This window comes from Chionomys nivalis, chromosome 17 (assembly GCF_950005125.1).
Source record: "Chionomys nivalis chromosome 17, mChiNiv1.1, whole genome shotgun sequence".
NCBI classification, from domain to species: Eukaryota; Metazoa; Chordata; class Mammalia; order Rodentia; family Cricetidae; genus Chionomys; species Chionomys nivalis.
This window is the reverse complement of record NC_080102.1, coordinates 36,975,551-37,112,354: the sequence shown is the minus strand read 5'-3', so window position 1 is coordinate 37,112,354 and position 136,804 is coordinate 36,975,551. Positions and strand designations below refer to the sequence as shown.

Here is a 136,804-nt window from a genome sequence, read left to right as displayed (position 1 = left end):
GGGCCTTTCCCCTTTCTGAGCTGGAGCTACTGACCAACCCTCCCAGTTCTATTTCCAATGTTTCTTGTTTTGGTTTGGTTTTAGACAAGAGCACAGGCTGGGCTGGAACTCCTGATTCTTCTGTCTCAGCCTCCTGGCACTGGAGTTACCTGGGTGTGGTTATTTGGTGACCATCATTTCTTTGCTTTTTGTTTTTGTTTTTTCGAGACAGGGTTATGCTGTAGCTTTGGAGCCTCTCCTGGAACTAGCTCTTGTAGATCAAGTTGGTCTTGAGCTCACAGAGATCTGCCTGCCTCTGCCTCCCGAGTGCTGGGATTAAAGGTGTGTGCCACTGCGACCCCACTTGGCCCATCACTTCTTAGGACAGGACCCAGACTTTGCCCTCATCCTCTGAGGCCTCGTCAGGGACCTGTGCACTCCTCACTCCCTAACAATGTCCACCCACCCCAAGCATGCCACGGACCTGTCTCTCCTGCTTCCTCCTGCCCAAGGGCAGACATTTGTGGTAAGTTGTCCTTGGCCACAGCTCAAATCACACCTCAAGTCTTACTCAGGTGGCAGACCAATTCCTCTGCCTTTACTCCATGTGTCAAACTCCTACACAAACTTGGAGGCCCAGCTGTGGGGCTCTTTCCTCTGGGAAGCCTTCCGTGATTGCTATCTTCAGTCTCTGATGCCCCCTCCATGTCTGTACTCACCAGGAGTTGAACCAAACAGAATCTCCTGACATGAATTACCAAATGATTCATTAAAGACAGGGTCCCCTCGTGTTCTGGGTCTCAGTTTCCTCATTTTGAAAGGACTATCACGGTGTAAGGGAAGCTGCACGAGTGTGAAAGAGATTCAAGGAGTCAGTTTGTGTCAGGCATTGAGCACAGCCTTACTGTAGGAGCCCAACAATGTCTCCCTGTTGGGAATCGGTTTAAAGAATAAAGATTAGGGGCCAGTGAGATGTCTCAGCAGGTAAAGGAGCCTCACAACTAAGTCTGATAACCTGAAACTAATATCCAGACCCACATGATGGAAGGAGAGAAATTTAAACTAAAGAAAACAGGCGCCACGCGTATGGCCAAGTCAGTTCACCCACTGGGGTAGCATGGGAGCCTTCTAGAGCCAGGAGCACATGCTGGCTGATGGCTCCCAATAAATCCAGACAAGAGCAGGACGAGCAGAAGTTCAGTCTAGATTTTCTGGTCATTTGCCCAAAGTAGGCCGTTGTCAATCTAATTCACTCTGAACAGGACTGGACTGGCAGTGATCCGGAGTTTACACTGATGAAGCCAGCGTGTTCTGGTTTTCTGAATGGGCCAAGATTGACCAGGAAATGTAATGAACTGCTTTTTGTTTTTGTTTTAGTTTTAATGAAATTATCAGGATGGATTTGTTTGTTTGTTTGTGTTTTTTGAGATAGGGTTTCCTATCTGTCCTGGCTGTCTTGGAATTCACTTTGTAGACCTGGCTAGTCTTGAACTCACTGAGATCTGCCTGCCTCTGCCTCCTGAGTGCTGAGACTAAAGGCGTGCGCCACCAGGCCTGGCCTACAGGCAACTTTTGACTCTATTTTTGGGGAGAGGGATGTCAGCAAACCTGGGTGGATGCAGAAACAGAACTGCCCGTCCAGAGGGGGCTCCCTGCAAGTTTACTGGGAAGAATTGAGACTCTGGGATCACACAGCTGGGCTTTGGAACTTGGATAGGGCTTGGTTCTTTTACAAAATGTTTTCTGGCAATCCCATGAACTTGGTTTACGGTAACGGCAGGGACCTTTTGACAACCACAGCCACACTTTCGCCTCACCCACTGTCCGCCCCTCAGCTCTTCTGTCCTTGGTTACTTCTTGCTTGGAGAGGTAGAGGGAAGCACAGGCTGCAAGGCAGGCTGGGAGTACACCATGTCCTCCCCATGAGGGATCCAGGCCCTCAGTTTTCCCACCTGTAAGTTGGGGGTAAGAATCCCAGCTCGAGGGTCTCCCAGAAGTAAGGCCCAGTAGAGGCATCTGGGCGGGGAGCCCCCTCCTCCCTCCTACCTGGGAAAGGCAAGAGCAGAGTCTAGAAGTCTGAGGACCGTGCAGCCCACCCGTTCTACCAGAGATCAGTCAGCGCATCCTCAGGTGGAGGCTCTCTCCAAACAAGGAAGTGCTTTGAACTTCTTAGGGATGATGGGACAGCAATGAAGATGGTGATGTCATAGCCCTGGCCATGCCCCGACATTCCAGCAGCTGGGGCAGACTAGGTAAGTGCTGAGTGTGTGCCCAGCCAACAGCTGCAGGGATGCCAGCCTTGGCCTTGTCCCCTGGTATGCCCCACCCACAGGCTTTGAATCAGGGTGACATCCTCATCCTCTCCAGCTAACAAGCACATCCCATGGGAATGACTGCCCAGTAGGTCACATCTTCTAGAAGGTTGTAGCCAAAGCCCAGAGAAGGAGAGACACTTACCTGAGGTCACACAGTAAATGTGGGACAGGGCCTGAATAGAGGACGCTGGACTCCCCTAATCCTGGCTGTGCATCCAATGCGTGCTGGGTAGGATCTGGAATTTGAGCTGGAGAGCACCCATGCCCACGTGGGCAGCCCTTAGAAAAAAGCAAGGTGAAGCTGGACAGTGGTGGCACACGCCTTTAATTCCAGCACTGGAAGGCAGAGGTCAGTCTGGGCAACAGAGTGAGATCCAGGACAGGCTCCAAAGTTACAGAGAAATTCTATCTTTAAAAATAAAAATAAAATTAAAATTAAAAAAAAAAAAAGAAAGAAAAGAAAAAAAAGTCAACCTGGAAGGCTCAAGGTTATTCCCAGAGTTGAGAGGGTTTGGTGGTGGGGGACAAGACTGCAGCAGGGGATCCTGGGTAAGTCACTCCTCCTCCTCCTCTTCCTCCTCCTCTTCTTCCTCTTCCTCCTCCTCCTCTTCCTCTTCTTCTTCTTGGTTCTTTGAAAAGTCAGGGTGTCTCTGTGTAACCTTGGCTGTCCTGGAACTCACTCTGTAGACCAGGCTGGTCTCGAACTCCCAGAGATCCGCCTGCCTCTGCCTCCCGAGTGCTGGGATTACAGGCGTGCGCCGCCACCACCACCACTCAGTCGGGCCTATTCTTGAGGCAGGTGCAGGCGCTATTAGTTCAGGGTCAGGCAGCCTCACCCCAGGGGTGTGCACAGCAGCTTTGTGGGGAGACAGACAGAATGACACCCCGACTTCCTGCATTCAGTGGTGTACAGGGTGCTCCAGTCTGTAAGGTCTTGTCCAGTGGGACTCAGTGTGGAGGCTCTGGGTGCTAGGCAAGGGGACTGGGCAGGATGTGGGAATGTGTTGGCTGCCCTGCTGTGTCCCCAGCCCTGACCACTCATCTTGCCATATTGCATGTCCACATTGCTTGTCATTGCCTTTTGGAGACAACCTCTCTCCCTGTCCACAGTTTTAGGGAACTGCTGTGTGTTGTATGTATTTTCCACAGTATCTCACTGTGAATAGCAGTGGCTGACCTGGAACAATCTATGTAGACTAATGAATGGGGTAGCCTGGAACTCATGAAGATCCACCTGCCTTTGTCTCCCAGTGCTGTGATTAAAGGCACGTGCTACCACACATAGTTCGACCTTTTTTTTATTCCTTTGTGACAGGGTCTCAAAGCCCAGGTTGGCCTTGAGCTCCGATCCTCCTGCCTCCACCTCCTAAGTGCTCAGAGTCTCTGGTATGTACTGTCACATACAGCTTTCTGTTTACTTCTTTAGTTTCTTAAATGAAAGTAACTATTAAAATAGTAGTGACGCGGATACCATGTGGAGCTTGCTATTTCTAAGGTCTAGTGATGTCATACACACTCACACTGTAAACATCACCACCATCTGTCTCTGGAACTTTCCATCACCTTAAACTGAAACTGCACCCATAAAACACCAGCTCCTAGCCTCTCTCAGCCTCCCCAAACCACCCTTCCTCTCTCTGTCTCTAGGGACTTCTCCACTCCAGCTCTCTCACACAATCTCAGACACACAATCTCCCCCTTTTTGGGGGGTGGCGAGGCTATGTTAGGGTTCCCACCCAGGACCTTGCATATTATACAACCAGCTCCAACCTGCTCGTTTCTTAAACTCTGGGACAGGTACCTCCTCTGGGAATAAGACCAGGTATTCAAACAAGCTCTAGGCCTCATTGGCTTCCAGTCCAGACCCCAACCCTGGCTGAGGCCTCAGTTATTCACCAACTTTGCATCCCTCGGCTCTCTGCTCACAGTTGGAAATTCTTTCTATTGCTTTGCAGTCCATAATGATGATGATGGTGATGACAATGGTGATGATGGTGGTGGTGATGGGGATGATGGAGGTGGTGCTGATGGTGGCTGTGGTGGAGGTGGTGATGATGGTGATGGAGGTGGTGCTGATGGTGGAGGTGGTGATGGTGCTGATGGTGGTGGTGATGATGGTGATAATGGTGGTGGTGATGATGGTGCTGATGGTGGAGGTGGTGATGGTGCTGATGGAGGTGGTGATGGTGCTGATGGAGGTGGTGATGGTGATGATGGAGGTGGTGCTGATGGTGATAATGGTGGTGGTGATGGTGGTGGCTGTGGTAGAGGTGGTGATGGAAGTGGTGCTGATGGTGGCTGTGGTGGAGTAGTGATGGTGATGGTGATCATGGCAAGGGCAGGAGGAATCTCAGGCTCTCATTGGCACCGTCTCCAGAACTGACATCCTCCTTGGTCAGGTGACCTCTGGAGACCAGTATCATGTCTTTCTCACTCTTTGACAAGACCGAGCCCCAGCTGAGTTGGATGTTGGGGTGGTGGGAGAGGAAGTTCCCAGTCTTTGCCTTGAAGGCACCAGCTCATCTCTGCCCCTCCTCCACCCTAGACACCCTGCTTTTATTTTTCTCTTCTCAACCCCCCCCGGGGGGGGGGATGGGATGCTTCCAGCCTCCTCCCACTGCTGGCCCAGGTTCCTGTGACTGAAAGGCTTGGCATGGTCACACAGCAGATGAAGCTGCTCACAGACAGGCTGCCCTGAAGCCCCAGCTGCCCCAGCTCTGTAATCATCTATGCTTCCTGTGCCACTGGGGAGGGCGAGAAAAACTGAGGTATGGAACAGTGTGTTCTCTAGGTCACCTTTGATAAGCTCAGTCTCCTCAACATCTCTGGGCTCAGGGACCACACAAGAAAGCAATTTGTGGGGCCCCTGCAGAAGGTGATACCCCAAAGCTAAGCAGAGACAGGCTCAGTCAGCCGTCTTTCTACGTGGTGGTTAAGCCTCAACTATAAAGAGAATGCAAAATGGCCCCTCCCCTCAGTGGGTGGAGCTGAAGTACTCTGGGAGGTTAGTCCTTCTGGTCAGGGCTCTGTGAATACGTCCCCTTGCTTTCCTTTTCTGTGCCAAAGGTGAAGGCGACAGCTCAGTGCAGATAGAACCAGAGACAGGGAGGGTCAAGTTCTGCCTCTGTTTCTCTCTGAACCTCAGGATCTTCCTCTGCCTGTGATGGCAGCTGCGCTATGGTTCCGGGAGGGCGGGGTCGCAGGGGCTACCCGACTCCATTCTAGCTTTGTCCCTCCTGACAGCAAACAGAGAGCAAATGGCGCTGAAGGCCGTAGCTGAGATGTTGGACCGGAAGGAGGCCTCGGCAGCTGTGTAGGGTGGTGTGAATGAATCCAGAGCCTCCCCCTCCCCACCCCCCAGCGGCCCTTCCTGTGAGCACCCGGACTGTAGAGAGTGGACTGAGAACCGACAATGACCAGGATGCCAAGTCCTCAGACCTTGAGGGAGGCATGAAGCGACCACTGTCAGTCAGGATCAGCCCTAGCCTGTCCTCGTGTTAGGAGTAAGAGCTGGCGATTCCCTGCCCCTTTCAGGACTCAGTTTTGGGTTTTCTTTGGGCCCAGACCTGAGCCTGTGGTTGTGAGGATCCTGCCCCCAGCTCCTCCTCTCCCTCTGGTCATGCCAGGCTTTGTGAATAGGGACAAATCCTCGGGGATTGACATCTAAAATACCCGTCCACACAGCTTAGTTCGTTTGATACATGGGGAAACTGGGGCTCTTGGCATGAGACTACTCAAAAATCTTAGTTCCAAGACGTTCATTGGCTCCGTTCTCTGTGCCCCTTTATGGCCCAGCCCAGGCTGGAGCATTCAGCCTGCGCTCGGCTGCTGCCCCCGTGTGGTCACCTTGGACAGTACAGGCAGGACGCGATGCCCTTCGGTCTTAGCCTGAGTTCATTTTAGCCGGTGTATTCTGAGCCATTACATGATGGAGAAACATCCATCGTTTCCTCTTTTTTGTGGAAAGAAAAGCCGTATCCCACGCAGATGGCGGATAGACTTGCCCATTCTGGATGAATGAGACAGGAATGAAGTTGTCCAAGCGGTGCCAGTCTTCCTTCTACAGTTGGAATGCTGGGAAGTGCACCAGCCAGCGCAACAGGGAAGACTGAGGGCACCCTGGGCTCTCGCTAGGAGAAGCTGAGGCACTAGGGGCTATCAGTGGGACCAGGAGAAGATGGCTCTCTCATTCAGGACTGTGGTACTAGCACTGTGGAGGAGGGATGGGAGGTGCAGTGTCTTTTGGGGACTGCAGTCCTCACAGCTCCAATCCCTGCCATGCTCCGTTAACTGGAGACCTAGGAAAGAAGAAGTCAGGCCAGGCCACACTGATGAGGCCTGGTGAGCTTCACCCTCCCAACCTCTGCCCTGTGGCATTGCTGCTGGGGGGCTGGGCTCTATGACAGAAGCCCAAGGAGAGGTCAGAGCAGATTCAGAGTCCTAGAGTCAACTCCAATGGTCTTCTTGGGGTCGCCTCTGGAAGTGTCACAGTTCAAATGGCAAGGGATCCTGGCAGTCGGGAGCCAGAAAATACTGAGTGTTACAATAGAAGAGTGTGCTGGCAGTCGGGAGCCAGGGAATAGCACAGGCTACAGTAAGTGTAGCAGCTTACAGCCCTGCTCTCGGGAAAGGTTTCCCCAATGTAACAGCTCTACTCAGGCATTTTCCTGTCTCTTGCGAAGTTGTTACAACTCGACTCTGGTGCTCTAGAGTGTAGCAACTCTGCTCTGCTATGGGAAGGTTTCCTTAGCGAAAGAAAGTGTTACCGTCCCCCTCTGCCCCATCTCTGCCCCGGGGAAAGAAGGTCTTCACCCAAACCTCATTCAAGAGATTTATTGGGAGGGAAGAATCCAGGAGAGCGGCTGCCTCCGCCAGGGTGGACGAAGAGCAGCCACAACCTGAACAGACACAGGGCTTATACAGGGCTTCTTAGGGGCAGAATTTTTCCAGGGAGAAGAGGGATTGGTTAGTTTAGTTGGTCAGGGGCAGAGATGGCTGGCTGATTTCAGAGCTAAAGTGTGTTTTTTTTTTGTTATTTATTTATTTATTCATTAAAAATTTCCACCTCGGGGGCAATATTTGGGAGGAGGGGAGGGAAATGGGAAACGGGGAGCAGGTGGAAATTTTAATTAAAAAATAAAAAAAAAATTTCCACCTCCTCCCACCCGCCCCCCGTAAACTGTGTTTCTTTTACTGACCTATTAAAGATTTTTTTGTTGTTGTTTTTGTTTTTGTTTTTGTTTGTTGTTTGTTTTTTGTTTGTTTTTTTGGCTCTAGTTTTGGGGCCAGGACATATTTCTTTAACTGACTCTGATTCTAGGGACAAAGTGTGCTTCTTTGGTACTGGTTTCAGAGTCAGAGCATGTTTCTTTGGTTCTGGGTTCAGAGCTAAAGCATTTCTTTCGCTGGCTCGGGTCTCAGAACCAGGGTGGGTTTCTTTGGCTGGTTCTGGTTTCAGGGCCAGGGTGGGTTTCTTTGGCTGGTCCTTTTACCTTACAGCCTCGCCTCTTGGAGACTCAATTCTACAATGATAGAAAATATCTCTCTCGGGCTGGAAAGATGGCTCAGAGGTCAAGAACATTGGCTGATCTTCCAGAGATCCTGAGTTCAATTCCCAGCAACCACATGGTGGCTCACAACCATCTGCAATGAGATCTAGCACCCTCTTCTGTCATGCAAGTACACATGCAGGCAGAACACTATACATAATAAATAGATTAATCTAAAAAAAAAAAGAAGAAAATACCTCTCTCAGTCAGAGAGTGGTGGCTCATGCCTTTAATCCCAGCATTCGGGAGGCAGAGGCAGGCAGATCTCTGATTTTGAGGTCAGCCTGGTCTGCAGAGTGAGTTCCAGGTCAGCCAGGGCTACACAGAGAAACCCCGTCTCAAAAAAACAAAGCAAATAAGCAAGCAAGCAAACAGTCTTTCTTTGGAGGGATTGGGGAGTTATATCTAAATTTGTTTATACTATATTAACCTTTTGAGCCACACTCCCAAACCTTGGGTTGCCTGTCCTGGAGCTCACTCTGGAGATCTGCACTCCCCCTCCCCCTCCTCATGCAGCACCACCCCCTGACTAGACTCTTTTTTGAAGGCAGGGTTTTTATTTTATTTACATTTATTTATTTATTGTTTTATCAGAAAGGGTCTCTCTGTATATAGCCCTGGCTGTTCGGGAGTTCACTATGTAGACCAGGCTGGCTTCGAACTCACAGAGACTTGCTTGCCTCTGCCACGGGAATGCTGGGATTAAAGACGTGTGCCCACCACTGCCCAGCTCAAGAGCTCACACCTTGAACTGCAAAAACAAGCATAGCACAAAGTGGGAATGGCAGCTGTCTTTAAATTCTCAAAGCCAGTGTAACAGGCTTCCTCTGACGTGGCCACACCTCCTACATCTCCACCAAACACCCCTGCGGCCACAGAGAGAGCCCTGCTGAGCCCAGGCCTCTGGGCTGCAGGGTTCTAACCACCAGAAAGCACGGCCTGTGCAAACACTTGGCTCCCTGGTGACCAGGACTCCCTGGCGACAGGACAGCAGCTTTCCCTTGTGCTCAGCAAAAGTGTTGGCATTCTGCAAACCCCTGGGGATGTCTGAGTGAGTGGCCAAAGACAGAAAGGGGTAACAGGTTGGCTTCAGAGTGACATCAGGCATCACGCTAACACTCTTAAGAAGCAGTGGATTTGAAAAACCTGAGGCTGGATTATGTGGGAGCCTGCAGAGCTTCCAGAAGGACACACCTTCTGGAACCGGTACTGGTTGTTGCCTCTGGGGCCGGGGGAGGAGAATGCAGGGGAGGAAGGCTTACTTTTCTGTTTGAATGTTTATATTATATATTGTAATGTGCGTAGAGCCTAATGTGTTCTAATTATAATGAATTTCCATGTGCGTGTTTAATAAATGGATGCAGAAATAAACCCTCACCTGGCGAACTCCCTAAACATGGGCTGCAGCCCCAGCAGGTCTGGGGGTGGCAGGCAACTAGGAGGAGCTCCCCAGGTGATGCTGTCACAGGTGGCCCTGGACTACACTTGAGGAACAAAATCACCAGCTGGGTCTTCTTCCTGGCTACTCAACTGGGTTCATTTGCATGATTTTGCATATATTTGCATGACTCCCCTCGTTCCAAATAAAGCCTGTGTTCTCCTTTATCCTCGCCTCTGCCACCGGAAGGAAAAGTTTCCTCCACTCTCCTCCCCATGACCTGACTGACCTGGACAAACTCCCCTCACCCTCTGCATCCCAGCCAAACAAGTCATCTTCATCCCGTATTCTCCTGGTCCCCTGAGACCCAGCAGGGATGTCACTCCTCTGAAGCCTCCCTATCCCCAGTGTCCTCAACCCTCCTCTGAGCTGTCCAAAGGCTCCTCCTACCTTTCTGTGTTTACAAACTTCACCCACCCATGGTGACTCATTTTGAAGATTCAGTAACTGGGCTTGACGAGGTCACCTGATCCATCTCCAGAAAGGGGGCTGACAGCACCTCTACATTCTACTTTTCTTTTTTATCCACTTATTTATTTTTGAGGAGGCATGCATGTGTCACAGTGCATGGGACCGGGGTCAAAAGTCAGAAGACTTGGGGTGGGGTCAGTTCTTTCCTTCAATCATGTGGGTCCTTGTAACATGAAGGGGGCCAGGCCTGCTTCTTTGGGTTTTTGTTCTGCCCGATTCCCCACAACTGTTTAGCCCCAAAGAAAAATCACACATAGGTCTCCATAAATTATAAGCTGATTGGCCCATTAGCTCTAGCCTCTCACTGGCTAACTCTCACATCTTGATGAACCCATTTTTCTGATCTATGTTAGCCATGTGGCTCAGTACCTTATTTCAGTGGGGCAGATCACATCCTGCTGCTTCGGTGATCTGGGCAGGAGTGGAAGAAATTAACTTCCTCCTTCCCAGAATTCTCCTGTTCTCATTACATCATTTCTACTTCCTGTCTGATTTTTCCGCCTATATTTCCTGCCTGGCCAATCAGCGTTTATTTATAACATGATTGACAGAATACAGACAATTCTCCCGCACCAGATCCTGGGGACCAAACTCGGGTTCTCAGGCTTGGTAGCACATGCTTTCACTCACATTGAACTCACAGAGATCCCCCTGCCTCTGCTTCCCAAGTGCTGAGATTAGAGGCGTGGGCTACCATGTTTGGCTCCATTTTTTTATGTGTGGGGTGTGCTGTGTGTGTGTGTGCACTCACGTGTGTGCATGTGGTGTGTGCAAGCAAATGAAAGTCAACCCAGTTGTTTTTTCCTCAGTCGCTCCCCTCTTTTATTTTGATGTGTTTGCCGAGCCAGGGTCTCTGTCTGAGCTTCGGGAATCTAACTGCTTCCATTCCATGCCCAATTTGGGGATTACAGGCACGCCCAGATTTTTTGTTGTTGTTTTTAATATTTATTTATTTATTTATTTATTATGTATACAATATTTTTTATTTTTTTGAGAGAGAGTTTCTCTGTAGCTTTGAAACCTCTCCTGGAACTAGCTCTTGAAGACCAGGCTGGCCTCGAACTCACAGAGATCTGCCAGCCTCTGCCTCCCGAGTGCCGGGTTTAAAGGCGTGCGCCACCATTGCCCAGCTCACCCAGGTTTTTATATGTGTCTAGGATCTGAACTCAGGTCTTTCGCTTGCCTGGCAGGGACTTGACTGACTGGGCCTTCTCAGTGCCCCATTCTACTCTTGGTTTGTGTGCTTGTTTTGGAGAGCTGGGGTTCAGACCGAAGGCCTTGCGCACGTGAGGCCAGCACTCTACCACTGAGCTGCCTTCCCAGCCCCCAGCCAATGTCATTGATTTGTTTTGCTCTACTTGATTTAATTAGGCCTAAAATTGCCAAGTCATCCACACTTAGTAAAAATATTCCAACCCTGAAATAGCTGGGGGTGGGGATTGACTCCCCTCTCTTCCCGTTTCTCCCCTAGCCACACTCTCTAGGATGAAGCACTGCACAGACTTTGGTCTCCCTCTGCCAGACCTCATTTGAGTTTATCTACAGATGTGATGCACGCAAATATGGAATAGCATTTTATTAGAAGATATATATATATATATATATATATATATGCAGAAATACAAAACAAACAGGGGCTAGAGAGAGACCACTTAGTGCTTAGGAGCACACGTCGCTTCCAAAGGACCGAGGTTCAGTCTCCAGCTCCACATCCAGTGGCTCACAACTACCTGGCAGTCCAGCCTCAGGGGTCTGACACCCCCCTCTGTCCTCTGCGGGCACGCACTCACATGCACATTACCCACCCCAAATCCATAAACAATACAATAAAAAATTTTAAGCTAGGTGGTGGCAGTGGCACACACCTTTTAATCCCAGCACTTGGGAGGCAGAGGCAGGGGGGATCTCTGTGAGTTCAAGGTCAGCCTGGTCTACACAGCCAGTTCCAGAACAGCCAAGACTACACAGAGAAACCCTGTCTCAAAAAAACAACAAAACAAAACAAACACGCAAACAAACAAAAATTAAAAGGAAAAGAAAGGCAATAAAGATACTCACCTACATACTCATAGCTCCCGAAAGTCCCAGTGGGACTGCACCCCGAGCCCCTGTAAACATATGCACCCTCCCTCTCCCTCCGCCGTTGGCTTCTCCTTACAGATGGACCACATAATATATTTCCCTAAATAATAAGTTTAAGATGAGAATTGCTAAATTATCATTCGTGCAACATGTTCAGCATTATTAGGCGAGACTGAATAATTTCCAAGGAGAGTAAATCAGCTTATACTCCCACCCAGAATGGATGAGCGTCCCCACGGCTCTACATCCTCACCAAACCTGGCACTCTTCAACTTCGTAATGTCTGCCAAACTAGTGGGAGTAAGATCCCAACTCATCGGGGCTCTGATTTGCATTCCCCTGATTACTAATGATACTGAGTTTCTGGTTTGTTGATATCTTCTGTATCCTTAGTGATTTTTTTCCCTTATTTTACATCTGTCAGTCACTGAAAGGCTGCAATAAAAATCTGTAATTATGTTGGTTTGTTCGTGTCTCCTTGTTTTGCCATATACATGCATTTAAAAACAGATTTTGTTTTTAATTATGAGTGTGCAGTTCCCTTGAGGGCCAAAAGAGGGCGTGAGATCCTCCGGAACTGGAGCCAAAGGCCACTGTGAGTGGGCAACCTGAGTGCTGGAAACAGCCCTCCGGCGCCACACACACAGCCCAGGCTCTTACGCCATCTCCACAGCTCCAGGCTTTCGGTATTTGGAAGAATGCAAGAGTTTAAGACTGTTATACCTTCCTGGGGTTATCTTCCTTCTTCTGTTCTAACAGCGCTTTTGCCTTGAAGTCTGGTTTGTCTGACACCATGATAACGCAGAATGACAATGCTTTTGATCTTTTTCCAAACAGAGAAGGGTAACTCATTGCCACCCCCTCTTCTTGTCTGAGTCAAATCACTTCCAAGTTGCCAGTTGGCCTTAGTAAGAGGTGACTCAATTTCTTATTTAAAAATATTTTTTATCATAGAAAATTTCAAGCATATACAAAAGCACAGAAGAGTGTCCGCCGGCACCTGAGTGGCTCAGCAGCTGAGATCCAGCTCTCTGGCTCTCCTGCTGAGTCAAGGCAAATCCATGTCATGTGGACCAACTCTAAATATCTGAGTGTTTGCCTCAAGAAATATATGCTTATTTATTTAAAGTCAGGCTCATGCTATTAGCTCTGGTTGGCCTGGAACTCACCCTATAGACCAGGCTGGCCTTGAACTCACAGAAATCTGCCTCCTTGGGTGCTAGGATTAAAGGTGCACCACCAGGCCCAGCAGGGCCCTTCTTTTAAAAACAACCCAAACTCCATCACCACTTTAGCAGAATCCCCTAGTAGCATCAGGTGTCATACCCCCCTCTTTGATTTTTTGTTTTTTTCAGGGTTTTTCGAGACAAGTTTTCTCTGTGTAACAGCTCTGGCTGTCCAGGAACTCATTCTGTAGACCAGGCTGGCCTCGAACTCACAGAGTCCTCCTGGCTCTGCCTCCCCTGTGCTGGGATTAAAGGCGTGTGCCATCACCACCGCCTAGCCAGGTGTCTTCTTTTGGTCAGTGTTGTTCACTTTGGAATGTAGAAGAAGCCCAGAGACTGTGACTGTCAATGTCTCTCAGAGGCTACTGACAGTGGTGTGTCCCTTGGTGATGAAACCATGGGTACTGCCCTTTTCCGGTAAGCAACCAGCATCAAGCAAGTAACCTGACCAAACGTGGCCTGACACACACAGGTCCTAAGGCAGGTGGGAGACTTAGGAGGAAGAGGAAGGAGGATGGGGGATAAAAGGGGGCAATAGGGAAAATGATCAAATCTCCCTAACTCCACGATCCCCATTCCGCCTCTTATTTCCGTAGTGATTCATTTCTTGAAGAAGCTTTTTTGTTGTTGTTTTATATGAACATGTATTGTTTTTAAAAATCATGCCCACAATCATCTTTAGCAGCAGATAGGACCTGGTGGCGGATGGGGAGGGTGCTAGGAATTAAACCCGAGTGTAGTAGTGGTTAGTTCTGTTAACTTGACAGATACTAGAGTCACCTAGAAAGAGAAAACTCCTGTTGAGGAATTGCCTTCATCAGCCTGGTCTAAAGGCGTGTTTGTGGGGGCATTTCCGTGGGTGACATCACCCCTAGGCAGACTGAACCTGTGCTGTATGAGAAAAGTGGCTACAGGAGCCTGGGTACCAGTCAGTAGGCAGCGTTCTTCCAGTCTCCTCTTCGGTCCGTGTTCAGTCCACGTTTTCAGTCCCTGTGTTCAGTCCATGTTCAATCCCAGTGTTCAGTCCCCGTGTTCAGTCCCCGTGTTCAGTCCCCGTGTTCAGTCCGTGTGTTCAGTCCCCGTGTTCAGTCCGTGTGTTCAGTCCGTGTGTTCAGTCCGTGTGTTCAGTCCCTGTGTTTGGTTCCTGCTCAGGCTTCCTTCCTTAGACGCTGGCTGGGGCCCAGAGGCGAAAGGTGAAATAAACCCTTTCCTCTCCAAGTTGCTCTAAGTCAGAGTATTTTATTCCAGGAACAGGAAGCAAATTAGATCACCAGATGTCACCAATATCAGGCAAGCACGCTACCATTGAGACCCACCCCAGCGCGTGTGTGCGTGCATATGCGTGCGTGTGTGTGTGTGTGTGTGTGTGTGTGTGTGTGTGTGATATGTTACATTTGTTTTTAGTTCTGAGTCTTCGAAATCAGTATCCTTCCATGCATGGCCTTCTCAGAGCACAGCTCTGAACTGGGTTAGGGTCATGGTTACTAGGTCTCGCCTCTAATCCCTGGGTCTGGGGCAGCGTGGGACCAATGGAGAACAATTCACAAGAGGGATGTGGTCACAGCTCTGCTGAAATCCAGCCTCTCTCCTGCCCAACTCCCTTCTGTACCTCTCCTCAGAGTGGGCTCTGCAGCTCGAAGTCCTCAAGACTGCTACTAGGGTGCACTGTGAAAGAGCCAGCCCCCCAGTATTTCCCCACTCCCTTCCTACCCCTGCCTGCCACACTTTCCTGGTTAGTAACCATTTTGGTGGGTGGGCTTTCCCTGGAAGGAGGGAGTGGGATCAGTCTGTGGCCCTCTGAGGCAGGAGGGGAAACTGAGACAAAGAAGAACGCCTCCCTTCCTGTAGTTCAGCTGCTGTGACTGCAGGACCTGGGGCTTCAGTGTGGAGGGCTGACCGGAGTGAAGGGTGAGGTCTGGCAGCTGAGGGTCTCCAGATGCCCCTGAGAGAGCTGGGCCTGTTCTCTCACCCAGCAGACTGGGACCAGGATCTCTCAGGCAGGAGCCAGCCGCTGCAGAAAAGGTCTAGAAAGGCCTTTGCGGTTGTCTGGTAGCCTGCAGAGTCGACCCTGCACCTCAATTGAGAGGTGAGTTTTGAAGAAGGATAAAAATAGCAGCCATTAGCTGGGGCTGAGTGCTTCTCTGACCACTCAGAGCCGTCCCAAGGTGGCAGCCCTCATGTCTTCCTCCTGCAGATGGGCAAACAGGACCTCGGCCAGCTGTGCAGAGGCTTGCCTGCAGCCACACAATCAGAAGAGCTGCCCCAGCTTCTCCAGGTTCTGTGGGACCTCTGGCAAGACCTTGGCCAGAGTCTCAGAATGGACCTTTGTGGGTCCTCTTGCCTTCTCTCATCTTTTCCCCTTAGTCCCTCCTGGATTTTCTGTCTCTCTGGGTGCCTCTGACTCTCCCCAGGCTGACATGGCCTTCAGCTAGGTTCTTCAGGACTCTCAGTCAGACTGGTGGCTTCTCCATGCCTGCAGTTCACACACCATTCAGCGTGTCCCTGGTCACACTTGAGCTATGGGCCTGGGTCTGGAACTGCTTTCAGTATTCTATCTCTGTGGCTTTTTTTGGCGGGGGGTGGAAGTGGGGGGTGAGGAGGAACAGGGCTTCATATAGCTCAAGACGGACTCAAAAAAAATCTGTAGTTAAAAATAACCTTAAATTTAGTTGGATGGTGGAGGCACATGCCTATAATCCCAGCACTCAGGAGGCAGAGGCAGGCAGATCTCTGAGTCTGAGGCCAGCCTGGTCTACAGAGTGAGTTCCAAGACAGCCAGGACTACACAGAGAAATCCTGTATTGGAAAGCAAAAAAACACAAACAAACAAACAAACTCTTTAAACTCTTGATCCTCCTGCCTCCACCTCTCAAGTGCTGGGATACAGGAGTGCACCGCCATATCCAGTGTGGCTCTGGGGATTGGCTCAGGGCCCTTGTGTGCCAGGAAGCACTCTACCAACTGATCCACATCCTCAGCCTGAAAGCTCTACCTTGGCTCTTGCTTCTCAAGGTTTTCCCCTGTAGCAGATCTCTTCCGGGTCTTTGAACATCAGACAGTGTGCACATCATACCAATGCCCTACCTCAGGGTGACTGTCAAGATCATGCCCCCGGGACCTTCTGATGGCCACCTCCTAGAGGGTCCACATCCTTTGAACTGTGTCACAGACTGGCACCAGAGCCTTTAACGCAGGGACCTTTGGGGAGCATCCTAATTGCTTATCATATCGTGCCCGCAGGCTGAGATGTTGTAAGCCTGGAGCTTGGGGTTGTGGCAGCATTGCTGGGTCTGTGGCAGCATTGCCGGGGCTGTGGCAGCATTGCCGGGGCTGTGGCAGCATTGCCGGGGCTGTGGCAGCATTGCTGGGACTGTGACAGCATTGTTGGGGCTGTGACAGCATTGCCGGGGTTGTGGCAGCATTGCCGGGGCTGTGACAGCATTGCTGGGGCTGTGGCAGCATTGCTGGGGCTGTGGCAGCATTGCTGGAGTCCATGGTTCACCTCCCGCAATCTGCCTGCCCTACTCACTTCCGTCACTCAATGCCCACCTCCCATTCTCCCCAAAGGCTCCAGTAGACCTAGCATCCATTGCCCCTCAGCCTGAGTCCTCTGTCAGTCACCAGGGTGTGGCAAAGTCACCAAGGAAGGGAGAGCTTCCTTACCCACGTCTTCTCTGCAGGGACCAGGCCATAAATAGCCTCGTTTCTCTTTCCACTTCTGCAAACTCAATTGCCCATGTCCCGCCTCCTCTCACCTGTCAGGGGAGCTGGAACCAGTCCATCCCTTCCACTCCTTGTCACTAACCTGTCTGCGCCTCTCCACTCCTCACCCAGAGACTCCTCACAGGCTTGGCAGGTCCTGTGGTTCCTGAGCCCCAGGCCGCCCCCTCCCATTGCTGCTTTCTCCTCCAGCTTTCTTCAGGGGCCTTGAGACGTGGAGATTGACAAGGGTCTGTAGGCTCCCATGGCGCACCCTACTCCAGCCCACTCAGCCGCCAGAGCCCGGCTTCCTGGCATCCACCCTACTTTCCATTTCTGCTCCCAGACAGCCTGCCCATTGCTCCTGTTGCCTGAAGAAAAGGCCCCACCTCCTCCATTCGACATCAGAGCTCTCTGGTCCTGCTGTTCCCACGCCATCATCCCTTCTTCAGCTCTGCTCTCTTATGGCTCCAGCTATGGTTGAAGAAAGACCAGGTGTATGCCAGTCCCTTGTCCCAGCTTGTCCCCTTCCCATACATGGGGTACCCACAGTGCTCCTGCCTTTCCTCCCATCATGCCACTGGGAAATCTGACATCCAATCCCATCCAGCAGGGTAGGAAGACTGGCCCAAGCTCTTATGAACACCACACCCAGTGTTGAAGGGGCCGGGTTCCGAGTCTTTGCTTTAGTGCCAAGGCCCCTTGCCTGAGACTGCGCCTTTATTGCTTAAAGCAGGGCCTCGTGAATTATTTGTTGGGTGAATGACCTCTTTAGAATCGGGCATGGTCACTCTGGGCTATGTGCTAAGGACAGGGGTAGAACGCAGGATGGCTGGTGGTCATCTCTGTGCTGAGCACAGGGATCCAGGCAACATTGTGAGCTGGGAGACTCCTGCCAGGTCTGTGAGGCGATTTTACGGCACATTTAAGGGAGCAGGCAGATAGATGAGGGTAGCCCGGCTGGTGTCCAGGCCTGGGGAAGGTAGCACAGCCTCAGCTGACTTTACTAAGTGCCAATTCCGCCCTGACCCGCTCTCTTCCCAAGGCTTCCCACCATCCTCAGAAAGAGCCAGGGACAGAATTCAAGCTTGTGCAACACATCAGAACCCCAGGAAACTGCTGACCTTGGAGATGAGGAAATGAAGGCCAGAGAAGGATGAGATGACCCCGGGGCTCCACAGTGATTCAGGAACCCAGGGCTCGTTCTCTCCTGCCTCAGAGCCCAGACGTGCAGAGTGCTAGGTAACACTTTGGGGTTCTGTTTTCCCCATTGTTGCCAGGAAACTCGAAGTTTGCTCGCAAACTAATTGTGTCGTTTATTGTTAAAGTTGATCAAAACCTTTTCCAAAGGCCACTCAACATTTATTTAGATCGTTAATGCGCCTGACCCCACACCTGCCATGCCCAGTCACATACAGGATCTCGGATCTCGTTTAATCCGTACAGAATGTGAGATAGATACATGAATGCCCTACACACATGCACACGCACACGCATGAGCGCGTGTGCACGCACACACACACACACACACACTCAGAGACAACTGACCTGCCTAAGGCCACCTAGCTATGAAATGATAAGGGCAAACCTCAGCCTAGGCGCCTCTGGCTTTCACACCCATGACTTTCCTCTCAGCGGGGGGGGGGGGGAGATATGGAGGTGGCAGGGGTCTTGACTTCACTTGTCCCTTGTTAACCAGTCTTCCTGGTGACAATCTTCCCTGGGAGGGAAGCTGGTGTTGAAGTTCCTCCTCCCTTCCCAATCCTAGAACGGCCTAGCTTGCTTTTGTGGATGCCAAGTCTACCGTCTTTGGCTTTTGTTTCCTTTTTGAGAATAACATCTTTCTATGTAGCCTTGGCTGTCCTGGAACTTGATAGGCCAAGTTGGCCTGGAACTCACAGAGATCCACCTGCCTCTGCCAAACTCCAAAGATGGAATACTTGCCCGGGCATGGTGGTACACACCTTTAACACCAGCTCTTGAGCAGTGAAGGCAGGAGAGTCAGAAGTTCAAGGTCATCTTCAGCTACACACTAAATTTGAGGCCTAGTCTCAAAAAAAAAAAAAAAAAACCAACCTGACAAAGCAAACTATACCGCCCAGAACATTTCATTATCCAGAAAAGATAAGAGAAGCCACATACAGGAAGAAGCCTGTGTGATCTCAGAAAGGTCTGCCAGTGACGGTTCAGCGCTGAATGCCATCTGGGCTCCTCTCTAGTTCTTTCTAAGCTGTTGAAGTTCTTAAGGAAGCCACCGTGAGCAAAGATTACTCCTGAATGGTGGCTTTCAGGGAGAGGTGCGGGGGTGGAGCCTCTGTGAGACCACACCCTCCTTCCCTCCCTTCCCACACCCTTACTCCCTTCAAGACTTCCAGGGTCCTTCTCCCTGACGGAGGAGCAGGCGCAAGGCCAGACAAGTCTAGCTCATTTTTCCTGGGCCAAGCAGAGAAGGGCGTGGCAGCACCTCCAAAGGTCCTGCAGCTGCCAGCCAGTTTGCATGACGGAGCACCAAGGTATCTAAGCTGCAGCCGCCCCCGGATGCAGCCACCAGGAGCGCAAGGAAGGAGAGATCAGAGGAGCTGCACACGGAGCTGGGAAGCGGGTGGGAGGGCTGCGAAAGGGGAACAGGTGGGGGAGAGGTGAGTCAGCAGAGCTGAGCCGGCAGCCGAGCTTGCAGCCTGCGTGGAGCCGTGCAGTCTGAGCTCTCTTGCACCCTGGGTCTGCCCGGAGGGCCCCCGCTGGTACTCCCCTGCAGTTCAGTACGAAGTCCTGGCATTGGGCGCGGGCCAAATCTGCCTCTCTCTCGTCCACAAGACATGCTGCATGTGGCCTGAGAGAGGAATGGGGTGTCTGAAAGGACCGTTGCCCCAGGAGTCTAAGCAAGCGGTTCTCTGGTAATGTTTACAGCGGGCCCTGGAATACTTGTCCCAGCGTGGTGGTCAGCTTGGCCTCTAGCCAGAGCAGACAGCTTGATACTTCTGGAACATGGGAACTGAGCTCAGGACTGACACTTCCGGTCACCTGAGGGCAAGCATGAGAAGAGAGTCTCAGCTGTGTCCTCCCAGGGCCTGCAGGGCTGAACAGCAGGATATCCCTGAGAAGCTACCTGGGTCTGGGGTGCGCATGGGTGGCTAGGCAATTGAGATTTATCCCTTGCTGAGTGCTACCTCCCCATCCTTGCCTCCAGCCCTTTGAGACTGCTAAAGGTCACTGATGCACTTGAGGTAACAGGCTGGGGAGCGGGAGGATAGCAGTCTCTGTCCATCAGTACCTTCAGAGAACTGGGAGAGAGGCAACCTTTGCCCTCTGAAAACCACCATATGGGAAAAGGCAGTCTTCAGACCTCTTGGCCTGCATGCCTTCATCTACCAAATGAGACCTCAGTTCTTGACTGCCTAATACAAGCGACCGTTGGGAGCCTTGGATCCCCCAGCTGGCCTCTCTCCAGGAAAGAGCCCTCAAATTCTCTTGTACAACTGTTAAAACAAGCTAGGTGTGCAGTCATTACCCAGATGGTACTTGTGGTCAGTGCTGGTGAGGTGAGGTCCTTCAACCCACCTTACTTCACACGAGGTAAGCTGGCATATTTGGCACAGAAGTTCGTGAGGCCACACAGGGTTCTTTCTGCTTGTCTATAGCGTGAGTGCTGGGCACAGAGCCAGCCTGTGGAATAGACCGGCTGAAGGCAGCCCCTTAGAAAAGAGCTAGGTCATTCAGCATGACAACTCTTGCCATGCTCCTGAAGATGGAGTCTGACATCCCCCATTGCATCAGATCAGTCCCTTGATGACCCGAATTGCCCAACAAAATACTTCAGAAATGATGCTGAAGTTGAGACTCCCCAGAAAACACCCCAAAGGGTTCATCGAGGAGGAAGGGCCTGAAGCCACAGCTCAACACCAGACCATGCAGCTAAGGCTACCTTGACTCTTTTCCAGAGTGGCCATCCCAGTACAGCTCCCTGGAGACTTCAGGAGCAACTGACTGGGAGCGCAGCTACCCACAGACCTTGAAGACCAGATGGTTGCCTAAGTGAGGGCAACTATGGAGCCCAGAGGGAAGGAATTGCCAGAGGTCCTGCAGGCTCCCTCAAGCAGTGTGTAGAGACATGAATGTGTGTACGTACATAAGCACGTGTGTAAATCCCGTGGGCGCGTCCTACTTCCCCTGAGTTACAAAGATTTGATTCAGATCTAGCCTCTGTGATGCTCACCCACAATAGGGTCCTTCCATTGCCGATCAGGTGGCAGAAGTCCCTGTGAGGGTCAGTATCTCAGAGTGGGTACATACCCCTGAGATGGCTCAGTCACTAAAGTACAAGCATGAGTTCAATCCCCAGCACCTATGCTAAAAGAAAGAAAGAAAAAGAAAAGAGAGGAAATGAAAAGAAAGAAAACCTGGACCTAGGAGGAGACAGATCCTGTGGCTCTCCAGTCAGCTAGCCTACCCTAACCATGAACTCCAGACCAGTGAAGAGACCCTATCTCAGAAAGTAAGGAGGATGGGGCTGGAGAGATGGCTCAGTGGTTAAGGGCACTTGTTGCTTTTGCAGAGGACCCAGGTTTGATTCCCAGCACCACACGGTGGCTCACAACCATCTGTAACTCCAGTCCCAGAGGATCCGATGCTCTTTTCTGGCCTCCATGCGCCTCAGGCACACACTCGGTGCACACACACGGTGCACAGACATGGTGCACACACACGGTGCACAGACACACGTGCAGAAAAAAGCGTTCATGCCTGTGAAATGGAAATAAATCTTTTAAAAAGGTGGGTGACTCTTGAGGGACACCGGAGGCTGTCCTTTGCTTCCACATGTGCACACACACACACAAATTAGAAAGGGGGCCACATAAAGATACTCACATGCTCTCGCTCTCTCTCTCCTCTCTACAGCCTACTTCTAGCGACCATATGCTTTATTAAAAATAGTTACAAATGCCATCATCAATCTGGAAACTGGAGGGATCGCAAGGAGGGAGGGTATTCATCCCACCTCTGGGGTTCCATCTGTACCCAAACCCAACACCATACAGAGTTGGCTTCAGGGGCCTCAAGGGACCAGCCAGCTGGGCAGGGCTGAGGCTGGGCGGGGTAGGGGTGCACAGAGAGGGATGGTGGCTTCTCTGTCTCACAGGTAGAAACGGGTAGAGGTGGACTTGTGTCTCCATCTCTTCCATTTATAGATATTTACAAAGAGAGAGTCAAGAGCACAGACCACAGTCATGCAAAAGAAACACGCCCCTCCCGAGACCCACCCTGCCCACCCAGAACCCCCATGATGCCCACCCTCCCTAGCAGTCCAGCCACCTTCCCCAAGGTCCTGAGAGCAGAAGGGTCACATCCTTGAAGGGTCAGTGGGGAAAGGGTGGAAGGTCTGGGGGCCCAGAGCCACCCGTGGGGAGGTGCCGGGGGAGGGGGCAGAGCTCAGGTCAGCAGGGCTGAGTACCTGGGTCCTTCCCCGTCCTGGGCTCTGCAGTCAACAGGAAGGGATCTCCCAGTCTTTGAAGTCCCCACCTTCCTCCAGGTCCACAGAGCCAGGTTCAGCTCTGTCCTGAGAGTGGGAGGCTTGTCCTGGCACCCCTCCCCTGGCAGAGGATCTTGCAGGAATAGAGGAGGGCAGGCCCTGGAGGTCAGATGGCAGACTCCCTGCGGTAGGAAATATTGTCCAGCGGGAGGGTGGCTTGCATGCGCTCCAGATCCAGATGGCTACCAAACTCAAGCATCCGAATGATACCTGCCTCCTCTTTGGAACCTGCCTCCAGGCCCAGGCCTGCAGCCACGGCGGCTGCAGCCGCGGCTTCCTCTTCCATCTCCTCTTCCTCCTGGCTCATGAGGGCCAGCTCGTTTTCATAGCAGAAGGCACTGGGAGGGGGCGGTGGGGCGGGCAGCACCGTAATCTTGCTCTCCTGCAGCTCACGGGCAGAGCAGCAGGGCGTGCCAGCCACCTCGTAGGTCTTGTGGAATCGTGAGTAGTCCACCTTGTAGTGACTCTTCTCCTCAAAGACCACGGGCTCGAACCGGTGGCCCCACAGGATCTCACTGGCCAGGTAGGAACTGCGGGCCTGCGTGGTCATAGCTGTGGCCTCCACCATGCCCTCCAGGATAACCACAATCTCGAAGTCCTCCGACTCCAGTTCCTCCTTGCCCATGCCGTAGAGTGGACTGTCCTCATCAATCTCGTGGACGATGATGATGGGTGACACCAAGAAGATGCGGTCCAGGCCGATATCATAGCCCACGTTGAGGTCCCGCTGGTCCAGCGGCAGGTACTCGCCCTCTTGGGTCATGTAGGGCTTGATGAGCTGAGCTCGGACATGGGCCTCCACAATGTGGCTCTTGCGCAGGTTGCCCACACGCCACATCAGGCAGAGCTTGCCATCACGCACTGAGATGACCGCATGGTGGCTAAACAGCAGCGTCTGTGCCCTCTTCTTGGGCCGTGCCATCTTGGCCATGATAGTGCCAATCATGAAGGAGTCGATGACACAGCCCACGATGGACTGGACCACCACTGCAATGACGGCCAACGGGCATTCCTCCGTCACACACCGGAACCCATAACCGATGGTCGTCTGTGTCTCCACTGAGAACAGGAAGGCTCCCAAAAAGCCGTTTACATGCATGATGCAGGGTTTGGGTGCCGTCGGGGCTGCCCCACCATTGCCCCCCGGGCCTCCTGCAGCAGGCACCGAGGGGCTGGCCTCCAGGTCACCGTGGAAGAAGGCAATGCACCAGAAAAGGAGGCCAAAAAAGAGCCAGGAGACGAGGAAGGCCGCGGAAAAGATCATGAGCATGTAGCGCCAGCGTGTGTCCACACAGGTGGTGAAGATGTCCGCCATGTAACGCTGGGACTTGTTGCTCAGGTTGGCAAAGTAGACGTTGCACTGGCCGTTCTTCTTGACGAAGCGGTTGCGGCGTTTCCGCCGGGGCACGTGGGCCTGCCCGTTTCGGCTGTGTCCGTGCATGACCTGAGGCCGGCGTGGTCACCTGGGGAGATGCAGGGTCTGTGGAGAACAAGGGACAGGTGAGGCGCTGGGGAGGGAGGGGCTACTGTAAAGAGACCACCAGGCTCTCAGGCCCAGAACCATCTACACAGGACCTCAAGGCTTCCTTTGAGCCTCAGGGGTATTATGGCAGAAGGTCATTATTGAAACTAAGCCTAAGCCTGTATCCCTGAGGCTGACCCTGGACTGGGGTCTGCCCAATGAAGAACAGAATCCAGGTCCTAGCCCCTGCTGCTCAATGTGGCCCTTCCACCTTGTTGCTGTTCTGGAAGTTTCTATATCTGTATCTTTTTTTTCCTTCCTTTCTGGTTTTGGAGCAGGTCTTGACCATGTTGCCTTGGCTAACCTGGAACTCATTCTGTAGACCACGCTGGCCTTGAGCTCAAAGATCTGCCTGTCTCTGCTTCCTGAGTGTGGAACCAAAATGGTGCACCCCTATACTCTCTTCCTTTCAATATATTATCATCGCTGTCATCATCATCATTACTAGCGGGAGGTGGCACACTTGCCGTGGCGTGTGTCAGAGACAGAGGACAGCATTCAGAAGTCAGCTCTCTTCTTTTCGCCATGGGTTCCGTGGATCAGACTCACGCTGCCAGGCTTGCACAGTAAGTATCTATCTGTCAAGACACCTTGCCAACCCCTTTCTATTTTTAGTGGTGCCAGGGTTGGAACCCAGGGCCTTGGGCATATTGAGCAAACTCTCCCACAAAGCCACACTCCCATCCAGATGCTTATCTTGACTCCGTGTCCTGCATGCCCCAGCTTTGACCCCCCCCCCAATTTGCCTCCAAGTTTAGCCTCTGCACTGGCCACCTATAATGATTTTTTTTTATTCTATTTCATTACATTTCAGTTCCCTATCTGCATTGGTTTTGCAGATCCTCAGAGCTCCCTGTGGCTAAGTTACCACAGGGGTGAGTATACCCAGACGGGCTTCCATTGACCCCCCAGATTCCCGTCCTGTCCCCAGACTTGCTGGGAGCAGGCTAGGTGCTGACAGATTATCCGGTGTGCTGGTCAAGATGGAGGAAGGGACAGCCTGGCACTTCTGTCCTGGTCTGGGCACATGCAGCTGGCTGGAAGCGGGAGAGTGGTCTGCTGGGAAGAGAGTGGATCCAGACTCGGGAGGTGTCACCTTCCAGGAGCTCCTGGATGAAGACTGGGGGTAGGTGAGGCACTTGCTGCTCTTCTGTCCTACGCACCTCTGATCACCTGATCACTCAGTTTTCTTCTCCGAGTCTCAGTTTCCTCATCTGCATCCTACCTTACAAGACCCTGGAAGACAAAGCCCCCACCCTGCTGCTCCCCACTTGCTCGCACCTGTGAGAGGCAGGCGGTGTGCCTGACTGTGGTTGCCAGCAGTCCCAGCAGAGGTTTGTCACCCCCACGTGGTGTGTCCACCAGCTGGACTCACATAGAGGGCACACTGTCTTCTGTGCTCCCTGCCATTGAGGTCTGAGTACCGGAGCCGCTGGAGCAGTCTCAGGCCCGGAGGCCCACAGGGCCAGGACCCAGCCTGGGTTTCTGATAACATCTTGGCCTAGAATTATATAAGTCTGGAAGCTTCTATTTTCTGTTCTATTCTTCCTGGTCTAATTGTGCATCTGTGGCAATGTTTACACACTTCCCTGGTTCAGGACAACTTGGTTGCCGCAGCAACCGGTGCACGCCAATGCTATAATTTAGATATCAACAGCCCTTTCCCCTGCCTCTTTCTCCAGAGTCTCCCTCTCCCTCCCCCAGGCCACCCTACCCGACCCTGCTTCTCTCACCCACCCCACCCTAAAGGGCTCCTTCAGTCAAAGTAATTTGCCATGTGATTTGACTGGCCCTGAGTTACCTGACCTGGAACCTTAGCTTCTTGGGTATGGGCCAAAATTCAGCACTGGTCCTAACCTTCAAAGCATTCAATAGCTGGGGTTCCCTTGCTGTGTTCCCCCATGGCCTTCAACTCCTTCATCTGCACCAAAGACACAGCTGAGGGACACAAGGTAGCCACACTCAAGACCCCTGTTTTATAGGTAAGGCCATGGAGCCCCAGACATGGAAAGGAGCCATTGAGGGTTTCCAAAGGAGGCAGGGGGGACTGCCCTGACCAGGTTGTTCACACCCTGATATTTGGAAAGACAGGCCTTCGGTTCTTTGTTCCTTTTCTCTAGAGGGGCCTGGAGGACTGGAGCCAGGAAAATGTAGGTAGTAACCTCACCATGACGAGCTCTGAAGCACAGCCCACCTCCACAAGAGAGGCAGAGGACAAGAAGTGACACCTGTGCCTTTGATGAATGTCCAAGGGCGGGGGGTCCTGCCAAAGGCTGCCTCCCAAGACGCAAAGGACAAGCCCCCTGACTGCTGGTAGGACCAGCTCACTTGTGCTGCAGACAGGGCTCATCGTGGGGTCCACCCTCACAAGGGAGCCTGCGGTGAGTAGTTGAGAGAGTTCCTCTGTGGCTCTAGGCTATTGGAGTGTTCCGTCTGATTAGTGGGTGAAGATGAGGGCGCCTCTGCCAGTATCAGCCTTGAGTCTTTTCCCCTGTCCATATTAGGTACTCAGCTCCCTGGTCAACACGCACTTCCCAGTCTCCCATCACCTGCATTATAGTTCTGCAGGCCCCTCTGCCTCTTTTCAAGACCCCCGCAGGTTTTTGAGGCCCTCCTGTGCCTGCCTCATGATGAACTTTTAAAGCTTGCCCATCCCAGTGCTCAGGAAAACTGGCTCCCCAGATTGGTCCCTGCAGGTACGGCGAGGAGTAGTTGTGGGCACTCAGTCCAGCCTCCTGCTCCCACAAGCAGCTGCTATGGCCATTACATCAACAGGGATGTGACGCTCACCTGACTCTACAGTGTAAAGTGTCAGCTGGGCATTTGTGCATGCGCTAACTGCACAGCATGGGGCTTCTGGGGGAAAGACACAGAAGCTGGAGGGAACACTCAAAAGAGAGGGGGGATACAGACGACAGGAGGGGACACAAAGCACGGATCACCATCTTCCTCCTCTAAGTAGAATTTACTTTGAAAAAAGAGGAGCCCTGCTTGTCCAGGCAGATGCATGACCCCAGCCCGTACTCTCCTGGAAGGCCGGGGACCAGTCTCCATCCTGTCCATCAAGTGGACTAAAGGATGCTGGGCTGGGTGAGAAAAGGAGGCTGGACCCTTCTGCAATACCCTGTGGAAGGTCCCCAGACAAGCCTTTCTCTTTCCCAGCCTTGTATCATTCCCCAAGCCTGGGACCACTCACCCTCCATCTTGTCTTGGGCTTTTGGAGGTGATGAAACTTGAAGAAGACAGTAGAAGCAGGGGAAGGTGAGGCAGCCAGGGTTTCCCACAACCTCCAAGAGCATGCTGCCAGTCCAGCAAACTGAGCAGGGAGATGGGGACCTGCCTTACTCAGACTGCATCCTGTGGTATGTCTGGTGGCAAAGGAACCCCACAGAGTAGGGGGACAACCATTCCAGTCACTCACCCACACACACATCCTGGCCCCCCATGACAGAAAGAGTGACCAGATGCTGTGAAGTTACCTCCCGGGGAACCTCCCTTTGGCAGATGGACAGGGCAGTGGAAGCCACGCTTGGGAACGGCCAGGCTGCCAGGGCGTTTTATCCTTTCATGAATCTTCTAGGTCACTGTTGGTGAGACCCGGGAGGTACCGGGATTCACCGAAGGTCTCACACCTGTCTCGGGGCCCTGTCTCTGAAGCATTGGAGAGACAGAACGCCCTGGAAGTACAGACTCCACACCAGGCGTGGCCTGCCTGTCTCACCGAGGTAGCGCTGTGTCTTTGTTCAGCGAACGTCTATTTATTAAGCAGCTACTGAAATGCGAGGGGGTTCTGGCTGCTGTTCCCCATCTGGGGAGATGAGCCTGGGGCTTGCACAGCAGAAGTGGCAAGGTAGGACTCCCACTTAGGTGTGGCACCTCTTGGCCCCCAGATCACCTTGGCCCCTGGCTTCTCGCCTCTTTCATCTGTTGTAATACTGTGCTCAGACTGGTTCCTCCAGGGTCAAGGCCTTTGGTTCTCAAGTCACCGGTCCCTCCCTCCCTCTCCCTCACCACCCCGCCTGCCTGCCCTTCAGGCTGCCCCACCTTCTCTGTCTCTTTCACCCCCATTTAGCTTCAGATCAACTATGAAAACGACCTGCTGGTTGCATCCATATGCTTGAGATGGCAAGACCCAGGCTCTCAGCCTCCATGACAAGACTCTGCCTTCGTTTCCCTGCCTGCACGCGGAGGCAATGGCCAGGGCGCTGACTTCAGCAGGCCAGCATTGGATGATTTTGAGAGCCAATGCACTGAGGACACACCTGAGAGGAGGAAGGGCCCTCAGAGTACTGCAGGTAAAACTCCAAGGGTGACATGTTGGTGGTGACAGAGACGCAGTGACTCGGGGACCCAGAACAAGATCTGGGAGAGAACTTTTGGCTTGACTTTACCACATAGGGGCTCTGGCCTGGTTCACCCACTTCTGTCTGCAAAACAAGGACCCTTCACAACTCCCTGGCAAGAGGGGACATGTGCAGGCTGTATAAGACAATGAAGAGATGGAGTCCCTTGCTGTTAGTCCCCTGAGCCTCAGGCAGGCAGGGGGAGTGAGGTCCTGTCTCCAGAAGATGGGCAGATTTCCCTTGGGGAAGTGGGGAATTCATGCCCGCAACTCCTATCCCCACCCCTGAGATCGCAAGACTGACCTAACTCCAGCTCTGAGGCTCCCAGGCTTAGACTTGATAGGTGGGGAGACCTTTCCAGTCCAACACATGGGCCTCTGCAGCGAGAGAGGGATTCGAGGCTCCAGGCAGCTGAGCTGAGCTTCTCAAGGAACACATGGTAGAATAAACCTTTAGTCTCAGCACTCTGGAGGCAGAGGCAGGCAGATCTCTAGGAGTTTAACGCCAGCCTGGATTATATATTGAGTTCCCAGTCAGCCAGGGCTATATAGTGAGACTGTCTCAAAAGAAAAAAATCGTGGGGGCTGGAGAGAGGACTCAGAGGTTAAGAGTACAGACTGTTCTTCTAGAGGACCTGGGTCAATTCCCAGCACCCACATGGCAACTCACAACTCTCTCTAACTCCAAGATCTGACACATGCAGGCAAACACCAATGCAAATAAAATAAAAGTAAATAAATTACTAAAAGTGAGGAAAAGAAAAAGAAAAAAGAAAAGAAAACAACGTGGAATGGGGACAGAAAGGCACAACCCTTTGCAGGTTTCAGGTTCCTACCCTGTTCCTCTGACCCTGGATAACCTGATTCCTACATCTCCATCTTTCCTTCCCAATGTTAACACCCCAAATCTTTATCCTATGTGGACACAGTGCACTGGAGGCCAGAGGACAACCCTGAATGTCATCCTCAGAAACACTGTCCACAAGCTGGGCGGTGGTGGCACACGCCTTTAATCCCAGCACTCGGGAGGCAGAGGCAGGCGGATCTCTGTGAATTCGAGACCAGCCTGGTCTACAAGAGCTAGTTCCAGGACAGGCACCAACGCTACAGAGAAACCCTGTCTCGAAAAACCAAAAAAGAAAGAAAGAAAGAAAGAAAGAAAGAAAGAAAGAAAGAAAGAAAGAAAGAAAGACTGTCCACCTCCTCTGTACAGGGTCTCTTACTGGCCCCAGGGCTCAACAAGTAGGCTGAACTGGCCAGCCAGTGAGCTCCAAGCATCCTCCTGCCTCTACTTCCCCAGCACTGAGGTTCCACGCACTCCATGCCACCACACTCAGCCTGTTGTGTGAGTTCTGAGGATTAGACTCAAGTTCTCACGCTTGCAGGGCAAGCAATTAATTGACTGAATTTTCTCCAGTCCCTCCAGACCACTTTCTCTGTGACTTCAGGCCAGACACGTCATCTCTTTCTTCTTTGTGCACCTCATCTATATGTAAAGCTCCTTATGGATCTCCCTACCTAAGAATGTAAAGACAATAAACAGGATTGCACAGAGCTCATGCCTGCATACGGTAAGGGACACATTTGAGAGTGTATCATGCGGAGACGGAACACTCCTGCCCAGGGTTCCAAGGAGGAATCTCAGATACAGAATCTAGGACCCACCCACACTCACCCACAGCACCTCACTCAGGGTGTCATCCTCTGTCCTGAGAGCAGGGGCCCCAGAACCAAATCCCACAGTCTGGACTCAGCCAGGCAGGCTCCGGAAGATTCATTCCCAGCTCATCCTCAGCATCTCCACTGGCAAAAGGAGCAGAATGACACATTCCTACATGCAGGGTGGCCCTGATGTCACCAGAATGCACACACACAGTGCAAGCCACGCTGCCTTCCCCTAGACTCTGGAATCCCTCTGCACGCCACCCCTCCCCCTGGCCAGCACTATCATGTTGCAGGATCTGCACTGAGCATTTAGCAGGCATTCGCTCTTGAGCAGGAGCCATTCGGAGTGCTTTGAGCTGATCGATTCCTCTCAGCCTCGTGGTGACCTCAGAGAAGGTACCGTCATTATTCCTGTTTTAGAAATAGAAGAATGAAGGCACAGAGGGTTTGCAACCAGCCTGAAGTCCGAGGCCAACCTGAGCTACCTAGTGCTATACAGTCCATCTTGGACTCCAGCATCTCTGAGGGTCACGCCCACCTGTGAGATTTGGCTTTAGGCTGGCCTCCAGGTATGGTGTAGGGGTAGGATGGGAAGCAAGAGGTGACAACGGTGGCCTGGAACTGGAGAGAAAGAAGGGAACTGGGAACACTCTGGACAAAGCCCATAGGGTTTGGTAGTGGGCACCCAGACAACAGAGTAGGTGACCTTCGGCCCTGAGATGGACCTGACCTCTAATGGTCATTGGCTGCCAGGCTCCAGAACTCCTGGATGACCATGTAGAGCATGTGGCCAGGTATGAATGGATAGTGGAGAGAGAGGGTCTCAAACCTTCCCACAGCCTCATAGCTGAGAGCTCAGGCTGGCTAACCCCCTGACCCACTGAGCCCGCTGAGCTAGCTTGTTTTCCCAAGGCTGAAAAAAGATCAATGGTGAACTAGAAGAGCCCACATCTACCTTGTCCCTATCATCCGCCTGGGTAGGCTTGAAGGCCATTGTCTATTACCCTCCTACATCACCGCTGTCCTGCCCCTGGATCTCAGCTTGGGTGGGGGTGGGGAGGCACACGGGTTGTTCCTTCAGTGCACAGGCTACCCCAGCAGGGACCACTTACAGAAGAGGAACCAGCCTAGCACGTGACTGCAACCTCAGCACACGGGAGGTAAACACAGGAGGCTCAAGAGTCCAGTGTCATCTTGGGGTACTGATAGCATATGCCTTTAATCCCAACACTTGGGAGGGAGAGACAGTCAGTCAGATCTCTATGAGTTCAAGGCCAGCCTGGTCTATATAGAATATTCCAGGCCAGCCAAGGTTACACAGTGAGACACTGCAGGGGGGGGGGTTGGTGGATTGTGAGCAGAAACGGTACAAGAGGACGAGCGGAGGGGTGGGGGGATTCAGAGCTAGGCTGGTGCCCCACTCTGCCTCCTCCCTCACTCTGGGTGGCTCTGCCCAGCCAAGGGCACCAGGGCACTGATGACTGAGCCATCTCACAGCTGGAGACCATCACGCAGTCACACAAGTCACATACAGGCGAGGAGTGAGGCAGGCAGCCTTCCTTGCTGAAGCACAACTTGGAAGGATCCCAGCTGCCCATCTGCAAGCGAGCTAGCAGCACCACGCAGCCATGGAAGCCAAGGAGGCAGCACTTTTGGGAGCCTTCTGGGTCTGTGAGATGCATTTAAGTGGAGAGAGACAGCAGTGGTGAGCGGCGGCGAGTAGAGTCACTACCTCATGTGAAAAGGGAGAGGAGTTTATAGCTACACACATTTGCTTCTCTCTCTGCTCGCTCACTCGTCTGGATGGAGACCCAGGAAGCTGGTGACACTGACTGCTTCTCGGGAGGGGAAGCAGGTGGCTGGGGATGGAGGAGGGAGGAGAATACTCCCTGCCTTCTCATTTGTCTTTTAATTTTAGAACCATATGGGTGGATCACCTATGGAAAATACCCATGCATTTTAAAATTAGCATTGGACATATGTGTGCTTGTTGGAGGGGTCACGGCATCCTTAAGGTCCTCAACAAATAGTAAGATCCCAGACGGTCCAAGAACACATCCCCCAGGGGCTGTGAGGCCTTGGGCGACATGGCTTAACTTCTCTGAGCCACATTTCCAAAATGGGGGAAAAATAACCCCCACTCTCCAGGCTGCAAAGGTGACCAGTGGAGGGCGAGGGGTATAAACTGTGAGTGCAGAGGGCAGCCACCCTAGGTTGTAAGAGGCAGCTGTCCTGTGGTACTCATGTATGGTATGCCTGTGCACGTGTGTGTGTTCTCCTAAGTCCCACTACTGTGTGCAGCCCGTGGAGGCCAGAGGTTGACATCAGCTCTCTCTCCAGCCCCCCTCTGCCTTAATTTTTGACAGAGTCTCTCACTAAACCTGGGGCTCGATGTTTCGACTGGACTGGCTGGCCAGCAGGTCCCAAGATCTGCCTGTTTCTTACCCTCCTCCCCAAATGCTGGGGTTACAAGCACACTGTCACACTCTGCGTTTTACACACAGGGTCTGGGGATCTGAACTCAGGTCCTCATGCTTGCATAGCAAGCACTTTACCTACCAAACCATCTCCCAAACCCATAAAAACTCTTCTTATAGGGCATGACGTGTGCCTCCCCTTCTCCCCTCCACCGCCTGGGGCTCTGAAAGAGTCCCTGAAAAGTCCCGTTCTTGCTCCTGACTCCTTCAGGCCTGAGAGCCCCTCTCAGGTTGCCTGGCTCCTCCCACTTCTATAAGCCACATACCCTGGGGACATGGGCTCAGCCACCAACCACCACCAGCAGCCATCAACCTCCCTCCGTCTTTGACCTCCCTCCTCAGCTCCTCTGCAGTCATCGCCGTCCCCCCCTCCCTAGCCCGTGTGCACCCTGTGATCTCATCTAGTCCTGAGCCTTAAATACCAGCAGTCCCATCTCCTTCAGAGCAGACTCACTTTGAGTGTCTGCTAGATGGCTAAGAGGTACCCATTTCCCCCTCTTCTCCTCGGTCTGTGAGCCCTCCCAGGGCAGTTCAGGCCTAAGCCCTGTGCTTCCTTCACCCCAAGAATATAAGGGCAGAGAGAAAACATGTTCGGTGAACACTATGGCTAGCCACCAGCCAGGCTCTGGTTCTCATTCCAAGCTATGGTGGTCCTATTATGTCACAGGGGGCTGAGGAGCAGGCCCACAGGACTAGATTTCCATGTTCTGCCCAGCCACAGCCTCAAGCCCAACCCACAGCCTCCTCCTCCTGGCCTCCCCAGTCAAGGATTCCTATTAACCCCCCCCCCAGCTATAGTTTTGGGGCTCCTCACATTCCCCGGGCTGAATTCCGACCCCAAAAAAGGTTCTGCTCTCACACAGACCCTGCTTCCTCAATTCCCTGCCCCAACCCTTGCCACCCTGCCACACAGCCTTTCTCCCCATCCCTCCAACGTATCAAGTTGTCCTGCCTGGGAGCCTCTGCACTGGCTGTCTCTGTCCTTTCCACTGAAATTCTGTGGCTCGTTAGCTCCAAGTCCCCTCCCGCTGGAGTTTTGATTTAGAGGCTCTAGGCTCTAACATGTCCTGTACTTTCTTGATATATCCTCCTCTTCCTCACAGCCCTCTGGACCTGATGTCATTGGTCCATCCGTTTTGGGCATCCTTGACTGTCCACCCTGAGTCCTGGAGCCTGGCATGCAGTAAACGCTTCACACACAACTGACAAGGGACAAGGACATGAGATCTGTGCAGCTTGTCATAATTCCCGTGAAGGGCCTGAGCAGGGCGATGTCACAGAATGTGACAAGCTATTTTTGATGCTGTAATGAGGGAGCAGAGGTGGCCCCGAGCACAGACCAGGAAGGACCTTCTGTGCCATTGCACCATAGGACACGGCACAGTAGCTGTGAGTAGAGGAGACGGGACAGGACAGTTCAAGTCTCGGGCCTCTGTTCCACCTCCACAGAACTGGTCCTGGAAGTGCTGGGGAGAAGAGGGGTAACAGATACTCTGGGCAAAGCTCGAGGAACCATGGCTTGGAAGGTGGGGCAGGGCTTAGGGGAGAGGGCATAGCAGACAGAGGCTCAGAGGGTGAGGAACTGTGGTCACTGTTTGGCAATAGCCAAGGGGACTGTGGCTAAAAGAACATCTGTCTGCTGAGTGTTGAGTGCTTACTCATTGAATCTGACCATCTCCCACCAGCTCCAGCTAGCCCATTCATTCATTCATTCACCACCTAACAGTATCCTGAGCTGGCTCAGCATCTGCTTTCCTGCCTGTGTGTCTGCGGCTGTGCTCTGGAGGCTGCACTTGAGTACCCACTATGTGCTGTGGGCTTGAGTACCCACTATGTGCTGTGGGAGAAGCAGTGAGTTCTGAGCTGGCTGTGGTGGCACACGCGTCTTTAGTTCCAGCACTCAGGAAGCAGAGGCAGGCAGATCTATGGCATTTCGGGACAGCCTGGGCTACAAAGTGAATCAATGATTCAAGAAGAAAAAGACACGCGCTCTGAGCAGGCCTACTTAGCTCAGATCTTGTGAAGTGTCTTGTTTGAGGACAGGATCCAAATAATCTACACAGTCAGGGGCTAAAGAAGGGTCCCTGGGCCAGGTGTGGTGGCATACACCTTTAATCCCAGCACTCAGGAGGCAGGTAGATCTTTGTGAGTTTGAGGCCAGCCTGGTCTACAAGAGCTAGTTCTAGGATAGCCAAGGCTACACAGAGAGACCCCGTCTTAAAAAAAAAAAAAAACTAAAAAATGAAAGGATCCCCGGAAAGATATACAAGTTCTAGAATGCAAAGGAAGGTAGGCAAGACAGAGCTTGGAATTTGGCCCAGGCAGGACTAAGGGGACAGTTGGCTGCAGGGGACTGGAGACCCAGGCTGGGTCGACGGCCATGCATAGGAGAGGAGGATGCTCCAAAGCAGAGCAGTAGCTTCCCAAAGGCTTTGGCACTTGGGTTCCCAAGAGCAGAGGGGCCTGGGAGAAAAGGAAGCCATGTATCTATAGCTTTAGGATCTTTAGCCAGGCCCAAACAAGAACCAGAGTAAAGTAATGTGTTGGGATAAGGTATTATTAAGCACACACGCATACACACGCACACACACACACACACACACACACCAGTGACCATCCTAAAATACTACTTACCCTCACACATGCCTTGTGTTTTAGTGTTCTACAAGCCAGGCCCTGCCTGTCACTTGATTATTGATCTCACTATGTAGCCCAGGCTGGCCAGAACTCATCACATAGCCCATGCTGGCCTTAAACCTGTAGCGATCCTTCTGCCTCACCCCATCCAAAGGGTTGGGATTACAAGCTTGAGCCACTACACCCAGATCTTCCCTTCTGTGATGTTAAAAGCCCCGCTCTGAAAGGTGATGAGGGCTGAGAGCCAGCACCTCTCACAGTGAAGTCTAGTGATCCGGACCTGTTGTCACAGCTGCTGGAGGGGCTGAGGCAGACAGAGGACAAAGTCAAGGTGACCCCAAAACAGACTAGTCCAGGCAACTTAGTGACACCCTGTCTCAAAACAGGAAGTGAAAGAATAAAAGGAGAGCGTGGGGAGGAGGGCTAGGGATGCAGACAATGTGCCTGAGGCCTAGGGTTCACTCCCTAGGATACCCAAACAAGCCATCAGGAACACTACAGGAGATGCTGTGGGCTCTGGAGACAAAGGCACAGGGACCTCGTTGACCACCGTGTGGATACTTGAGGCAATAGGCTGTCTGGAATGCCTAAACTCCAGTCCTCATGAGATGAGTCCCTTCCACTGCCCTGTGCCGAGACTCTGCTACCCCTCCCTTGGCAGGTGCTGGTCAGTGGCTGCTCACAAACCTAGGACAAGCAGCCCACTTGGCCACAAGAAGTGAGGCACAGCTGGTTAAAAGGTTCATCCGAGGACTCGGGGCAGCTCTGAGATGAGACCCTGGCCTCTCTGCCACCCTCCTGTTCAGTCACTGTCTGGTGTCTGGGGGTGGTGGCCCTGGTGCCCAGCTAGGACTTCTCCAAGGTCAGGTGGCCCTGGAATCTGCAGCTGCATGGCTTGGCACCCTCTCAATGTCTTATTCCCCCCCCCCCAAGCAGGTCTGCAGACAAGAAAAGAGAGCTGGGGTGCAAGGGCAGAGCTTAGCAGGCATTGGGGGGATAGGCACTAACTGACTGGATACAAGGTATCTGGAAAAAATGGCTTCTGTCTGTGTCCCATTCCCCTCATCCTATCTGTTCCCGGACCAATGGCATCTCAACAGGGGCCGGGCAGAGAGGAGTTAAGAGATGGCGTGGCACCAGCCCCACAGGACACCTGGTTCCTCCTCTCTGTTCCCTGCCATCCCTGCTCCAGAAACAGAGAAGGCCACAGGGGAAAAGCTAAGCGCACCTCACCAACCCATGTCTGCACTAGTGGTCCCGGCTTCCCTGAACTCAGAGAGCCTCCCAGAGTGACAGTGGCATGGTGAAGGTCACAAAGCATTGTGAGTGGCTGAGCCTTCCTCCTACCGTTGTGACAGGGTCTGCTTCTTCCCTTGTCTCACTTGTACTTGCCCAGGAGTACTTGTGTGGGGGAAGAGATACGGATGGAGAGGGGAGGGTGTCAGGGACCCTGGAGGCCCTGAGGAGCAGAAGGAGGACCAGCCCCACCTCTGCCACCTTCACTAGGCAAATGCTTGTTTGATGCCAAGTAAAGCTGCGTGGTGTCTGGGCCAAAGTCCCACGTGAGTTGCTAGAGGGAGGGAAGGCATAGGAGACAGGCCTAAAATTGAGGTGAAATTCCTCCTCGGCCCAGTCCCCAGCCTTTGTCACCCTTTGTCAGTCTCCATACCTCTGCCCAGCTAGAGGCCCCCCAGGCCCCCCAGGCATCTCCAATCCATGCTCTCAGTGGTAGGTCGCCATGACGACACCACCTCTCACAGCAGAGCTCTTAGTGGGCAGGGAAATACAGTTCACCTTTCCTGGTAGCTCGCAAGGGCCTGATGATGTCTCCCGGGGGCACCTTACCTCACTCTTTCTGCTGAGGCCTTGTGCTGGCTAAGGACTGGCCAGACAGCCACAGGGAAGAGTCTGGTGGGGAAGGGCAAAGAGAGAGACACGGGGTGGGGGACGGTGCCCGGTTGGGGCTTCCAGGAGCTGGCACATATGCAGGTCCTAAGGACATACCTGTGTGGCCTGGGACAAACTCTTATTACCATGCTTCCGTTTTCTCACCTAAAAACAGGGTGCTGTGCTCACGGGACAGAAAGTCCAGCACCTTCGCTCACTCCCTCAAGACAGTCTACAAAGGCTGGAGAAGTAGCTCAGTTGGTAGCAGGCACGAAACAGCCCCCAACATTAAGCCAAGCACCACGGCTCACACCTGTGATCACTCAGGAAGCAGAGACAGGAGGATCAGAAGTTTGAGGTCTTTCCGTTGCATACAATCTCTCTGTCACCAAACACAGAACCATCATTCCAGGCAAGGCTTTTGCGCGCACCTGCTACACACAGGTGGGAGGCGGCTGTAAGAAAACTGTGGCTGCAAGATACCCACAGTGGTAGTAGCCTAGCCTCAGAGCCCCCCATTTCCCTGGCTTGCATTTCCTGAAACAGAACCATGACCTCAGAATCAGCCAAAACTCACATGCCCAGTCCCATAGGTTCCCAGCGGCCATGCTCCCTAAGGGAGCCTCAATTTCCCCTTCTGTGAAGGAGAAGTAACCATGCCTTATGTGTGACAGCTTCACCCAGGAACCAGAGAGGGCAGTCTGTGGGGACGGTTCTTGCACAGGCCTTTGGAAGCAGGAGGTCAGGATCCAGAGCCAGCCGGAGCGTGAGCCCCCTGCCCCCACGCTTCACCCCACCCACCACCCATGAGCGGAGAGCGCGCCTGCAGGAGCGCGCGCGCGCGTGTGTGACTCAGGCTCTATTCATAGCTGAGCTCCGCCAGCTGCAGTGTCACAGGCAGAGGGGCCTCGGCCCATGTTATTATTACAATTACCATGTGAATTAAAAGTTTGAGCAGCGATCAGCCCACGTCGCCAGGGAAGAGGGAGCAGGAGAAAAATAAAGATGAAAAGGAGAAGAAGGGCTGAGCCTGGAGAGCCCCCCACCCCCACCCCCCAGCCTGAGGAAGACTGAGTCCGCCTGAGGAGACTTAAAGGTTATACCAGCCCCCAGGGGTCCTGCCTGGCCCTTCCAGGGCCCAGGGTTCTCGTGAGGAAGGAGGAGCATTTAAAGACCACAGCCAAGTGGCAGTTACTTGGGGAGAGGTAGGGACAGGGGGTGGCAATGAGATTTTTCTTTCCAGAAGTTTGTCACTTGACTGGGCAGACTAAGCTCAGAGAGGGCAACTGAGTGACCAAAGGTCACACAGAGAGGTACAGTCAGGTTACCAGCTTCTAGACTGTCTCATGAGGTCTCTCACTCCGCATCCCTAAACCTTATCAGGCCATGATGCCGATGTCTGCTGGTGGTCTAGGGTCAAGGCACGAGGGCTATAGATAGGACCTGCCATGCCTGCTCTCTCTGCTCCGTGGAATGACAGAACCTGACCCTTCTTCCAGAAGTCCTAACCCAATGCCATCAACATCTCGGGATTCTGAATCCACATCCACATGTCATGTCACCATCCACCCAAGGTCCCTTCCCCTCATCCACTGGTGCAGAGGACCGAGTCCCAGGCTAGAGAACAGGCTGCCCAGAATGCTGAACTCTGGTCACCTCAGGCCAGCTCAGTCTTCCCGTCTATAAGTTGAGTTCCCCCCAGTAGTTGTTAACTGCGTCTGTCTCTATAATGGAGCCCCCAGAGGATCCCTGAGGGGGCGTTGGGCTGTGGGGGCGACTAGACCATCTCCTGCCAAACCCCAGCCCAGGGGAGGAATATTTTCCACTCTTTCTGGGGAAGCCCCAGAGACGGCCCCCAAGAACCATATCCATCCAAACTCAAACCCAGCCCCTCCATACTTCCTGGCTGTATGACCTTGGGCAGGTAGCACAGCCCCTCTGGGCTGCAGCTTCTCCATCTGGAATACAGGGACAGGACATCATCAGTGGAGGACTGCTGAGAGGAGTAAGCAGGAATTCGCTGCTGCCCCTAGCCTCATACCTGGGCAGGCAACGCACCTCCCAGCTAGGCAGCAGAGTGGTATGCACGGCCTCCTGGCACATGTTTGGGAAACAGCACGGATTACCGAGGTGGGGATATCATTCACAGTCACCCAGGAGGTAAAAGTCACCAGGTAGAAAGGCACTGTCTGATTAGGAGCAGGGAGCTCACTTGCTCGCCAACCTTGGGTAAACCCATCTTTTTCAGCCTCGCGGGAATAACAGGCCATTTGGCTGACTCAGGACAACTAACCGGGCCAGCTCAGTCCTTGCCATTAAGCATGTCTTCCCATCTATAAAAATGAGTTCTTCCCCAGAGGATCCCTGAGGGGGTGTCATGTTGTTTGGGGGTGACTAGATCATCTCCTGCCTAAAACTCAGTCAGGGAGAGGAATATTCTAGAATGGAATATTCTATAACGGACCATAACCTTTTAGCTTAACCCTAAATCCAGCTTGTCCCTCATAGGGACAGCCTAAGATTAGTGTTAAAGGAATCCCTCACATACAAGTAAAGGATCAGAGCAAAGTCCTTGATGGTGGAGACTGGAAGGGTGGCAGGAAAGGAAGAGGAGGGGCTAGAGCCAGAGCTTGGCCTTGGGGGCTCCAGATCTGCCTGTTCCCACAAGGGGTCATCACTGTGGCCCCAGGACCCTGTTTTCACTTTTGCAGAATTACAGCGTCAGACCAATGATATAAGCACCAAGCCTCTGCGTGCTGAAACCGTCCTCCCACGCCACCTGTCCTCATGGTGGTGAGGCTGGCGGCTCCCCCACCTCTGGCCATCATGTGGGAGGGCATAGGGCTCGCACAAATCTGTGGCTTTGGAGCCAGGGCCCTGCTCTCTCTCCTGAACTACAACTCCTGCCCAAAGCCCAAGTGGTCACCTTAAACATTCCACCATTCCCATTTCACAGGTGAGGAGATGAGGCACAAGGAGGGAAGCTGATGTTCAAGGTCACAGGATCCCTCCTGGGGTCCTGAAATATCAAAGTGACAGAGGGCACCTCCTCTGGGCGAGGTGGGGGGAGGGTGAGGCGCGCGGAGGGGGGGGGCAATCGCCAATACTACAAGTGGCCAACACTCACTATACAGATGTGGATTCTATACAGGGGAATATGTCCAAGGTCACATGGCCAGGCAATGACATGTGGGGTCCTGAGAACTCTCAGGTCTCTCCTAGCCAGGGCAACAAAAGCAGGGCATGACTTCTTGCCCCAGTCATGGGACCTCCCCAGGATTGGAGTCCTTGTCCCACCTCAAGGTTCTGCATGGCCTCCCCTATATTCCCCCCTACATCTAAGATTAGGGTAAGAAGAGCAAACAAGAAACAGGCAAGAAAGTTAAAGTCTGGCTGCTGCCCTTCTGCTCCCAGCCTGGCCCGGTCCTTGGTCCTTCCCCTCCCTCCCCCAGTGCAGGGGGATCAGGCGCTGATGTAATGCACTCGGCTTTCGTCCCCGTGCCAATCTCAGAAGAGAGACGACAGATTGCGTGAGCCAAATTTGGCATCCTAGGGGGAGAGGCATGAAAAGTGGAGATGTGGAGGAGAAGAGGAGCCTGGGGAGGTACCAAAGAAGCCCCCCTGTTCAGCAGACCCCCTGGGTGTCTCCTCTTCCTCTGCCTACACCCCATTCTTCCCTAGCCTTCCCTGGTCTGCATCCCCTGCGGGCCAGCCAGCCTAACCCACCAGGGACCCTCCAAGCCTGGGTGCTGCCAGTCCACCCTCCCCCACCCCGACACACTGCTCCAGCTCCATTCCCACCGCTAGTTTCCTGGTTACCATGTTGCTGGTTGTCATGTCGCTTACATGTCCTCGTGACTCAGTGGTCCCCGCAGAGGAGCCCCCTCCTCCTCACACCCCCCTTAGCGCTCGCCCCCGCCTCCCCCAGATCCACATTAAGAACCAGCCCGCCCTGTGTGAGCCCACACAGTTCCTCCTCCCCCTCCCTCTCATCCTAAGCCCCGAATCTTCCCACAGCATCCCAGAGTGACTTTGTCCTCCGATCCACAAATGTCTCTTGAGAACCCGCAAGCCTTGGCTTTCTTCGCATGCTCTTCTCAGGATCCTAACACTTCGTGCAAGACATTGACATCTCAATGAAGCCAGGGCTACCCTCCCATTTTCCACTTGTACAAACTGAGATCAGAGAAGCAAAGCCAACTGCCCAAGGTCACCCAAGCAGAAGCCCACGGACATTTCTGTCTGACCTGTCACCTCTATGTTTTTATTCCCCTCCCCCCGGAGTTGTTTCTTCAAGGGTGACACAAGGATCATTAGGTACAGCTCCCAAGCTCCAAGTCCCCCCTCTAATGCCTAGACACCTCTATTATTGCCAGTCTGTATTTCCAGCCATATTCTTGCCACTCCGTAGCTACTTATTTTCCCTCAAAGTAGAGGAGTCCTTGCTCCTACCTGCCCAGCCTTTTCTCCAGCCTACCAGTGCTCTGCTCACAGAGCTCAGGGCCCTCCACTGGAGGTCAGTGGGGCAGGTCTGGTGTTCCCTTTCCACAGTTGTGTTGGCAGAAGCTCGGGGAGCATAACTTGCCCAGTATGCTAGTTTCTCAGCTAGCTGGGCTCATTTCCGAAGCCTAGACCGAGTGATAAATGAGGCATGATGCCCAGTATGGAAAACTCCAGAAAGAGACCCTTCTTCCAAAGGGAGAATAGAACTAAATGCTCCAGATTCAATCCTCCAGTCTGCAGTCCCATGGTCAAGCAGCTGTTGCTCCTACCATATTGCATGCAGTCTGCAGTCACTTGCCCCGACTGTCCTGCTTCCCCATTTGTTCTTCTCATCAGAAGCCAAGTCAAGCCTATGCAGGGCTCTAGGGTCCCTAGAAGTCCTGGAAGGTGCAGGACTGGATAGGGGATGGGGGTGGAGAGTGCATTGCATCCCTGGGTCCAGGCCCTCTCTGTCAGAGGCCAGACACCCCCTCTGGCTCCAAGCTCCTTCAAGCTACCACTTGGTACTCTCCTGCTCCTGAGGCCCTGTCAGTGAAGGCCAGTCACCCTGCTTCCTGGTGCCTAGAGGGCACTGCTGCCCGCTTCACTGGGCTACCTCTCCCTGCCCTGAAGTCTGGGTCCCCTGCATAGCTTGTGTGTGTAAGAGTAGCAATAGGCTGACCCTGGTTAAGGGACATTCTGCAGGTGTGTGGTGTGGGGGGGAGTTCTCCCTGCCTGGAGCTGAAGGTATCACTCACTGCTGTGCTTTCCCTATTCCCTCCTTTCCCTGCCGTCTCAGTTTCCACCACTGTAAACCCCTCTCCTAACCTAGGGTCATCTGACACAAGGCAGGTACTCAACACAGCAGAAGGGAGATTTCTGCCATACTCAGAGCCATTCAGAGACTGCAGGTGGGAGGTGGGAAGTAGAGACATCCCCTTCCCATCTTGCTGCAAGTCACCTGCCTCGCAGCTCCTGGCACGGAGGTGGGCGGGGGCAGAGAAGGGGCATCGCTAGGGCAGGAGGTCAAAATCTCTTTCATCCAACTCCTTTCTTTTGACAGCTGCAAACCATAGGCGATGCTCGGACGGCCAAGTGGACAGAGCACGCCAGCTCGGGGAAGTCACAGGACCACAGGGGACCTTTCAGGACCGGGGTCAGAGAGATGAGTGCAGGGTGGGTTATGGCCAGAGTAGCAGGACAAACAGACACTCCCTCGGCTAGATAGACAGTGGGAAGGACTCATGGATTGACAGCGCTCACGATAAGCGAGCCCGAGCTTACCCTGGGGCGAGAGATCCGAGAAGGGTCTGGGCAGCGGGTGGCCGCTACATTCCCCGGCGAAGTCCGGCGGGCGGCGTCCGGGGGCGCGGGGCTCGGGGCTCGGGCGCCGCCTGCCCGCGATGTCGCCGCTGACCCGGGCGGCCGCCGTGAGTTGCGGGGTCTCCGCGCCGTCCCGCACCGCTTCCTGCGCAACTTTCAGCGCTGCCCCGCGCCAAGAGCTGGGCGCTGCCCGGGCGGCAGCATCGTGAAGCCCGGGCTTAGGTTGTGGGGTCCCGGGGCCCAGGGCGCCCCGCCGCCTGCTGTTACCCACAGTCCCGCGACCCTCTCCCTGGGGTCGCCGAGTTCTGTGACCACCTCGCGCCTGCTGCACGGTCCCCGCCGCAGCGTCTCAGTCCCGCCTCTTCTCCCGCAGGGTAGTGGACCTCGTCGCTGCTCTCTGATCCCTGCCCCGGCCCAGTCTCGCCCCGCGAATCGGCCGGCTGTGTCCTTCTCTGTCGCGGTCCCTCCCACTCCCGCCGCCGCCCCCTCCGTCTGGGACCTGGTCCCCGCCGCGTTCCCGGCTCGCCCGGGAGCCCGAGCTCCCGCCGCCCGCGGCGCGCCGAGAACTCCCAACTCACAGCACGCACCCCGCTTCGGAGACTTTCGCCCCTCCTCACACGTGACCCGCGCCCCGCTGCGGAGGCCGCGCGCCCCGGCTTCCAACCCCAGGCAGATCCCGCCCTGGCCCTCCCGGTGCGCCCAGCCCACGCGGGTAGGCCACTAGCTCCCGAGACCGTCTCGGGCAAGGGTCTTGGGGGATGCGCCGTCCCGTTCTCGCCCGGATCCTTTCCGGGTTTTCCCGCTCGCTTTGCCGCGCTCCTCCAGGAATCCGTTCCGAGGCTCCGCTCCTGGGTTTGCGAGTCCCCCCAGGGGTAGGTGGGAAGGGTTCTCCGAGCCCAGGAGAGGGTAGGTGGGAACCGGTCCAGTTAGGGTCCAGGTGGTCCTGACCCTCTCCTGGGAGGTCTGTATTCATTCCCGAAGCGCTATCATTTAAGGGCCCTAAGCATCCCCAGTTGAGGAGATAGAGGTCGCTCTTTTGGAGGGAGCCTAATAGTCACCTAGTCAGTAAGGCTCCAGCCAGTTCAGAGACCTAGGACCCATAGAGGTCCTTAAGTTCGCAAAAGGTCATCCAGTGGGGTAGAAGTCAAACAAACCCTAGTCCCTGTTTTATTCTTCATCTTAAGTTCTTTCCTTTTTTATTTATGTGTGTGCGTGCGCCTCTGTGTGTGTGTGTGTATGTGTGCCACGTGTGTGCAGGTGCCTCTGTGTGTGTGTGTGTCTGTGTGTCTGTGCACTACACTGTGCAGGTGCCTGTAAATGCCAGGAGAGGTTGTCAGATGCCCTGGAACTAGAACTATAGGCAGGTGTGCGCTAGCATATGGGTGCTGGGAACTTAACTTGGGTCCTCTGCAAGAGCAGCAAACCTCGATGGAGCCAGCTCTCCAGCCCTTATTCTGCTGTCTTGATAGAAGAGGATTCAGACCCTCCTCCCCCAACCACTTCCAGAGAGCCCAGATCTGGGACCCACACTCTGGAAGCACCTCCCAGTCCCCGGGGAGCCAGCCAGCCACTTTGCTGAGCATGTGCCACCTTGATCTAGCCTCCTAAGGAAAAGTAAGAGGAAAGCACCCCTGTGTGCCATAGGAGTCTAGATCAATTGCAGGTAGATAGCCAACTGAACCTGCTGGAGTCTGGCCATGGAGGACTAGGCCCAGAGTAGGAAGGAAGAGCTGAGTTGGGGCTACAAGCTTGTGGAGAACTGACTGAGTAGCCAAGCTCTTTGGCCTCCTCTGCCAAGCAGACCTTCCAGGACAATTCTACCACTACATAGACCACACAACCATCTCTTCTCTGTGGGCTCTCCCTGTCTCAGTATGGTACGCTGTCAGGCTCCAACACACCATATATTCACACAAATCCTCTCATTCCCACGGATTCCATAACGTACCAGATGCCTTCACACCTCTCTCTGGCTGCATCCTGTGCTCCCCCTGCCTGAAATGCCCTCGGTCTTCTTTGCCTTTAGAGCCTCAGCACCACTTCCCAAGACACAAGCAATCTAGCACCTATTCATTCAGTTGGCTAGCCCTGGGGACCCAGCTATTACCAGCCCTTAAGGCAGGCACAAGTATGGTTCTTATTGGATAACTTTGGAAATCTGACCAACCTGGCTTGGAGAGCACTTAGAAGCTGTAATAACCTTTAGTGAGATTCTGTTTAACCTGTCTACAAACTGTGAGCGCTGACAGGCCGTTGAAGGTAGGTGGGTGCTGGCAGCAGGTGCTCATGGCTGTCCCGCGGGTGCCATCCTCAGCACTGTGGACCTTCGCTGTGCACAGTGTCTGTTCTCTTTGCCAATCTCCCTCCTTACCCTGCTGTGCCCTCAGGCAGATAGCCAGGACTACTGATGCTCCCTGGTGTGTGTGTGTGTGTGTGTGTGTGTGTGTGTGCATTGACTCCCACTCTCCAGCAAAATAAGTGCTCACTTAGCAGCTGATGGATGCCTGGTATCTACTGCACCTCTGTGTGAACTGAAAGTGGCAGGGCAGGATGGAGGGAGGGACATCTTTCCTCCCCTGGTGGCTGGCTGCCCTGGGAGTGGTGAGTGCAGGAGAAAGGGTAGACAGGAGGGGTACACAAAATCAGGGGTAGCTACATCCACCACAGCTGCTCTTGCAGGCTATGTGTCCCTCACCAGGTCACCAGGCAAAAGTCTGAGGGAGGGACGGGGCTCCCTGGATGGACTAGGGTAATGCTGAGTCCCCGGAAGGCTGCAGGGCTGGAGCTAGGTAATTAGAGATCCAGGGACCCCAGGAAATAGAGTCCTCCTTCCACCATCAAATAAACACCCATGTGACCCTGGGCAGGTGGTCTCTTCACCCTGGGTCTTGTTTTCTCCCATGTTAAATGGGAAGCAAAAGACACCTCCCCATTTTGAGCAATTGTTTTGAGAATGATTGAAAGACCTTGTCACAGACCATGGCATGCATGGCCCAGTAGCTTATGCCCAGTTTGATATGATAGGTGGGATGCCTGCCAGTGTGTGTGTGTGTGTGTCTCGCGCGTGAGCGCGCATGTGCATAAGTGTGTGTAAGGGTCTTGGGGAAAGAAAAGAGAATGGCTTATGTTAGCACCTGTGTCCTCCTTGGTAAGTTGTTTGTCTTTTGGGGGCCAACTTCAGAGGCCTCGTCTGGAATGGGTCGGGCTTCTCCAGAGAGCAAATTGACTTGTTTTCATCCAATATAGAAGCCTGACTTGTCAGGGTAGCCTTGACAGGGTGGGATGGATGGGGCAGGCTCCAGACTCCGCCCATCAGTCCAGCACTGCTCCAGGTCTCTACAAGAACTCTCTGCTTCAGGTACTCCTCCAGCTGGGAGGCTGAGGCGCCACATTGTTGAACGCATAGCTTCAGTGCCAGGGTCAACTGTCCGGAAGAATGGCCGTTATGCCGAAGTGTGTCCGTCTGTCCGTTCATTGTGCTGCAGCCCCTATTTTATCTCCTATCTGACTCTCACAACTCTGTGAGGCTGAGGCATGGACTCTCAGACTCTCACTTCCTAGGTACAGAGAGGAAGTGGTCTGCCTCAGCTCAGTGGAAATAAGCAAATGCAGAAGCCAGGACTGGAACTGGGTTCGGCACCTACCTAGGTTCTTTAGAAGGGTTTGTCAGGTTGGCAGAGAGCTTGCTAACCCCACCTACTCTGGGAGTCTGCTCAGGCCTCCTGGGTCCCACAGTAGCCTCAAAAGCCTGTGCAGAGAGCTGGGAAGGATGAAGGGTGGAGGGGCTGACAGGTGGCAACAGTTGGGACTTGGGGTGCACTTAGAAATATCAGAATTACTGATCCCAGAGGGTTGGGGGGGAGGGGAGAATGTCTCTGAGAGTCTAGCCAGCCTATTCTACAGATGAAGCAAACTGAGGCCACCCAGCTGTTTAGATGAGAAAGCAGATCAGAACACAGCTGGCCTGCCTCAAAGCACCACAGTCCTGACAGCTCCAATTGAAGAGGTCCAGAGTAGGGAAAGGGCTGTTGGGGGCCCAGAAGGCCAGCATCCATGCCAGCATGCCAGCCCTTGGGATGGAAGACTGTAGGGGTCTCTCCCACCCTCGATCCCCATCCTCACCCACCGCCCAGCACTCAGTCACCAGGGTGGAATATTTTAGCACCTATAGAAAAACCGCCACAGACGGCAGTGGCAGCTGTTGCTAAGGAGATGCTCCCAAAATAGCCCCCCTCCGCCAACCTTTCCTGCTGCTGCTCCTGCTGTGGGGAGGGGAGGAGGCCAGGCAGTGAGGGGTGTCACATGAGCCCTGGCCCCAGGCTCACCCATCCAACATAGCCTCTGGTGGCAACTGTGGCCACAGACCCGAGCAGCCACAGGTCTGTGGAGGGAGCAAGAGGTGGCCTTTGCCTGCCCAGTGGCCACACCACAGTCCTTATCTGGGGAAGAAGGTCACCAGGTGAGCAGAGGAGGGAGGGAGCCACCTCTACTCCCAAGACCCTCAGCACACCCCCACACCACTCCCATATACACAGCACCTAGGATCCCAGCAGCTCCACACATCTACTCAGGCACACCATGAGCACAGCCCACACAAGCCTATCTGGGGATGCATCCGCACCAGAAAGACACACATAGATGCCCGGTAAACACATATGCCAGGAATGAACAACACACACCACATGACACTCCACACAGCCATAAATACACACATTCACATATACAGACTCACACATCCATCCAAAGTGCACACACACACGAAGGCCTGCCATGCCAGGCACACAGACACACACCCATGTATATTGTATATACTTCCCCTACACACACACACACATACACACACATACACGATACACATGCTCATAGACACAACCATCCAAACACATGCCCAGCACGTGGCTCACAAAGGACATTTGGTACCAAATGGGCTCTGTCCAGGGGGCAGGTCCTGGGCTTCAGACAGCCTTAATGAGAGAGAACTTGATCTGTTCAGTCACAGAGGAGGGGGACAGGTGAGTGAGTAGGTGGAAGGCCATACTTCTACAACCCCTCTACACCTGGGACACACAGAGTCTTAGATCCCAGGAGACTGCCCTGGGCCTCTGTCCACGGGGAGAAAAAAAATAGAGGGGGACTCACCTGCAGGCTTGAAACCTCTAGGCATGGAAGGTTCTGAGACCCAGCGTCAGAGTGCAGCTGGCTGTCACAGAGACTGCCCTTGGGGCTGGAGTGACCAGGACCAGAACAGAAACGAAGATGGCCCTTGGCTTGTGCAAGGTACTTTGCAGTTCGACAGCTTCTTTTAAACTTGGTGGTTATTTCACACACTTGGCGAGAGCTACTCTCAGACATTGGTGGTAATGTCCCATCTCCTAGACCTGGAGAGGAGTGGGGACTTCAAGACCACACAGCAGGTTACTAACTGGGCTGGTCTCCAACTGGTTCCTCTTCCACTTGTCTGCACAGTTCTCTTTCGGGATGGTGGCCACCAAGTGCAGGTCCTGGCTTTGCCCACTTCACCTAGTGATGCTGGGGCGCAGCCCAGCCCTCCGTCTTCCCACCTGGAAAGCAGGGAAGGAATTCCCAGGCGGCAGCCGGCGACCACAATGAGGACAGGGTGAGTGGGAGTGGCGTTTGCCGGATGCCCTCGGGACGCCAGCGCGAGGACGAAAGGCTGCGTCGCTTCCCACTTCACTTGGCCAGCGATCTCTCTCCAGCCTCGCTCCGTGGTCGGCTCCAGAAATCCAGGCTCCAAGTCTTGGCTCGCGCCTTGTCACTCGGGAGACGCTGGGAGCGGCTTACCGTTGCCGTGGGAACCCCGCCCGGGCCAGGCCCCGCTCACGACTGGGGCACCAGGCTGGAGCAGCCACGCGGACCACGGCGTTTGGGGGTCTCAGAAAACGACACCTGTCCCTAGAGTAACTCTTCAAGCGTAGTGCACACACCTCAGAAACACAGCGTACAACCCACATCACCCCCGCACGGTCAATTCCGAGCACTTCCAGCGGCAGAAATCTAACGTGCCAGGAAGGCGCTGTTTAGCGGGAATTACCCTTTAAGACTGCACGGGTTCCGTGTTTCCTCTCGAGTCCGCTTTTTGGGCCCTCTTTGGGATTCGGTTTCCTGCGAAGGGACTCGAGGAACTGACACGTGATCTTTACCTGTTCTTTGCAAGGCGCTTTAGACACTTGGCTGACTTTGGCCCTGTGACCAACCCCCGAGTTAGTTAAAAACAAAACAAAACAACAACAAAATAAAAACAAAAAACAGGTCATGGACATGAGAGACTCAATAGTTCAAATGGGTTGCTTCCAGGCTGATACAGCCGGAGATTCCCAGCTCATCTCCCTAGGCTGAAGTTCCTCTATTTCTGCTTCCCTTTGCGGACCTCCTTTAAAGAGCAATGCAGACAGGACACACGGGGACAGTGGGTCACAGCCTATCTTCTTGTCCCTAGGCACGTCTTTACTCCCTAGAACCCTCTCGCCAGGTTTTTTTGTTCTTGAGGCAAACTCCTACTCAAAACTCACTTGCCTTGACACTTTCCTTGATTACAATCCTGCTCACAACTTTCCTTCCGTGAGCAGGAGGCTTCTGACTTCATCCCCAGGGTCCTACACTGTTTGTGACAAGTCCCTTCCTCCCCGCTGGACACCCAGAGAAATCCTGCAGACTGTGTTGGTCTTTATTTTCAGTCCTCAGGGCGCCTGGCACGCAGCTGGTCTTCAATAAATATACTTGGCACTAGAAGTGGAAGGGAGGTTTCACAACCTTGGCTGCCTCATCTGTAAAATGCCATCACCTGCCAGGGATGGAACTTTTGGGACACCTGGGGCCCAGCTACAGGGAGAGAAAGGTAGCTGGGAGCCAACTCTGGCTGGCTGTTTGAGACTGTGTCACGGGGGTCTAGGAATTGTTAGTGAGTCTCAGAGCCCCCAGAATAGGTTCTCCCTGCCTTGTGGGCCTCTGCTGGGGAGCCAGCCCACACTCTGTAAGACATTCAGCACAATGGTGAAATACCATAAAGCGCTACAATCAGTATGAAAAAAACATTATTATGCAATTATGCATGCATATCATTTTCTAAAATCGAGTGACCCTCATTCTCTCTCCCACAACTTGACTTTGAACATACAAGCTTCCTTGAGAATGAGAAGGAATACACTTTGCCCTTTGAGCTGAGAGAAGTTTCCCTCTTGGCTTCACCTTAGCAAGCACATTTTGAGGGGGGGGTGTAAAAATCGAGGCACCGAGGATGAGGCACTCGCTCACATCCACCTGTGTCAGGGACTGAGGGGGAATGGTGATAGCCCCAGGTGGTTGGAGGCAGGGAATAGGCTGGAGCAATGCATAATTAACTATGGGGATTTGCACTCAAGGCAATCCTCCTGCCTCAGTCTCCCAAATGCTGGGATTACAGGTAGGACACACGGCACTTGATTTCTGTGGTGCTCTAACAGATGTTCCGCCTTGGAGATGGGGTGGGTGCAGTGAGCTGATGACTAAACAGAGAATGACAGAATCCTGGGGAAAGGGTACTGATGCAGGCTGTGGGTGCAAACAACTGGACCATCCATTTCCCCATCTGTGAAATTCAGACTTAGCATTCATTTCTCAGGAGCCTCAGAAAGACCCATTTAACAGACAGGCAAGCTGAGGCCCAGAGCACAGGCATGCGAAGGCTCACCACTGTTGTAGCAGGCCCAGGACAAGGCCCTGCAGCTCCCCAGCCTCAGTCCTTTCTCTTTTCCCACTACAGTGGTCACTTCTCAGGCCTCCTGGTCTGGACCAGTCTCCCCGGCCAAGGTCTCCTGGGAGGAATTACAGGAAGTGGAAGACTCAGCCCCAGCCCAGTCCCCAGGCCCCACTGATAGCTGGGTTGCTTCCCAGGAGGGCAGATGTGTTGCATAAGCTTCTCTTTGGCTTGGGCAGGAGGTGGGCACTGGAAGAAGATGCCAGAAGGTTGGGTAGCCTCACCTGAGGGATTTAAATGGCCATTGCCCTCTCTGGGCATCCACTTAGGGAAAGCATCCTGGCAAGGTTGGGTGAAAGTGGGGAACAGAGGGCTGAGCGCAGTTTATCTTCCCAGAGGGCCATGGTCCATGCACCGCACTTCTCTGACCTCAGGCTCCATTGCCTGCCCCACAGGCTCTAAGGCTGAACAGGCAGGAGCTGCCCAGCACACCTGATGGGCCTAGCACCCTATAGGTATGCTACCCTCCCACAGATGTGCAAGCCCTGTGGCTTTCATTGTGGGAAAGCTCCCTGTCAGGTGGGAGTCCTTGCTATACAGGGTACTACCCCCTCCCTCACTGCTCTGGACTGGAACACCCCCCCCCCGCCCCATCATGGCTACTAGCAGGGCAGGGCAGTCAGACATGATGTCTGTGTGATAAACAGAAACGATTTTACAGCCAGGCAGTGGTGGTGCACACCTTTAGTTCCAGCACTTGGGAGGCAGAGGCAGGCGGATCTCTAAGCTTGAGGGCCAGCCTGGTCTACAGAATGAGTTCCAGGACAGCCAGGGCTGCACAGAGAAACCCAGTCTTGAAAAACAAAAACAAACTAATAAAAAAGAAAGAAAGAAAGAAAGAAAGAAAGAAAGAAGGAAAAAGGAAAGAAAGAAAGAAAGAGAGAGAGAGAGAGAGAGAGAGAGAGAGAGAGAGAAAGAAAGGAAGGGAGAGAGAGAGAGAGAGGAAGGAAGAGAGGGAGGGAGGGAGGGAGGGAGAAAGGAAGGAAGGAAGGAAGGAAGGAAGGAAGGAAGGAAGGAAGGAAGGAAGGAAGGAAGGAAGGAAGATGATTTCACCTCTCTGGACCCAGGATTCTGTCTAATATAAGAATGGCAGTGCCCACCTGGGGCACATTGTTCAGATGGTGACCCTAAAGCTTTTGTCATGCACATGTCTCATCTTGGGGCCTTTCTCAGCTATTCCTAGCATGCAAGTGAATGAGTGTGTGTGTGTGCGTGTGTGTGCGTGTGTGTGTGTGTGTGTGACATTTAGCCCAGTCACTATATGACCTTAACTCCTGATCTTCTTGCTTCCATCTCCAAACGCAAGGATTATAGGTGCACCGCCACATCCAGTCTTGTTTTTTTGTTAATTTACATTGTGAGCACATGTCATAGCATGTAGGTTCTGGTGACTGAGATCAGTTTGTCAAGCTGGTTATCAAGTGACTTTACCGGCTGAGCCATCTCAACAAGCCCTATCTAAGTTTTTGTTGTTGTTATTTTGTTTTGATTTGCTTTTTTAGACAGGGTTTCTCTGTGTAACTTTGGAGCCTGTCCTGGAACTCGCTCAGTAGACCAGGCTGGCCTCTAACTCACAGAGATCCACCTGCTTCTGCCTCCGAGTTCTGGGATTAAAGGCGTGCGCCGCCACCACTTGGTGAGGTTTTTTTTTTTTATATAGTGAGGTGTTTTTTTTTTTTTTTTTAATATGGTGGTGTTCTAGGCAAACACCCTACCAACTGAGCCACAAGGCTAGTTCTACTGTGTGTGTGTGCATGTGTGCGTGTGTCTGTGCATGTGTGTGTTCTTACCTGTAGATTCACAACAAGCCTGTCCAGGGTCCTAAATGCTGCACTCCCTCAGACCGTGTCCATGATACTGGTCCTCGGGGTCACACGCCAAGTCTCCCAGTACGGCTTTGTGCTGACTGGGAGTGATGGTGAAGGCACTGGGGAGGGGAGCATGGAAAGAGTTGGTGAGCATGGTAGTGACAGATCTTCCTCCTGCCAAAGCCTCTCTTGCAAGCAGTGCGAGTGGGAAGAGGAGAGATGTGGAGCTTCGGTAAGTGGGAAGGGTGCTGGGACCACGGAGAAGACAGTCAGGCCCTTGGTTCATCTGTTCCATGTCCACAGGTTCAGAGGGTGGCTGCCCTGCTCAAGAACCCACACAGTGGGAGGCCTCAAGCCCATCGATGGTTCTTCCCACTCTATCCTGCCCACCTCTCTGACATTTGGAGTTTTTCCTGGTCAGCGAAGTGTTTCCTAGCGTCTTCTCACATGAAGAAGAGGGGAACAGAAATGAAGGCGTGGGATCCAGAGACACACTTAGCCTCTTTCACACTCTCAGCAGCTCTAGTGTAAGGTCAATACTGAGACCCAGAGAAGGGAGCCCGGGACAGCATGTCTCCACACCCCAAACCATCAACAATGTTAGCCCAGAGCTATCCAGATTAACAGGTGAGAGGGGCCCTACTTCTCATGAGTTCTCATGAGTTCCAACCCAGGAGGTTGACAGGGGTCGGCCCAGAGCCTTTTTCCACCTCCCAGGCCCCAGCAGAGCTTTGGCAGTCGGGACTCAGTTTTTAGCCAAGTGCCTGTCTATGACTGTGCCTTCTGGGGATGAGCGGGACCCCAGAGAGGGCGTAGGCCAGCAGCCGCTGTGCTAACCGTCCCGCCCATCGGCGTGGGGACGTGGGAAGCTCCGCTTCCTGACTCCTCGCCCGCTCCTGGCCGCCCCGCCACGTCACCGCGCGGCTGAGTGTGCGCGCGGCGGGAGCGCGCGCGGGGAGGCGCGGCACCGGCCTGGGACACCGCGAGGCGCGGGGACGGGGACGTGGCAGCGCCCGGCGCTCCGAAAAGTTCCCTGGAAGTTCCCCGCGGGACGCGGCGCAGGAAGCGGCGGGCGGGACCATGAACGTGTTCCGAATCCTCGGAGACTTGAGCCACCTCCTTGCCATGTTCCTGCTCCTGGTCAAGATCTGGAGGTCCAAGAGCTGCGCCGGTGAGCGGCGCCCGGGCGGGGCGGGACGGGACCAGGGTGGGAACTCGGGCTCTGAGTGAACCACGCGCGCGCGCATCCAAAAACTTTGGTGAAGTTGTTCCACATCAGAGGATCCGGGGGATTATGCGGGAGCGTGACTTCCGCTTCCACGGATACTACTACCGCACCTTCCTCGCCCCATCCTTCACCCCAAGGTGGCAATGTCACTGCTACTGGACAAAGACTGGGGCGGGAGGGGGGGCAGACCCTCCCCCTCACTAGGAGAGAAGAGCGTATATTTAGAAAGTGCCCTAGTGGTGGTGTCTTTCCTTTGCCTTCGACTCCCCAAGGAGGACCTTCCGTTTCCTGCATGCTAGTGACACCAGCCTGGCGCGGGGGTGTGGAGCTGGCCCTGAGTGGAGATGGGAGCTATTGGAGGGGCTTCCTGTTTGGCCAGAGGTCTGGCTGTCTTGCTGCCTTACTGGGGTTGGGAGAAGTTTCCAGGCTGGTTGATGATTGCAGTCCCACTTGGCGCAGTGAAAAACTGCCCGCTGTCTTTCAGCTTTCTTTGTCCTTAGAGCCCCTGCCTGTATTAGGGATGCAGACAGGGGCTTTGGGGTGAGCTCAGACTCCACCAGAGCTGGGGAAGCAGAGAACAGCTGAGCGCTACGTGGAGGAAGGGGATGGGCAGGGTGTGTGCCCAGAAGCAGAGAACAGAATTGAGAACGCTAGTGCAAATACATAGAAGCCACAGGGCATAGGGCGGATCCTGGAAAGGACACACACGGGGGTCGGGGGTGGGGGGAAGATCCAGAAGGTAGGGTGGTCCGGAGGTGAACGGCTTTACCCATCATGCTTGGGATCCAAGACTGAGAAAGCCATGAAAGGTTTTGAAGCAGAGCGAGAGGAGCAGCAGGTCTCTCCAGGTCTGGCTCAGGGCACCTGGGGACTGGAGGCCCAAAAGGGAAGTCACTTGGACCTGTGCCGTGCTTCAGAGAATGCCAGGGGCAGGAAGAGGGGTGGGGGCTGCTACCCTCCTGAGCACTGTGCCCTGAAACCCCACTGCCCTGCCGTGGGTTGCTGGCCTACTGCAAGACCAGCAAAAAGGACCAGTGAGGTCAAATCAGTAAGTGGTGTGGCTCCCTAACCTTAGTAAGTGCTGTGGGCAAAAGAAAAATGGCAGGCGGTGCCAGGTGGGAGTGCTGGAGACACTGGCCACTGTCTTGCTGTGTTATGTAGTCTAGGGTCTCTTGTGTAACCTGGGGTCTCTGTTTTCCCATCAGTCAGAGGGACAGGAGGCTACTCTGACTGGTTAACCCTTTAGAGACAGGCTCAGACTCACAGTGTCCCTTTTTCTTCTGGGCTCTGGATGGGGATGGTGTTTGTGGAAATCAGTGTTTTTGTTGTTTTGTTTTGGGTTTTTTGTTTTTGTTTTTAGGTTTTTAAAATATAATTTTATTTTTTAATTGATTTTATTGAGCTCTATGCTTTTCTTCCTGCTCCTCCCCCCACCTCTCCTCTTCCTTTCAACCCTCTCCAATGGTCCCCATGCTCCCAATTTACTCAGTAACTCTTGTCTTTTTCTACTTCCCATGTAGGTTAGATTCATGTATGCCTCTCTTAGGGTCTTCATTGTTGTCTAGGTTCTCTGGGATTGAGATTTGTAGGCTGGTTTTCTTTGCTTTATGTTTAAAAACCACTTATGAGTGAATACATATGATATTTGTCTTTCTGGGTCTGGGTTACCTCACTCAAAATGATGTTTTCTAGCTCCTCCATTTCAAGCTGCCATTATTTTTTTCAGCTGTGTAGTACTCCATTGTGTAAATGTTCCACATTTTCCTCATCCATTCTTCGGTTAAGGAACATTTAGGTTGTTTCCAGGTTCTGCCTATGACAAACAAAGCTGCTATGAACATAGTTGAGGACGTGTCCTTGTGGCACGGTGGAGCGTCCTTTGGATATATACCCAAAAGTGGTATTACTGGGTCTTGAAGAAGGTTGTTTCCTAATTTTCTGAGAAATCACCACACTGACATCCAAAGGAGCTGTACCAGCTTGCATTCCCACCAACAATGCAGAAGTGTTCCCTTTTCCCCACAACCTCTCCAACATAAGTTGTCATCAGTGTTTTTGATCTTGGCCATTCTTACAGGTATAAGATGGAATCGCAGAGTTGTTTTGCTTTCTTTGAGTAATTTGGGAGCATGGGGACCTTGGGGAAGGGTTGAAGGGGGGAGGGGAGAGGCAGGGAGGGGAGCAGAGACAAATGTAGAGCTCAATAAATATCAATAAAATATGTAAAAAAAATCAGAAAATAAAATAATAAAAAGCATAAAAGGAAATGTCACCGTGGCTGGGTGGTGGTGACAGACTCCTTTAATCCCAGCATTCAGAAGTAGGCAGATGTCTGTGAGTTTAAGGACAGCCTGGTCTACAGAGCAAGTTCCAGGACAGCCATGACTGCACAGAGAAACCCTGTCTCGAAAAACAAAACAAACAGAAGGTGACTCTGTCCCAGGACTGTCAGCCCCACCAGAAGTGTTAGGTAGGCGGTGTGGACATAGGAAAGAAAAGACACTACGTGGGTCACACTGCCCAGTCTGCTCACTTGGAATATAATCTAAACGTATTGATAGACTGGACCGACCGTGACAAGAGCCAGGGCAGAGGGTGGCCCAGGCTACAACTGGGATAAGGTTTTGTGTCTTTTAAGGACATTTGGAAGCCACTTACACACTTTAAGCAGAAATTTATTTTAAAATAACCCTTGAAGCCAGGCAGAGGTGGTGCACACCTTTAATCTCAACACTCGGGAGACAGATACTGGCAGATCTCTGGGAGTTCCAGGCCAGCCTGGTCTACAGAACGAGTAAGCTAGGACTGTTACACAGAGAAACCGTGTCTCGGAAAACCCAATACATACATACATACATACATACATACATACATACATACATACATACAGTAGCTCTTGAGTTTCTGGATGGAGACTGGAAATGGAGGACTAGTGGCCAGCAATGAAAGATTCTGAGAGACCAATCCATGAGGCCCTGAAGTGACATAGTTAGGCTGTCAGAGCTGCAGAGCAGAGGGGAGTAGGCTAAGGGATGCTGAAGGGATGTGAGAGAGGGGGCTGGAGAGGAGAGGAAGGGAGGGAGGCCCAAGGGTAGCTGTGAGTTCTGGGGCTTGAGAGCTAAGGGTTGGAGGGCTGTTTACCAAGAAGGGGTGGAGGAGGCTGAGGGGAGAGAGCTTTGTGTTAAGCTGACTTTGGGGTCCTCGTGAGATTGTCCTGAAAAATGGAGGAGACAGGTGAACGAATGTACAGGCCAAAACTGAGAGGAGAGGAGGGTTCAGATGTGGAGGGTCCCTAGTGTTATGTGTGAGTGTGTGTGTGTGTGTGCAAAATAAATAGTATTTTATTATATTTATTTGTTCTTTTTATGTGTATATGTGTGTACCTGAGTCTATGTATATGTACCACGTGCTTGCATTGATAGTGGCGGTCAGAAGAGGGCAGCAGATCTCCCGCCCAGGCTGGTCTTGAACTCACAGAGATCCACCTGCCTCTGCCTCCTGAGTGCTGGGATTAAAGGAGTGCGCCACCACCACCTGGCAAATAATTCCTTTTAAAAAAAGAAAGACAGACAGATCGTGGAGCTGGGCATGGTGGTGGTATATGCCTGTAGCTGCAGCACTGAAGAGCAGAGGCAGGGAGAGGTGCTAAAAGCTTGAGGCCCGCCTTTTCTTTTTTTGACTAATTAATTAATTATTTCGAGACCCTGGCTGACCTTGAACTCAAAAGGGGTTAAAGACAAGCGCCACCACACCTGCAAGCCAGCCTATTCTAGACAGCAAGCTCCAGGCCAGTCAGGACCATACAGCAAGACCCCGTCCCAAAAGAGGGAAAGAAAAAAGAAACAAGAGTGGAGAATAAGACACGGTTCGTGATGACTCCATGCACCTGGGTCATGCTCAGGCACACACAGCTGTGGCCCGGGGTCCGTGACTCCATGCACCTGGGTCATGCTCAGGCACACACAGTGAGCCGTGGCCCGGGGTCTGTGACTCCATGCACCTGGGTCATGCTCAGGCACACACAGCTGTGGCCCGGGGTCTGTGACTCCAGCACCTGGGTCATACGCAGGCACTCAAGCACACAGTGAGCCGTGGCCCGAGCTCCGTGCTCTCGGGCTTCTTTTGCATGTACCATTTGGTGTTGATTATTTACTAACTGCAGTGTTGGGACTGAACCCAGGGCCTTGCACATGCTTGACAAGTGCTCTGTCACTGAGTTGCACCCCTCATTTTCATATTATAATGAGTAAAAATAGGCATAACCTTTGTGAGTAGGAAAAGGCCTTTACAAATTTGTGCATTTTGGAAAAGAGAGTGCTGCTGGCCCGCACCTTCATCTGCTTGCTTGTCTCCCTGGTGAATCAGCACCTGGAGTCAGTGCCTTGTTCTCCCAGGATGGAGCTCTGGGGTTGTCACTGGAGCTCTGGGGGTGGCACACAGAACAGCCTCAACACCCCCACCCAGGCGACTCACACTACGCCCGCGTCCTCCACTGAGAAGCACCAAGGTGGCGCACGCAGGGTGACTGGGAACGTAGTGTTCGAATCTTTATTTGGAGACAGAGCACAGCTCAACAGAGGCACAGGGACTCTAGTGACTTAGAGCTGGGCAGGGACAGCCGTACCTGGCGCCTGGGAGGCCACCCTGATGCTATCTTCTCACGGTCTCTTGCTCGCCCTGCACAGGCATCTCTGGGAAGAGCCAGATCCTGTTCGCTCTGGTTTTCACCACCAGGTACCTGGACCTCTTCTCCAACTTCATCTCCATCTACAACACAGTGATGAAGGTGAGAGCGCACGTGCGGGCTGCGGGAGTGCTGGGAAGTTTCAGGCCAGGGCTGAAGCTGTCGCACCTGCCTTGCTGCCCAGGGCCTTTCAGGGATGGGTCTCTCAGTACTGTCTCCTCAGGGCCAAGGTGGTCCTTGCACTTAGCTCAGAGGGGTGACTGTGAAGGTCATCGAGGTCGCAAATTTAAATGTGAGGCACGTTATCATGACACACTCTTGTAATATCAGCATTGGGGAAGCAGGGAGGCAGGAGGGTTTGCTGCAAGTTCAAGGCCAGACTGGTCTACATACCTTGTTCCAGGGCTACACAATGAGACAGTGTCTCAAAAGACCCCCCCACACACATATTCCCTAAAACTAGCCGTAACACAGAATGGTTAAACAAATAAATCAGATATTTGTTTATTGGATTCTGGACATTTGGTGACTTGATTTGACCACAAGCGTGTTCTGCCTCTTCTGTGCCAGACTCTTGGGGACACTCAAGGCTCTTGGATCCTGAGGGGAACGCCATAGGCAAATGAGAACACTGGTTAGGGATGGGGCTAAGCAAAGTATTAGAATCTTACATTAATTGATGTTTTCTTTTAAAAAAGTTGTGAAGAGTTATCTGATAGAGGATGGCTGGGTAGCTACCTCAGAGAGTGTGCACAGGAGCTGAGGAGTAAGCCGAGGTGTGTGTGTGAGGAGAGATTAACCTTGAGATTAGAGGACAAGCACCCAACAAAACGCATAGCCAGGGCAAAGGCCCCTAGAGGCAGGAACAAGCTGGCCTCTTGGGAGAAGCATTGTTATGAGGCTGAAGCAGTGGGAACCCTGTGGGATTGCTGTAGGGAGATGGGCCAAGGGGGTACTGGGCAAGGAGTGCCAAGGGGCTCAAGTTGGTTGCAGGGACCAGAGGCTTCCACAGTGCAGTGGTTTGCAGGTGAGGCCGTTTTCTCACTTCCTCTGCCACGCCTCATCTCTTTGCCATGGAGTGTTGCCTGCTTTGGGGATGAAGATTCTCACCAGCCCTCCTGGCTCTGAGGCACATACATCAGAGGTAAGAACAGATTGCTAGTCAGCCAAGTGGGGTGCAGTTGCTCGCAGGCAACAGTGTGGGTGACTTGGGCAAAGCCAGAGTTGTACCACTCTTATTACAGAACATCTGGATGTGAGCAGTCTGGGGTGGGATTGGCAGCCCCACAGATTCCTAGGCTCCCTTTTAACTCCTTGCTCTGCCGTCCTTAGTGTGGCCAGGACTCGTGGGCATGTAAGCTAGACAGTTGTTCAGCAGCGCATCACACTGCTTAGCCTCTGCAGTTGCCATCTTGAAATTCCTAGTTGTAAACAAAGGGCCTCACCTTTTCATTTGGCAGTGGGTCTGTACGGTTGTGTGGCTGACTACTGACTAGTCATGCACATATCTATCCTCAGTTACATGGTTACAAAACAAAGTGTGTACTGTAGCTCCTAAGGCAGATGGGGATTGGTGGCACAGGAAGGTATCTGACAGCTAGGTAAGTTGTTTTTTTTTTTTTTTTTTTTAATAATAAGATGGTCTTACCGTGTAGTCTTGGGGGCCTGGAACTCACAGAAATCCACCAGTCTCCTAAGTGCTGCAATCACACCACCATGCCTGGCTTGATTTAGGTTGGTTTATTTTTCATTGTTTTGGTTTTTTGAGACAGGGTTTCTCTGTGTAACTAGCTCTGTAGACCAGGCTGGCATCGAACTCACAGAGATCCGCCCGCTCTTGCCTTCCCAGTGCTGTAATTAAAGGTGAGCACCACCACAGCCCAGCTTTAGTTTTTAAAGATTTACTTGTATTTTCTATGTATGCCTGTTTGCCTGTATGTATGTGCACCACATATATGCAGGGTACAGAGGCCAGAAGGCGTTGCATTCCCTGAAACTGGAGTTCAAGCCCATTGTGAGCTAGCTGGGAGCCACACTTGGGTTCTCTGCAAGAGCAGGAAGTGCTCACCGCCTCTCTCCAGCCTCCTGTTCTTGGTTTGGAAAGAGGATCTTACCACATAATAAAGGCTGGCCTTGAACTTGAAGTCAGCCTGCCTCAGCCCCCTATAACTGGGATTATGGAGAAAGCTCATTTTGTTGAATTGCTGGTTTTTTATTTTTTGAGACAGGATCTCTCTACACAGCCTTGACTGTCCTGGAACTCACTCTGTAGACCAGGCTGTCCTTGAACTTACAGAGATCCGCCTGCCTCCTGATTAAAGGCACGTGCTACCATCGCCTGGCACAGAGATCTTTGTGTCTCTGTAGACCAGGCTGGCCTCGAACTCACAGAGATCACCTGTCTCTGCCTACCGAGTGCTGGGATTAAAGGTGTGTGATACCGCCACCCAACTGGAGAAAGCTTTTTAAATAGTTTATTTAGAATCTAAAGTGACTGAGATGGAGGATGGTGAGTTCTAGACTGGCCCGAGTGTAAGAAGGTGCAATGAATAAAGATGCCTGCCATTAAGTCTGATGATCTGAGCTGGATCCCCAGAACCCATATGGTAGGAGAGAACTAATTACCACATATTATCCTTTGACATCTATATGCACACCTCAGCATGTATTTGTGCCCATACACACACACACACACACACACACACACACACACACACACACACACACGACTTTCAAAAGACAAAACGAATAGCTGGGTGTAGTGGTGCACACTTTTAATCCCAGCACTCTGGGTCAGAGGCAGGCAGATTTCTATGAGTTCGAGGATAGCGTGGTCTACAAAGCAAGTTCCAGGATAGCCAGAGCTGTTACACAGAGAAACCCTGTCTCAAACAAACAAACAAAACAAAAAACCCAAAGCCTGAGAATTCTACCCCGGGATTCCTACCTACTCTGGAAATCCTGTTTTGGTTGAGTGCGTTATCTGAAGCCCTAGTTCTGCTTGCTCACGTGTGGGGTAGGAATGTCTTATGTCTATCTTGCAGGGTGACTGTGGAAATTCCAAGAGATGTTCTGGCACACCAAAGGGAATCCTCTGACTCAGGAACATCCTTTGGGCTCAGCACTAGTAGGGGGAGTGGAAGATGTTGTCACCTGTGAAGCATTTGAACTGTGTGATTTTGGGTCTGGGGTCTTACATCACCCTGTCCTTAGAGTCATTGTCCACTTAGTTCATTCCTCTGCAGACCCAGCCTTGTGTGGCAGGATGAAGCGTCTAGTCTGGAATGGAATGGAGAGACGGTCATCATTTTCTTTTCCCTCCCTCACTAATCTTAGCTGGAGCATTCAGAGGAGAGGCCTACCCATGAATCCTACAAGAGTAGGGCAGTTGGACTCACACGTCTTCACAGAGCATGTGATCTCATGCTATAGGTTGTGGTGACAGCATGCCATTCTAGTGACGTTTAAGTGATTGCATTCTCTATGCCAGTGTAGTCTAGTGCCAGTGAGCAGCATTAGCACCACCCAGGAAGTTGTTAGAAACACAAATTCCAAGACTGTCAAGACCTACAGAAGAGATCCTGGGGATGGCATCAGAGATGCCATTGTGACTAATGCAATCCTCCAGCTCACAAAGCCAGGGGCCCCAGAAATTCTCTCTCTCTCTCTCTCTCTCTCTCTCTCCCTCCCCCCCCTCTATCACACACACACACACACACACACACACCTCTCACACACACATGTTGGGGGACCATAGCATATTGGCCCTCTGGGTTACAGAGATCATAGCTTATGACCATTAAGAAATGATGTCCAAGCTGGGCGATGGTGGCGCACGCCTTTAATCCCAGCACTCGGGAGGCAGAGGCAGGCGGATCTCTGTGAGTTCGAGACCAGCCTGGTCTACAGAGCTAGTTCCAGGACAGGCTCCAAAACCACAGAGAAACCCTGTCTCGAAAAAACCAAAAAAAAAAAAAAAAGAAATGTCCATTTCTCCCTAGGTTGTTTTCCTCCTCTGTGCCTATGTCACTGTGTACATGATCTATTGGAAGTTCCGGAAAACATTTGACATGGAGAATGACACGTTCCGGCTGGAGTTCCTCCTGGTCCCAGTGATCGGCCTTTCCTTTCTGGTGAACTACAGTAATGCACCAATGGAGGTGAGTCTGACCCCAAGGCCCAGCCGTCTGGGCCTGTCTACATCATTCACCCCCATCCCCAGGCAAGGGGCACATCGGCTGAGTCAGAGGTTCCATGGTAAGCTGGTGGCAACCCTGCTTCTGTTGCAGTCCAGGCTGCCTATAACTCAGCAGGCCTGAGCTTCGAGAGACAAGCATCTCTGGAGGTCCTATGCTTACCGACACACTGTGGCCTAAATTGTGACTTATCAACTGTGCAGTCTATTAAAACTATGTTTTGTGGATGTTTGCGCTGTGGTAAAACAGACCTTAAACACCCGAGTTTGTATTTCCATAGGAGGCAATGGAAAGCTACTAAAGTTCAGGCTGGGGACACTATGGGTAGAGTGCTTACCTAGCATGCATCCGGCCTTGAGTTCTATCCCCAACACTAAAAAGCCACAAATGAGTTCCTAAACTTGGTGTGGTGAAGCATGGCTGTAACTCCAGCCCTTCCTTGGGAGGCAGTTAACTCAAAGCCTACCTAGGTTACACTGGGACCCTGAATGAGTGATTGTGTGACAAACTGTTTTCTCCAACAAAGTTCACTACACATGGGTCCTCCAAAGCAAGGACCTTGGCAGCCCTCTGCTTCTCTGACAGGTCCTCTGGACCTTCTCCATCTATTTGGAGTCAGTGGCCATCCTGCCGCAGCTCTTCATGATCAGCAAGACCGGAGAGGCGGAGACCATCACCACTCACTACCTGTTCTTCCTGGGACTGTATCGGGCACTCTATCTAGCCAACTGGATCTGGCGGTACCAGACAGAGAATTTCTATGATCAGATCTCCGTGGTGTCTGGAGTAGTACAAACCATCTTTTATTGTGACTTCTTCTACTTGTATGTGACCAGAGGTAGGGACTGGTGCTAAGTCATTATGCATTCTATGGTATTCCAGCTGATGAGTCAAGGCCAAGGCTCATCCCTTCTGGAGCTTATTTGGATGGGGGAGGCACAGAACAATGGGAACCATACTTGTGTACAGATGTGAACTGGAGGACTTTTGACAAACCTGGTCATGCATAAGCTCCAAAATGGGCCTTGGAAAGTTATAAACCTTGAAAGGCAAACCAACTAAATTCATACAGGGCCGAGGGGGTTTGCTAGTACATCACCAGAGCCATCTTCAATCAACCCAGTAATTGCCATGCAGGGAGGGTCGTGAGGGTGAAGAGATAGTTTATGGGAGTGGAGGGATGAATTGAAGCCAATTGCTAAAATGTACAACTATGTAAGGAAGGAGCACAGTAGCCAAAATTGAGCCAAAAGGGCATAGAGCCCATGGCTAACCTGAAATGGAAACTTGTGATAACTTGATCCGCAAACAACTTTTTTTATTTTCAACACAGGGTTTCTCTGTAGCTTTTTGGTTCCTGTCCTGGAACTAGCTCTTCTAGACCAGGCTGGCCTTGAACTGAGATCCACCTGCCTCTGCCACCCGAATGCTGGGATTAAAGGCGTGTGCCACCACCGCCCGGCCCCGCAAACAGCTTTTAAGAGGCATGGTGTGGTACAGACGGGCTAATGAAACTCACAGAAGGAGGGGGATGAAACAATACTTTTCTAAGTATAGCATGATCTCTAACTTCATCTTCCTTTTCTTCTAGTCCTTAAAGGAAAGAAGTTAAGCCTACCAATGCCAGTCTGAAGAGATGGGCCACCCTGTAAGGCATCCAGAGCAAACTATTTGGACTGTTCTCCTTGATGACTTAATGTTAAACAATTGGTGTGAATTTGAGCAAAGCACTGGCCGAACTTCCCATCTCACCATCAACAGCTGGACCTCCTTTAGAGACACCACGGATGTAATGAGGCCTCACAATGGCGAGTAAATTAAGGAGCAGTTAAGATACCCCCCTCCACGAATGACCAAATATTGCTCCTTTGACTAGAGGAAGGCTCATGCCAAGGAACAGGTAGATCCATTCAGTTCCTTCCTAGGTCAGTGCAGAACAAGACCCTGGGTGTGTGCATATCTTGTCACTCAACTGGCTTCCACATTGCAGCTTCCACTCATCTCAGTTGCCTAGGTGGATACCGTGACCATCCAACTGTGATTCAGATTCAACCCCACTCTCCCCTCCCTCCCAGTTTGAGGTGCTAATTAGGGTGCTTAGTCACTCAATCTCCCAATATTTTCTAAGTTTTGATGTAATAAAAAATTCACACCTTTATTGTCAATTGTTTTATTTATACCTACAAAAGAAAACAGTATGGTATCAAAAGGACAATTTACAAACTAAGAATAGTAGTAACATAGCTCTTAGCATCCTGTGCCTTAACATCACACCTACAATTCAAGTCTCAATGACAGGAATGTGTTCAGAGACCAGCAAACGCATTAGCAGAGCACTGATCCCAAGCAAAAGCCACCAACCTTTTAGATGAGAAGTCTGCACAATGAATTGTTCAGGAGGGGTAGGGAGAAGCAGCCCACAGCTTAATACTGAAGCCCTTTCCTTAAGTGAGTTAACCACCCGAAGGCAATTACCCCACCTCAGGGGGCGTGCCCAGGCCTGTTCTGAGAGAACTCAAAGGACAGACAAGAAGACAGAAGTCATTTGCACTAAATAGGAAAACTGCTAGTTTTCTGCCGTACCCAGGCCAAAAGAGCTCATGAAGTAGTAATTCAGCTGTTAATTTATCTGGATTATGCTTCTGGTGGAAAGGGGAGGTAAGCAACCTAGCTACTGCTTCATCTCCAAAGGCATTAACAGAAAGGGTGTTTTGAAGAGCTGCAGTAGCACAGATAGCCCATGGGATGATGCTTAATAAGTAAATCTGAAGAAAGAAGTATCTGTAACAGGCTGGTCAGTGTCCATGATTAGACACTTCCTTTTGGCAGGGTAAGAGACAGACAGAACATACACTTTGGTTTCAAGCACAGAGCAGGGTTGCCACACATCTGTGCCCACCACTCCCCCAGCTTCATATTCTGTAAAATAGTAAGGAAAACAAAAGGATGCCAAGCGTTCACATACATATACCCAAGATATGCTGACAACCTACCTGTTGTGTCGCACACTGAATCCTACTTTCAGAGCCCTCAAAACCATCCCCTTTCTCTTCCTGAAGGAAACCTCAAGTGTATGGTTACGACTTTTACAAAGCAGCAAGCACTCTGAGGGCACAGCCACGAAATGAAGTGGAGCCTCCTCCTGTACTGTGAATGAGCAGCACAGGTAACAGCAAAACAAAAGACCCCGCCATGTGATGATCTCTCACAGGTGCTGGGGCCATCTACTGTCCCATCCTGTTAGGGTGACACAAGAGCAAAATTCTTTTCAGGTGCATCTGTTGCTCTTGGAAGTTTCAGGAAGAAAACAGTTAACAAAGGGATGAGACAAACCCACCTTCCCACTGCAGAGTAAGGGGGACCTGGGCTCTAGTCCTCCAGAGTGCTTCCTAAGCACTACCTACCTGTGAAAAGCTGAGTGCAAAAGGATGCCGAGGACGAGTGCCTCCAGCTGCTATGAAACACCACAGAACAGGCCGTAGAGTCCTGCTCAGGAGAGCCTGGCCAAGAGGGCAGAGCAGCCCACAAGCCACCCTAACTCTAAAAATACTGAATTTAAGAGGACGATCTGCCCATTTGGATGTCATCATTTATAAAGGCATTTTGTACACCATAGACTCAGCTGCTTAGGAAGCATCTGCTACACACTGATGCATGCTTACTGCTCATAACTATTTGGCTAAAGAAATCAACTTTTCAGATGGTCCCTAGTTATATGGGGAGCAAAACCAGGCAGTCTCTACCCAGATGCCAGTCTACCCAGCAAACAATGCTTTGTAGTTTTTCTAAACTTAAAAAGGTCGCTTGAACTCAGAAATTTGATTTCTAACTCAACACTAACCTGGTTAATATTTAGTAACTGCAGGAGGGGCAAACCAATTAGGAATTTTTTAGCTCTCAAATCCATGTTAATACACCATCAGCCAAAATGACTGACAAATCTTAAAATCCATCACGCCGAGTAATCTAACTTCAGTAACTTAAAACCCACCATGGACAACACACATGAAATCCCTCTTGGCTTCTCCCAGTAAGGAGAACAGCCTGAAGCACAGATGCTGCCATCTTCTGCAGAACACTTCATCCTTCCCTACCCTCCCTCCCAACAATAAGCAGGCTCCAACAAAAGCGCCTAATACCTTTAAGATGAAAAATAGCAATATCCTCAACATGCATTAAATTGGGGGAAGAAAATGTTTTCTAGTCAGTTATATATATATAAATATATATATATTTATATATATATATTTCCATACAAAATCTGTTATTACAGACTGGATCTTTTGGGTGGGCAGAAGAAACCTGGCAGTGAATTTTAACTAATCTGCATTAAAAAAAAAATAAACCACAATGGTTGGGAAAAGAAAAAATAAAAATGGCTATAAGGTAAAAGAATAGACAGTGTTCCTTTAGATATAATCTGCACGAGTCACTCCCACCAAGCAGCTTCATTTACGAGAAGGAGGAGGGGGAGGAGGGGGGGGAGGGTACTGGTAAGCAGTCTGCCCCATATAGCCTATCATATTGGTAGCTCCTGGAGGCTGGGCAAACTGCTGTGACATCAGTGGCTGTGGCTGCTGCCCAGATCGGCCTATACCACTAAACTGTTGACTAGAGCTCTGGGAGCTCCTCCCAGTTGAGGTGGTGCTACTAGCCCCATATGTGCCAGCAGCATACTCCTGGGCCGTGTAGCCACTGGTACCATAAGCAGCTGCCCCATAGGTGCCTTGGGCATAGGTGTATTGGCCTGCTTGTGCCCCAAAGGCAGAATTCGGGCTTCCATAGCCACTGCCATTAGCATAACTGGCTCTATCGGTTTCACTACGATCCCGGTAGCTTGTAGAATCTCTCCGGCCACCATCCTTGACCCCTCGAAGCCTCCGGTCACACTCATCCTGATACATCAGATTGGGATTGTTGGCTGAAGAAGTAGTCCGGTATCGAGAGCGACCTCCTGATGGGAAGATAAAGGTATCTTTAAAGCCAGTATGAGATCCAACACAAACTAAACAAACATAAAAGGGAACAGAAATACTCAACACATCTTCAGTGTCAGCAATGCCAGTCTTTAAGCTAATACTTAACTTGGTGCCTTTTAGACTCTTCCTGAGGGCAACAAAAACAATCTATTTTTCCCCCATCAGTTTTCTGAGAGAGGGTTTCTGTTTAGCCCTGGCTGTCTTGAAACTTGTTCTATAGAAAAGGCTGGCCTCAAACTTAAAGAGACATGCCTGCTTCTGTCTCCCAAGTGCTGAGATTAAAGACATACACTACCACAATGAAGCCAAAAAACAATAAACAATCTTCGCACACCAGGCTAGGGAGCCAGGAGTCGGGGCTGAGTGCATCTCACAACCGTAAATCAGTTGTGTGTTAGCTAATACTATGCTAAGAAATGACATAAAATTACCAAATTCTCCACATGCAAAACTGAAAACTCTAGTATAACTAAGAAGCAGTTTAAAGGTATCAAAAAACCAAGCTTTAGCTTTGTGTATCTGTTAAGAGAAAGGGTCTAACCAAGCAGTAGTGGCACACTCCTTTCATCTGAGCACTCAGGAGGCAGAGGCAGGCAGATCACTCTGAGTTCAAGGCTAGTCTACAGGATGAGTTTCAGGACAGCCAGGATCTGATTCACAGAGAAATCCTGTCTCAAAAAAACAAAAACAAAGAGACAGGGTCTAGATACAAAGCTCAAACTGTACCTAGAAGTCGCACCTGGCCTTAGATCCAGAGGTCAAAGCAAACACCACACCATCAGTGTGTGTGTGTTTGGGGGGGGGGGATATCTCTGTGAGTTTGAGGCCAGAGAAACCCTGTCTTAAACACCAACCCCCACAAAAAAGAAATTTACAGGAATGCATGAGTTTAGTTTTGACCATGCATGTGACCCAAAGTGGGTCTTAGATTCTCGCATACAAGGCTACAATAGTAACAATAGCAGTACAATGACGAAACTTGCTTTTTGACTTACAATGACGCCATGAAAACCACTAAGCATTCTCTGACTTCTAAGCAAGAGCCTTCCTTCACAGATCAAAATGAAAAATTAAAAAAAAAAAACAGCAAAAAACAATTAGCATCAAGGAGTCCCATACAGTACCTGGAAAATTCCAGGACTTACCCTTACCCCCTCCGCCGCCACCACCTCTGTGGTCCACCAGTTGCATCAATTTTGGATTGATGGCCTGATTAGCCTCTTCCAACACTTTGATCAGCTCTCTAGCCTGCTTTAGGTTCCCCGGGGTAAAGAAAGTATAGGCAGTGCCCTTGTTGGTGCTCCGGGCCGTTCGGCCAATACGGTGAACATAGTCCTCTGAGCTGTTTGGATAGTCATAGTTGATCACAAACTTCACATCTTCCACATCTTCCGGGTCAATGATGAGTCATTGTGTTAAGTTGATGTGGAAAGAGAAGGTAAAGTACAAGGCCAAGAGGTGGAACGCACGAATGCAGATGACAGCAAGAGGAGAAAAGATGAAGTTAGTAACCACTCTGAGCAGGTATAAAAAAAGACTCATCCCAACAGAGTAAAAGAGAATCAGTGATTCTCAGGACACAAATGGGCACTGCGTCTTGATTATAATCCCACGGGAATCCCATTTAAAGCCCCAAACTCCTGCCTCTTCTGTGACAGTATGCTGACAGGAGCTACACTACAACCAGGGTTCAGACTGACACATTCCAGTGCCAACGCTTTCAGAACTGGGATGTAGAGATCAACAACCACCATTAATGTGCAGGGCCAAATCACTTCTACTCTGTTGGGAGAAGCCTGGCACAGTCTACCAACAGCACAACAACTTACCTTCCGACCAGTCACAGAGCAACATGAAAAGGCACTTCATCTACTCACTACATTCTCAGACTACAGTTAGGGCTTTCTTGCTCTCGTATTTAAAAAGCAAACCAGAGCCACAGTACACACCTATCTTGCTTTGCTTGAACATCCACATTATCTTTCCCTTTCAATCACAAGAACACATTACACTAAAATTTCACTCCACTTCCAAGCCCAGCTTCTCAAGTGAGGTTTTTTTTCCACTCAAGATTACAAACTGGATACTTGTATCATTAATCAGATTGTCTACGTGACCTGGAGATTCAATAGCCAAAGAATGTGGGGAAAACCATGACAACTTTGAGACACACATTAATATTCTGCACATGGCTAGGAATTGGGCTGGGTAACCCCTAAAACTTAGTTATGTAAATGTTAGTGTAATGCTTTCAGCTAAATGTTTTTTATCCTACCCAACAAACAAATTTAATAACAGAATCCTAATTTTTTGTGGAAAAAAATCTGCATTTTACAAAGAATATTCCGAAAATATCCTAGATAAAACACAGATTTCTGTGATAGAAATAATTAAAAAACATTCTCTGTTTGTTACCAGACCGATGCACACTCCCTCCTCCTTTGGGAAACCGCTGCAGCCGATCCCGTCTCTTTGTCTTTTATATTTGGCGGCCTCCTTTCGAAAACTCCGCCTTCTGACACGGGACCACTGGAGCGCGGGGAGCATGCATCAAGGGTCCATGGCAGTGAGAAGTCCCCACACACGCTCGCTCTGTGAACTGGCTTAGATGCTTCTCTGTAGCCCCATTTGGTTGCCAAGCGCCGGAGAACCTGGGTTCAGGTAAAAATTTCAGGTCCTCCAACGCCTCCCCAAGGTAATTGGGGTGATTGTAGAAAAATTAAAAAAAAAGTTACATCCAAAGGGTCAGACTGCATCTATTGCCCAGACTGGATCAATTTCAGGGGAAGGGGAGATGATTAAAAAACAAAAATTCAGCTGTTGTTAGGGGTGTGTGGAGTAGGGGCATTATGTCTGTTTCTTATTACAATAAAGGCTCCTCAGTCTTTACTGACCCCTAAAGTCCTGAATCACACCAGAAAGACGAGAAGGCACTTATCACAGGGGGCAGCTTGAGTCTCCGGCTTGGGTCGTTGATGCCACAAAGAAAAAATATAGGGCAAGGATGGAAGATTGGGGTGGGGGTGGGGTAACTCCATAAGCACATCTTCAGAGCTTGAATAATGGCCCTTAGTCACTCCCACTGGTGACCATGGGCAACAGAGCACGCTGAATTACTGCACTGGATGCACAGGACTGTGCTTTCCAAGCAGCAAGAACTGGGGCTCCAGATGCTAACAGCTGGGAGCACTTCTGGAGGGGCTTGATAAAGGGTGGACACGGTGCAAGTTCTTCATACTAGAAAGGTGTCCTGTGTGCACACAGCTGCCTGAGGCCACCAAAGAGCAAGCACAGAATCTGGTTTTCTCCAGTCCAGGCTGCCCTGAGGTTACTGGCGCACTGCCACAATGTTATCTTGCTGTCTAGAGAAGATGCTGTAGCAGGGTAAGAAATGGAAAGTTACATGGTTTGGCCAGTGGCCTGGGAGAACCTATGCCATGGCCTAAAACTCCAATGACTAATTGGGAGGATCTAAGACTAGCCAGCAGGCTCATCTAGAGCGGCTTCGGGCCAATGTAGATTTGTCTCAGTCATGTACTGAGTGATCTGCAGCTGATATCAAAGCTTCTGCTAAAAAAACAAAACAAAATCAATTCAATACTTTTAGTTCAACAGTCTGTAGTTTAAACAAAAAAGAAAAAGAAAAAAGAAAAAAAAAAGCGAAATAAAAAATATCCCAGTGGAAAGGGAACAGTGGTCGCCTGAAGATGACTACTATGAACTATGGGAAGCCAAGAACTTACCTGAAGGGATCATTTAAGAGACCATCGCTCCACAGAAGTGAAAAAAGGCCTGGTGACTCAGCTGAAAATAGCACCCCTGTCTATGAGGTAGAAGCCTTCACTTTCCAGGATCTTGTAGGACCTTGGTCAGAATTCTGCCATTGTGGTGGGTTTTCTCCCTCCTTTTGATTTTTACAAGGCAGCAAACAAAGGGGCCCAAAACAAGCACTGATGTTGAGTAACAAGAAACAGACTCAGGCACCTTCCCTCTCCCCTCACTAGAATGAGGGAGGGTGGGATGAAGAGTCTAAGTTATTCTAATGGCAGCCAATTGATTTTGTGAAAATATGTAAAGGGACACAGAACAAAGATTTTTAATTGTCTAGGCAAGATGCACAAAGAAGCTACCAGCACATAGCAAGCCTGTTTTAAAAACCACCATTACTGAAAGCTTTCATGGAAATTGCTTTCAGGCTTCTGCCTCCTCTCCCAACAGGCCCAAGTTCTAACGGCACAGACCCAGACATGACCTCGGAGGGAAGACACAGCTTCCCGCCATGGCTGCAGGCCACTACCTCTGAAGGAGTTCAAGGGATAAAAAAGCCCCACCACTGCCGCATCAATACTTATCGTTATGTTAAATTGCACAGGGAAACTTGGTACTTCTCACCTTCCTCAACAGGAAATTAAACATATCAATAATGGATTCCTCATGATAGAAATGACCGCCATCTCTCTAAAACAAGATCTCGCTATATATAAACAAGGATGGCCTCAAACTATTGATTCTTCTGCCTAAGCCTCCCAAGTGCTGGAATTTACAGGCATATACTACCATACCAAGCTACAGCAATCTCTTTTTGTGGAGACAGAGTCTCACAATGTGGCCCTAGGTGGTCTAAAGCTTACTAGGCACACTAGGCTGACCTCAAAATAAAAAACAACTTGCCTCTGTTTCACAAATACTAGGATCAAAGGCATGTATTACTACACCCAGTTGAAATAATCTTTATAAATGTTAACATTTTGGGTCAGAATTGTTCAGGTCAAAACAACAGGCCATCTGTATGTATCTTAAATTTGTGAGTTGAAACTAAAGAAGAACACCTTTAAATTAAGTTCTTAAAGTGGACAACACATCAATGGCCAAACGGAGGGTAAGAAGAGGGGAGAATTGCCCACTATTTTACTGAAATAATACCAAGCAATGCAGACATTTTAAAAAGAATGTCGTTATAGTATAAAGTAATCAAACTTTTTAGTAAATGTTCATGGAAGTAGCCTCTATGCTTGTATCTATAATAGACAAACTAGCGTAAGGCAAAAACTAAAGAAACCAGTTTTTGTTAGCTAGGTTTCATTAGGCTCCTTCTATCCAGCCAGAAAACTGAACAAAAACAAAAAGAAATTAAGCTGTAAAATGAATTATCTCCTCTCCCTGTAACTTAATAGTCATGCCTAGGCCTTGCTGTTTGTTAGGAGCCGGACGAGACTTCGAAAATAAAAGAGGGGTGGGTGGGATGACCACAGAAAACCCAAAATAATAAATTAAACCCACAAAGGTCAAAAAAAAATTACAAGGGGGGATCACACTTATACTCTTGATTAAACTTATACACATACAACTCTAAATTTGACATGACAAAAAAATTTTCAAAACAAAAGATACACAAACCACCGACAGAGACCTATCTATACAAACCTAGCCCACGGGAGGCTACATCTGTGGCAATGAGTATAGGAGCCTTTCCAGATCGGAACTCTGAAGAAAAAAGAAAAACAGGTACCAAGTTAGGGAACTGAGGCTATAAAGAACATCCATAAAAGACAAAGAAAAGTCATTCTCCCCACCCACCTAGTATACATGCCATTGATAATGTTGGCTTTGTAAACCTTCTTAACAGTTTATACCATACCCACTTTAAGAAAAATAAAAGTATTTTATTAAAAACTGTGTGTCTATGAATGTAGGTACTCAGAAGCCAGAGGCATAGAATCTCTTTGTGGCTGGAAGTACAGGTGCTTGTGAAGCACTCAACACAAGTCCTCCGAAGAGCAGCATGTGGGTCTTTTTTATTATACTTAAAGACAGGGTTTCTCTTGTCTAACAGCTCTAGCTGGCCTGAAACCCTGAAACTCACTTTGTTGACCAGGTTGGCCTCAAACTCACTGAGATCTACCTGCCTCTGCGTCCCAAGTGCTAGGGTTAAAGGCGTGCATCACCATGCCTGGGTCATCTCTCCAGCCCCTTTCATTTGGGAAAAAAAAAAAAAAATTATGTAGATTATTATAAGCTTTAAAGAGGTACTGAAAATGCCCAGGGTTCAATTAGCTAAAATAGGGCTAGTTGGACTTTGATCTACAAATAAAATCTAGTATAGGGAACGCAGCCAGGCCATGTCTTCAAAACTATCTATGACCATCTGTTTTTGTGTAGAAATCATTCAAACCATTATTTTTTTTTTTTTTTTTTTTTTTTTTTTTTTTTTTTTTTTTGGTTTTTTGAGACAGGGTTTCTCTGTGGTTTTGGAGCCTGTCCTGGAACTAGCTCTTGTAGACCAGGCTGGTCTCGAACTCACAGAGATCCACCTGCCTCTGCCTCCCGAGTGCTGGGATTAAAGGCGTGCGCCACCACCGCCCGGCCTTCAAACCATTATTTGATGTACAAAGTCAAAATAATCTATTACCTGGTTCTTTATAAATAGGGCAAGGGGCATAACATTTGTCAAAAAAACTTTACTGTGCTAGTAGGCAGAGGCAGGTGGATTTCTATGAGCTCAAAGCAAGACTGAATGACACAGTGAGATCCTATCTCAAAAGAAAATACTTAAGTCTTATTCTTACCATTAAGTACCCAATCTCTTTCTGGTTGACTCTTGTCTCCATGGATACACATAGCTGGCCAACTATCAGAAGAATATTATATATTAGAAATCTTTACCCAAGTATTAGTACATAATGTTGATCAAGTTCTTTAAGCTACATAATAGAAGACGGTGCTTATTTATACATTTACACAAATACACATTATGCTAAAATATACACGTGGAAAGGCCCCTAGCATAGCAGTGGTTCTCAACCTTCTTAACAATACAACCCTTTAATACAGTCCCTGTGGTGACCCCACCCATAAAATCATTTTGTTGCTACTTCACTAACTGCAATTTTGCTATTGTTAGGAATCATAATGTAAATATCTGGCATGCATGGTATCAGATATATGACCAGGATGAAAGGGTGGTCTGCCCACCCTCCCTCCACAGATAGCGTAACCTAGAGGTCGAAAACTGCTGGTATAATGCTCTCTAGGTGCTGTACTCACCCATCTCTGCGCATCCTTCGAGTGAGGTCATCACAGCGTCTCTTTGTCTCCACAAATATTATAGTCTTATTTTCCTTTTCCGCCATGATCTCCTCCATCAGTTGGATTAATCTGAAAACAAGACCAACAATGCAGTCTCATACAGTACCATCCACACAGATGCTATTAACTCCCAAAGCTTAGAGTGTGGTGGCACATGCCTACAGTCCCAGTATCACTTGGGAAGCTGAAGCAGGATGGAGAATCCAAGGGTCAACCTTAATTACATAACAGGAATCTTCTCTTCCAAAAAGAAAAAAAACCTTCAGACCTAACTTTTTTGGGTTTTGCTTTTCAATACAACAGGGTTTCTCAGTGTTACCCTGGCTGTCCTGGAACTCACTCTGTAGACCAGGCTGCTCTCAAACTTCAGTAGTGGCATACACCTGTAATCCGGGAGAGAAAGGCAGGTAGATTTTTGTTGAGTTCAAGGCCAGCATGGTCTACAGAAGAAGGAGTTTTAGGACCGGCTCCAAAGCTATACAAACTAGAAAAACAATCTCTAAAAACAAAACACAAATCTTAAGTCGGTCTGCCTGCCTGTGAAGCACTGGTATAATCGTCTTAAAAAACAATCTTAAAGCAATTGGCCTGCCTCTGCAGCACTGGTATAAAGGTGTGCTAACACGCTCGGCTTGTTCACAGGTACTTTAATGCATACATCTATAACCATTCAGGGTCTGAAGAGATTAAAAGTCTTGCTGCTCTTACAGAGGGGACTAACACTAGCTTTGGGCATCCACTATGGTGTCTGGCAAACATCTATAATTCCACCCCTAGGGATCTGAGTACAGTGCATGAAAACAACAAAAACTAATCCACTGTGGTTATAGTATTCGCCCAGCAAGCATGATGCCCTGGGTTCAATCCTCAGCAACACCTAAACAGTGTGGTGGCATATGCCTGAACTCACAGTACATGGGAGGTAAAAGCTCTAAGTAATCTTGTTTTACTCCTCAAGGTCCAGGCCTACGAAGGATACATGAGATTCTGTTTCACATACACGAAATAAAAGTGAATTCCAACTAATTCACTCACACTAGATTCAAGCAGGTCTAATGCATTTGATATTATTCCTATCTCAAAAATGAGAAATGGAGGCAATGAGACAGAATCCTAACTATCTAGCCGGGCAGTGGTGGTGCATACCTTTAATCACCAGCACTCGGGAGGCAGAGGCATGAGGATCTCTCTCTCTGAGTTCAAGGCCAGCCTGGTCTACAAGAGGTAGTTCCAGGATAGGCTCCAAAGCTACAGAGAAACCCTATCTCAAAAAACAAAACGAAACAAAACAAAAATATTTCCAACCTCAAAAAAATCCTGGCCTTTTCAGCTATGGTACAGTACAGCAGTAATTCTAGCATTCTGAAGGATCATGAGTTTAGATGCAATGTTAGGACATCAAGAGCACCTCTATCTTAAAAATCAACCAATCCCAATATTCTATCAAAACAAGAAAACAAAGTCCCCTTTCATACTTGTGATCTTTTTCACTTTCCATACAGACATCCACAATCTGCAGGATGTTGTGGTTGGCACTTAACTCCAGATTGCCCACGTTGATCTGGGTGTAATCACGCAGGAAGTCCTCTGCAAGCTGCCTTACTTCCTTTGGCCAGGTTGCACTCCACATCAGTGTCTGCCGGTCAGGCTGTCAGGAAATGAAGGTTTTCCTTTAGATTAAAGAACTATATAACAGTTGAACAGGTATAAATATAATGAAGTATCAGCTTTACAAACCCTGATTTGATCAACAATTTTACGGATCTGGGGCTCAAAGCCCATATCAAGCATTCGGTCGGCCTCATCCAACACAAGGTAAGTACAGCGGCGAAGATTTGTCTTTCCTGATTCCAGAAAATCTATTAGGCGCCCAGGGGTGGCTATGCAAATCTCAACACCTGCAAAGCAACAAAACAAAAAACTCTTTATAAACAGTCTAAACCTCAGTACACAGAAACCATGACACACCAGCTCTGATGGCTGCATTTGATGTTCAGCAGTTGCTAAACATACACAGTATCTGAAGGGCATGATGTAATGCGAACTTCAAAGAGCAGGTTAAGACTCTAGCTTCCCCCGCTACTAAATTTTCTAACAAGAAACTTGTCCAATTTCATTTACAGAAATTGTCAAGAAAGAATTTTTTTTTTTTTTACCTCTTTCCAAGTCTCGAATCTGAGGACCTTTAGGAGCCCCTCCATAAATGCATGTGCTCTTCAACCTAGAACACTTTCCATAATCATCAGCCACCTGCTGCACCTGCTGCGCAAGTTCTCTGGTAGGAGCCAGCACTAGACACTGAAATAAGGGGAGGGGAGAAGCAAATAAACTTGAGACAGCCAACCCAAGTTTAACAAAAACACCCAAACAACCCTAAGAACCAAAAGGTAGTCTAATTTTCCCCTTATTGTCCAATTTAGCACATCAAGTTATTTGAGTAGTGGGGCACACTGGCTTATGAGCAAATATAACTTACAATTTAGAAATGGAAATGATACCAGCATCTTTCCCACTTGGCTTACTCTGATGCATTATCATTACATAAAGTATAAAGACTAAAACAAAAGAGGGTCTTCTGTAGACTCTCTGGTCTTGAACTATGTAGCTGAAGATGACCTTGAAGTTCCTTCTAATCCTCACTTTTCTACTACCCAGGCTAGGTTGCACCATCACACCCAGATTTGTACTACCAACTTTTAACCTTACAAGATGAAAAATCACGTGTCAGGCAGACCTCTGTGAGTGAGATTGAGACCAGACTGGTATACAAAACAAGTTCAGGGACAGCCAGGGCCATCACAGAGAAACCCTCTTTAGGTAGGGTGGGGACATACATCAAACAAAAACTTAAATATCAGTAAGAAATACAGATTAAAGTTGATCTTAGAAAATGGCTCAGGGAGCCAGGCGGTGGTGGCGCACGCCTTTAATCCCAGCGCTCGGGAGGCAGAGGCAGGCAGATCTCTGTGAGTTCGAGACCAGCCTGGTCTACAAGAGCTAGTTCCGGGACAGGCACTAAAACCACAGAGAAACCGTCTCGAAAAAAACAAAATAAAAAAAAAAACAAAAAAAAAAAGGAAAATGGCTCAGGGGTTAAAAACAGTGGCTGTGGCTCTCCCAGAGGACCCTAGTTCAATTCCCTGCACTCACATGGCAGCTCATAACTGTCTGTAATTCTAGTTTGGAAGGATTTGACATCCTCACTCACACAGACATACATGGAGGAAAAGCACCAATGGACATAAAATTTAAAAAAAATTACTTGGCTGGGCGGTGGCACACGCCTTTAACCCCAGCACCTGGGAGGCAGAGGCAGGCAGATCTCTGTTAAGTTCGAGACCATCCTGGTCTATAGATCAAGTTCCAGGACAGGCTCCAAAGCTACAGAGAAACCCTACCTTAAAAAAGAAAAACAAAACAAAAAAAACTACTTATAAAAAGCTGATCAGAGACCCACATGGTGTGGTGGGAAGAACTGACCCTAACTTCTACAGAATCCACTCCCTAAAGAAAAAAAAACCAAAACTAACAAAAATGAGTAATTCAAAATTGTGTTTGAGGGCTGCTGATATAGCCCAGTGATTGAATATTTACCTAGCACACATTAAGCCCTAAGTCCAACCCCCAGCACAAAAAAAAAAAAAAAAAAAAAGGAAAAAAAAAGAAAAAAAAAACAAAAAACAACTTGTACTTAAATGTGCTACAAAGACTGGTTCAGGGCTGGAGATGGCTCAGCAGTTAAGAGCATTGCCTGCTCTTCCAAAGACACACAGACAGAATATTGTATACATAATAAATAAATAAAACAGGCACAGGAAGGAAATATATATTTTAAAAAAAAAAAGGAAAAAAAAAAGACTAGTTCAAAGACTAGGTTCAGGGAGATAGAGCTCAGTGGTGGGTATTTATTTGCCTAACACACACAAGGGCACAAGTTAGATATACATAAAACCCCAAACAGAAAAGAGAAAGAATGCCTCAAATTCAGTCATTTAATTCCAAATGATAGGGCCGGGCAGGGCGGAGAGACAATCCAGTGGTTAATGAATAGTACTGGCCCTTTTCCAGGACTTGGGTGCAATCCTAACAATCACATTGCAGATAACAACTGTAACTCCAGGTCCAGGGGATTAAATACCCTCTTCTGATCTCCACGGCCACACCCACCCACAGCGTGAGCAGACTTAACAAATAGACCAATGTAAAGCAGAGCATTCCCAGGTGGCTCTCAGGAAGGCAGGACAAAGAACATGAGAGCACACCAATGTGAATTTTTAATTCTTAAAAATTATAAACTGGGCTGGACAGTGGTGGTACATGCCTTTAATGCCAGCACTTGAAGGCAGAAGACAGGTATATCTTAGCGAATTCAAGGCCAGCCTGGTCTACAAAGTCAGTTCCAGGACAGCTAGAACTGTTACACAGAGAAACCCTGTCTCAAAAAACACAACACAAAACAAAAAAAAAAAAAAGAAAATTTACAAACCGTAATACACTTACAATTGGGCCATCTCCTCTTTCCAAGTATGGCTGGTGGTTTATATGAACAATTGCAGGCAGCAAATACTGAGGAAGAATGAGAATCAACAATGTCATACAAACTCAAGCCATTATCTTAATGGTTCCAATTTAAATCAGTAATTAACAATGCCCTAACAGAAAGGAAGAAAAATACAACACATCACCACACTCAAGTACAATGCAAACCTCCATTTGAAATATTGCACGTAGTAGTATTTTATGTTTTGGCTCTGGTTTCCTGGAACTCACTGCATAGACCAAACTGGCCTCCAACTCAGAGGCCAATCTTCTGGCTTCTGCCTCTCTAGTGCTGGGACTAAAGGGTATATCCCACCACCCTGGCTTGCACATAGTATTTTAACTATGAGTTGAAAAATTGAGAAAATGTGAGCTGGGCATGGTGGCGCATGACTTTAATCCCAGCACTTGGGAGGTGGCAGAGGCAGGCAGTTTTTTGGCTGGAGGCCACCCTGGTTCCAGAACAGCAGGGACTACAAAGAGAAACCTTGTCTCAGGGTGTGTGTGTTGGGGGGGGACACAACACAGACATGACACCTGAGAAAAATCTAAGAGAACTAGGATAACAAAATAAGTTACTACAATGTCAAAGACGTGGTACCTACCGCCAATGTTTTCCCAGAGCCAGTCTGTGCAATGCCAACCATATCCCGGCCACTAAGAGCCAAAGGAAATCCTTGGCATTGAATGGGAGTTGGTTCTGTAAAATGCTGATCCATCAGCACATCCATTACATACTCTGAAAAAAAAAATGAACGCATTACTACTTTTACTAGTAAAGCTACGGGCACACATGAGATCTAGAGTAGCAGTTACTGAAGATAAGACTTACTTAGACTTATCAAGAACTTTAAACCCAATTTCTTGCCAGTTCACTACCACCTTTGTGAATTACTATCCTAACAAACCTAATAGCACAGGTCCATGCGTCATTTACTGTCCCCAAAGTTCATACTGTATCCTAGAAGCGATATTCTGCTGTCTTATAAAATGAAGGGGCAAAATATCGGTGCAAGTTTTGACACTAAAAAGAAAGAAGAAGCTGGGTGGTGGTGGTGCACTCCTTTGATCCCAGCACTCGGGAGGCAAGTGGATCTCTGTTGAGTTGGAAGCTAGCCTGGTCTACAAAACAAGTTCCAGGACACACTGAGTTGTGACACAGATACCCTATCTTAAAAAAAATACACACACACACAAAAAAAAAAACACAAAACACCAAAGCTGAGGAGATGCTCAGCTGTTAAAGAGTACTTTTTGTTCTTACAGAAGACCCAAGTTTGGTTCCCAACACCCATATCAGAACTGTGTGTAATTCCAACTTCAGGAAATCTGATGCCGTCTTCTGACCTCTCAGGAACCTCACCCTACACAAATAATCTTTTAAAAAAAAGTATTAATAACTATTAACATAGTAGTTATTAATACTAGTAGCCTTCATGCTTTTAAAAAATTGAAAACTCACATTAAATCACTATTTAAAGCCAGGTATAGTGGCACCTACCTTTAATCCCAGCACTTGGGAGGCAGGGGCAAGTGATCTCGAGTTTCAGGCCAGCCTGATCTATACAGTGAGACTTTGTGTCATGAAAAATAAAAACCTAAGAAACTTTTAAGTTTATTACCGTGTGCATGTGTGATGTGCCGGAGTGAGTGTGTGGTGGTCGGAGGAGAGCTTCATGCAGTTGGTTTTCTCCTTCTACATTTATCTGGGTTCCAAAGGCTGAACTTAGGTGGTCCAAACACTCTCACCACTGAACCATCTGACTGGCCAATAAGCTACTATCTTTTCTTTTTTCCCTCTCTCTTTTTTTGGTTTTCCAATACAGGGTTTCTCTGTGTAGCCTTGGCTGTCCTGGAACTTACTTTATTCTATAGACCAGGTTAGTCTCAAACTCAGAGTTCTGCCTACCAAGTGATGAGATTAAAGGCATAAGCCCATCACTTCCTGTCTATTATCTTTTCTTTTAAAAAAGGCTTCTATTTGTCAACAAAATTCTGAGCCTTAAAAAAAACAAAACAAAACAAAACTTTTAAGCAACCTACCACTTAATGCAGGATTAAAGCACTTACGTGGGAAGTTCGCATGATGGAAGGCGAAGACAGGCTTGGGACAGACATCACCTCCTCTCACTGTGATCTCTTTCTTTCGACGGAGTTCATCAACCTCATACTATGGGGGGGGAGAAGACAGTAAAAGTTCTCAATTTAAAAGCTTTATTATCACACATGATAAATATTAATATTTTTACATGAATTCAAGTTTGTGATGCACATGGCTAACCTTATCTAAAAACAATTAGACCAGCCAGGGTTACTTAAACAGTCTACTACAAATAATTAACTTCTATTCTACATAAAACTAGAACTAGGAAGAGATTATCTATAACTTGAGCCCAAAGCTCTTTCTGAACAAGCAATTATTTTCTGGGTAGAATACACTATCAGGTGGTTAAAAGAACACAAACATACAATGTTAATTTATCTTAAACTAATTTATGAGAATATAGGTGAATAGTAGAGTTTAAGCTTTACATGCATATGGTGCCAGGTTTGAGCATGGTACTGCTAAAAGAAAATTAGCTCAATGGTTGGCATGGACAAAGCTCAGGGTTTGACCAAAGAGAGAATATCACAAACCAGGTTTGTCTGCCCATGCCTGTAACCCTGGCACCTATGAGCTGAAGTAGCAGGATAGAAAGTTAAAGGCTAGCCTAGAACTACATAATGAGACCATGTCACACACAGAACAGGTTTTTTTTTTTTTGCTTTAAGACAGGGGTTCTTTGTGTTAACAATCCTGGCTGCCCTGGACTGCTTTGTAGATCAGGCTGTTCTTGAACTCAGAGATCCACCTGCCTCTGCTTTCCAGGTGCTGGGATTAAAGACATGCACCACCACTACCCAGTAATAAAATAGTTGTATCACATAAAAATTAAACAAAACACAATGGCAAGCCAGCCATGGCTAGGGCTGTTACGGTCTGACCTAACACAAAATAAAGTATAACCACCTGGACGAATCTGTTTTCTTACCGGAGTCAGTCTTGCTACTTCTGGATGCTCCACATAAAAATTCTTCTCAAATTTCGGGAGTTCACTCAAATCCCACTTCTTTTTCCGTAAACGCTCTCCAGGATTACCAAACTTCTTTGGGGGAAGGCCACTACCACCTCTTGCTCCAAACCTAGAGACACCAGAAAATGTTGATTCATTAGTAGCTGTTTCATGTGGCAGAAGTATATGAAGAGATGGCTCCTGGAAAGCCCTTTCCAAAGACAGTTCATCTGAGTTCATCTTAGAATCTCAGGGGTAAGAGCAGAGATTCTGGAACCAGACAAGGATCGAGCTCTATTTCCTTCTGAAACTTCCATGTAATCTGGGAGCACACTTTACTTCTCTACATCTTAGTTCTCTATGTAGAGAACAGCACTACTACTAATTTTATCCATTTGGCAAAATCATTGGCTACCTCCCAACTACATACCCAGTGTATTTTTTTTTTTTTTTTGGTTTTTCAAGACAGGGTTTCTCTGTGGTTTTGGAGCCTGTCCTGGAACTAGCTCTTGTAGACCAGGCTGGTCTCGAACTCACAGAGATCCGCCTGCCTCTGCCTCCCAAGTGCTGGGATTAAAGGCGTGCGCCACCACCGCCCGGCTCCAGTGTATTTTTTTTTTAAGTGGTACTGGAGATTCTGCATGGGATAAAACACAAACAGGTTTCAAAGAAGATACTCTCTTAAACTGTAAGAGCAAGATTGTGGAGATGGAGAAAAACACACATACTTGAAGCAAGTCCCTCAAAACTACAAAAGCTTCTGGACAAGCACTTCCCAGCTAATCTGCAAACTAAAGGGACACCAGGAACTAGTACTCACCTTTAGTTTATTCAAAAGAAGCAGAATAAAGGGTTGTAATCCTTTCCTCTCTAGCTTTCATCTCTATATGGATATACTTTATTTTGTATCTCCTTTTTCTTCCCCAAATATTACTCTTGTTGTGAGGCTGAACCTCATTTATCCTAACTCACAGAAATCCTCCTGCCTCAGCCTCCTAAACACTGGGATTATAAGTGTGAGCTACCACACCATGCTCAAATAATACTGAGTTACAGAAGAAACAATGTTGATGTAGGTTAAGGTATTTCATTTAATAAAATTCAAAGCCAGATACAATGCTGAAAGCGTGCAATCTTTAGCACTTGGAAAGGTGGTGGCATGATCAAAGTTCAAGGCCAGTCTGGACTATGAGACTGCAGTATCAAAACAAACCCCCCTTCAAACAGATTTAAAATTAAGTCTTGTTCAAGAATACAGATGTGGCCACTTGCCAAACCTAAAATGTATGAAATTAGAAGCTAATAACTATTCCTAGAACAAGTATCACCTTTATTTGCACAGGACTTTGATACACAAACAGGGCATTTTAAAATCTCATTTCCTTATTCCTTGTAAAACACTACAGAATCAGAAAATTCAACAGTAGCTACTTTGAGGAATTTCAGTTTCAAGACCAGCCAGTTTGGGGAGTGGTGGGACAAAACCTACAACCTAAAACCCTCTTCTGTTAGAAGAGGTGTGGTTGTCTACACTGAAACATGGCACATTCTAGGCCAACCTGACAGACTGAGATTTATGGTAAGAAATTTTACTGGGATTCATTGGATATGTACGTTCAGTAGGCAGAACTGGGGTAATTTATTAATACTACTGCTGAACCAACACAACAGAAAAATATATACAGCCAGGAACACTCATCCACACCTTTAAAAAGGCCCCATGTTTTCAGCTCAATACCAGACCAAAAAGGCCTTCTGAGTTGGCCACTCCACCCCACATGCAAATCAAACACAAGTCTGAAACACTCTACAAGAACTAGAAAGCCAGTTTTTTTTTCAGTCTTGCAAAAATTACCCAACCCAGTTTTGAAGAGATTTTTAGCCTCAAACGACTTTAGCGTGGCTCCTAACATGCTCCCGTTGTTCCTGATGTGATGCAGCACTGCTCGATTTCTCCTGGTTTCCAGACAGAGAGTTAGTTTCTCTGTGCAGCTCTGGATGTCCAGGGAACTCACTCTGTAGATCAGGCTGGCCTCCAACTCAGAGATTCACCTGCCTCTGCCTCCCAAGTACTGGAATTAAAGGCGCATGCCATAACGGCCCAGCTAACATTGAATATTACAGTAATGATCTGGAAAGAAAGCTTCTAAAATTAAGATTCCTTTACAAGGCTTATTCTAACTGAATTTTCTTTCTTTCTACAACTAACCTTGAAAACCGTTCCCTTGCTTTGACAGAAGAGCTACTGTAGCCCAGGCTGGCCTCAGTCACCAAGCTCCTGCCTCAGCCTCTGGTGCTGGGGAATCACTGGCATGTGCCACCTCAAGAACGTCTCTTGGTTTCAATAGCTTTGTTATTTCTTAGGATTTTCCCCATTCGAGGGAGAATCTCACTATGTAGCTCTGGCTGTCCTGGAACTCACAATGTGAACCAGGCTGGCTTGGAACTCAAGAGATCTACCTGTTTTTACTGCTTGAGTACTAAGATTAGAAGTGTGCATCACATGACCAGCCAAGACTTTACTGTATCCAAATAAAAAAAAAAAAATCACCTAAAGTTTATTTAGACGTGAACTGTTTCCGGTATCTAAGTATCACGAACAACGTTGGCATAAACTTTTTTGAGTTCTGACTCCAGGACAGGCACATTCAAGGATTTTTCTAGTAGTACAATACGAAGTTTCCTGGGGTAATTTATAAAAAACTTCCTAGCTTAGGCCTCAAAGTTAGTTCTGCAATATAACTGGATCTATAAAAGGCAATTAAAAAAAAATGTCACCTGACCTCCCGGCTCTCCCAACTTCGATCTTTTAAAAGCAGCCCAGCACTTCCCATTCCAATGTGTTTCCAATTAACCAAATATGACCGAATGGGAGTAAAATCTGGCTTAGAATCATAAAAAACCTTTTCGACTCTAGTCCCTCTAAATGGGATGGCTGGAGACATAACGGAAAGGAAACCACCTCGAGGTCGCTTTTTCTAGACTTGAGCATGCGGGTTCTTCCCGGACAAACACTGCGGCTTGCAGGGATCAAATGATCGGCGAGGCCGGTCAAGCGAGGCGACAAGGCTGGCCTGCCGCCTCCGAGCCACGACGGTGGACCGCAGAGGCGCTTGGCCGAGCCAGAGGCCCGAGCACGGCGGCCATTGTACGTCGCGGGCTACCCCGCCCCTCCGCCCGCACCTTCCCCTTACCCTCCACGGTCCCGATCCCGGTCCCGGTCTCCAAAGCCGCCTCCGCGCATGGTCCCAAACGGATAAAGATCTGGAAGCGGGGCACGAATTGCCGAGCTGGGGATGGCCTGTGGCTCCGGTCTAGTGACGACCGATGGCGGCGGCGCCTCCGCTGTTGGGGCGGCGGCAGGCGCGGCGCTCTCTCGCTCCGACGCGCTGTCTCCCGTCGCAGACGCCACCGTCGCCGCCTCTCTCGTCGGAGACGGGAGCAAAACACAGAGAATCGGGGTTGTTAGTAGAGCGGGGAGGTCTGGTCACGCTCAAACCGGGCGGTGCCACGGTTTAGGCGTCTCCCTTCCTTCCCAGCGACTGCACAAAATGGCGGCGGCCGCTGAGCCTGCTCCAACTTATCGCTACGCACGGCCGAGACGCTACGTAAACAGCGTCTGGAGGAGCCGGAGGGCTCGGCGCGGGACTACAGACATTCTAGGAAGCGTTTTACGTCAGTGGCGGAGACGGGCGCCCTTGGCGGCCCACCTAAATAAGGCACTGTACGCAACGGGCGTACCGTTCTCGCGCCGCCAGCTCTAGAACGTGGGCTGGGGGTGGGGCGATCCTCCGGCGACGTAACATTGTTTGCGTGGTTGGCCGGCCCTCAATTGCGAGGGTGCGCAGTCTGCGTAGAGTCTGTTTCGAGAATAGACTTTTTCCCAGCATTCCGAGCTCAAACGGCACTCGAGGCTGGCCTTGTGCAGACACAATAGCTTCTCCCTATGTTGTTTTGGTCGGATTTCGAGGGTCTGTAGGTACTAGAACCTGGAGGGTCTTGAGGCCCTCTTGAACAGCCTTGGCCCCTTGCCCCGCCGCCCTGGGTACGCCAAGCTGGCTACGCAGTCCAGCGCCATTTTCTTCCGTTGCTTTTCGCCGCGCTGGCGCCGCAGCCATGTTGGGTGCGTCGTGTCGCTCTTTAGGGGCGACATCCCTACTGGGCTAAAAGACACCTGTGTTTCCCACAGTTCCGAATAGACTGTTGTCATCGTTCCTGCTTGGGCACAGTCGACTCGCTCACGCAGAGGCCACCCCTTCTGGGAGCCCTTCCTGAGGTGGCCGCTGATGGCCTTAGTCGCCATCAGACGGGTCGCCTCTCTGGGGCCACGGCTGGGGAAACGGCAGACCCCGTTGGGGAAGGCAGGCCAGCTTAGGCCGCGGGCGCCGCCCAACTCCTAGATTACTTTCTTTTGTTTGCCATCCCTGCGCTCTGCCAAGGCACACAAGCTCAGCCATACTTGCTTTGCAAAACTGAGGAGCTGCTGCGTCCCTTGAGACCTGTAGTCTTATTTCTACCGATGCGGAGAAGGGAGGCCATCAGTCTGGAGGCTGTCTTGTCTCCTGTTGTGAATGTTGCCCACATTATTGAGAAACCAGGGAAATAAAAGGGCCTTACTTGTCAGTTCAGCCATATTGACAGACATGGAGAGCCAGGCATTGTGCTGGTTGTCCTGATGCTTAGGGAACTAACACATTCCTTTGCTCAGAGTTTGTTCTCTAGAGAGGGAGTCAGATGACAAATGTTTATGTTAGACAGCTGCTAACTTAGAAAAAGAAAATGGAGGAGGGCTGTGGGAGTGGAGGCCACAGAAATGTGGGAAAAATGTTTGCTGAGCCCAATACCCTCAACAGAAAAGACAGGACAGTAGGGAAGCCAGGAGTTGTTGGGCACTCCTTTAGTCCTGGCACTCAGAGGCAGAGACAAGTGGATCTTTATGAATTCAAAGCCAGGTCTACAGAGAGCTCCAGAACAACCAGCACTAAAGGGACACTAGCCTACTAGAGCATGTGGCTCTGGGAGGTCTTGTTCTTCTCTGCCATTCCCTCTGCCTTCCTAATAACCATTGGATAGCATTCCTGAAGCTAGCCACCAAGGTCTATTCCCTTATTTGGCCACTTTCTCCTCTTGAGGCTGACTACCAAGTCCGGTAATCAAGATCCTCCTTTGGCTCACCTAATCAGCATGCCCTATTAAAATTAAACACCTCATCCTAACTAGGGCTTCCCCTTTTACCTTTATAAAACACCATTTGCCTATGGGCCATATCTGTCTCCCCTCTATTCAGAGGCAATCCTTTATCCCTCCGGGACAAATATCCCTGCCCCGCTTTCCTTGTCTCCTTCCCCTTCTCCCTTGTCCTCTATCTCCTTTATCACCATATCCTAGCCCATTCTAACACAGACCTCCCCTCTTAAAAATTACACTTGCATCTCTGTGAGTTCGAGGCCAACCTGGTCTACAAGAGCTAGTTCCAGGACAGGCTCCGAAGCTACAGAGAAACACTGTCTTGAAAAACAAAAACAAACAAATAAATAAAATAAAAAATTACACCTGCAAAGCCATTTGGCAGAGCCAGAAAAAGGATCTCTCTGTGAAAACAGGTGTTTGTGCCTAAATGGGGTCTGGGAGGGAGCCCCTGCCACTATTCACTATTCTGGAGTCCCCTTCAAGGGCTGCATAGTGAGACCCTGTCTTGGTGTTTGTAGGGGTAGTGTAATCCAGGCAAGCGATGGTGGGCCTTGGTGCAGGTTAATATCAATTGGGTATTGGAGAAATGATTGCATTGGGAAGATGGAGCAAATGATTTGCTGATGCTAGGGATGTGAAGGGAAGAGTCAAGGATGAATAAGAGCATTTCCCAATGTTCTCTGGGAGACAATGGGCAATGTCTGTGTGAGGGCCAGCCATGATAATCCAAGTCTGGGCAGGTCACCCAAAGGAAGTTCTTTACTTCTTCCAACCATTATCACCTGGGACTCTGGCCATCAATGAATTTAAATGGAGGCTGGAGTCTCAATTGTTTACCCTGAGATGGTGCTGGGCTAAAGAAATCACAAGCTGAGCTCACAGGGCCTCCACCCAAGAACAGACCATTCAAAGGAACTTCCTGGCATTCCAAGCACTGTAGATAGAAACACCTGCCAGCGCACAGTCACCAGGAAACCCTAGAGGAATGTCAGCCAATCAGGGGTGTTAAGACCTCAGAAACCCCTCACCCCCACCTTTACTACTATAAAACCCTATTCTAATCTGGTTATTCCAATACGTTGGAAATGTGGAGAGACCAAGTTTGCAAACTTGATTAAAATAAAGGCTCTTTGCTTTTACATATAGGATTCAGTTTCTTTGTTGGCTTTTGCGGGGACTTCACAGATTTGAGCATAACACAAATATGATGTAGTTCACACCCAAAAGATAACTGAATTAAAGAAAGGACTCAGTGGTTAAGAGTGCATACTACTCTTGCAGAGAACTCATTTGGTTCCCAGCATCCACATAAAGATGTAGGTCTGTAGATAACTCCAGCTCCAGGGAATCCAGTGCCCTCTTCTAGCTTTCTCAGATACCTGTGCTTATATGCACTACTCCCATATAGACAACACATGCCCATAATTTAAAAATAAAAAAAATAATTTTTTTGTTGGGGGTGGTGGTGGCGCACACCTTTAATCCCAGTACTCAGGAGGCAGACATAGGCCAACTTCCTGAGTTCAAGGTCAGCCTGGTCTACAGAGTGAAATCCAGTTCCAGGACAGCAGGAATACACAGAGAAACCCTGTCTCAGACCATACATACATACACATGCATATATGTATGTATGTATATGTATATATATTTTTAAAAGATGGTTCAACTTTTATGTGTGTGTGTGTTTGTTTTATTTTTAAAACATACTGTATGTCGAGCCAGGTGTGGTGGTGCATGCCTTTAATCCCATCACTCAGGAGGCAGAGGAAAGTGGATTTCTGAGTTTGAGGCCAGTCTCGTCTACAGAGCTAGTTCCAGGGCAGCCAGGGCTATACAGAGAAACTCTGTCTTGAAAAAACAAACAAATAAATTACTGTATGTGTGCATTTGTGCACATGAAAGCTTTATCTGCAGAGGTCAGAAGAGGGTACCAGATCCCCTGGAGCTGGAGTTACAGAGAGTTGTGGGTTGCCTGAAGTGGGTACTGAGAACTGAACTCTGGTCTTCTGGAAGAACAATACTCACTCGAAACCAGTGAATCATCTGTCCAGTGCCAAAGTTTATGTGTTTTGTAAACAGAATTTCACCAGATAAAGAGGTCAGAGACCAAGGGATCTCATTTACAGATGTCAGGAGCCATTTTCCAGGGATGATGGTGGGGACCATTGTTTGCAGAGAGCCCTACACCCCAACTGTATTGAGAACTGTTTGTTGGCAGAGCTCACCCCACACCAACTATCTTGAGAGTTATCTGTTAGCGGAACCTGCCCCACATTCCAACTATCTAGAGAACTGTTTGTGGTTGGAATCACAAAAGGAACGATTCCACTTGCATAGAGAATTAGGTGTGTCGACTCGTGACCTCTTGACCGAGGACTCGTGACCTCCTGACTGATGACTTGTGTCCTCGTGACCGACTCGTGACCAAGTGTCGGCTCGTGACCATCTCTGCAAGATTCCTTCCTGCCCTGGCCATACCCCTGCCCCCATCCCAACCCAAATTCCTCATCCAGGGGCTATATAAGCCACAACTCTTATTCTTAAAACGTTCCCTGAGGCGGGCTGGCGGAGCCAGCGAGCCAGCGACAAGTGGCTACAGTTTCCCACCAGCGGGAGGGCAAGTGAGAGAAAGAGGGAAAGAGATAGAGAAAACGCGTGCGCACACCGAAGAAGCAGAAGAGGGAAGGGGCAAGATGGCGATGAGCAGGTCAGAGGTAATGGGAGTGGGCGTGGCTTGTCCCTTAAAGGGACAGGAAAGCACAACATTCCCAGGTCTTCCTTATAATAAAAAGCAGGAGACGAGACACCACAGCACAAAGGAACTGGGGCAGCGAACTCTCAAGACTGCTTCCGGCTGATTGTGGGCGTCGTCTTTTGGGGGGGGCGCGAGAGAAGGCTGGGTGCTGGTCGCATCCTGGCATGGCTGGTCTCTTTGCTTTTGACCGGTGTCTGTGGCATGATAATTGTCTGGTGTCCCTAAGGTATTGGCAGAACAAAAACAAAGTTAAATTAAGAAAAAAAGAATTTTTAGGACCAGGGAATTGAGGAGGTATCTGACCTGTTTAAGATGGATTTTTTAATTCGGCTCCCTGGAACTCACGAGAACTCCTTGGGTTTGTGAAAACAGAAGTTTTAGACATATAATGACTGTGGCATAAGAGATAAATTTAATTTGAAAATTGTTTGGTGAGGTCACCTTGCAAAACCTCAACCTGACGAAACCTCTCAGCTGTCAAACTGTCAGAGATCTTTGAGAAGGATAAGATTTTACTTGAGTTACTGATTAAAAAATGACAGAGAGCTTACTTGATTGGCACCCAGAGCTACTCTTTTTGGGTCCTCCACGGTCGCTGAAGGTTGCATTTGACCTTTTTTGTTTAGCACAGGCTCCAGAAGACCCTGTGGGCTAAGAAATCTGTAGGAAAACAGGCCTACCTTGACCTGAGCAGCTAGGCTGTCGATTCCAGCGATTTCATCCACGTCTGGAGGTCTTTACTTTAGACGAAAGGCAGGTTTGCCCAATGGTCAGCGCTCTGCAGTCGAAGCGAAATGCAGAAGGACGTTGTTCTGTTGTTCTGCACGTGTCTGTCTTCTGTCTTCTTTGGAGGGAGCAGAGAGCTGCTACTAGGAGCCAACCTGTCTCTTTTGTTGTTGTTGTTGTTGTGAAAAGTTATTTTTAATAATTAAATATTTAAATATCACATTTCCCAGATCTCTGAGCAGTTGAGGGCAAAAAACTGTTTGTAATATAAGGTTAGTGGCGGAACCAACAATGGTAGAGAACAGCTTAAGAAATTTTTAAAAGTACATACCAGTTTAAAATGTATAGTTTTGAAGTCTGAAATGAAAGCTGGGAGTAAAATCGGGAGAGTGTGGTCACGTGACCTGGCCATCAGCTAAGATGGCGGACTGCCGGTGTAGTCTGCTCTGTTGGAGAGCCGCTGTGCCATAACAAAAGCCGCAGAGGGGCAAAAGGCTGGAACTGAAAAAAACTGCACCATGTCACGGCTGGAATTGAAAAAGCCGGGGAGCCGGTTGCTATCCAGAGCCAAAATCATGAAAACCCGCAGTATGAACACCCAGGACCACATGGAAAAGCGTCCTTTATCCACGGGTGGGGTGCTATGGCCTAGCTAGATTCTGGCGACCCAGAAACTCGGAAGGCTGGGGGCGCTGCTCCGAGCGACGCTTAGACGCTTAGCCGTAACCATCGAGAGAAGAGAAAAAAGGAAAGAAAGGAAATGGAAAGAAAAGATAAAGAAGCTGAGGACCCGATCCCCAGTCGAATGCACTGCACGGGAAGTGTGTGGTGCTAACGTGCAGGAGGACCGGCCCCTGGGACCGATCCAAACACGGCTCTGGCAAAGGAAAGCAACCGCAGCAGAACAAAAGCGACCGTAGTAGAACGGGAGACACTCACCAAAAGAACCCGGTTCCGGAGTCACGTGGCACCAATTTTATTCTTAAAATGTTGGGGTTCCCCCCACCTGGCGGGCTCACGGAGCAGCAAGCTCCGGCGGGTCCCCAGCGGTGCCGGGCGCCGGCTCCAGAGTCCGGCACCCGAGCAGCGGCAGAGGGAAGCCACGCGCAGAATTCCCAATGCGCAGCGGTTGTGAGCAGACCCATGGACACAGAAAGTAGCCATAAAAGCACTTATTGAAGGGGAGAAAGAGAGAGAGAGAGAGAAGGAGGAGAGCGAGACAAAGAAAACGCGTACACACGACAAGGAAGCAAAAAAGGGAAGAAGCAAGATGGCGCGGGCAGGTCAGAGGTAATGGGAGTGGGTGTGGCTTGTCCCTTAAAGGGACAGGAAAGCACAACAACAACCATGACGCTAATAAATGGAGGCTTTGACAACAGTCTTGCTTGGCCTCTTTGCTCTTTCCCGCCCATGTCTTTTCAGATAGCACTTCTCCGTGTGTTATTCTTAAAACGTTCCCCGAGGCGGGCTGGCGAGGCCCACCAAGCGACAAGCGGCTACAGTTTCCCATCAGCGGGAGGGCCAGTGGCGGCGGGTACAGACACATAAACACAAAGATAGGCATAAAGCATTTTATTGAGGTAGGGAGAGAGAGAGAGAGAACACATGTGCACGCCAAGGAAGCAGAAGGGAAGGGGCAAGATGGCGGCGGGCAGGTCAGAGGTAATGGGAGTGGGGGTGGCTTGTCCCTTAAAGGGACAAGAAAGCACAACACCGGGACCCTGGAATAACTGACCTGCCAGGCGGGTTCCAACCCTAGACTAACTGACCAGCCAGGGCAGGTTACATAGAGACAAACCGAACTCTTGGAATTAGTGAAAATATATTTAGCTCAATCTACCTGCCACCTTGAAAATCTCAGAAATAATAGTTATGTGCTCACAGTGTTCAAAGCATGTGCTAAGAGTTTTCACTAATTTTAATTTCTCTGTTAATCCAATAAAACAATAGGGATCGGGCTGGAGAGATGGCTCAGCGGTTAAGAGCATTGCCTGCTCTTCCAAAGGTCCTGAGTTCAATTCCCGGCAACCACATGGTGGCTCACAACCATCTGTAATGAGGTCTGGTGCCCTCTTCTGGTCTGCAGGCATACACACAGACAGAATACTATATAAATAATAAAATAAATAAATATTAAAAAAATTTAAAAAACAAAACAAAAAAACAATAGGGATCTCTTACAGGGATACTGGGAAAAGCCATGGAACTGCACTCAGGGTAGTGTCTCATGTATAATAATCAATAACTGAGCCGGGCGATGGTGGCGCACGCCTTTAATCCCAGCACTCGGGAGGCAGAGACAGGTGGATCTCTGTGAGTTCAAAGCCACGGAGAAACCCTGTCTCGAAAAACCAAAAAAAAAAAAATAATAATAATCAATAACTGTTAGCTGCTGTCATCTCTCCACTTTACAGATAAAAAGACTGAGGTCAGGAAGGTTATAGCTGGTCCAGAATCACACATTTAGTACATAAATTGTATGGTGTTGTCTTAGGGCTTCTATTGCTGCAATGAAACACCATGACCAAAAATCAAGTTGGGTAGGAAAGGGTTTGTTCAGCTTACCCTTTCACATTACTGTTGTTCATCGCCAAAAGAAGTCAGGGCAGGAACTCAAACAGGGCAGGAACCCAAAGGCAGGAGCTGATACAGAGACCTTGGAGGAGTGCTGTTTGTAGACTTGCTCAACCTTCTTTCTTATAGAACCCAGGACCACCAACCCAAAGATGATAGCACCCACAATGGGTTGGGCCCTTCTTGATTGATCACTAATTGATGCCTCATAATTTAATTTCATGGAGGCATTTCTTCAACGGAGACTCCTTCCTCTCTTATGACTCTAGCTTGTGTCAAGATGACACAAAACCAGCCAGTACAGGTGTTCAGCAGCAGCCCTAGCCTTTGCGCTGTAGACACCTGAGGCTCTCCCAAGTGATGACCCACTTTTTCCAGACACTGCCCATTGTCTCCAAAGGGATGCTAGAAGCAAAGCTCAGGAAACTTGTCCATCTCACTGTGGGATCACAGGTTGGTTTCAATCATATTTTTCTCGTTTGCATCTGCAAACTCTACCCACTTTTGCTGTTGATTATTCTTTTTGTTTTATAACAGTAGAATACATACTTAGACATTTCAACGACTAGGAGACATGTTCTTTTCTTTTTAAATTTTTTATTTTTGGTTTTTTGAGATAGGGTTTCTCTGTGTAACAGCCCTAGCTGCCCTAACAGAGACATGTTCTTTTTGATCAGATTTGAAAGTGCTAAGTTTTACTGTTGAGATATTTTTGCTGTGAGATGAATACATTATATATGAACATTATATCTGGCTTCTACAACTCTGCAGTTTCATCATTGTTAAATTCACTTAAGTGTGAAACACAGTGGTTCTCTTTTCTGTCTTTGAGACTTGTGTGGGTTTTCTAATGAACTGGTTCATTATCTGAAAGGTTGAGAATATGGATATTCTTAAGTCAACAGTGACCCAAAGCAGATGCCATCAAATGGTAGCTTATGAAGGATGAATGAGAAGGAAGTTTCTGGGAATCTAATCTTAAAGCTTGAGCTATCATACAAACTCCCTCACAACATGGGTATGACTGGGAGATTAGTTAGTAATGCACCATTCCATTTAACAAAAGACAGAGCTTTTATCCTATCCATTGTGAGTTTCGTCATGAATAGTGTAAGTAACAGGTGCAGAGACACTCAGAAGAGCAAACAAGTCAAAGTAGTTGGTAACTATTATGTATACAATATTCTGTGTGTATGCCTGAAGGCCAGAAGAGGGCACCAGATCTCATTACAGATGGCTGTGAGCCACCATGTGGTTGCTGGGAATTGAACTCAGGACCTTTGGCAGAGCAGGCAATGCTCTTAACAGCTGAGCCATCTCTCCAGCCCCTGTTTCCTCCCTTCTAACAGAAGGCCCTCCTATCTTTCTCCAGACACTGTAGAATGTGCTGGTGAAACCGCTATAGCCATCAGGATTGGAGATTTGAGAGGGTAAAACCGGGGCAGAAAGGACGGAGGGATAATGAGAAGGATTCAGGCCCTTGACTTGATTTCTGGGCTTCTTATGCAAGATGGTATATTTCCTCATTTTAAAAAACTGCCTCGAGCTGGGCAGTGGTGGCGCACACCTTTAATCCCAGCACTCGGGAGACAGAGGTAGGTGGATCTCTGTGAGTTCGAGGCCAGCCTGGTCTAGAAGAGCTAGTTCCAGAGCCGGGCGGTGGTGGCACACGCCTTTAATCCCAGCACTCAGGAGGCAGAGGCAGGCGGATCTCTGTGAGTTCCAGACGAGCCTGGTCTACAAAGAGCTAGTTCCAGGATGGGCTCCAAAACCACAGAGAAACCCTGTCTCGAAAAAAAAAAAAAAAAAAAAAAAAAAAGAGCTAGTTCCAGGACAGGAACCAAAAGCTACAGAGAAACCCTGTCTCGAAAATCAAAAAAAAAAAAAAAAAAAACCTGCCTCATTGGTTGTGGTGCACACCTCTAATCCCAACATTCAGAAGGCAGAGGCAACCTGGTCACAAATCAAGTTCCAGGACAGCCAGAGCTGTTACATGGAGAAACTGTCTCAGGGAAACAAAACAAAATAAAAAACCCAAATAAACAAAAAAACCTTCTTAAGAGTTTTGCCATCCTCCTCTACAGCTAAAGCAAGTTGGGCAATCTTTCCAGACAGCACAAAGTCGGAAGCCCTTTACAAGGTATGCTCTATGCACTCAAAGAAATGTATTTATCATTGACACACTAGGAGATTTGTGCTTTTCAATGCTTATCCAGTAACCATTCTCTGGGCCAGCAAGATGACTTAAGTGAAGATAAAAGTACTTGCCACCACATTTTGACAGAGTTCATACCAGGATGGAACATGGCAGAAGCACAGAACCAACTCAGAAAAGCTGTTCTCAGATTTACACACACATACACACAAATGTTAAAGAAAAAAAAAATAATACAAGTCTCTTTTTTCTTTTTTCTCCGTAGCTTTGGAACTGGTCCTGGAACTAGCTCTGTAGACAAGCCTGCCTCGTCTCCTGAGAGGTGGGATTTGAGGTGTGCTCGACCACTGCCTGGTGTCTCTTTCCTTCTTAATAACAGGACACCCTACTGTGTGTCAGCTGGGCTCCTGCTGTCCAGGACAAAAGGCAGTATTGTCTGACCTTCTTTGCAGAAAAATATGGTTAATGAGATGTAAGGGCCAGGCTGTGTGGGAGGGCTGCTTCCTAAGAGCTGACTCAGCTTAAGGAAACCTTTCTTTTGCCCCCCCCCACCTCCTCCACCTTTCTTCACCTAATTTGAATTCCAACATGATCTGAACAGAAGTCTGGCTGTTGAGGAGGAACTGAAACTATCACAGCCTTCATGTTGTATAAAACAATATCATGCGAGGCAGCAGTGGCGCACGCCTTTAATCCCAGCACTCAGGAGGCAGAGGCAGGTGGATCTCTGTGAGTTCGAGGCTAGCCTGGTCTACAAGAGCTAGCTCCAGGACAGGCTCCAAAGTTACAGAGAAACCCTGTCTCGAAAAACCAAAAAAAAAAAAAAAAAAAAAAAAAAAAAAAAAAAAGACAATATCATTTGGGAATTTTCTCTATTCAGTCAAGTAAAACTTCAACTAACAGACTAATAATAGTCTCTTCAACAACTTTCTGTTTAATGTATTGCTGCTGCTGCAGAGGAGACTATGGAGAGTAAATCTTGAGACACCTCCCCCACAACCTGAAAATGTTAGGTAAGCCCTGCTTGCTGACCCTCTTCTAATGCCTGGAAGCAGCACTGCGGGAGTCACCCTGCCTGAGCCTTGGTTGGGGCTCTAGATGGCAAATACTAGGCTCCAACTCCTGCTAACTGAAGCACAGGGGACCTTGTCAGGACACCAGGGTCATTGGGTTGGCAGGAGCCTAGAACACCAGCTTGGGAATGGATGCGGTTTGGACACGCTGCAGTCAGGAGGCAGGAACAGCCTGCTCTGGCCATAGGCACTGCTGCTGACCTGCTGTTACTGTATCCGGGCTCCTCTAACTCATGTTCTCACTCTTAGCACTGAGTATCCTACTCCCACAATAGACACATGAGCTGAGGAGAAGTGATCTTACTTGTTTTCGTGCCAGGATACCCCTGTGTAGCTTTGACTAGTCTGAAATTTGCTAGATTGACTAGGCTGGCCTCCAACTCACAGAGATCAGGTTGCCTCTGCCTCCTGAGACTAAAGGCATGCACAGCTACATCTGGCTAGAGACAGTAAATTTTTCTTGCTTAACACCTCCTCTGGCTTCAGTTTATGGTACTTTGGTTTGTTTATTATTTTCTTTTTCCACGTGCTGAGAATCAAGCCCAGTACTTTTGAGGTAGATGCTCTTCCACTGAGCTACACACTCCAGTCAATCTGGTACATTGTCAGGGCAGCCTTAACAAACTACACAATGACCTTTTCAGGTGAAAGAGCTGAGCTTCACCACACTTTTCCTTTCCTTGATGATAGCTGTATACCTCCTTCCTCAGCTAGAGAACAGTCCTCCTCTCTTTAAAGTTCATCTTACACCAACTCTAACGTCTTATTTTGTGGGGCCTTGAGCATGGTAGGCAAGTATGTATATAAATCTACCACTGAGCTATACCCTGGCCTGGTCTCATGTCATCGTCTCAGGTGGATCAATCTAACTGCCCCGTGTCTCCCCCATGCCATTGTTATTCCTTCATTTGTTTTCTGTGTTTTTACCAGCTGAATGTTCCAGTTGCTTCTCACATCAGCCCCCAATCAGAACATGCCTGAAATCACTCCTCTTTGTCACCTTAAAGGCTATTCTTTTTTTGGGAGGGGGTTTGAGAGAGGGTTTCCCTGTGTAACAGTTTTTGCTGTCCTGAAACTAGTTCTTGTAGACCAGGGCTGGCCTCAAACTCACAGGGATTCACCTGCCTCTGCCTCCCAAGTGCTGGCCCTGCTAAAGGCTATTCTTATACCTGCCTTGAACCTATCAAATGCCAGTGGTGGTAGAAGCTTCAAGCTTCTTGTTATAGCAAGCTCTGAATGTATAGCTGAATAGGTAGTGTCTCAAATGGTTTTCACTTCATAGGATGGATGATGGTGGAAGAGAGGTGTGACTTCTCTATTATAAGTCCTGACTGGGTAGAAGAGCACCCCAGAGCTCCAGGCAACACCTTGGCTACCATGTAGGGATAGCATGTAGGAGAACAATAGAAGCCTGAAGGCAGAAGAGCAGATGAGGTAGCAGGTTCTTGTCCTGAAAACACATTTGAGATCTCTGCACCACTGATGGAAGAAGTCAGCTCTCCCACCAGCTTTTCAGTTTCCTGAGTCAATGAATTTCTTGACATGCATATGCTAATTTGAGATTCTGTAGCTTGCAACCAGGAGTGCTGACTGACCAATTTCTTTCTTTCTTTCTTTCTTTCTTTCTTTCTTTCTTTCTTTCTTTCTTTCTTTCTTTCTTTTTTTTTGTTTTGTTTTGTTTTTCGAGACAGGGTTTCTCTCTGTGGCTTTGGAGCCTGTCCTGGAACTAGCTCTGTAGACCAGGCTGGTCTCGAACTCACAGAGATCCGCCTGCCTCTGCCTCCCGAGTGCTGGGATTAAAGGCGACTGACCAATTTTAGAGGTAGGGAGCAGTGGTGGAAACACTGAGAAAAAAATTGGTCAGCCAATTTCTGACTGACCAATTTTTTTCTCAGTGTTTCCACCACTGCTCCCTACCTCTAAAATAGGGACCAGATCTCCTTCCACAGTCTTGAAGAAAATGCCAGAGCCCAGTTGCTTTGGTCACAGGTGACAAAGTGAACCCTGGCTTAGAAAAGCTCAAAGTGAACCTGTCTCTGGCCTAAACACCTTCACAGTTTATCATGTTCTTCTAAAGCTGACCCCAAATTTCAGTTTCTTTTCTATCTCCATAGTCCCAGCTACTGTTCTCTCAAGATAGTCAACTAGAAAGGATTCAGATCCAAACAGCATGCTATATTGAAACAAGACCTCCTCCCAGAATGGCAGGCCTTTGTACTGAACCCTTGTTTCTGACCCTACTGCCTATTGCTGAGCTAGAAAAAAAAAAATTAAGTTTTTTTTTTAAGTTTTTTTTTTTTTTTTGTGTGTGTGTGTGTGTGTGTGTGTGTGGTTTGGTTTGGTTTTTTTGGTTTTTTGAGAGAGGGTTTCTCTGTGTAGCTCTGTCTTGGAACTTTGTAGATCAGGCTAGCCTCCAACTCACAGAGATCTGCCTGCCTCTGCTTCCCAAGTACTGGGATTAAAGCTGTGCACCACTACCACCTGGCAGAAAGATTTTAAAATGCCAAAATATAATGCACAGATAAGATTTTTTTTAATGTATCTAGTAACAAATCCTTTTCCTAGAACAAAACAATGCTTCAATATTTGCATAGAAAACAATTCATTTGAATGATTTTGCAGACTATATAGAAAACCTGCTCCTAGATGCTTTTGTTCCTGCTTTATTGAAAGGAGCTGCTTCCTTGGTTTTATAGGAGGAAAAGGCAGAAGGGTTCTACCTCCAGGCCCTGCATGTTGAGTGCTTTTTTTTTTTTTGGTTTTTCGAGACAGGGTTTCTCTGTGGTTTTGGAGCCTGTCCTGGAACTAGCTCTTGTAGACCAGGCTGGTCTCGAACTCACAGACTGCCCGCTGTTGAGTGCTTTCTGCAGGCAGCTGGGCTCCTCTTGTTCTCCAGGGAGCCCTCAGGTCTTTGTGGTCTGTGTCTGACACTCCCTCCCCTACATTAGGACAGCATTCTAAAGACTACATTCGAAGAGTCAATTCAAGGTCTCACCATTTCTGAGCATCATTCCCTTCCCCAGTGTGCTGCTCCTTGAGGCAGGAATCATACCTTGTCTATTAGCATGTAGCATCTGAGAACCAGACAGCAAATGACTTAACAGAAAATCAAAAACCTTTTGTAGCAAATACCTTACTTTTAAGATTTTCATATAAGTTAACACAATAGAAAAGATCATCTGGGGCTGGAGAGATGGCTCAGTGGTTAAGAGCATTGGTTGTTCTTCCAGAGGTCCTGAGTTCAATTCCCAGCAACCACATGGTGGCTCACAACCATCTGTAATGAGATCTGGTGCCCTCTTCTGGCGTGCGGGCATACATAGAGGCAGAATGTTGTATACATAATAAATAAATCTTAAAAAAAAAAGATCATCTGTAATGATTATAAATTAATATTTTAGTTTCTAAATATTCTCATATTTTAAAAACTAGACTTTATTCTGACAACCACATACACATGAAACCAATGTTCTTTTACAAATTTTGAGGGCTCTGTTCTAGATTTTATATTTAAATCATTCTAAAATTTTAAAACATGTTTTTATGTTCTACTCAAAATACAAAAACATGCTTTTTTGGATTCAATGTCATATAGCTCAGGCTAGTCTTAAATTCACTATGTAGCTAAAGCTGCCTCCCAAATATTGAGATTACAAGTGTGCACCAGCATGCCCAATTATCACAATGCATTTTTAAAAAGTCATTTCAACTTGACAAATCAAATGACTTAAAAGTTGGCTTACTGTTTCTTTCCTGTTGCTGTAAAGATGAATGTGCAAGCTGCCAGTGTGAAGGCAAACAACTCCTTGGTGTACTCTAAACATTCCCCTTGCACATCTCCCTTTTGGGGAACAGCATCCAGTTCCATAGGTCACCGGTGCTATTATGGGAAGTCTGGGGGAGTGGACACCTCTGAGGTCCTTGACTTTCTGTCTGCTCAGTGGCTCACTTTGAAAGTCAGAAGGAAGGGCACTGAGTACCTTTTCCCATACCCAACAGTCACATGTATGCATATGTCTATCAAGCGATTCAAGAATATGTATGCATATTTCTGAATCAACACACAATGTATATTTAGTTGGTTACATATCAGGCTGGAACTTTTAAGATAAATATAAGCTTTAAATCTTTTTCTGACTTTCCTTTAATAACACATGCGGGGAAAAACCAAACTCTTATTTCAAGATATAAATTCAAGACTTCTTTTCCATTTCTCCAGCTCCTAATAAGCACCAAGAAGCAATCTGTACCAATTCCCCACCTACTCCTTGGCATCCCCGATTCCTCCAGCAGTTATTGCGAAGGTGGCTTCATTTTCAGGCATCTCGGGGCTGCAGAATACAAGGGAACAGAAGTTTATAAAAAGCTCTCTTTCTATAAATACTGTGCACATGTCACAGTCATCACGTTCCCATCAGTCTGAGTCTCCAGAGACACTGCAGTGCTGGTACAGCTAAATGTGGACTACAGACCTTACCTAGCAGTGTTATCAACCCTCGCAAACATTTGTTAAACAACTCTATATAAAGTTTTGAATGTCAAGAAAAATTACCCCCAAACTTGGAAACAGGCAGGCAAATCAGGATAAACTGGGTGTTCTTTCAGGGTAGTTTGAGGCCTGTGGTGCAGATCCTATGTAGCTTGTCTGACTCTTTAGGGGGGCACCTTTCTACAGGCTCTGCTAACAAAGGGGGAGCTGCAAAAGGCTTTGAGATAAACTAGGAGAGTCCTGGGCACCTGCAATGGAAATCTAGTTGTCTAACACATCCTTCAGTTACCTTGTTCTGTAAGGGCTCTATGCATTCTGAGTTGTCATTTAACTGCAAGCAGTGCAATTCTACCTGTTCACAGAAATATAAATTGTGAAGGTGGAATACCATTGACTACCGAACATTAATTAATCAATGAAAAGTAATGTGACTTAAAGGGCTTTGATAGGGAGCTGGGCTGTGGTGGTGCACACCTTTCATCCCAGGACCAGGAGGCAGAGGCAGGCAAATCTCTGTGAGTTCAAAGCCAGCCTGGTCTACAAGAGCTAGTTCCATGACAGGCTCCAAAGCTACAGAGAAACCCTGTCTTGAAAAAAAAGTCTCAGGTTCTCCATATGTCTAGAAATGAGCTGAAGCTGGACTACAGATGCACTTCCAGGACATTAGATAAAATCTAGTATTCCTCAGGAACTTGTGAAATGGGTTTTTCATTGGCAAAATGAATCTCTCCCCCCAGCTACTCTCCTCCTTATAATTCCTAGAACCTAACAGCCTTCAACTAAAGTAAATGTGATGTCATTGCTTGCTTCACTATATGCTCTGAATGTCAGAGACTGATAAATGTGACTATAGACTAGATCCCTAGTACATAGTACATAGATGGTACTTCCTGATCAGTGACATAATATTTAAGGAGGAAACTCAAGCAAATAGTATCTGCCAGGGAGTAAGTATAGTCTTTCAGGGTAGCAATTTTGTTACATGCACAGGATCTGAAGAATAAAGAAATATATACCTGTCATAAATCTTGGCAATCCTCAATTCTCCTCTTCCCTTTCGCAAGCTTATTCTTGTTGTTGAAGCATGAGCCAGAATGTGTCCACCAATGGGTTTTTTGGGATCTGCCTGGAAGCTGAATCAATAAAACATTTCTTCAGGTTCTATTTAGTTATACACTAATATTTGCAAGGAAGAGGTAGCCTCCATGAGTGGAATGGGAAGGATAGAGTGACTGTGTATTCTGCATGTGTGTGTAGGATTTTAGAGGTCAACTTCACGTGTGCCTTAGGAACCATCTACCTTATCTTAGAGACAGGCTCTCTCTGGAACCTGGTGGGCTTGGTGATTAGGCTAGGCTGACTGGCCCGTGAGCCTGAGATTGGCTTGTCTCCACCTCCCAGCACTGAGATTACAAACTTTTGTCACTATGTGACTGGCTTTTTATGTGGGTGTTGGGTATTAAATTCAGGTCCTCATGTTTACACAGCAAATACTTTACACCTGAGTGGTCTCCCTAGTTTCCAGATCTATATCCTACAACAAACAGAGAGGCTTATTTGTAAACTGTGGAGGACAGCATTTAGAGCTATTAGCTCATTGCTATCTAGTTTAGGCTTCTGAGAGTCCCCGATAAATAGTTCCTCTTTTTTTTTTTTGGTGTTTTTATTATCTATCTATCGATCGATCGATCAATTGATCGATCGATCAATCTATGTGTATGCCACAGGCAATTGTGAGCTGATGTGGGTGCCAAGAATGGAACTCAGAGCCGGCCGGTGGTGGCGCATGCCTTTAATCTCAGCACTCGGGAGGCAGAGGCAGGCGGATCTCTGTGAGTTCAAGGCTAGCCTGGTCTACAAGAGCTAGTTCCAGGACAGGATCCAAAGTTACAGAGAAACCCTGTCTTGAAAAAACAAAACAAAACAAAAGGTCCCCTCGAAGAGTAGTAAGTAATTCTTCTTTTTTTTTTTTTTTTTTTGGTTTTTCGAGACAGGGTTTCTCTGTAGCTTTGGTGTCCGTCCTGGAACTAGCTCTTGTAGACCAGGCTGGCCTCGAACTCCCAGAGATCCGCCTGCCTCTGCCTCCCGAGTGCTGGGATTAAAGGCGTGCGCCACCACCGCCCGGCGAGTAGTAAGTAATTCTAATTGCTGAGCTATCTTTCCAGCTCCACAAGGACAGTTTGGGTGAAACTCTAGAAGAAAATAAAGAAAGAAAGAAAGAAAGAAAGAAAGAAAGAAAGAAAGAAAGAAAGAAAGAAAGAAGCCATCTCAGTTGAATGAACCAGCTCTATAGTGTTTGCAGATCAATGTCACATTTTTTTAAAATTAATAATTTTTTATGTACATTGGATTTTGCCTGCGCATATATCTGTGTGAGGATACAACATCCCCTGGAACTAGAGTTACAGATAATTGTCAACTGCCATGTGGTGCTGGGAATTTAACCCGGTTCCTTTGGTAGAGTGGTTGGAGTGGCCAGTGCTCTTAACTACCCAATGTCACATTTTTTTTTTCAGAGGAGCACCTCTGAACTTTCTAGGACATATGGCATGTGGGTGGTAGGTACTTCATTGTCTCACATAAACCCTATGCTGCTGTACAGAGATGGTTCAGAAGGATTGATGGCATTCTTAACTGAGCTATGAGCACTGAACCTGCAACAATGATTTATACTTCTTTTTAGAATATTACCCTGCCGGGCACTGGTAACACACACCTTTAATCCCAGCTCCCGGTTGCATGGCTAGCTTATGCCCCAAAATAACAACACACAAATTCTATTCATTTAAACACTGCTTGGCCCATTTCTGTTCAAGTGTGTAGCACCCCAAGGTGCGCTTACTGGGAAGATTCTAGCCTACATCCATCCTGGATCAGAGCTTCATCGCATCTGCTCTGGAGAGGAGAGCATGGCGTCTGTCTCTCAGAGGAGCTGCCCTGCATCTGAGCTCACTTCCTCTTCCTCCCAGCATTCTATTCTGTCTACTCCACCCACCTAAAGGCTGGCCAATCAAATGGGCCAAGGAAGTTTCTTTATTAGCCAATGACCTTCCTCCATCATTTCCCCTGAGAGAATTTTCTGACCCAATCACATCTCTGTTTAAAGGCTAAGGGTCCTGAACAGTGGTCATTTCACTAGAATAATAAGTGTATCCCAGCAAAGTCTTTGGGGGTGGCAAGATACTAGTTTTCCCTCTGGCAGGTACAGCCTAGTGTGTTGTGTGATTTATGAATTAAATGTGAGTTCAAAGTCTGGTTTGTCAGTTCTGTGACCTCAGGAAAACTGCTTAGCCATTCTGTTTCTGACTCTTCATGGGACATAATAATGGTACCAAATGATAGACAACTGTAAGAATAAGATGAAATAATTCAGGTAAAGTGTTAGCCTAGTGACTACAGCTATTATTTATCCGCTTCTCTAATCTTGACTCAAACATGTACTACCTATTTACTTTACCCAGTTTCTTTCATAATAAAATGGGGAATAAGGTGGACGCCTGACCTTTTAGGACTGTTGTGAGGACTCAAGATACTAAGAATAACTTATTGGGAGATACTGTGTACTGGGTACCATGACTGCTCATTGATACACATAAGCTCTACCCTGACAGCAAACTTATCACATAAGATATCCTCAATAGAGGCTGGAGAGATGGCTCAGAGGTTAAGCACACTGGCTGCTCTTCCAGAGGTCCTGAGTTCAATTCCAAGCAACCACATGGTGGCTCACAACCATCTGTAATGGGATCTGGTGACCTCTACTGACCTGCAGGTATACATATAGTACATATATGTATATTATGTATCCATGCACTGTATACATAATAAATAAATTTTAAAAAGATATCCTCAATAAATGGTAGTTATTATTTAAATAACCAGTTCAATTTAAACCATCATCTTTCAATGAAATCCAATGAAATCCAAGAAACTTTTCTTAGTGTCTGTACTTCCTGACTACTGCAGCAGTCACAGTCTTGAGGTGACATACAAGAAGGTGGCATAGCACCCCACATTCTTCCAGAGGGCTTTAATTTACATCTATTTCTGACCAAATTAACAGCATCAGAAAGCCTCCCACGTCCCTCCTATATCCTTTTGCATTTTCTTCCCTTCTCTTTTCCTTTTTTCTTGGGAGAATGAGGGAGCAGGTGGGGGTAGACCCTAGGAATAAGGAGGAACTGAAAGATTTTTCCACTTTGGTTGAACAGGACATAGCATACTCTATCATTCTGATCTTCTTACTCCAAATTATCAGAGGTCATGAAGAATAGTTCTGAGACGAAATGAGATAAGATGGAAGAACACAGTGCGACTAAGAAGCACCAACTTCTTTCTGTTTTTTTTTGTTGTGGTGGTGGTGGTAGTAATACTGGTGGTGAGGAGCAAACCCAGAACTTTGTGCATGCTATGTATGCTGGCTATTTTATGTTAACTTGACACAAGCTAAAGCCATCTGACAGAATGGAGCCGCAGTTAAGAAAATGCCTCCGATAAGATCTTACTGTAGGCAAGTCTATAAGGCATTTTCTTAGTAATTGATGGGAAAGGGCTCATCCCATTGTGGGTGGTGCCATCCCTGGGTTAGTGATCTTAGGTTCTATAAGAAAGTAGGCTGGGGCCGGATGGTGGTGGCACACGCCTTTAATCCCAGCACTCGGGAGGCAGAAGCAGAGGCAGGCAGATATCTGCGAGTTCGAGGCCAGCCTGGTCTACAAGAGCTAGTGCCAGGACAGGATCCAAAGCTACTGATGAAGCCGGGCGGTGGTGGCGCACGCCTTTAATCCCAGCACTCGGGAGGCAGAGGCAGGTGGATCTCTGTGAGTTCGAGACCAGCCTGGTCTACAAGAGCTAGTTCCAGGATAGGCTCCAAAACCACAGAGAAACCCTGTCTCGAAGAAGAAAACAAAACAAAACAAAAAAAAAAAAACAAAGCTACTGATGAAACCTTGTCATGAAAAAACAAGCAAGCAAGCAAACAAACAAAAAAAGAAAGCAGGCTGAACAAGCCATAGGGAGTAAACCATTAAGCAGCTACCCTTCATGGCCTCTGCATCAGCTTCTGTCTCCAGGTTTCTGAGTTTCTTTGAGTCCCTGTCCTGACTTCCTTCAGTGATGGACTATGATGTGGAAGTGTAAGAGAAATAAACCCATTTTTCTTGCTTTGGTCATGGTGTTTCTTCACAGCAACAGAAACCCTAAGTAAGACACTAGGCCAATACTCTTCCACTAAACTACATATCTCTGCCCAAGGAGCATCAGCTTCAAAGTCAGAGATGTATGGGGCTCAAATCCTGACTTCCTTAGTTTTAGTTGTATGACTGGGCGAACAGTAAATATTCTGAGCTGCCTATTTTTAAATATTAGGAATATACATAATACCATCTTAAATTCTGTCAGGGTGTAGATCCAGGCTACAGGGCAAACCAGACAATGGGACTCTTGGTGCTTTAGATTTGAAGGGTCAAGGTGAAAATCTGCAAAGGGGTCCATTGAGAAGATAAAGGCTGAATAAAACAGAATGAGGAAGAGGCTTTAAAATAAGGGAAACATGGGAAGAAAAGAGTACATCCAGAATAGAATTTTAAAGAGAAGACTTGCCGGGCGGTGGTGGCGCATGCCTTTAATCCCAGCACTCGGGAGGCAGAGGCAGGCAGATCTCTGGGAGTTTGAGGCCAGCCTGGTCTACAAGAGCTAGTTCAGGGACGGGCACCAAAGCTACAGAGAAACCCTGTCTCAAAAAACCAAGAAAGAAAAAAAAGAGAAGACTTGGTTTATTAAAAAGAGTACTGGGGCATGTTTTTAATCTCAACACTCAAACACAGAGATCTGTCTGCCTCTGCCTCCTCAGGTCAGCCTGGTCTACATAGTAAGTTCTAGTCCATTCAGGGTTACATAGAGACAGACCCTGTCTCAACACATGTCCCTGAGTCCTGACCGAAAGAAAAAAGAAAGAATATGTTTAAGAAGTTTTGTGAGCCAGTCATAGAGGAACATGCCTTAGTTCTAGCATTCAGGAAACAGGGGCAGGCAGAACTCTCTGAGTTTGAGGCCAGACTGGTCTACATAGCAAGTTCAGGACAGCCAGGGCTTTCTCAAAAAGAAGAAGAAAAGAAAGTAGAAAGGAGGAGAAGAAGGAAGTGGTAGTAGTTGCTATTATTAAGTAATATATCCATCCTTTCTGTCTGCTCCGAAAATATGCATGCACAAAAATTCAAAGCCTACACCCTACCATCTTTTGAAATTGGAGTTCTTGTTTGGTGGGGAAGAATAAGGAGAGGTGCAACTACATATTGAGACTGGCTTCATAGAAAACTACAAGAAGGTGAAGAGAGTTGAGTTACATCAGGGTCACATGAGAATTACTTAAGTTTAACTAGAATGGATGAGGTTCAAATAATCTAAACACTTTGCCTCAGATCACTATGCTAGTGACTCTAAACATATTACTTCTTCATTTAAGCTGACAATGTAAGCCATAGGTTGACATGTTTAATTAATAAGTTATACATTCACAAGACTGCAGATGTTCTGGATGGCTTTTTGTTTAAGAAACAAACATACAAACATACCAGTGGTGGGCTAGTTGTCTTGGGATCTATAAGAAAAGCAAGCTGGCCAGGAGGAGGTGGCACACACCTTTAATCCCAGAATATGGGAGGTGGAGACAGGCAGATCTCAGTGAGTTTAGAGGCTAGCCTGGCCTACAAAGTGAGTTCTAGGACAATCAGGACTGTTACAGAGAGAAACTCTGTCTTGAAAAGAAAGGAAGGAAGGAAGGAAGGAAGGAAGGAAGGAAGGAAGGAAGGAAGGAAGGAAGGAAGGAAGGAAGGAAGGAAAGCAGACACACAACAGTACATGGTGACATCATGGTCTCTCTTGGAGCTTCTTTGTCCTGGTGTGCAGCTTTTTTTTTGGTTTTTCGAGACAGGGTTTCCCTGTGTAACAGTCCTAGCTGTCCTGGAACTCGCTCTTGTAGACCAGGCTGGCCTCGAACTCACAGAGATTCCACCTGTCTCTGCATCCCGAGTGCTGGGATTAAAGGCGTGCGCCACCATGGCCCGGCTGGTGTGCAGCTTCCTATGCTCACCTTCTGGCTTGTTATCTCTAGGATCCATCAACTGGATCGTTGCAGTCCTAACGTCTGGAGCTGTAGCCTCATCTAGGAGCTGCTGCTCTGCTGTATCATACAGCCGCTCCTCGCCTCTATAATTTTGTTCTTTTTTAATACGATGTGCCATCAAGTATAATGCATGGGATACAAGCCTCAATTATTGTCAGTGTACTTAGGGATTCATACCAATTATAGTGATATTTCTGACAGGCTCCAGGCGAGCTGCAGCTTGGAGTTCCTCAACACCAAGAAACAAGATATTTTATTTATGGGAGGGTTTCTAATAGCATTTGAAATCCTTTAGTTTAAAACTGTCCCCTTTTTCATTTAGATGTGGTAACTTTGTGCTTTATACAAAGACATGTATTTAATCTGTACTGTTATAATTTAATATACTTCAGAACATACTAATTATAGTGAGTCTTGTTTCCTTACAGCTTGGCTAGGTGGAAGAGATATTTCACAGCAAACTTACCCTGCAAAAATACTAGGCTTTGTTATCATCGCTGGCTCTCTGCTTAGCTCTCTTCATATAAATCTCTCCATTCTGCCTCCCCCTCCAGTTATTTCCTTTATGCCACCTCTCAAATCTTCTTTCACTGTCTTACAGGAGTAAGCTCAAGATGGTTTTACTCTTTTTTGAAACTTTTTACAAATACAAGAAAAAAGAACCTCTATCTGGCCTAATTTCCACTGATTTCTTTTACCTTGTAACTCTAGAGTGACAGTTTTGGCCTCCTCAGTGTTTTCTCCCCACACCTGAAGAGAGAACAGTGCTCTTTAACTTGTACTGTTTTATCTGAATGCAACCCACTTCCTCCCTCTGAGCCAATGAGTCATTTTCTCTTTTTAAAGCAAGCCTTAAAAATCTTCCATTTCTTTTTAGTTTAAAATTAATCTCTTTGTGAAGTACTTTATGTCCTGTGTAGAAAAGACACTTCATAGAGAAAAGATTGCTTTAAACACTAGAGGACTACACTACAGATGATGTGATGTGGGACATGGACATACCGAGACTTTAAAATGTTTAGTTAAATAGCAAAATCGATATCATTTATCTTTCTTCTTTATGGAAACAAAGGCTTTTGTCTCTTTCATTTTCTAATGAATTCTCAGAATCTTGTTACCTAGTAGATTTTCAATAAATATTTGAACTAATGAATGGTTGGTTTTCTTCTCAATCTTTTATTTTTTGGAAGGGAGAGAGACTGGATGCACATGCTAAGTGCACATCCTACCACTAAGCTATACTTTGTTCCCACAGTATTTTAGCTTTCTTTTTACTATTCACATAGCTGATATTTTCCGCATTAGTTTTTTCCAATAACTAAGTAGAAAATACTCATAAAAGGTATTGAAAAGCAGGAGATAAATCAAAATGCAAAAGATGCAGCAGTTTGCTAAGGTAAGCTTTTAAATGCCTGAAGAGGGCTGGAGAAAGCACAGTGGTGAAGAGCACTGGCTGCTCTTGCAGAGGACCCATATTTAGTTCCCACTGCCCACATGATGGCTCACAACCATCTGTAACTCCAGGTAATCTGGTGCCTTTTGTTGGACCTATCGGGTACCAAGCATACATGTGTTGCACATACATACATATAGGCACTCAAATATATAAAGCAAAGAAAAATGAATTAATAAATAAAATTTTAAATGTCTGAAGAGAGGCACATTCATTTCAGGACAACTTAGGGAATTTGCATTAATGTATCAAGTATCTGTTAGAATCTATGCCTGTTTCATTTTATATGCACATAATAGAAGCAGTGCCTTGGTTTAAAGCAAAATCACCTTGTTTTGCAACATTGAAGCAATGATTAATTTAGACAAGATTTATTGACAGGTACTAAAATAAATGGTGAAATCTTATTGCAAAACACGGTATTACATAATCTGAATATCACCCACAAATTCCAGGACAGCCAGGGTTGTTATGTAGAGAAACCCTGCCTTGAAAAACCAAAGCCAACCAAACAAACAAAACCTAAAACATAAAAATAAAAACAAATTTTTAAAAATTTTAAGCCAAATTTCAGTACCATAAAAAATCTAACAAGATTGAGGAGCTATTTTGATTAAAGGAGACTAGAGAGACTCAGAAAGTACGCAAAATGCATGCCCTTAGCTGAGGACCATGAATCTAAAACAACCTCTTTATAGCAATTATAAAGAACATTGTCAGAACAACTAGAGAAACTTGGATATCAGATAGCATCACTGTTGATGTTAACCAGCATCTGTTAATTGTTCTGTGCTTATAAAGGAGAAATATGCTGAAATATTAAGTGGTGAACTGTCAGTGTCTACAAATAATACTCAACAATCAGAAAAAAAGCCAGACAATTCTAAAATGGTTCACACACAACAAATAGAATATATGTTGCCAGATGATGGTGGTGTGCGCCTTTAATTCCAGCACTCAAAAGGCAGAGGCAGGTGAATCTCAGTGAGTTCAACACCAGCCTGGTCTACAGAATAAGTTCCAGGACAGGCTCCAAAGTTACACAGAAAAATCCTGTTTCAAAAAACCAAAACCTTCTGTTTATCCCCTTTAGAAGGAAAGTAAAAACAGAAGAAAGCATTAGCAGAGCCAAAAAAAAAAAAAAAAAAACCAAAAAAAAAAAGTTAATATATGTCAATGAATGTATTTATGGACATACATGACTATATAGACCAGACAAAAAGATTTCACAGATGTGCATGTCAGCATGCATGTTTATAAGAGAAAAGAGAGAGTGAGGAAGAGGGAAGGAAAGAGGGAGGGAGAGAAAGAAGGTGAGAGAAGGAGAGAGAGTGTGTGTATTGCAATGAAACAATACCCATTAGGGAATCTAAGAAAATGGTGTGTGCACTCATTGTGCTAATCTGTAAATTTTCTCTGGTTAAAGTTTTCTAAACAAAACACAGAAAAGCTTTTGAAAGTCATTGTGAACTTAGGGTTATTCAGCTGCTTGTTCAGTCAAACATTCTAGATAGTGATAACAAACCTTCTTTTGAATTTTAAGCTTTCACAATCTTATTTTAGCTCTCTTTACTTTGTTATTCCTTGCCATCTTTCAGAGAGCCATTGTACTCTTACATGTGGGCAAATACTTCAGTAAATTCTGAATATGTTTTGTGTGACTTACATTGTTTCTATGAGTAACAGACCTTTCTTTGTGTGTGTGTGTGTTTTTAAGATGTCTCTTGTATATCTAATCAAAAGCCCAATTTTTCTTTTTAGTATAGCAGCCTTTCAATTTTTTTTGGAATGTAAGCTTTATCTTCCTAAGATCATTTTCTTTCTTTCTTTCTTTTTTTTTTTTTTTGGTTTTTTGAGATAGGGTTTCTCTGTGGTTTTGGAGCCTGTCCTGGAACTAGCTCTTGTAGACCAGGCTGGTCTCGAACTCACAGAGATCCGCCTGCCTCTGCCTCCCAAGTGCTAGGATTAAAGGCGTGCGCCACCACCGCCCAGCCCAGATCATTTTCTTTTTTAAGATTTATTTTATGTGTACAAGTGTTTTGCTTGAATGTATGCATGTATGGGCACCATGTGCATACCTAGTGCTTGCAGAGGTCAGAAGGTGTTGGACCACGTGGGACTGGCATTATGAATAGCTGTAAGCTACTATGTCAGTGCTGGGACTCAAACCTAGGTCTTCTGCAAAAGCAATAGGTGTTCTAAACTGATGAACCATATCTCAAGCCCCTAAGTCCTTCGATTCTTCCTTTGTCTTAGATCAAAGCAGGGCCCCGAGTACTGATGAAAATTGTTAAAACACTGCTTTATTCTATAGAGAATACAGAAAAAATAGGTTCTGAATAACAAACATTACGTGCTATAGGAAGTAACAGTGCACTGTGTAATGAAGTGATCTGAGATACACTATGTCCTTATCAAGGCTGATTATTATTGTTGTTTTGAGACGAGGCTTCACAACATAGCCCAATCTGATTTTGAGTTCACCATCCTCCTGCCTTCATCGCCCAAGTGCCAGGATTACATGCATGAGATATCACACCTAGATAAGGTTGGTTATTTCTAAGTGATTTTATTCTATACTCTAACCTTTTGATAGTAATCTCTGCAAAATACAATACAGGGGCTTACGTCATTGTTGCTCCTGGATCTGCAGTCATTTGATTGGTCACAAAAACAGCAACATTATATTCTGCATAAAAATAAAATTAAGACACTAAGAGAAGGGCAGTAAAAAATACAAAGTTCATTGTTTAGATTTCAGATTAGGTTGGGTGGTGGTGGTGCACACCTTTAATCCCAACACTCAGGAGGCAGAGGCAATCAGATCTCTGTAAATTGGAGGCCAGGTTGATCTACAGATCGAGTTCCATGATAGGAAGGTCTACACAGAGAAACACTGTCTTGAAAAACAAGACAAAAAGTAGATTTTGGTTTAGGAATCTTGCACCATTGAGTCTATTTTTTAAACAAGCTCTTGTTTCTAGCTGTCCTGGAACTCACTTTGCAAACCAGGCTGGCCTCGAACTCAGAGATCCACCTACCTCTGCCTCAACCGTGCTGTTATTAAAAGTGAGCCACCACTGCCCAATTTAAAATCAACCTCAAATAGATTTTTTTTTTCAAGACAAGGTTTCTCTATGTAGAGCTGACTGGCCTGGAACTCACTATGTAGACTAGGCTGGCCTCGAACTCAGAGATCTGCCTGCTTCTGTCTCCCAGACTGCTAGGATTGAAGGCATGTCTCACTATGCTTAGCTTCCTATTTTTCATTAATAATAAAAAATACTGCTAAGCAGTGGTGGCTCACGCCTTTAATCCCAGCACTCGGTAGGCAGAGGTAGGTGAATCGGTGTGAGTTTGAGGCCAGTCTGGTCTACAGAGTGAGTTCCAGGACAGGCTCCAAAGCTAACTGAGAAAACCTGTCTCAAAACAACAAACGAAACAGAAAAACAAGGCCAGTCGGTGGTGGCGCACACCTTTAATCCCAGAATTTGGGAGGCAGAGGCAGGTGGATCTCCGTGAGTTTGAGGCTAGCCTGGTCTAAAAGAGCTAGTTCCAGGATTGGCTCCAAAGCTACAGAAAAACCCTGTCTCAAAAAACCAAACCAACCAACCAAACAAACAAACAAAAAACAAACAAAACAAAAAAACTTACGGGCTGGAGAGATGGCTCAGCGATTAAGAGCACTGACTGTTCTTCCAGAAGACCTGAGTTCAATTACCAGTACCCACATGGCAGCTCACAACTGTCTGTAACTCCAAGATCTGACACCCTCACACAGACATATATGCAGGTAAAACATCAATGCACATTAAATAAAAATAAATAAATAAATGAAAGAAGAAAAATACTTAAATTCATCATTATTGTTATTTATATCAACATTAGTTTTAGTTAAAATAATCATTTAGATTATTAAAGTAATTAAAAATGTTATGCTTCTGACATCCTTCTAGGGTTCTCTGCAAACACACTATCACAAACACAGTCAATAGATGCTATGTGACACTACCGTTTTATTGATCTACCTTCTGAGATTTTTTGGAGTCGTGACAACATCTGGGCCAATTTTTGCTGCCGTTCAGCCAATTCCCCACGGCCACTGAAATCCACTCGAAAAAGTGCCATTATTGAGTCAACGATCTGCACAGGATTTTAAAATAGAAGGAAGATGCTTGTTTATACAGAATAGAAAAATATGGTAAATAGTTCTGCCAGTGAACATTATTTAAAAGCTTGTACCAATAGTTTGAAAATGCCAGCTTCTTCGTGAAACTTGGCTGCTACATAATCAAGTAGCTCCATCTGATGTTCACCTGATGGGAAACACAGAAAATGTTACAAAAGCCAGAAGCAGAGGCTAAGTTAAGCTCGTGTTTGTGTTTTTGGGAAACAGGCAGATAAGAGTTCTTCTTTCCTCCCAACTATACTTTACTAAGTAAGGACTGCATATTCTGCTTGAGCATTGTGGCAAATGGTACTTTAGCAAAAAAAAAAAAAAAAAAAAAGTTGCTCTGGGTGGCTTTAGTTCAGTGGTAAATCACATGCCTAGAGTATGTGAAATCTGGAGTCAATCCCAGCACTACAAGGGAAAATAGCTGGCAGTTACTCTACATTTCAGAGAAAACAAACAAAGAATTTGAAGGTGGTTGAGTACCTTGAGGACTTAACAGATGATACTATTTATGGACTAATTTGCAGAAAATTTAATGAAAACAGGTGAAAATGTTGTATCATCAGATGGTAAATTAGTGTTGTCACCTTTCCATAATCTAAGCGTAAAATGTACAGGGTTCTTACTAGTATAGGCACGGGCATAGAGTACATTGTCCAGTACTGCATCGTGGTCTACGTTAAAGCGATCAGCAATGTCACGAAGGCGATCTGGACGGCTGGAGTGTGGCAAGATTAAGGATCCAATAAACCAATTCCGAAGAAAAGGCAGCACTGTGAGCAAGTAAAACAACTGAGACGTAACAGTGTGTCCGCAGAGGCATTCTGAATGCTAGCGATCACTTCAGGACTCCCAGAGCCCCTTTCTATAAGTGTTTCAAAATATTTTAGGTGATGGTAGGAGGTCACACATAATGGTAAAGCAGAAATTGAATATTAAGTTTTAAAATAAGTTTAGAAGCTAGTTGTGATGTCCTTATTTTATACGGACACTGACAAAGAGTTTTGGCAAATAATTTAGGATTATGTAGCAGAATAGTTAAAAGGAAAATTAGAAACTAAGGTTCATAAGTCTCTTTTGTTCAGAGTTCTATAAAAAATAGACTTATTCTAGAACAGTAATGTCATTGAGTTATAATTCAAGCCACTTCAAATTCTTCATTGGCTCTGAATGAAATAGTTTAACATTACACTAATAATGTATGGCAAAATAATTAAAAATTTGGTGATATGGGCTGGAGAGATGGCTCTGTGGTTAAGAGCATTGCCTGCTCTTCCAAAGGTCCTGAGTTCAATTCCCGGCAACCACATGGTGGCTCACAACCATCTGTAATGAGGTCTGGTGCCCTCTTCTGGCCTGCAGGCATACACACAGACAAAACAATGTATACATAATAAGTAAATAAATAAATCTTAAAAAAAATTTGGTGATATGAAGTAAAGGGTCAAAAAGTAACCTCAAGAGTCTAAAAGGGATCTGATTTGATTAAGCAGGTTTTTGTTTTTGACTTTTATACACCTTCTAAAGAAGTTGGTAGCTTTCTGAAACTAGTACATTCCTGTATACCTCAAATAGAAGATGCTAATAATCACTAGCAGGTAAACTACAGAGAAGATTTAATCAACACTTTATTCTCTGGCCTTTAGTGACTCTAACGGTGTTCCAAGTGGAATGAAGAAACAAAAAATGCATGTCTGTAGTTTCATTTCACTTTTATGTGCACTGTTTATAAAACATCAACTATTGCCATGTGGTGGTGTTGCACGCCTTTAATCCCAGCATTTAGGAGGCAGAGGCAGACAGACCTCTGTGAGTTTGAGGTCAGCCTGGTCTATAGAGTGAATTCCAGGACAGCCAAGGCTATACAGAGAGACTTGGTATTGAAAAATCATAAATATAAAATAAAATAAAGTAAAATAAAATAAAGCTGGGTGGTGGTGGTTCACACCTTTAATCCCTGTACTTGGGAGGAAGAAGCAGGTGGATCTCTGAGTTCAAGGCCAGCCTGATCTACAAAGTGAGTTCCAGGACGGCCAGAGCAACACAGAGAAACTCTGTCTTGAAAAACAAAAACAAACAAAATTAAACAAAACAAAATCCCAAACAAACAACAGTTGAGTTTACACTGAGGAAAAATATAAATGAATCTATAACTATTTACTAACTGATTATCACATGGATTAATGACCATATTAACCCATTATGAGTGCAGAGCATTATAGAAAACAAAAGTAATAAGAATCTATGTCCTATGGGCTGGAGAGATGGCTCAGAGGTTAAGAGCATTGCCTGTTCTTCCAAAGGTCCTGAGTTCAGTTCCCAGCAACCACATGGTGGCTCACAACCATCTGTAATGGAGTCTGGTGCCCTCTTCTGGCCTGCAGGCATATACACAGACAGAATATTGTATACATAATAAATAAATATTTAAAAAAAAAAGAATCTATGTCCTAGGTAAGTTTAAAACTTACAAAGACAAAATATAAATGTAAGAAGAAAAATATCAAGAAACAGTAGTATAGGTTGAGAGACCCCAAGAAAAAAACATGAAAGATTTCCCTCCTGACTTTCCCCTTGCTCTCAACTATTTTCTTCCTGTTTTGATAAAGTCTATATTGCTAATCTGCAAGAGTCACTCCTCCCTTTTGAGGAGCACTGTTAGTCAATTCTTTCTAAAATTAGTGGAACTCCATCTGATCCCCTCTTGCTGCAGCTCTAAGCATCCAATCCTCCTTTCCCAAATCAGAAGGTTTCTTCAGAGATTACTCATTCCCAGATTTCGCAGTTTTATGAAAACAGTTCTTGGCTTATTTTTCTCCCATAGGAGTATTTTTGATAATAAATTCTACAATAGTTCAGGAAGGACAAGATTTTCTGAATTGGGTAATTACAGAAAATCAGAAGGAGCAGGCCTTGATATGAGAGGCTTAACAATTTGTATGATTCAATAAGACTATGACATGGGGATAGTGGGAGCAAATCCCCTGTAGAATGCAACATGTGGATTTCTCTATGACCAGCCAAGCTAACAGTCAAAAGAGAGCAAAGCAAAAGGCATTTCAGACATGTCAGATCTCTTTTTACCATCTGGATCACCTTTCTGAAAGCAGTGCTTAAGAAGGTGCTTCAGGAAACCAAAAGAAAGATGCTCTGGGGATGTACGAGGCCTTAATGACAACACAAAAACCTTCATTACCTAAAGAATGTTATTGTATGTTTTCCATTTTTAACATGTTTAGCAGGATGGGATTAGACTGGAACATTCTCATCTCTTTGCCTCTAATTCTGCTAAGAAATAAGCCTAGTGAAGCAGGTCGGGCTTCATTTAATGAACCTGTGCAGCTCTTACATCTTCTGAACCTGGTACCTCCTCAAACCACTGTGTAAGTCCAATTACACATTGTCTCCCTCCCTTGTTGTTTCCTTGAGACTTCCATCACTCCAGACACCACTGCAAATGTTCCCTGGAACTAATTCCCAACTCCAGTGATCTTTCTCATCTGTTCTCTTCTCTTCTTCACACTTCAAATTTGCTTGCCTTCCACAGCCAGACTTCCTCCTACTTTGTATGACTGTACATTCTTCATTTTAGTCCTCTTCATAAATACAAGCACATGTCAAAGTTACAAGTTCTCTCTACCCTCTCTTTAGTTAATTCATCCACATCTCTGACTCCATCCTTTCCTCAGAATTTTCCACAGTTATCTGTACATCCTCTTGTCCCTCATGTTCAACACTCTACCAAGAAACATCAGTTGTCTTCTGTACCATTCTGCTCCCTGCCTAGATGAGACTCAGGGTAGCCTCTCAGGCCAATCTCCTTTGTCTGCCATTTCCCTTAGTAATGTTTCCCGTCCTGTCCTGTCCTTTTCTTTTTGTTTTTTTTCCCCCTTTCATTTATTTGCTTATTTTTAGGGGCAGGGTTTCTCTATGTAACAGTCCTGACTGTCCTGGAATTTACTATGTACCAAGCTGGCCTTAAACTCAAAGAGATCAACCTGCTTTTGCCTCCTGAGTGCTGGGGTTAAAGACATCCACCACCATACCCAGCTTCCTTTTGTGCACATTGCTTCCAACCTAGACAACATTCCCATTTTCTGAGATTTCTGAAATCAAAACATCTAATTGACATTCACCATCTGATTTCAAAGTTTTTCATGTCTTTGACCCAAATCACCTTTCTGGAATAGTTTTATATCAATTAAACTGCCATACCCTCTGTGACACAATCACAAGCTTTGACCCTTTCTTTCCTTCAATATATTTAAGCTCCTCAAGTCTTTCCCTCTACTTGAAGCAAAATCTTTGGATATGAAGCTTTAAAAATGATTAAGATACAATTTCACCTCATGTATTTGCTTGTCATTTTGCATCAAACCAAGTAGAGAAATAAATCAAGCAGCGATGTGAACATTTGGTCAGCACTGCTGTCCCCTTTACTTTTGTCATTATTATTGTTACTGGGATCACTATAAAAATGATATATCAAGACACATTCTCTTTTGTAATAATATTGCCCTACCACACTGCCTCAGGATTTGTTTAAATAAAAGGGTTACAAAGTATTTTCTGTATCAATGAAGATAATCTTTCCTCCTGAGTAGCCGCCTGCTCCTGGAAGTTGCGCTGTCACTAGGGAACAATTAAAAATTAATATTAACATGAATGAATAAACTTTGTGAAAACAAACACATAAGTTAACCTTAAGTTTACACTGGTTGCAATTTTAGTAAACTTAGCAAAGAACAATGACACTTTGGCTTCTAAAAAGATTGCTGTAGTTCCACCACAGTAACCAGTGGTAAATAAGTACTCTGCCAGGATAATAATAATTTAACTGAGAATTTTAATCTCTCTCACAATGTTTGTCAAAACCAATTCTTTTAAATAAATAGAATTAGAATTTAAATGTTAGTTATTTTCAAAATCACAAATATAATTTTTGCTAAATAATTTTAGTTATCTTTCAATTATTGTCCATATTTAAATGCATTTATTTTGCATGTATACATATGTATACTGTGGCAAGTGAACTGTTCCTATGTTATGGGCACATGTATGTCCGCCGTTTGTGAGACAGCATCTCTTACTGAATATGGAACTTATTGATTGTGCTAGAACTGTGATTATAGGCGTGTGGTGCAGTACCCAGCTTTTTACAAAAGTGCTACAGATGCAAACCTAGGTCCTCATAATTATACAGCAAGCACTTTCCTCAACTGAGCCATTTCCCCATGCCAAGCATTTACTTTTTTAAAAAGGTAGGTTCTCATGTATCCCAGATTGGCATCCAGCTTACTATGTAGCTAAGGATGACCTTGAAATCTGATCTACCTCTCCAAACTGGTTTATACCAGGGCTAGGGATTAAGTCCAGGGCTTCATGTATGCTAGACTTAGTATCAACCAAGCTACATCCCCAACTCATATGTATTGTATTAAGATAGCTAACATAAAGAATTACTTCATACTAGGCGTACACATTATTTCATTTACTCTTCAAAACTCCCCAAGATTTGGCACTATTATTATTTCAGTTCTACTATGAGGACAATTAAACGGGTAAAGCAACTTGCCCACCCTCATACAGCTATCAGTGATAGAAGCAAGACATTTTGATTCTAAATATTGGCCCCCTTTTCACTTTTTCCCTGTGTGTGTTTGTGTGTTGTGTTAGCATGTGTGTATGCATGTTCACATGTGTTAAAGTGCATATCAGACCCCCCCCCCTTTCTTTTTTCAAGACAAGGTTTCTCTGTAGTTTTGAAGTCTGTCATGGAACTAGCTCTTGTAGACCAGGCTGGCCTCGAATTCACAGAGATTCTCTTATTTCTGCCTCCCAAGTGCTGGGATTAAAGGCATGCGCCCAGCTTCAGAACCCCCTTTTAACTACTTTTCTATGTTCCTTTTATTTAAGTAAAAGAAATACAAATAGAATCTTTGTAAATAAGGAATTTCCTGTTTATTTTGTTTTAGAAAAAATTATATATTTACTTTTTAGAAAATTTATATTTATCAGGTGTGGTGGTACATGCATTTAATCCCAGCCAGCACTTGAGAGGCAGAGACAGGCAGATCCCTGTGAGTTCAAGGCCAGCCTGGTCTATACAGCAAGTTTCATCCACCCAGAACTATATAGTGAGCCCTGCCTCAAAACAAACAAATAAAGACCCAAAATTATATTTACTCATTTATTTCGTTTAGGGGCACATGATGCAATGGCATGTTTGTGGAGGTCAGAGGGCAACTGTGGGAGTCGGCTCTCTCCTACTACCATGTGGGTTCTAGGGATCAAACTCAAGTTTCTTCAGTTGGGAGGCAAGTGCCTTTATCCACTGGGTCATCCTGCTGGGCTCCAAATTTAATTTTATGCTTCATTTTGGACAGAATACACTCATAGGCAGTATTCTAGTCTTTAATAAATTTTATGTCATTGTTATATTTTTTAAAAAGACAAAAAAGATGGACAGGAAGAATTTGATATACTGGGTACCACTCCTGCCAATTCACCATAAACCAATTACCTTCTCTGTACCTTCAAGCAGGTGTTCATAGTGCAGCACTGACAACAGTACCTCACACACACACTCCAAAACCATCTGTGCAACAATGGGCTGTCTACTTAACCTCTTGAGCTTTTGTTTCCTTAGACATTTGGTTCAATTGCATAAGGTCATGTAAGATGCAGTAGAGATCTACTAAGTGAACATTCTGATTATCACTGTTATGTTGTATGTTCTTACCACAGAGGGTATGAGACAGCTGAGTTTTTCCAGTACGAAATTCTGTAAAATTTAGAAAAAGAAACTTTTAAAAAAGTACAGTCACTATTATATATTTTCACTAAACAAACAAAACTAACACTGCATTTGGCTTAGATGTGTTGCTTAGTGATACAGCACTTGTCTAAAATGCCCAAGGTCCCGAATTCCACTTCCAGTATTCCCCTCCACAGAAGAACCTCACTGCTTTCTTTCAAATCTCACTTTTAAAGGACCTCCTATCACGAAAGGATGCTGCATGTATGAATACCAGAAGTAGGAGACAAAACAAATTCACCCCCTCAACATAAGTACTGTTTAGGTTAAAGTTAATTTAAAGCAAATTTTCCATAGGACTAGTCACACAAATGAAAGTTTCAGACCTGACCACAGAGAGGACAGCCAGGCTCTTTTCTCAAGGAAAAGCTGATGTGATCTTGAATAGCGACATCCCTAGTTACCAGCAGAAGCAAATGTTTTCCAAAGGAAAACTTCCCTAATCATTTAGGTCCACTGAACTCTCAGTTTAAATTTTTTAAAAGCTCATAAATAATATATAAGAGGAGAAATTGCTAAGATTGAATCAATAGAAATGAAAATCAGATTTACTTCTTCAAGTCAATAGAAATAATGACAACAAAACATTTAGTTCTCTCTTTTTTTAAAAAAAGATTTTTAAATTAAGTATACAGTGTTCTGTCTGCATGTATGCTTGCACAGCAGAAGAGGGCACCAGATCTCATTACAGATGGCTGTGAGCCACTATGTGGTTGCTGGGAATTGAACTCAGAACCTCTGGAAGAGCAGCCAGTGCTCTTAACCTCTGAGCCATCTCTCCAATCCAATTTAGTTCTCTAAGTACAAATATTGGATTGTCAGATTCAGCACGTAAAACAGCTATACAAGAATTAATTGCTAAAATATAGCATATAGGCTAGGTATGGTAGTGCTGGCCTTTAGTATTAGTAGTTGGGAGGCAGAGGCAGGTAGTTCTTTGTGAGTCCCAGGCCAGTCAGGGCCATACAATAAGACCCTGTACACACACACACACACACACACACACACACACTATATATATATATATATATATGTTATAAAGTGAAAAGAAATTTATTCTCTATATTCATGAAATATGCCTAAACAAAAATCAACCTTATTATTGAATTACCTTTTGAGGGAATAAGAGAAAAAATTCAATTTTTTTCTATAGCAATCAGAGATAACAGGAAGAAAAATGTCAATAAGAATATGCTGTTAGTATATGTTTTCATTTTAGCTTAGAATAGTCCTGTATTATAATAATTGATACCTCATCAAATATTCTCAAGCAGGAACTTGTTTATTATTTATTGTTTAATTATATATTTATCCATATATTAACAAATGTCATTTTATATAAAACTATTAAGGTTATACCTACCTCCAAAAGCTTCTGTAATTGCCATACTTTCAATGCCACCTCCTAGTAATTTACTGAAAACAGATAAAAAATATTGGTGACAGAGTATAAATATAGATAAAAAAATAAAAAAGATGCGCTAGGTGTGGCAGCGCATGCCTTTAATTCCCAGGACTCAGGAGGCAGAGGCAGAGGGACCTCTGTGAGTTCTAGGTCAGTCTGGTCTATTGAGTGAGTTCAGGACAGCCAGAACTGTGTAGAGAGAGACTCTGTCTCAAAAATAAAATAAAATAAAATAAAATAAGGAGATGAAGTTTGTATCATTAGTAACAAATCATCTATATATACAACAAGAATGGGAATTCATAGTTGAAAGAAATGACACTGTTTAAATCACAGGTTCTATTGTGGATTAGCAAGAAGATTAAACAAAGTAATTTATAAGTCCCATTTTTATTTCTGAGTATCAATAGTAAATGTGTCCGTAAGGCTTTATGTCCATTGCTCTTCTGAATTGGAATTAAAAGATTTGTTAAACTGGATGGTGGTGATGCATGCCTTAATCCCAGCACTCGGGAGGCTAAGGCAGGAGGCTCTCTATGAGTTTGAGGCCAGCCTGGTCTACAGTGCTGATTTAAGGAAAGTCAGGGCTACACAGGGAAACCCTATCTCAAAAAACAAAACAAAAGAACCACAAAACAAAACAAAACAGAAAACAAAAAAGAAAGAAAAAAAGAAAGAAAGAAAGAAAGAAAGAAAGAAAGAAAGAAAGAAAGAAAGAAAAGGAAATGAAAAAAAGTGTTTTTTGTGGTGCTAGGGATTGAACCAGGGTCTTGCATACATATGCTAAGAAAGCCTGAACTACACATATGCAAAGGTCTTGTTACTAATCAAATTTCTTAAACTGTGCATAGATAATGTTTCTAAAAGTTATATGAATAGTTAACTGAATATTCAATTTTTTTTCAGGCGCATCTCTCTATGTAAGCCAGGCTGGCCTGGAACTCCCTATGTAGCCCAAGCTGGACACAAACTCACAGAAATCCACCTACCTCTGCCTCCTAAGTGCTTGAGTTAAAGGCATACACCACCATGCTTTAATTTTTAATATGCTCAGGAACATGTGAAAAACAGAAATTAAGAGAATCCAGTGATTGCCAGTGTTGGTTTATCTCACATAAAACCAAATTTTAGGCAGACCCTATCAGAGAAGAAAATGTTCAAAAATAGTATGCTTGTTGTTTTTTTGTCATCTTGAAACAAGCGTAGACAAATTGGGAAAGAAGAAATCTTAACAGAGAAAATGTCTCCATCAGATTGGCCTATAGGCAAGTCTAGAGGGCATTTTCTTGATTAATGATTGATGTGGGCCTACTGTAGGCTGTGTCATTCCTGGGCAGATGGTCCTAGGTGTGATAAGAAAGCAAGCTGAGTTAGCCAAGGGAACAAGCCAGTAAGTAAGAAGCATTCCTCCATAGTCTGTGCTTCAGTTCCTGCCTCCAGGTTCAGGCCTTGAGTTCCTGCCCTAATTTATGTCAGTGATTGTGACCTGATAGTTATGAGAGTGGGGTGTTGTGCACACCGTTAATACTAGCACAGGAGAGGTAGAGTTCAATGCCAGCATGGTCTACAGAATGAGTTCTAGAACAGCAGAGCTACACAGAGAGACCCTACTTCAAAAAGTCAAAGAGAAAGGAGTGAGGAGAGTTGTAAGACAATATAAACTCTCTTCTTCCCAAGTTACTTTTGGTCATGGTGTGGTGTTTTATGATAGCAATGGAAACCCTAAGACAAATAGTATATACAATGTTAGCAGTTAGAAGAAATCTGCCAGGTTTTGACAGCGTATATTTAATTGGTAACACAATGTTTTAGTGCATTTAATGTTCTTACTATGAGAAGAACTAAAGAAATTATGATCTCATTCATCCATTCATTAAATGCAGTAAGTGTTATTGTGCTGAGACCTGGTAGGAGCACTTAAAAACCCTTTGTCGTTTCTATTAGCATGTCTTTGGGACAAATTAGACAAAGCCTTAAGGGAATAGATTTATTATTTGCCTAAGTAAGACAGCAATTTAAATGCAAATTGAAGCATTTTGAGGTCTCTGCTGACTTCAACTAAGAAAAGAAAAGGGGTTAGAGAGATGGCTCAGTGGTTAAGAGTACTTGCTGCTTTTGTAGAAGGCTGAGTTTGGTTCCTAGTATCCACACGGTGGCTCACAACCATCTGTAACTCTAGTTCTAGGGGATACAACAACTTTTCTGGCCTCCATGGGATAAATACTCACACACACATAAAACTAAGTAAAAGACACTGGCATGTATAATCTGAGAAGGACATTGACTACAATATCATCCCATGAGGAGTGCAAGCCCTTGAGAAATCTTATAAATCACGTGACTATTAAAGAATTTTCATGCTACTTTTCATCTTGAGAAGAGTCACCCTGAAAATGTTAGTTTTGGAAAATATTAGTCAAAATTTCTGGCATTTATGTAATGTTGAGAAGCTAAAGAAGTAACCCTAAGACTTACCTGTGAAACCAGCCTAAATTATTTGAGATTTAAAAAAAAAAAATGACTTCCTAGCCCCGTGGTGATAATACATGCCTTTAATCCCAGCACTTGGGAGGCTGAGGCAGGTGGGTCTTTGTGAGTTCGAGGCCAGCCTGGTCTACAAGAGATAGTTCCAGGACAGCTAGCGCTGTTACACGGAGTAAACCCTGTCTTGAAAAAACAAAAGGAAAAAAGAAAAAAAAAGATTTCTTTTGTAAAACATGGGAACATTTAGAATTAGGTGCAGAAGAGTAATATTTTAAATCTAAAAAGATTTAAACAGATACAAATCAAACCTACATAATACTATTTGGTGTTTGGGAGCTTTCAAAGTATGGGAAAATTTGGCTTCCTGATAATAATAGAATAGCTCCTGGAAAGCTGTGGTATTAGATCTATAGTTTTGAAGTTGATAACTAAGTCTATAAATATTAACTGAACATTTATGAATAGCTAAATCTCAATACACTTCTATGATTATTAGACTTAAAAAAGATATGTACCATAAGGAAAGATCCTGCTTTCTTGGGTCACTGAGGATTGAACACACAGCCTTACAACTGCTAGGTGAGCACTTGATCACTGGGTCACATCTAGATCTTGGGAAGATTTTACTAATTAATAATTAGATAAATAGCCAGGTATGGTGATACATAATCTGTAATTTCAGCATTTGGGAGGCTGAAGCAGAAAGATGACAAGTTCAAGTCACCCTGGAAAATGTTTTAAGATCCTAAACACACACACACACACACACACACACATCATCCATGAGCTCTCTGGGAAGATAACTGATGACAATTACTAGTTTTAAGCATAATAGTGGTGATGGTATTAAAAATGAGAGTCCTGAGCCAGATGGTGGTGGCTTACATCTTTAATCTCAGCACTCAGGAGGCAGAGGCAGGTGGATCTCTGTGAGTTTGAGTCCATGCTGATCTACAGAGTGAGTTCCAGGACAGCCAGGGCTACACAGAGAAACCCTGTCTCCAAAGGAAAAGAGAGAGAAAGAGAGAGAGAGAGAGACACAGAGAGAGAGTCTTGGCTGGGCATTTAGTTTAGCATTCACTTGGGTCTAATTAGTAGCTTAGACCTCATAGACTTCAGTCTTTGGTCCTAAATCTACTCCTCCTACAAGTCCCTTATTTGTGATCTATATTTTCCTGATCTTCAGACCTAAAACCTAGATGTCATCCTTGGAGAAAAATCTATAAAGTAACTTTTTTTTTTTTTTTGAGATAGGGTTTTTCTACCGTCATTTTCCTGGAACATGTTCTGTAAACTATGCTGGCCTTGAATTCACAGAGTTCCACCTGCCTCTGCCTCTGCCTCCAAGTGCTGGGATAAAAAGTTCACCATCACCGCCCAGGATAATTAACTATTATAAAAAAAATAATAAAGTTGGGCTCAGTAGCCCTGGCTGTTTGGAAGCAGGAAGGTCACTTGAGCGCCCATATTTAACATCAGCCTGGATAACCCAATTTGGGGAGAAAACTCATAATCAATTTCGGGAAATTAACAATACATGTCAGAAAACATGAGAGTAAATGAAAAGGGATGCTAGAACCACCCTTGTTGAGGAATAAGTCCTAGATTGTTTCTTCTAAAATATTCAATCTAACAACTAATTTAAGTAAACACAAAGTAGGAAATGAAATTTTCTTCATCAAGGGAGATGGAAAGTAATGAAATATAAGCTGATATTTCAAGTCATGGATAAATAAAGGCTAAATTACAAATTATTTATGATTATGAATTCCTTGGAAGAAATGTAAACTGTTCAACTTGGAATTTGCCTCACTTTCATCTTGGAACAAACATTACAAACTCCTTCAAAGTAGGAAGCTACTTTTACCCACAAGAGTGGAAATCATGATGAGATAGAGGAAAAGAAAAATGGACTCCAAAGGTTGTACTTAGTGGTAATAAAAATTGAGATACACACTCAAATTCCTGACTCCCAGTGGTGATATGGAAAACCATCTTCCTCTTTTCGCTGTATTCAAATGCAGTTAGGAATCCTGGTTCCTAGAGAAAGACAATGGACAAGTTAAAAAACAGTGTAAGACGATTGGAATGGCAACTGCTTCCCAGCACTACATGCTCAGTCATCAAGCTCATCATCTGTGTATGCTCCTTTTGAAGACTATATCAGAAAACGGGCAAAAACATAGGCTTGGGGTTAGAGATATGACTCAGTAGTTAAGATCTAGTAAAGTGCTCTTGTAAAGGACCTGGGTTCAGTTCCTAGCACCCACATGGTGGCTCACAACCAGACTTCGGTTCCAGAGGATCCAATGCCCTTCTCTATTTCTTATGGACACTGCATGCATATAGTGTACATACATACATGCAAAATACTCATACATATAAAATATTTTTTTTTTTAAAAAAGGCCCTGGGGGGCGGGAAGACCTTAGAGTCATCTCACATTCTTTTTTTAAAAAAAAAATTATTTATTTATTTATTTTTAATTTCGTGTGCCTGGTGTTTTGCCTGCATGTTTGTCTAATCTCGGAGTTACAGATAGTTGTGAGCTGCCATGTGGGTGTTGGGAATTGAACCCAGGTCCTCTGGAAGAAAGGTCAGTGTCCTTAACCACCGAGCCACCTCTCCAGCCCATCATCTCACATTCTTATTAGGTAGCATGATATAGGGGTATCTGGTGCAATTCCGGAATCCATTTTTGAGTCTAGAATGGGTAAAAATACTGTGCCTTTAGAGGATAGTCATGCAGAATAAATAAAATACATCCATGGCACAGAACAGAATAGTATTTTACTGATGATGCAGTTGATCTCATTCAATAGCATCACCTCCCTCGGTTCTAGACATTTTAAGGATCCCAGAAATAGTAGTGTTCACTACTCATGTGACAATGTCTTTATATGGCAGATGCATCAATCATTTGCTGAATTAATAAGCTACAGCTGATGCAGTGATGAACAGTGAAAATGGACTCTAATGCAGCTAATTATGTTTCTCTGTTGTTCCAGTAGTTCTTAAACATGAGGGAGGGAAGAGTAAGCCCAGACCTAGCTTCAGTTAAGAAAGGATAAAATCTGGATCAGGAAAAGGTGTTCTTCTGTTTTTCCTTGAGTAAGAAAATTTATGGCTGAGTAAGAACACTTGTTATGCAGGCAAGAAAACTGGAGTTCAAATCTCTAGCAGCTATGTAAAAAGCTTGGTATGGTTGTTTGTGCTTGTAACCCTAGCACTGTGGCATGGAGAGAGGTGGCTCCCAGGAGCTCACTGGCCAGACAGCCTAGCCAAAACTAAGCCTCGGGTTCTGCTAGAAACCTTGTCTCAAAAACAAGGTGGAGGGGCTTGAGAGATAGCTAAGCAGTTAAGAGCACTAGCTGTTCTTCTGGAGGACCTTGGTTCAATTACCAGTACCCATGTGGCAGCTTACAACTGTCTGCAACTCTACCTCCAAGTGATCTGACACCATCACACAGACATGCATGCAGACAAAATACCAATGCACATAAAGTAAAAATAAATAAATCATTTTTATTTTTTTATTTTTTATTTTATTTTATTTTTTTTTTAGTTTTTCGAGACAGGGTTTCTCTGTGGCTATGGAGCCTGTCCTGGAACTAGCTCTGTAGACCAGGCTGGTCTTGAACTCACGGAGATCCGCCTGCCTCTGCCTCCCGAGTGCTGGGATTAAAGGCGTGTGCCACCATCGCCCGGCAATAAATCATTTTTTAAAAGAACAAGGCGGAGAGTAATAGAGGAAGACATAGGATGCTTCTGCATGCACAAGCATAGGCACTTGTGTACGCACACAAAACATGTATATATACCACATATGAATATGAGATTTAGAGGCTAGAGAGAGAGAGTTCAGTCAGTACATTTTTACTTTGCAAGCACCAGGACCTAAGTTCAGTCTCTGAAACTCAAGTAAAGAAAACAGAAAGTAATGCAAGTGTGATCTCAGCATGAAAGAGACAGACAAGGTGGATCCTTGGATCTCACTGGCCAGCCAGCCTAGCCAACTTCATAAATTCTTGATACAGGTATGAATACTTTGCATTGCTATAGAATTTAAGGTCAATTTTGTTATATATATATATGTATTTCTGATATTGATTAAGGTATTGTGATTGTGTAGCTCATGTAAAAATGTTATGTATATAAGTTGTTAATGAATAGTTATCTATAATAGTCAAGTTTGTAGTCATGTTAGATTTTCTAGATGTACATAGATATATTTTAGACATTCTTCATATCTTTCAAAGACTACGGAATATGCTATTTAATGTTTTACTTTTCATGACAATGAGACACTCTGCTCCTGGCAGCACCAATCTACAAAGAACCCGCAGAGAGAGGACTGCTGAACTTGCCTAAAGGTGAGATGATCTTTTGGGGTTCCTGATTCATGAACTATGGGCCTGTAGGCCGAAGATGGATGCCCCAATGGTACAGAGAAACTTTGGGTGACTGTCAAGGCAGCAAGATGTCTCTGTCATTTCTAGAGTTTGAAAGTTGCTTATTTCTTGTTTGCTTAGGTAATATTGTATCTTTCTGGAGTCTTTGATGGAATTAAAAAATAGTTAGTTATAGTTATAGTTTTCCTTAGTTATGATAAAGATAAAATAGATGTAAATATTATAATTTTTACTTGATAACTGTTTTGTTATATGTAATTTTGCTATGTTAAAGTTAAAGCCTTCCTTTTTTTTTTGTTTAAACAGAAAAAGGAGAAATGATGGAGGAAGGTCATTGGTTAAAAAATAAAGAAACTGCTTGGCCCTCATAGGTTAGAACATAGGTGGGTGGAGTAAACAGAACAGAATACTGGGAGGAAGAGGAAGTGAGCTCAGACTCGATAGCTCTCCTCTCTGGGACAAATGCGAGGAAGCTCTGACCCAGGATGGATGTAGGCTAGAATCTTCCCGGTAAGCGCACCTTGGGGTGCTACACACATTATTAGAAATGGGCTAGTCCAGGTGCGAGAGTTAGCCGAGAAAAGGCTAGATATAATGGGCCAAGCAGTGTTTAATAGAATACAGTTTGTGTGTCGTTATTTCGGGGCATAAGCTAGCCAGGTAACCAGGAGCTGGGGCAGCAGGAACACAGCCCGCAGCCCCCACAACAAATTCTAGGACAATAAATGATGCCTGAAGAATGATATCTGAGGTTTCCACCCATGTGCACACATATGCATGCACACCTGCACACACATACAAAATAATGAGATTTGGCGTCTAAAGATAAGAAGACTATGGAGAATGGTAAAATGACTCAATGGGTAAAAGTGATAGCTTTAAATTTGACCTTAGTTCATTCCCAAAACCGAATTAACAGTCAAAGTAGAGAGCCAACTCCACAAAGTTGTTCTCTGACTTCCACATGTGTGCCATAATTCCAAGTCTTACCCCTATACATAACACACACAGACACAGACAACTTTTTTCTAAAAAAGATGTGTAGAAGCAACTAGGTATCACACACCTTTAATTCTCAGGTAGAGGCAAGTGGAGCTTTGTGAATTTGAGGGTTTGAGGCCAGCCTGGTCTACAGAGTGAGCTCCAGGACAGCCAGGGCTGCATAGAGAAACCCTGTACTAAAAAGCCAAACCAACCAACCAAACAACCAACCAAATAAATAAATAAAATAAATTGGGTGGTGATGCATGCCTTTAATCCCAGCACTTGGGATGCAGAGGCAGGTGGAGCTCTGTGAGTTTGAGAGTTTGAGGCCAGTCTGGTTTACAGAGCAAGTTTCAAGACAGCCAGGGGCTACACAGTGAAACTCCGTCTCAAAAAACAAACAAAAAATATGTGTAGGAGCTAGAAAGTAGTAGTTTGCCAAAATCTGGGCACTACTGTAAGACTTTCTAGACACTCTGGCAATTGAGGAAGTGACTTCTGGATACATTGCCTTAGTGGGTCTATGAATACCATGGTCACTGGGTCCTCTCCAAGACAGCCTCTTCTGGTCATGAGATTCCCCCTCCCTCCCCACACAGATACATGAGAAATAAAAAAGTCTTGATCTTCAGTAGAGAGGGATACTTGGTGACTACTTTTCTGTACATTTCTATTTATAGACTAAAAATAGGGGTCCTCTGATGATACCCAAAACTCTATAGGAGAGTTTAAGTCTAAGGCTATATATGCCTTTCCCTGCAGCCTGACTGCTTGCAGTCCATGGTGCCACTGGAAGGTATGAGTTATGAATTCAGTTACCTCAGTGGACATAGGCATGGTTATATCGATTTCAGCTGCACACACATAGACCCTAGCTGATGTTAGTCTTTTTCTAATCCAGGGCTGTCTTCCCAGGTGGCCTATACCAGGAAAGAGAAAATTCTTTAAGTCTGAGCTTCAGAAAAGCTATAGGCATATTTGAGAAGATGAGACCAAACGAAGGAGGGGACAGCTAAAATCAAACAAATGGCAGAAGAACTAAAAGTCAGAGAAAGAGCCGGGCGGTGGTGGCGCATGCCTTTAATCCCAGCACTCGGGAGGCACAGGCAGGCGAATCTCTGTGAGTTCGAGACCAGCCTGGTCTACAAGAGCTAGTTCCAGGACAGGCTCCAAAAACACAGAGAAACCCTGTCTCAAAAAACCAAAAAATAAATAAATAAATAAATAAATAAATAAATAAATGTCAGAGAAATATAAAGAAAAGTTTTGGTAAAATAATTGCCTTCAGTAGTATTCCAAGTATCTTAAAACAAAACAAACAAAACAAAAAACAGGTTTTCTTTTTAGATTTTAAACTTTAACAGTATGTGTGTTATGGGGTACATGCCTATTTCTATCATGTGGGTTCTAGGAATGGAACTCAGGGCGAGATTATGTTCTAGGTATATTCATGCTCACCTCAGTCTTCCAGGAAACTAATTGTTGTGGCTTTGGGACTGAAGTAATAAGCAGGTAACATGGGGACTATAATATATTGTGGTCTATCTACAAGAACTTAAGGTTCCTACTGTAGTTTCTAATGTTCATGAGAAAGTCTACAAAGGCAACTCTGCTAAACTAAAACAGTAAAGAATGAACTTGGCTTACAATAAGTTTGTTGGCTGCCTCTTTAATCTTGTCCACTTTGGCTTCTGAGAGTCCTTTGACATTGCAGAGGGCTCTTCTTGTTGTCATTTGTATCCCTTTAATGGTACAGATTCCTACAGACTTCAGTTTCTTAATATCAGCCATATTCTGAAATGAAAGAATGGGTGTAGCAGATTGATAAAATGCCAGCCTAAAAGGCCCCTCTACTATATCATGAGCTTCGTGTCTATCTTCTTCCATCATGATGCTAATTTTACACAAGCAACCAGGTGGAGCCCACCCACTACCTAGCCAAATGTTCTGGAAATATCAGAGTAGAACATACCCAGCAGGTTGCCAAATGTTCTGGCTGTGCCCCGATTTTCCCAAGAATGTTAGTGAGACCATGGCAATGTAGCAAAAAATTAAAAAGAAAAGTCTGTTGGTGGAAAAGCTAGCAAATTTATCACACATTCACCCCCTCAGTTCAGCTCCTTCCTTCTACAGAACTTCATTACCAATATGTTCTCTACATTTTTCAAAGTTGTTTTTTTTTCCTTCTGCTCCTGAAGAACACAAATAACTACATCACAAAAAGACTGGGATTTTCTCCCTCTTCTATTTTCTAAAATTGATGGAAAGAAATGTAAGACTTTAAGACAATTCTGAAGCCATTTTGACAATTCTGAATCCTCTCAGCCTCCGTGCCATAGTGCTTCCCCTCCTCCCCTGGGAACCAAGGACCTAACAGCTACACTTGCACCATGTACTCAGTATGTTTTGATTCGGTCGCCTGGGAAACGGGGTCAAAATGACCTCTTACCTCACCTGATCTGGCAACAGCTCTCCAGTCAATTATTGGTAATAGCCCTTTGAATAAGCCAATCAAAATAGTCAAAGAACAACCCCCCTTGCTTCTGTGGCCCCTTTAAAAGTAGACTGTACCAGCTATTCGAGGTCCCTCGGCTTCCCAAATGCTGGGGGACCCTGTCATGACAGAATTAATAAAATCCTCATGCTTTTGCATCAGCTGTGGTGTATGAAGTGGTCTCTGGGGGCGACTCCTCCTCGGTGTTTGGACGCTGGAGTCCAACCGAGATTAATATCAAGATTTCAAAAGACAACCTCAGCAAACTTTTAACACCAAATGATTGCTGTTGATATCCACAGATTTTGACAGTCTACATTTCTGCCACCATGATTTATCCTGGTTATTGGACAAATAGAATTTTTTGTAAATAAAAGCATTATCTATCTAATGTTAGATCTAGAGAGACACGTGGTGGTGGTGATTGCTTAGAGATGTTCCAAACACCTCCAGCTGAATCAGTGTTTTTTAATCACTGGGAATCCTCAACAGTGTCTAGAGACATTTCTGGTTGTCACAGGCAGAGGAGTACTACTGGCATTAAATGCATGAGTAGATGTCGGGTGTATGAATTCAGTTTGATGTGACTATAGATATTTGTGAGTTGTAACTCCACGATTGCACTAGTTGGTTTTGGAATTTTTCCCCTATATAATTTCCAAGCATACCATAAACAGACAAACCACTAGAGTGGTATGTACAGTTTTATTATTACCAGGTCTGAAGTGTGTCTCTTTGATATTAGCTTAAGATCAACCAGGCTTATTCTAGCTTTGATGAAGTCACTTTTATGTTAGCCAATATATCCTAACTCAACTTGTGGGGATCTGCTTGGGCTTGCTGCCATCCAGAGCTACACTTCTGTTAGTAAGTTCCCCTTATTTATGTTAGTACAACTCTGGATTTGACTGTTTCCTTGCTTCAATCTCCTGGCTACTGGGGGTCAGTTCTCATATACTGGGATTAAATTATTCTGGAACATCAAACATGTTGCTGAACAACTGAAGACAGACAGCTCCCCTTCACCACACAATAAAGAATTTTCCAGGGTTGGTCAGGACAAGGCTGAGAGAATGGAACAGACCATTTAATATAGTACTGAAAAGTTACTCACAATTCCATGTTTCTGTAACAGGTCAATGTCTTGAAACAAAGATTCCTAAATGAAATGAAACAAAGAATGGATTTTAGACAGTCACATCTAAATAAATGTTTCACATTTTTGGGAGTGACTAATTCTGATTCACTAGTCATTCCATAATACTTCAGTTCCACTTATCTAAACACTGAAGTAGGATCAATCACTTTTTCAAACACATTGTTACATATTTAGAAAACAGATCAATATGAGTGCTGAGAATCAAAACCTGGTCCTCTAGAAGAGTAGCCAGCCTATCTATTGAACCATCTCTCCAGCCCTCATTTGACCTATTTTATTTAATACTTTTTCAGGACCAGCGTGCATAGGTAGCAGTAAGTTCTTTTAAGCTACTTTCATTTAGGGCTGGAGATGTAACCAATGGAAGAGCATTTGCCCTACCAGAAAGAAGAATTGAGTTGGAGCTCTTCTATTGCAAAACAAACAACAAAAACTTTTTTTTTTTTTTTGATTTTCGAGACAGGGTTTCTCTGTAGCTTTTGGTTCCTGTCCTGGAACTAGCTCTTCTAGACAAGGCTGCCTGCCTCTGCCTCCCGAGTGCTGGGATTAAAGGCATGCGCCACCACCACCCGGCTTTTTTCTTTCTTCTTCTTCTTTTTTTTTAACACAATCTTTCATAATAGTTGCTAAGTAGCTAAACTTAGCACCCTTTGCAAAAGAAATTGTTACACATTTATGTTTTCTATTTTTAGTTCCTAAAAACAGTAGCTAAAAACCATGAAATTTGATTTTTGCGGAAAGACTGAACACTGCCATAACTTTCAACATTCTAATAATACCTCCTCATCTTGGAATCTCGATTCCTCCTGCACAACTTGATCTTCTTTCATGTTGAAAGGGAAGCAGCAGAAAAATAATCAATTCTGGGAAAATAAGAAATATTATTTAAGATGTAGTTTTCCTATTTTGTTTTCTATTTTTGTGATAAAACATGGATAAAATCAAAAGCAACTTGGGGAGGAAAGGGTTTAAACACCCCAATCACAGTCAATCACTGAGGGAAGCCAAAGGAGGAACTCAAGGCAGGAGCCTGGAGGCAGGATCTAAAGCGCCAGCTGGGGAAGAATGCTGCTTACTAGCTAGTTCTCCATGGCTTGCTCAGCCTGCCTTTCCTTCCTTTCTTTCTTGGTGGTGTTGTTTGTTTTTTCTGTTTTTTGTTTTGGAGACGGGGATTTCTCTGTGTAGCCCTGGCTATCTTGAAACTCACTCTGTAGACCAGGCTGGCCTTGAACTCAGAGAGGTCTACTTGTCTCTGCCTCCTGAGTGCTGGGATTAAAGGAATGTGCCACCATTGCCTGGCTCAGCCTACTTGCTTATATAACTTAGGACCACCTACCCAAATAGCATGCCCACAGTGGGGCTATGCCTTTCCTCATCAACCATGAATGAAGAAAATGTTCCAGACTGGTTCACAGGCCGTCTGATAAAGGCAATTCCTTGGAGTTCCCTCGTCCTAGAGGACTTTAGCTTGTTTCAAACAAAACAACACAGCCAGAACAGCAGTCATAGTTTGTACAGTAAAAATTCTCTTGCATAGAAGTCTCTGGTATAATTTCAAAGTCACCAAAGATCAGGAAGAACCAAAACATTTGCATGCAAAAAAGTGGCTGTTCAATCTTTCTGCTAGGCTTGTGGTATTATTTCCTATATGTAATCATCCTCATCTTTTTTTTTTTTTTTTTTAAGTTTTCGAGACAGGGTTTCTCCGTAGTTTTTGGTTCCGTCCTGGAACTAGCTCTTGTAGACCAGGCTGGCCTTGAACTCAAGAGATCCGCCTGCCTCTGCCTCCTGAGTGCTGGGATTAAAGGCGTGCGCCACCACCGCCTGGCTTCATCCTCATCTTTTTTGCTTGTCTTTTTGAGACAACATCTCATGTAGTTCAGGCTGGCCTCAAGCTGTAGCTGAAGAGGACCTTAAACTGCTGATTTTCTTTTTTCTACCTCTCAAGTACTGGGTTAGTCATGTGCCACCACACATAAGGCTACTTTCTATCATTTTCTGATTTCCTATCATACAATCATTACAAATGAAAATATCTTTATTGTTCTTTTGAATGTTAGACTTGTTAATTGCAGGCTTATGTTTAACAACACTCTAAGAACTTTATATCATTCTTCTTTGCACATTTCCTAGCATGTCAAATTTACCGTAACCTTGGTAAAGGATTTTATTTTTCCCATGCCTGATGAATACATTCTCAATCGCTGGTTGTGAATTGGTACATGGGTAAACTGTATCTTTGCTTCATAGAACTATATATTCCACAGTACTTACTAGTTTAATAATTTTGTAAATGTACGGTAAATACCTGTCTGAGTTAGGGTTTTAGTCCATCATTGATGGAAGTCAGGACAGGAACTCAAACAGGGTACGAACCTGGAAACAGGAGCTGATGGAGAGCCCATGGAGGGGTGCTCCTTACTGGTTTGCTCATCATGGCTTGTTCACCATGATTTCTTATAGAATCTAGGACCATCATCCCGAGGATAGTACCACCCACAATGCCCTACAGCTGGGTCTTGTAGGAGCATTTTCTCGATTGAGGTTCCCTCCCTTCAGATGACTCTAGCTGGTGTCAAGTTGATATAAAACTAGCCAGAAAAATACCCAATGACAAGTTAGGTTTTTGTTTAAAAAAAAAAAAAAGAAGCTATAGACATGATGGTGTACATTAAATAAAATGAATACTCTTGTTCTTGGTTTATTCTGTTTCCTCATTTAAGACCAAAGTCAGGTTTTGAAATCCAACACAAAGGAAACAAACTACTAAGGCAGCAGAGAGCTGGGCACAAAAGAGGGAATTGTCTGAGTGGGCTCCTCTGGAATATTGTTCCTTTTTTCAGTCGTGAGAGATGGTTTTGCTTGTATTGTCCTGGAACTCCATATGTAGAACAGACTGGCTTCGAATTTACCACGAATTTCCTGCCTCTGCCTCCTGAGGTAGGTGCATCTGTGTGAGTGCCTGTGTACGTGTTTTACACAGCTCACCCAAGCTGGCTTGGAACTCTTGGCTCTCCTCTCCCACCTCCCCAGTTCTGGGACTACAGATGTGCACCGCCATGCCTGACTCTTGGCTGTATTCATGATTAGTTCAAATTCCAGACTATTCTTACTGAGAAAGCAAATCTTTTGGCAGACTCCTCTCTCCTTTTGCACCAGGATCTATTAGACCCACAGGTCATGAACTCAGATCTACCTTCCTCTGCTGAGATCACCAGTGTGCCCACCCCCACCCCATGATCTGAAGCAGGGCACCTAGCCTCAGTTTCAGGGGGCTGAGGGGTAGCAGGGGAAGGGATTACAGGGGACTTGGGGGGTGGCAGGGGAAGGGGTTACAGGGGACTTGGGGTGGCTGGGGAAGGGGTTTCGGGGGACTGGGGGCGGCAGGGG

General features: G+C 46.9%; 4 protein-coding genes across 7 annotated transcripts; 1 reads left to right on the top strand and 3 right to left on the bottom strand.

The window, feature by feature from the left end:
- Positions 1–22,055: 22,055 nt before the first annotated feature.
- Positions 22,056–48,585, bottom strand: Kcnj4 (potassium inwardly rectifying channel subfamily J member 4). Of its 2 annotated transcripts, none has more exons than XM_057792020.1 (2): positions 47,761–48,585; positions 22,056–23,766 (listed from the first exon to the last, which is right to left on the bottom strand). In XM_057792020.1, the coding sequence occupies exon 2, from the start codon at positions 23,725–23,727 to the stop codon at positions 22,393–22,395; it is 1,335 nt and encodes a 444-aa protein (XP_057648003.1). In that variant the 5' UTR covers positions 23,728–23,766; positions 47,761–48,585; the 3' UTR covers positions 22,056–22,392. The 2 variants fall into 2 exon arrangements, with proteins under 2 accessions (XP_057648003.1, XP_057648002.1); XM_057792019.1 differs by lacking the exon at positions 47,761–48,585 and adding an exon at positions 42,583–43,169.
- Positions 48,586–53,106: 4,521 nt separating this feature from the next.
- Kdelr3 (KDEL endoplasmic reticulum protein retention receptor 3) lies at positions 53,107–64,430 on the top strand. The gene is made up of 5 exons (XM_057791343.1): positions 53,107–53,353; positions 58,096–58,196; positions 62,096–62,254; positions 62,876–63,128; positions 63,882–64,430. The coding sequence occupies exons 1-5, from the start codon at positions 53,263–53,265 to the stop codon at positions 63,920–63,922; spliced, it is 645 nt and encodes a 214-aa protein (XP_057647326.1). The 5' UTR covers positions 53,107–53,262; the 3' UTR covers positions 63,923–64,430.
- Positions 64,431–64,450: 20 nt separating this feature from the next.
- On the bottom strand, positions 64,451–85,512 carry Ddx17 (DEAD-box helicase 17). Of its 2 annotated transcripts, none has more exons than XM_057791341.1 (13): positions 85,142–85,512; positions 81,927–82,077; positions 80,965–81,064; positions 79,500–79,633; positions 78,856–78,921; positions 76,512–76,653; positions 76,093–76,253; positions 75,831–76,003; positions 74,314–74,424; positions 73,836–73,897; positions 72,694–72,753; positions 68,415–68,657; positions 64,451–67,244 (listed from the first exon to the last, which is right to left on the bottom strand). In XM_057791341.1, exons 1-13 carry the CDS (start codon positions 85,189–85,191, stop codon positions 66,739–66,741), a joined length of 1,959 nt encoding a protein of 652 aa, XP_057647324.1. In that variant the 5' UTR covers positions 85,192–85,512; the 3' UTR covers positions 64,451–66,738. The 2 variants fall into 2 exon arrangements, with proteins under 2 accessions (XP_057647324.1, XP_057647325.1); XM_057791342.1 differs by having other exon boundaries at positions 68,421–68,657.
- A 15,146-nt stretch (positions 85,513–100,658) lies between these two features.
- Positions 100,659–134,244, bottom strand: Dmc1 (DNA meiotic recombinase 1). Of its 2 annotated transcripts, XM_057792419.1 has the most exons (13): positions 134,194–134,244; positions 133,370–133,414; positions 131,409–131,555; positions 126,323–126,405; positions 121,840–121,892; positions 120,402–120,443; positions 118,219–118,291; positions 114,286–114,377; positions 113,728–113,801; positions 113,514–113,628; positions 112,114–112,174; positions 101,926–102,042; positions 100,659–100,751 (listed from the first exon to the last, which is right to left on the bottom strand). In XM_057792419.1, exons 1-13 carry the CDS (start codon positions 134,242–134,244, stop codon positions 100,682–100,684), a joined length of 1,023 nt encoding a protein of 340 aa, XP_057648402.1. In that variant the 3' UTR covers positions 100,659–100,681. The 2 variants fall into 2 exon arrangements, with proteins under 2 accessions (XP_057648402.1, XP_057648403.1); XM_057792420.1 differs by lacking the exons at positions 114,286–114,377; positions 118,219–118,291.
- Positions 134,245–136,804: the final 2,560 nt, after the last annotated feature.

Bases quoted from the DNA above. Each gene is read 5' to 3' on its own strand.
- Kcnj4 (XM_057792020.1), bottom strand. From the start codon at position 23,727: ATGCACGGACACAGCCGAAACGGGCAGGCCCACGTGCCCCGGCGGAAA.
- Kdelr3 (XM_057791343.1), top strand. From the start codon at position 53,263: ATGAACGTGTTCCGAATCCTCGGAGACTTGAGCCACCTCCTTGCCATG. The intron at 62,255-62,875 runs GTGAGTCTGACC...CTTCTCTGACAG, and splicing joins ACAGTAATGCACCAATGGAG to GTCCTCTGGACCTTCTCCAT. The intron at 63,129-63,881 runs GTAGGGACTGGT...CTTTTCTTCTAG, and splicing joins CTACTTGTATGTGACCAGAG to TCCTTAAAGGAAAGAAGTTA.
- Ddx17 (XM_057791341.1), bottom strand. From the start codon at position 85,191: ATGCGCGGAGGCGGCTTTGGAGACCGGGACCGGGATCGGGACCGTGGA. The intron at 76,254-76,511 runs GTAAAAAAAAAA...GTTGCTTTGCAG, and splicing joins GATTCGAGACTTGGAAAGAG to GTGTTGAGATTTGCATAGCC. The intron at 73,898-74,313 runs GTGAGTACAGCA...TTCTTCTGATAG, and splicing joins CGAAGGATGCGCAGAGATGG to TTGGCCAGCTATGTGTATCC.
- Dmc1 (XM_057792419.1), bottom strand. From the start codon at position 134,244: ATGAAAGAAGATCAAGTTGTGCAGGAGGAATCGAGATTCCAAGATGAG. The intron at 118,292-120,401 runs GTAAGAACATAC...ATTGTTCCCTAG, and splicing joins GCTGTCTCATACCCTCTGTG to TGACAGCGCAACTTCCAGGA. The intron at 114,378-118,218 runs GTAACCCTTTTA...GCCACACTCCAG, and splicing joins ATTGATACAGAAAATACTTT to CCGTCCAGATCGCCTTCGTG.